The sequence below is a fragment of the Felis catus genome, chromosome E2 (assembly GCF_018350175.1).
Source record: "Felis catus isolate Fca126 chromosome E2, F.catus_Fca126_mat1.0, whole genome shotgun sequence".
NCBI lineage: Eukaryota > Metazoa > Chordata > Mammalia > Carnivora > Felidae > Felis > Felis catus.
Genome location: NC_058382.1, coordinates 32,850,842 through 32,978,273, shown reverse-complemented (window position 1 = coordinate 32,978,273; position 127,432 = coordinate 32,850,842). Strand labels below are relative to the sequence as shown.

Here is a 127,432-nt window from a genome sequence, read left to right as displayed (position 1 = left end):
GGAGAGAACGCTTCCTTGCCTTTTCCAGCTTCTGGAGTTTGAAGGCAGTCCCCGACATTCCTCGGCCTGGAGCTGCGTGGCTCCAATCTCTGCCACTGCCTTCATGTGGTGTCTTCTTTCTGTGGTTGTCTGCATCCCACTGTTTTCTTTTCTCCTAAGGACACCAGTCAGATCGGGTCAGAACCCATCCTCGTATTAACTAACTGCGTGTGTCAAGACCCTATTTCCAAATAAGGTGACATTCTGCGTACCTTCTGACATTCTGAGTTAAGGCTTCAGCATGTATTTTGGGGGGGGGGCACATTTCAATCCGTAACAGGTACCAGAATCTCCGTCACTCCTAGCCTTTGCCGTCTCCCAGCCGATGGCCGAAGGACGACCTCAGTGACGAAGTCAATCGAGGTATTGCCGCGAATGACCCAAGACTAACGGGGCTCCTCAGCCAACTCTGGTCCTCCCAGAGGTCCACGAAGGGGCAAACCTGGATGCTGTCTGGGTGTTTCCTCATTCCACAGAGGCTGTAAGCCACGGCTGTAGCCAGGATGTCTGAGCAAGCCTGGTGCTCGAAACCAGCTGATCTGGGCAGGACGTGGCTGCGTGCCAGCACTGAGGACCCTGAGAGCAGCCATTTACTTTTGGTTCCCTAAAGAAGAGTAAATGTTGTGAGTTGTTCCGGAAGTAGGCTGCAAGCTCTCTGGTGGCCTTTCCTGATCGAGCTCAGATTCAGAACCGCAGGTCTCCGGTGGTATCCTAACCGGGAGTATTATTTTTTCCTTGGCAAGACGTAACCTCAGCAATCTAGACTCCTTTAAAGTTGCCAGTAGGGCGTTGAGTACCCAGCACCTCGCATGTGGAATACACCCACCCCCCCCTCCACCACCCATTCAGTGGCACTGAGAGCCATCGCTTGACCAAATCAGGGCTCCGTCAAAGTGCCCCTTCATTCTGTTTCTCCTTGGCTGCCATCTGGAGGTGGTGAGAAGAACGAGCACCTGTCTCTCTAGGTCTCCTTGGTCTTACCTCTGCTTTTCTCGATACATCTGTAAAATGGGTGTCCCAGGGTATCAGAAGGATAGCCCTCGGTGTGAGCTCTGAGATCCTTGGGAGAAAAATATCAGATTATATCCACCTGAGTCTCCTGATTTTCCAAAGCTCAGACGGTAATGTCAGCTTTCAAGGTAATACTTTCCACCCGATGTTACACTTCGAAAGATTTTCTCTCTCATTCTCTCAGTCCCTGCCTCTGTCTCTTTCACATGTGTACACACACACACACACACACACACACGTTTGGTCTGAACTGACTCCCTAAAGCTCCGTGATGGTATGTAGATGAAGTAATATCCCCATTTTACAGAGGAGGAAACTGAGTCCTAGCAAGCTAAGGGATGTGACAGTAAGTCAGTGAATGAACACAGCAACTGGAACCTAAGTGCCCTGAGCCTGGCATTCTTTTCTCTGCACTACAGGCCCACCCAGAAAATGGTGAGCACAAGCAAACATGCATGGAGGGTGGGATGGGAAAGGCCCGAGCCCCCAGGTGCCTCCCGGATTCCCTCCCATGCCATCACCCTCTGCAGCCTCTCGTGGCAAGAGCAGGTCTCCCCTCCCTCAGACGCGCACGGAAGCCCTGGCCCCAGCCTGGCCATCAAGCTCTCTGGGAACAAACAAGGCCTTTCCTCCAACCCCAGAACACTCGATCTCTCCTCTTGTGCCGACCCCACCCTGGGGAGCCATGCGTCATTGCTGTCAACACACTGGGGCTGGGTGACCGCCACAGGAATTCATCCATAAACGCAGACAATGGCTGAGGAAGTGCGGGCCTTTCATGTGGCTTGAGGGCCACATGTGGGGGATCAGAGCCAAGGGGACCTCCATTCCAGGTCATATTACCACTTGTGCCCTTTATGTGTGGCCTCTCATGAGCCCTCTGGTCTCATTGGCTCTCTCCAAGGGTCCTATGCGGTAGATAAAGCCACAGTTATGATTTCCTCTTAGAGATGCAGAAACTGAGGTGCAGAGAGATTGCAGTGGCTTAGGGGTGCTGCATGAGACTCAGAGCTGACCGGGGGTTAGGGGACTAGGCCAGCTTTGCCCCCAGAGCACGACCTAGCAGTGACTTCACTTTCCAGGGTCTAGCTTCCTCCTTTGCAAAAAGGGGGCTATTGCTTCGTTTGAGATACTTCTTGGGTCCAAAGAGGTAGCTTCTTTTTGACAACACTTTGAGAATTATTATGTTTTCTTAAATCACACAGGGACGCCTGGGTGGCTCGGTTGGTTAAGGGTCCGACTCTTGATTTTGGCTCAGGCCGTGATCTCACAGTGCATGAGATTGAGCTCCACATCAGGCTCTGCATTGGCCTCTCTCCCTCTCTGCTCCTCCCCACCCACCCCCCAAAATAAATAATTAAGCTTAAAAAAATCATACAGGGGCACCCAAGTGGGTGGCTCAGTTGGTTAAGCTCAGGTCACGATCTCACGGTTCATGGGTTTGAGCCCCGCGTCGGGAACCGTGAGATCGTGACCTGAGCTGAAGTCAGACGCTTAACCAACTGAGCCACCCAGGCGCTCTGAAATAAGTATTTTTTAAAAACTAAAAAAAAAAATCATACATAACTTTCTGGCCCCATTATTCAAATGACCTACTGAATCAGTGAATGAAAGGAGGCAAAACTAAGGTTTATTTGTGGCTGTTCTGAGTGAATGAGCTCCAGCTAACAACAAAATCATTCTCCTAAAATATCCTCTGAGGATCAGAGAGCCATAGAACATTCCACAAGACCAATTATCTGGTTCCTTCTCTTGTGAACCATTTGTGGATTATATTTAAACGTTCCCACAACCCTTCTCCATTTGCCAAAGTTGTTAGTAATGTTCATGACGCAGGCCTTGCAGGGTGATGGTGGGGAAAGAGGCCGGCTGCTCAGGTTTCAAAGCAGGTTGGGTTCCTGTTTACTTACCATTTAAACTAAGAGCCAGGCCGTCGCTGGGGAAGGTGACAGCACTTCTCTCTTGGGATTTCTATGTTTTGGTTTTTCACTACGAAACTCTCGGGCTGAGAGTATTCGGTTACTAATTTGTATCTAATATCATGGCCGAATGGAGGAGGGAGCATTAGGCCTACGTGTGTGGTAATAGTTGGACGAAAAGAAAACGTGGCATGGCGAAACAAAGCCCAGACGGAAGGAGAGGGCTCAGGGTTTAGTGAACAAGGGCTGCATCCTGTTGCAGGTCGGCCCGATTTTCTGGGTTCAAATAAATTAGCTGTATCAGAAGGCCCTTTTGGCTTTCCAAGCTTTTCCCTGTCCGTTTTATTGGAGCTTCGACAAGTCACGTGTCAGCCTACCTGTCTGAAAGTAACCCTGAAAGGAGTGTAAAGGGACTTCGGCGGCCCCGTCAACGCCCGTCTTGGTCGGGCCTGTGTTTACCATTCAAAGGAAATGGCTTTTTCCTGACGACTGTGTGGAGTACAGAGATTTTGCTTCCATTATTTCAGTTTAATTTGGAGCTCCTTCTAACTTAAAACCCTGACAAGCAGAGGACTGAACCCAAGAAATCTGGGAAACTGTGCAAGTTTATATTGTGAATGTTTGTCACCGAAGAAAACTCTGTGTGTGTGTGTGTGTGTGTGTGTGTGTGTGCATGTGCGTGTGTGTGTGTGTGTGTGTGTAATAAATTTAGGGGAGGGGCTCCTGGCTGGCTCCGTGGGTGCAGTGTGTGACTCTTGATCTCCAGGTCATGAGTTCAAGCTCTACATAATCCATCATTAAAAAAGGAAATATTTAAGGGGCACCTATGTGGTTCGTTGGTTGAGCGTCCGACTCTTGATTGTGGCTCAGGTCATGATCCCGGGGTTGTGGGATCAAGCCTTTGCGTCGGGCTCCACGTTCAGCGTGGAGGTGGGTGTGGTGCCTACTTAAAAAAAATTAATAAAAATAAATAAAGAAAATAAATGTAGGGGAAACTTCAGGCCACTCAAGTGTCTGTCAGCAGAAGCATGGATAAGAAAATTGAGGCAAGCCTTACACTAGAACCCTACTGTGTAATAGTGTTCACCAATATAGATGAATCACAGTTACTATCTGCAAAAGAAATGGGACACCTGGAAGAGTACACGCTTCATGTACTTAAAGCATGTACCTTACAATTTCATTTATACGGATTTTTAGGACGGACAGGCTAATCTGTAGTGATAGAAATCAAACTAGTAGTCATCTCTGTGGTGATGGCGATTACTGAATGTCAAGAGATTCATAGGAATTTTTTGAGACAAGGGTATGGTTTATATGAGTGTATCCAGTTAATCTGTGCATTTCATCGTGTCTGTATTTTATTTAAAATAACTATAAAAATAATAATAAACTACATGAACAAGGTTCCTTAAAGATTCAGATATCATATAATATACTTTTTTCTCTTTGCATTTCTATGTTACGTGATAATGAATGCTCAAAAGCCTATTATTAATCATCTACCACAATTCTCTTAATCTTTATGTGTGTTTTAGATCTTCTACTTTGAATGTAGTGAATTGAATGTATTATAAATTCTTACTACTATCAAATACAAAGGAAATTAACATTGAGCTCATCGGAAATGCATGTTAATAAGATGGGTAGGTTTTCTCTCTACCTCATGGCTCCTCATCAGTATTATTCCCATTTTTATTTTTATGGATGTAAGCCCTGAAGAGTTTATTTACCTGTGTAAAAGGTAGTAATGGAAGAATTTGTTATAGAAAATTATTTAGGGGCGCCTTGGTGGCTCAGTCAGTTAAGTGTCCGACTTCGGCTCAGGTCATGATCTTGCCGTCTGTGCGTTCGAGCCCCACATCAGGCTCTGTGCTGACAGCTCGGAGCCTGGACCCTGCTTCTGATTCTGTGTCTCCTTCTCTCTCCGCCCCTCCCCCACTCATGTTCTGTCTCTCTCTGTCTCTCAGAAATGAATACATGTTAAAAAAACATTCTTTAAAGAAAATTATTTAGATTATTTTCAAGTCATTTGCCAAAAATCACATAGTATCTACTATTAAAGATTATTTGTAATGATCCACCAGCTAAGAAACCGGTTGGTCCTCCTTCAATTTTACTGCAAGCAATTAATTAAAACCATTACCATTAAATACATACGTAAATTAGTCAAATAACACGGTTAAGTCTTTCTTATCCAATTATCTCCCCACTCTCCTTCTTAATATTCTGTCAGTATTTGAAATCGTTCCTTTGTCCCATGCCCAGAGTATTCTTATACCCCCGGAGTAAGGTGTGATTTTAAGACTTAGAATAGGTGCAAGGCACACCTTTTTTTCCTGTAAAGTACAGGAAATGTAAATGTGGAAGACGGCTCTTTGAAAGACTTGCAATGAATTTTAAAGAGGCCAGTCACCCTGGTATCTTTCTACCGCAACCAGACTAGATTTCTGTTAATTCCATGAATAAGCCTTCCTTTCTCCTGCACGTTTTGTTGTTTCCGGAAGAAACACTCCCTCCTTCACTCTTTAGCTTCTAGTCATCTTTCCTGGCACGGAGGGCTTCCTCCATCAATGTTAGTTATCGCTGCCCTTTGTCACTTTCCCAAAGTACCTGTTGTCGCCTGTTTTGTAACTTCATCACCCGTAGCGTTTACGACCGTTTTAGTGATTTGTCTTCACAAGGCTCTGTATCCCATGAGGATGAGGACTGTTTGTTTTGTTCACCATTGTATCCTGGGATCTATACCAGGACCTGGCACGAGTTATGTGCTTAATACGTATTTATGAAATGAATCTAAATGAATGAAGAAGGTAAGAAAAGTAGGGTGGAGATCTTTCACCCGTGGTCGACCTTATACTCGCACAATCTCTCTTGGTATCACTACAGCTTTACAATACGGTTGTATAGCTGAGGTGGCAATTCTTCCATCTCAAACACATGCAATTTGGCGGTTTTTGTCTTCAGAACTTCTTGCTATGTGTAACTCTTTGTACTTCTAAATACATTTTACAGTAAGCTTTTTAGAATCAGCTTGTCTGGTATACACACACACACACCCCATGTCACGGAGGGATCTTGACTACAATTGCTCAAATTTATAGAACTATTGGTGGAAATTTTACATGTTTATCATATCAAGTCAGCCTAGAAATGTAATTATTCTTTCCACTTAGCCCTTATTTCACATAGTTTTAATCAAATTTTATAATTTTATCCAAGTTCTTGCAAATGTATTTTAGATTTGTTTTCAGATATCTATTATTTCCTTTTATTTTTAAATTTATATATATATATATATATATATATATATATACACATTTTTTTTGAGAGAGAAAAATACGATGTGAGAACAGCTCTGTCTTTGGTAGCTTTGAAGATGGAGATGGGCCACAAGCCAAAGAATGTCGGTGGCCTCAGATGGAAAAAAAAAAAATTCTCCCCTCATTTCTCCAGAAGGAAGGAATACAGCCTTACTGACACCTGGCTTTTAGCCCAATGAGACCCAGTGACCTCCAGAATAAGATAACAAATTTATATCATTTATGCCACTGAACTTGTGGTAATTTTATAGATGCAATAAGAAACTGATATAGTATGAATGTAATTTACTTAAAAATATTTTCTAATATTAAACCATCCTTGCATTCCTAGAATAAATCCAACTCGATCATGAATTATTTGATACATTGTTGGACTGGACTTAATAAGAGAATTTATATTCATACATAAAGCAGAAAAGGTACTGATCGTTCCCTTATTGCCCTCATATCAATGTTATTTTTCTCTGTTAAAGGATGTATAATATTGGGATTATCTGTTTCTTAAAGATTTAAAACTTGTCTGGAGCACCATCTAAGGGTTCCTTGGGTGGGGTTGATTTTAAGCTACTTATTAAATTTCTATAACGATTATAGAGCTAGTCAGGATTTCTCTTTAGTCAATGTCTTGATTTGGCTTTCATCTTTAATGGAATGAAATTTCGTAAAGCAAAGACTGATCAGCTGGATATGATCAAAGTCAAACTCTTTTCTCTGTGAAAGACCCTGGTAAGAAGATCAAAAGACAAGCTACACATTGGGGAAAAAATATTTGCATATCACATATCTAACAAAGAAGTATCTAGAATATATAAAGACCTCCCCAAATCCAAGAGTAAAAACAAAATAAAATAATCCAATTAAAATATGGGCACAAGGGGCACCTGGGTGGCTCAGTCGGTTAAGCGTCCGACTTCGGCTCAGGTCACGATCTCGCGGTCTGTGAGTTCGAGCCCCGCGGCAGGCTCTGTGCTGACAGCTCAGAGCCTGGAGCCTGTTTCAGATTCTGTGTCTCCCTCTCTCTCTGCCCCTCCCCTGTTCACGCTCTGTCTCTCTCTGTCTCAAAAATAAATAAACGTTAAAAAAAATAATAATAATAATTTAAAAAAATAAAATAAAATGTGGGCACAAGAGGGGCACCTGGGTGGCTCAGTCAGTTAAGCATCTAACTTCGACTCAGGTCATGATCTTGCAGTTCGTGGGTTCTAGTCCCTCTGGGCTGACGGCTCAGAGCCTGGGGCCTGCTTCAGATTCTGTGTCTCCCTCTCTCTCTGCCCCTCCCCCACTTGTGTTCTGTCTCTCGCTGTCTCTCAAAAATGAATAAATGTCAAAAAAAATTAAAAAAAAAAAAGAAAAAGAAGAGTGACCACACCAAATATTACAAGGATGTGGAGAAACTAGACCACTCATCGCTGGTGTGAAGGTAAAATGGTACAGCTATAATAGTTTGGCAGTTTCCAAAAACAAAAACAAAAACAAAAACAAAAACAAAACAACAAAAACAAAAACAAAACAACAAAAACCAACACTCTGTGCAACACTCTGTTCCTCAGCAATTGCACTTTCAGGCATTTATCCCAGAGAAACGAAAGCTTATGTTCACACAAAGCCTGCCCATAAAAGTTTATGGCCGTTTTACTCAGAAAATGATAATAAACAGGAAACAACCCAGATGTCCCCCAGTGGGTGAAAGGTGAAATAAGCTGTGGTACATCCATGTCACGGAATAGGAAGGAACACGTTCCTGATAGAATCAGCAGCCCAAAGTTACATACTGTGTGATTCCATTGATGTAACCTTCTTGAAACCACAAAGATACAGACATGGGGGAAATACGCGTGGTTGCCCGAGGCTAAGGGGAGATGGGAAGGGGGGGTGGGGGGAAAGGGCCAGGTGGCTGTAAAGAGCCAAATGAGGAATTCTTATAGTGGATGGAATATTGTGTCTTGACTGTATTAATGTCATTACCCTGGCTGTGATATTCTACAGTAGTTTTTCAAGATGTTACCGTTGAGGGAAATCATACTAAAGTTTCTCAACACTAGTAATAAAGAAAAAATGTAAAAAAAAGAAAAAAAGTAGCCCAGTGATAAAAATACATTATATACAAGAGAACCACGAAAAGAATTCCTTTTGACTTCTCATCAGACACAATGAAAGGAAGAGGTCAATGGAATCTTTACAGAACTGGAAGGGAAAAGGAAGTCAACACAGAATTCTGTATCTGGCAAAAATAAGTCTTTAATGAAGGCAAAATCAAGACATATTTAGACAAAAGAAAGCAGAGAGAATTTATTGTCAGGCATCTTGCCCTCTAAGAATTGCTCAAGGACATTCTTCAGGCTGGGGAAAAACGATGGAAAGGTAGAATCATACCAAGAAATTGAAATAGAGAGTGCCGGAAATAGTAAATATGTAGACAGACCTTTTTTTCCCTCAAGTTTTTACTTGACCGTTTTGAACAGAAATGATAAATGTGTCTTGCGGTGTTGAAAACACATAGAAGATACATGACAAGGGTCCAAACGGCAGGACAGAATGACATGAAAGCACCCCGAGCTTCCTACATGATAAGGGAATTAACGTACTTGTATTTGAAAGTAGACAATATTAAGCGAAAAGTATATATTATAAGCTCTGGAACAACCACTATTTACTTACTAAAAGTAAGTAAGTATAGCTAATGAGCCAAAAGAAAATATAAAATGACAAGATACTAAAATAAAAAAAAAAAAAAAAAAATTAGTCCAAAATAAGTCAGAAAGAAAAAGATCAAAGAAAAAATGGACTAGAAAACAAAAAGCAAGATGATACAGACTCAAATCCAATCACATCAATAATTCTATTAAACGGAAGGAGACTAAACGTTCCAATGAAAGGACAGAAATTGCCAGACAAGATAGATAAAAAGTAAGATCCAAATGGACCACAAAATACTCATTTTTTTAAAGCTTATTTAGTTTGAGAGAAAGAGAGTGAGCCAGTGGGGGAGGGGCAGAGAGCAAGGGAGAGAGAGCGACCTCAGCCTGCTCCTGACTGTTCAGTGCAGAGCCTGTAATGCGGGGCTCGAACTCACGAACCTTGAGATCATGACCTGAGCTGAAGTCGGACACTTAACTGACTGAGCCACCCAGGCACCTACACAAACTATTTATTTAAGAGATGCATATTCCGTATAAAGACACAGATGGGTTAAAAGGAAAAGGAAGGAAAAAGATAAACCAGGCAAACACTAGTCCTAAGAAAGCTAGCATGGTTAAGCAGTTACTTACTGACAGCATAAGTGGTATTATTGGAATTACAGAGAAATATTCATAACGGTAAAAGGGTCAGTTCATCAAGATGACATAACAATAAAAAATGGTCATGAACTTAATGGCAGAGCTTCAAACTGACAGTTGATAAAAGTCAGAGTTTTCAACATCCTTCTTTCAGTAACTGCTAGAATCGACAAACAATCAGCAAGGTGGAGAGGACATCTCGAGTTATCAAGTCACTGGACCTAACTTACATTTAGAGAACATTACCCCCAACACTTGTCGAATCCTCATTCTTTACAGGTACACATGGGACAGTCCCCAAGATGTACCGTAGGCTGAACCATAAAATGAGTCTTAAAACATTGAAAGGGACAGACATGAAAAAAATAAGAAGAAGAAAGACCGGAGGAAAGTTTTCACCCCTAGCCTAGAACCCAGGCCAAGACAGAAAAACTCCCTCATTAGTCTTCCTTTGCCAGAAGTTGCATTTTTCTGGTTTATTCTTCTCCTGAGAGTATAGCCCTTCAGGCATCTGTGTGTCTCCCCTGAGACCTTGGTCCCAGATCCTCACCTCATTTAAAAACCTTGTCTTTTAGGGGCACCTGGGTGGCGCAGTCGGCTAAGCGTCCGACTTCAGCCAGGTCACGATCTCGCGGTCCGTGAGTTCGAGCCCCGCGTCGGGCTCTGGGCTGATGGCTCAGAGCCTGGAGCCTGTTTCCGATTCTGTGTCTCCCTCTCTCTCTGCCCCTCCCCCGTTCATGCTCTGTCTCTCTCTGTCCCAAAAATAAACGTTGAAAAAAAAAATTTTTTTAAAAATTTAAAAAAACAAAAACAAAAACCTTGTCTTTTGCCTCGTAGGGCAGCAAAATACTAAGCCCCTTGTTACTGAGACTGACAAATGTCCGCCTGTGACCTGGAACTTTTATGCCTTCACATAGTTCTGGTTTCCAACTCTCTTTCCATTCTTGGCCGGCCAGGGTTTCCCTTCCTATTCTGCATGCTCAGCTAGCATTTTGAACATGTTTGTGACATTTTGCTCAGCATTCTATGGGTTTTGTGGCCAGAGGGTTCTCAGATTATCTAGTTTCCATGTTTCTGGAAACTGAAACCGGCCGCATAATTCTCTAGTTATTTTATGCACTCAAGTTACCTTGGCCCCATCAAAAGTCCCCTCTTTTAAAGCCAGACAGGCTTGGGTTTGAATTCCAGCCCGGGTACTCGCCGGTTATGTAACTCTTGACCAAGTGATGGAACCTCTCTGCATGAGTCTAGGGATCTCATAATGCCAGTTTTTCAGGTTTATTGTGAAGATGATCTCTGTTCTCATACAATGCGAGGCACATGAAATGAAACCTAATGTTATTGTTGTTCATTCACAAAATAGTGTTTGCTCTGTGTAAGGCACACCTGTTAAGTGGTAGGAATAAGAGACAGTAAATATGCAAACAAATAATGTCACAGAAGTTTAAATTCAAGGGCAGCAGGATTCAGAATGCCTGTAGAGGTGGAGTGGGCTTTTTTGATGGGCAGTGGGGGATTCCTATTTGATGACCTGATGTTCGATTTACAATCTAAATAAATTCAGGGTGCCTGGATGGCTCAGTCGGTTAAGCATCTGACTTTGGCTCAGGTCATGATCTCACTGTTCTTGAGTTTGAGCCCCGCGTCAGGCTCTGTGCAACAGCTCGGAGCCTGGAGCCTGCTTCCGATTCTGTGTCTCCCTCTCTCTCTGCCCCTCCCCCACTCATGCTCTGTCTCTCTTTCTCTCTCTCTCAAAGATAAACATTAAAAAAATAAATAAAATGTAAATAAACTCAAACATTCTAAAAATTAGATGTGATAGTTGCACAACTCTGAACATTCTAAAAAAAGCACTGAGTTGTACACTTTAAATGGGTAAATTGTATGATGTACGTAAATCATGATCTCAATGAAGCCTTTGTTTCTTTTTTAATCTGAATGAAGAAAAGCGAACCAGGTGAAGAGACAGAAGACGGTTAACGGTTGACGTCTACACCTCCAGGGGGGCCAGACCATGTGGGGCCTTGTGGGCCGTGTGGAATATTTGGGATTGTATCCAAACTGCAATGGGGAGCATTAGAAAGAATTTAACTGGAGAAGTGATAACTGGTTTGTGCTTTGTAACAGTCGCTGTTCTCTCTGCCCGGCAAGGGAATTTATAGGAGGCCGAAGGTGTAGGCGAGAACAGCAAAGGGGGTGCTCCACAACAGTGCGAATGAAGGTCCTAGATACTACAGTTGTGAGTTAGTGCTCAGTTCCCTACACTCGACCTTGATGATCATATGACATTATTCTGCGAGCAGAGATGTACTGTGTCCCACAGCAGGGGGACCCAGAAGAAGCAGGGGATTGATGCTCCTTCACTACCCACAAAGGAAAAAGATTACTGTAGCGTCCTGAAGTTGACCCTGCCATTGATTGACAGTCCCTTCGATTATTCACATGGGAAGGTTTCTGGATTTTCAGCCCGCCTATCCTGGGCCTCAGTTCACCCATCTATTCCCATCCCAACCACCTCTGTCTTTCTTCCATTTATGAACTCAGTCAAAATTTGGTATCTAGACCCCACATATGGCAGACATCACTCTATCAATTCTAGAAATCAGGCAACAGTGATGCTATATGTAAATAATTAAGAAGCCTGGCCTTTGGAGTCAGACAGAACCCAAAACGAAAACCCAACTCACATGTTCAGTATGGAAGAATGATCACACGTGTCATCTTAGTGCTATCTGAAGAAACATTAGGTACACCGAAAAATTCACATTCGCAGGAAAACCGAATGACCTTGGAAAATGTCATATTCCAAGTGAAACAGTAGAGTGTAGAATACCATGCACGCTCTTATCTTGAGAATGTAAGAATATTTGGGAAAAAAAAGTGAAATAAAACATGTCAAAACATTCGTAATTGCAGATTTGGGGTGGTGGAAGCAACCGTGATTTTTCTATTCATTCTCTTCTCTCTCTTTCTTTGTTTTTATTTTTTCTAATGTACAGAGACTCTTTCAGAGGAATGATAAGAAAACGATAAGGTCCACGTTAGAAAAACTAGCGAGCTGATATCCCAGTGTCGGGGAGACAGCTGGTTAGAGCCCCTTACACACACACCCGACAAGGTGACGGGTGACCTAGACACAAGTGCTACGTTGAAAGGGCTAAAAGGGACATGAGCTCTTCAGGCCACTACCCTGTTTACTCGGGTTTGTGACGTGTGTATTGGCAACATAGCAAGAACTTCGCGAGGGCCTTCACCTCTGTCAAACCACAAGCAGTGCTGATTTAATACTCTGGTATAACAACAACCGCAAAAATTGAAGTCTCTTCAGGAGAACAGGAAGAAGAGGGGAAAGATGGTGAGTAGGTCTGCTTCCCCGCGGAGTGGTTTCTCACTGGTGGCTTCTTATCCACTTTGGTGATTGGTATATACAAACAAACACACAAAGGGTTTTGGGGTAGGGAGCCCACCTGTCCACCTCGCCCGGTGGGCCGATTCCCCATCTTGCATTTGCGGTAGCGTGAAGGGGAGGGTCCCCGAGTCTGGGAATCAGATTTCTGTACTGTTTGTGCCTCACGCGGACCGCAGACCGTACGTCTTCTAAAAGGGAGGCGGTCTCTTTGAAATATCCGTGATGGGTACCACTACTAACAGGCACGGCCAGCCCTCCGAAACTCGAGAAGCAGCGGCAGAGGGGTATGAAATACGCATAATGCCAGCAATTTGGTCTACAAGCATTCAGCACATGATCGTTCTTCAACAGAACTGTTCTGATCCAAAGCTTTCGAGTTTTTTGGATTTTTAATTTTTTTTTTCAGTTGCATTTGTTTATTTATTTTTGGGAGAAGGAGAGAGAGAGTGAGCTGGAGGGCAGAGAGAAAAGGAGAGAGAGAGAGAGAGAGAGAGAGAGAGAGAGAGAGAGAATCCCAAGCAGGCTCCACACTGCCAGTGAGGAACCCAATGTGTGACTCAAACTCATGAAACCACGAGACCGTGACCTGAGCTGAAATCAAGAGTTGGATGCTTAACCAACCGACCGAGCCACCCAGGCGCCCCTGTAGTTTTTAGGTCTTAGGATCTAGTATTTCTCCTTTCAAAAAATAACTTTTTTTTTTCAAGCTATTATAGGAAACCACAGTGCATTTAACTGATTTAATGAAACTTAATTCCTTACTTCAAGTTCTAAGAGGAGAAAAGTCTCTTTGAAGGCAATCTTTGCTATGATGGCTTCCAGAAGAACCTAGACTGTAGGGATACTGATGATCGTGACTGTGGTTATACACACCCCACTGGCCAAAGTCAACTTCTTTAAGAATAGGAGCTATGGCACCTTTAGCTAAAATTTGAGTTTTTCATTAGAGTAAGATCATGCCTGACATTTCATAAAGCTTAAAGGCAAACAAGAATGATTAATCATGCTCATAAATATGCAAACGCATTCAAACCATGATATTAAAAAGGTGTATTACCTTTGAGACAAAATGGCAGAACCAGAACTTTTTAATTGCCAAGAATTTTACGTAGCAAGTTTATTTATTCAGTAACATAATAAAATAGGGATATTACATTGGCAGAAGTGGACTTAAGGAGCACAAAATATTAGCTTAAAGTGGGAAAACAGTGGGATCGTTTTCAGGAGGCTCATAGGAAACTTCCCATTTATAATGCTACTTTTTCGTAACTAATAGGAGTAATATGCAGCCTTTCTATGATAAACAGCGATCGTGGTACCTGAGTAGTACGTGCATTCTATCGCACACTCAGGCACTATTCGGGACAGATACTTTTCTAATTACTTAAGCAATGCTTTCCAGCTCATTCAATACTTTGTCTAAACAGCTTTAAGGCATATGAAAAAGCAAACGATCATACGTGCTTAAGTATAAAACATTTCGGGAAGCGATGCTCCGAATGTGCTCATTCACTTAGAGCACCAACTGCTTCATGTGTAAAACCGGCTTGAAATGATCACCCACCTCTTGCGAGGCTTTCCAACTTCAATAATGGCATTGAAAAATGAGTTCGGGGGTAAATCGCCAATATATTCGGAAACACAGCCCAAACAAAGAGACTGGATTCGAAGACAGAATTCAGAAGTGAGCCAACTATTTTTGTACATTGTAGCAACTGGGTCTTCGTTCAAAATTTCAAACACAGGTGATATCAACCATATGTACGATGCATGACATCCAATCAAAATGGCACTTGAAGGAACTTGCTGCCTAACCTAAAGGAAAGATGTCACGGCCAGATTCCCGCATGGGGGTTAAATTCTTTACACTAATAAAGTAGGTTTTCAGATTCCTTAACTTTCGATATTTTGGAACCCTTTGTGTTTTGCCTGTAGACATCTCAGACAAGCTGTAAAATTTGTGAGGACGCTTACCATCCCACTTGGATTGTAAAATATGTCAATTCTAATACTATATAAGGAAGGCAGATCTGACTCATTTAGTGGGCAAGCCCTACATTCTGAACTATGCAACTCAAACTAGACCCTGTGGCAAATGATTCATTTTCTCAGCAGGTAATTAAGGTTACTTGCAATAGGGCAATTCCCGCTTGGCCTTTGGCCGCAGCCTGGGTCTTTAAAACAAGGTTCTAAACTGTAGGTCATGCAAAATGGTATAATTTCCTTAGCAGGCGGTTAAGGAAATCTTCCATAAAGGTGCAAGAGAGAGAATATGAGTTTTAAGAAGGCTCACTGAATTAACGAAGCTCTCCCTCCCTTCCAATCCAGCAAATTCAGTGATCCAAGAAACTGAATTGGAAATAGAAATAATGCACCTGTGAAATTAACGGCATGAAATTCCACAATGTTCCTTAGACTTCTCACTCATTTCCAGAACGGGAAGGGATTCGAGATAACAATATTACTTCATTTCTTTAGAGGGAAGTAGGTTTAAAAAGTGTTTACCCTCTTTAAGACTTTTTACAGTGTTGATTAGCACTCATCAGTAAATAAGTGAGACCGTTGTGTTCATTTGCATATGCAAATTAAGCTGGGAAAGCCATAAAAACGTATTTATCACCAGTAAACCAACCAGCACAGCACAACATAAAAGAAAGGGAATAATACGTATTCCCTTCATACGTATATTACTTCATATACGTGTAAGAATAAAAGCCTTTTAATAAAAAAAATCTATCATTTTATTTCATCATTACTCAAAAGTCACACTGAAAATGCTATCAATAAATGCCTTTACAACTTCAAGTAAATGACTTTCCTTGTGAATATTTGCTTTTAATCATCCTTTTTGTCTGAGGTGCTCTCGTCGTGATTTTCGGGACTGACTTTATTGCTGGCGATCAAGGGAGCTGCCTGGGCTTCTTTTGGTAATGAAAACACATGGCACGTCTGGAGGTCTAAGTAGGTTGTAAATATCTTCGCATACTGTGGATGCTTTAGGGCAAAACTTTTAAATTCCTCTAGAAGAGAGAAAAAAAAAACCCCGTAAATAGAGACACATCTTCTTTTGGCACGATGCCGATTAATATAGGACCTTAACGATACGATCGTTGCAAACTCCCATTACTCGACTCTTAGGAATCATACAGCCGCTTTGGAAGACAGTTTTTCCTTCATTTAGTAGAGTCGAGGATGTACATACGCCGTGACCTGTCGATTCTCTTCCGAAGTCTATAACCTAGAGAAATTTGTGCATGGTGTGTTTGTTCTGGGAGACATGAATAAGACTGTTCACAGCGACCTTAGTTATGACGGGTGACAGTGCCAACGACCCGAGTCTGTCGGCAGCAGACATGGGGATGCGTAGCATTTTCATGGAACAGAGCAGCTCTACGGCCGAGAAGATGAACAAACAGCTGTGTTGTAGCCATGTGGTCGGATCTTAAAGCCGTAACGTTGAATGAAAACAGCCAGATACACAAGAATGCATATTCGTATGAGTCCGTTATATGAAGTTCAAAAACTCGGCCAAAGCTAACACATGATATTTAACGATGGTACTTTGTGGTGAGATGCTAACAAGTAAAGCGAGGTAGAGAGTCCTTTGAACGTCAGGTTAGCTAGGCACACGTGGGTGGCTCAGTCCGTCGAGCGTCTCACTCGTGATTTTGGCTCAGGTCATGATCTCATGGTTCGCGAGAACAAACCCCATGTTGGACTTTTAAAGTCAGGTCCGTCATGCCCGCTTTAGGAGAGAGAAGGGGGTTGTCCCTGGGAAGGGGTGCACAAGGGTTTCCTGAAAAGCTCTATTTCTTTTTTTTTTTAAGTTTATTTATTTATTTTGAGAGAGAGAGAGAGAAGGGAGGAGGGGCAGAGAGACAGGGAGAGAGAGAGATTCCCCAGCTGACAGCGCAGAGCCCCATGCGGTGCTTGAACACCTGAACCGTGTGAGATCGTCACCCGAGCCAAAAATAAGAGTCAGACTCTCAGCTGACTGAGTCACCCAGGCTCCCCGAAAAGCTCTATTTCTTGACCTGAACAGTGTTCACTTTACAAAAGCTTGTGATGCTCTATGTTTATGTTTCATTCACTTTTCTCTATTGCTGTTATTTTTTATAATAAAAAAATGCTTAAAAATGCTATTGCTCATGACTTTTTCTTACTGGCTTTTCAAACGATTTTAACCTTTAATTCTGGTATGCAAATTCACAGTCTTGAGAAGCTGAGCCCCTTCTGAGCCCCATTGACTTATGATCAATAAAGACAAGTAGAAGGTACAATATATAATCATCCTATCATGAGATCTCTGAGTCGTGGGCCTCTTTCTATCTTTGGGGTCTTGGATTTACGAACTGAGGTAGAGGTTTAGAAGGCTAACTAAGTTAACCATCAGAGTTTGCATGTCAAGCCTCCGATAACCTGATGTTTCTGAAGTATAATGCCACCCTCAATTCTGAAGCCCCTCTATCCTCTTCTGTTTGGATGGAGAGAACTTTATTGAGTTTATACAGCAAAAGGAGCCTAGACTTTGAATCAGCTAGCTATCAAAATAAAAGGATTTTTAACCCCATGTTCTAGTTCTATTTCTTTTTTAAAAATTAGGGGCGCCTGGGTGGCGCAGTCGGTTAAGCGTCCGACTTCAGCCAGGTCACGATCTCGCGGTCCGTGAGTTCGAGCCCCGCGTCAGGCTCTGGGCTGATGGCTCAGAGCCTGGAGCCTGTTTCCGATTCTGTGTCTCCCTCTCTCTCTGCCCCTCCCCCGTTCATGCTCTGTCTCTCTCTGTCCCAAAAATAAATAAACGTTGAAAAAAAAAATCCTCTGATAACCCTGAGTCTATTTCACAGCACGTTAGACTAACAAACAACTCCTGGAGAAAGAAATAGGTCTCAGTGATGAGAAAGCTACCAGACTGAGCCCAAATCATGCTTTGCAACAGCAACATTATTTTGCATTAATAGACCACTTTATGTTTCTGAATCAGGCAAGCTATTAACATGTTCTTTGAATGTTCTTTTTTAACATCCAAAATAGAGGTTCATCTGCAGGAGTCTGTCTCAGTGATGAAGGCACAGGGGACTTAAGTGACTTTTACGGAAAGTAAACAGGAGAGTTGATCTACTGAAACCAAGGTCTTTCAAGACTTGTGCTCTATTCAAAAAGTCAAGGTCTCTGCCCTCTTTGGGGATGTCAGTGGCATCAAAAAGCAACTCATTTCTAGAAGAAGTGCTGTGAACTGGCTAATCCGTGGAATTTGGGCATTAATTTGGCTAATGGAAAACCGAGAAGGAAAATAATTTAAATGGTCACATTCTGATACATTTCAATAGCTATTCTTTTATAAAATCATACTTAAATGCTTCCAAACATTTTTGCAAAAAAAAGGAAACAGGTATAATATCGGGGAAAGGGAGATACGGTGTGTATTCTAAAAAAGAAAAAGATTAAACACCAAAAGCAGATAACATCATTAAAATTGACAGGTAAAGTTATGACTACCTAACAAATCATTTTTGGTATAATTGCCACTGAAATAGTTACTCCAAATAGTTGTTCTGAGTTGTTCTGAACTCAGTAAGCAGTCTTACTTGTGAAAGGAAAATGGTCAGAGAATGAGTACCCAGGGGGTTTATGACTCATACATTTTATCTCAGAATGTACTTCCCATTTTTCCTCCTTCCCTCCTTCCCTCCCTCCCTCCCTTCCTTCCTTCTTTCCTTCCTTGCTTCCTTCCTTCCTTCCTTCCTTCCTTCCTTCCTTCCTTCAACTCAATAGAGTAAGTGCCCTAGGCATTTAATTACCTAACATATTATGAAGGGCAGGCAGAATGACAGTAATTAAAAACAGAGAGGAAAAGAAGTTTGCCATCTAATTCCCCCATCCCATGAAAGTTAACAAGCTGAAACTCTCTGCACCATAAGGAAAGAGGCCCTCAAGAGGAATCCCCCTGCAGCCTGCAGGAGAGGCTGGGGGAGGTACGCCAGCCTGATGTGAATGGCAAGCTGAGCCAAGCCAGGGAAGGGGTCACCTGGGCCTCTCCACTCAGCTGTTTCTCAACAACTGTACCGGGAAATAACGCGGAAACCGACGGACCATCCTTCAGCCCTAGGGGACTTGTTTTGATGTGTGGACTCAAGCCATCTGGAGAAAGCTTGGTCACTGATGGATGGACCTGCCGTGTGGCCACAGGGTCTTCTTCTGCCGTGAAAGTCCCAGCTTCACAGCGGTGCCATCAACATGACGCGTGAAAGCTTAGCTAAGCTGCTGACGGTGGACATCAATAGACGGTTTAGCTGCTATTATCCTTGTTGGCACCTCAGTCCCCACCGCTCTACTGTGGTTACACCCGCTTCAGTTGACTTGCTCAGTTTTGCTCAGCCACGGAGACGGTGGAAGGGAAAAGACCCTCCCGGGAGGGGCAGCGGATGACAGGTAAGGTGGGGAGGGCAGAGGGCAGGCTCTAAAACCAGACTGTCGTGGCTTTTGAATCCTGGCTCTGACATTCTCTAGCTGATGCCCTTAGGTAACTTAGTTAAATGTTATGCATCTCAATCAAATAATAATTAAGAGTACTGATTAGGGGTGCCTGGGTGGCTCAGTCGGTTGAACGTCTGACTTCGGCTTGGGTCATGATCTCGCGGTCTGTGAGTTCAAGCCCCGCATCGGGCTCTGTGCTGATGGCTCACAGCCTGGAGCCTGCTTCGGATTCTGTGTCTCCCTCTCTCTCTGCCCCTCCCCTGCTCATGCTCTGTCTCTCTCAATAATAAATAAACAGTAAAAAAATAAAAAAGTAAAAAATAAGAGTACTGACTAAATAGGCCTGCTAATAAATAAAGATTTATTAAAAAATGTTTGGGGCGCCTGGGTGGCGCAGTCAGTTAGGCGTCCGACTTCAGCCAGGTCACGATCTCGCGGTCCGTGAGTTCGAGCCCCGCGTCAGGCTCTGGGCTGATGGCTCAGAGCCTGGAGCCTGTTTCCGATTCTGTGTCTCCCTCTCTCTCTGCCCCTCCCCTGTTCATGCTCTGTCTCTCTCTGTCCCAAAAATAAATAAACGTTGAAAAAAAAAATTAAAAAAAAATTGTTTAGAAGAGTGCTTTAGCATCTAAGCCCTCAGTAATTAGCTACTCTTACACCACTACCCCTGTTATTATTACCGTCAACATCATTATCACTGTTATTTCTGTTAATAGAATTAGTGGAGGGACCTCCTGCCCGAGGGTCCATCTGTAGTCAGGGATGGCTCCTGGTAAACTAAAGCAGAAAGCAAGCTGCCCACTCACCATACGAAACAGAATCCCCCTGGGCTATTTCCTTGAAGAGACCGGAAACATCCAGGTCGGGCACCCCAAGGGAGGCCTGCAAAATGGTGGAAAACTCTTCCTCTGTGATGAAGCCGTCCTCATCAACATCAAAGAGCTGAAGGAAGAGGAAAATAAAACATAGGAATGAGTGCCGACAGAACAGAAATGGGATGGAGTAATCCCAGAAAATCTTTAATAATTCCAACCGTTTTTGTGCCGGGGGCAAGGGAGATGCACGTGAAGTTAGAATGGTCTCTGCTGCCCATGTAGCTTGGGCATGGAAAGAGACAGAACTAAAACAGGGGTGACAACGACAGTAAGTACAGAGGACGTGGGAGGCCTGTGGAGAACAAGATGAATCCTACGGGAGAGGTCGGGGGAAGCTTGACCCAGCTGACACGTGAGGTGGGTCTCAGAGCACAAAGGGACATTCCTGGAACATGCAAGGACTGGCAGGTGAGTGTCGGGGGCTGGAACCAGGAGACTGACGGACAAGCAGGTCTCACGCCATGATGGGTGTGTGACACCTCACCTAACCCTGTGGGATTATGACAGTGGGGGACGCGCTGTGATCATATGTGAATTCAGAGCAAGGAGGATGGATTGGGGTCAGAAGGTTGGAAAGACTAGAGGCGGGAGAGCCAATTAAGTGTGGCGTGGAGGGGGGCCTGGGCGGCTCGGTCGGTCAGTTAAGCCTCGGACCCTCGATTTCGGCTCAGGTCGTGATCTCCCGGTTCGTGAGATGGAGCCTTGCCTCAGGCTCTGCACGGACAGCACAGAGCCTGCTTGGGATTCTCTTTCTCTCCCTCTTTCTCTGCCCCTCCCCTACTTATGCTTGCATGCTCTCTCTCTCTCAAAATAAATAAATAAACTAAAAAAAAAAAAGAGTGTGAGGGGGAGGAGTGGGAAGGACAGGAAGGGGCAGGATTTATAAGAAAGCAGGGGCAGGACTGGCATGGCAATCGGGGCCCTCGGGGATGGACGGGAAGGAGTGTGAGTGGGCGGGGGTGTTCTGGCCTGGGCACCTGGGATGAAGTGGGTGCCCTACCAAGAACGGGAGAACAGGGGTCCCCCGAGACCTAGGAGCTGGACCTGGGGGCGTAAAACCCGAGTGGGAGGAGATGAAGCGCCTCAGCTCAGGACAGCGGCGAGGCCTGAGCCGGGGATTCAGCAAAGAGCTGAGACGAGGGGTGTGTCGGAGCTTATCTGCAGGGAACGCACACAATAAGGCCAAGCCCTGGGACAGCACCAGAGGAAGTACTTTGGAAGAAGCTGCCAGAGAGCTGGAGAACCGGAAATGAAGAGCATGCGACTCAGCCCCCATAGGAGGGAGAACAGCACCAAAGTGAAAAGCGAATGAGCATTTGTTTTTGCAAAGGGTGGCCCGGGGCTCAGCAGTAACTGCCAAGGATCTCGTCACACCCGGCTCCTCACAAGTGCGAGCGCAGCTTCCTTCCCGGGCCTTCCATCCCTAAACAATCCTCGGCCACTCATCTGTCACATTGGGTGCTTTGGTGGCTCTCACTTCTGTGGCAGTTCCCTTCACGTGTCCATACTGGGGGCCTTTACTTCTTCTCCATCTGGCCCCTGTCATCACTACTCCAGCTTGCGCCCCTCACGGAAATGTTCAATTTCCCTCAACTACTCATGGCTCCCAGTAGTCTCCCTGCTGCAGAGTAAATCCCACGCTCTGGACTCCAGTAGAGAGCTCAGCACCCCGATTTCCTCAGGGGGAGTGGAATCTCCCCACTGCATGGACTACGGTGGGACTCTGAGCCAAAACACCACGTCTTTCCAGCAAGCACACTCTCTTTACAGCAGGACCAGTTGGACCCTCCCTGGAATGCGACTGAGGACAGAGGACAGAATTGGAGGTGCTCATTCTAACTGGCCTCTGGGGTCGCTGCCTCTGAGTCCACCCTTGAGCCCCCTCCCCGGCCATATGGTGATTTTTGCAGCCACAGTCCACGCCTGTCTGCTCAGGGCTAGAGAACGCTAGCTAACACTCTACCCCTGAAGGTCACTGTGGTCATGGAATGGGATCAAGGACGGGGAGTTACCTGGGAAGTGCTTCCCAAGTAAAGGATTGGATCCCATACGTATAAACGGATACTACTAAATGAAACATAAAAGTGTGCCAAAATATTTCTTTAAACACCAAACACACCTGGAAAAGGAGGTTGAAAAATAACCACAGGAAAGCATGACCCTTGTCTTACTGGAAAAAGAGTTAATTATAGTTTCAGGTCCTCCTTGCCTGCCTCTGCACCAAACCGAGGTCTAGGCCAGAGAAAAATCTCACGGCGTCTTTAAAAACAATAATTACTGTGATTGAGGGCCAAATTTTCTACCGGGTCTTTCATCGGTGAACCAAAAGTGACCATTTACTCAGCTAAACTTACAATTATGTATGCAGTCCCAAAACAGAAACAGAAATATCTGAATTGGAACCAGTTAGCTATGTGTATAATTTTAGGTTTTATGATGAATACGTCTGTAAAAGCCAAACGTTTTAAACTTGGAAAAAGTTCTGGCCCTTGCCTTCTGACCATCTGCTAAGCATCAACCACTTGGGTTCTTTATAGGCCTCACAGTTAACTCCGTTTTAACCAATCTGAGATAAAAAGCCGGCTTGGGGACTTCGCCGTCGATGACAGAGCACGTGAACATTCCTGAGGCTTGCCCTGGTGGCCCCTAAAACGTGAGAAAGGACTCTCAGAGGAAGAGAGTCTTTTCTAGACAATAGAGGGGAAAGAAAACCTCGTGGGATGCTCTTCTCAGAAAATCCGGAAGACAGGGAAGTAGGAGCAGGAACAGGGAAGGTCCTCGGTGGTCATGGTGGGTGGAAACAGGGAGACCGCCACGCGGCTGAAGGATGAGTCAATACCCACAGCTAGGTACCAAGGCAAGCAGGGAGATCAAGTTTTTGTTTTACTTGAGAGCAGACGACACAGCCTTAGAACGGGAAGGGAACATCCTGCATAAATACGCAGTAGATGCAGCACCTTTTATCTCAGAAAAACGAAACACACTTTGGGAACGTATTCTTCCAGCTCCTCTTGGGGGCATGCAGGTGATACACGGGAGTCGGGGTCGTCACAGCTCAAACCTCCACCAGGTTCTGCTGAGCACGGGACCATGCGTGCTATTCCTCTGCCCCGCCCCCCTTCCCTGATATCGCTGTGAAAGCACACGTGATACCCCAGGAGAACACACAGGGTGGGAACTTGGGACATTTAGCATGACGCTCACCTGACATCCCACAATAAAATAAATTCCATCAGGAAAACAGCACTTAAAATAGCTCTGACACACAGAAGGAGAAAATGTGAGGACAGAGGAGAACTTTCCGGATGGTGAATTAGGATGACTAGTGGCAGGTGGTGTTTATTTATACACCGCACTTCGGGGCTCCAAAACGGACAGGCTGGAAAGAAAGAATTTTTAAAGCGAATTTGTTAAATTCACCGGCTCTTCAATTTTGATGCTATTAGTTAAGCTTCTCCCAAAGACTTCCTTTTTGCTTAACCGGATGCTTGCGGTTTCTTTAGTCTCAGTGGCAATTGTCTTAATCACATTACCCCTGTGCACACGTCCCAGCAGATCTATAAACTCAGGTAATGGATTCACTGGTTTTCACATAATGCACTTAGAGTCAACACTTGTTCACGAGGCAGACGAAGATGTTTTCAGCGGGGCTGACAGTACCTTAAATGCCATTTGGATGATGTCCTCCGTGTTGGCAGGGTTACACAGGACAGCCAGGCCAATCACATACTCTCGGAAGTCAATGCTGCCATCATGGTTCTGTGAAAGGAGGGGAGAAATCAATTAGGAGAGCCACCAGTTGAATTACCATTGATCACAGGGCAAAGGTGGACTCCAGGTATGTCACACAGCTTGGCATCATCACGTGCTGAGCTTACTTGGAAAAAAAGTTCCTACTGAGAGGGAACAGCAGGCCAGCGGCCTGCCCATTCCCAGTTCAGAAGGAAGGAAAATCTATTTCTGCTTAGTAAGAAATAGAAACATTTAATCACTGAGGCCATGTAGAGCGGCTCTGGGGCACCTGGCGTGGGTTCTTGAGCGAAGGCCTGATGGAAGCCCCTCTTCGAGGCAGGATCTAGAATCTTGGTGGTGGCCCTGCCATGATGACCAACACTGACAGGTCACTAGAGAGTGACCAAGGTCACTAAGCAACTCTCTGTAGACAATGGAAAGGAAAGGAAGGGAAAGGAAAGGAAAGGAAAGGAAAGGAAGGAAGGAAGGAAGGAAGGAAGAAAGAAAGAAAGAAAGGAAGGAAGGGAAAGGGAAGGGAAGGGAAGGGAAGGGAAGGGAAGGGAAGGGAAGGGAAGGGAAGGGAAAGGGAAGGGAAGGGAAGGGAAGGGAAGGGAAGGGAAGGGAAGGAAAGGAAAGGAAAGGAAAGGAAAGGAAAGGAAAGGAAAGGAAAGGAAAGGAAAGGGCAGACTCAGGCAACAATTGCAGACAGATTCTTTCTTCCTTGCAGGCTTTGTCTGCAATAAGCTAGAAGCTAGTGTGCAAATCTGAGCCACTTCAATGGCCCCATGATGATGTGAGGCCGCAGAAGATCCAGAACTCTGAAGCATCTAGCTACTATATTAGTATCTCTGTACCTCAGGAGGTGTGGCATGGCAATACAAAAGAAGGCATGGATAATTCTAAGCCAGGTGGACTGAGTGCGCTGTTTCTTACACAGGAACTACTCGTCTAGACAGGAACGCTGAGGCCGAAGTGGGGAGAAGGAGATTCCGAGAACTGCAAAGAGGCCCCTGCGATTATAACCCCAGGGTCTTAGAAGCACTTGGGCGGCACAAAGTCTTCAAGTGATGAATTCCCAGATAAAGTGTGAACCGGCAACAATAGAGCTAGCGTGGTACTTCGCACTTGAACAAACGGTGTTCGGCATCACCAAGAGCGTAAGCTTTACCCGTGGCCGAGTATCTACATTTCGACCATCAGGAACTCCTCTAGGGCAAGGATTGCTTTCTCTGTGCGGCACTGTATTTCCAGTGCTTAGCGCACATAGGGAGGCACTAAAAACAATACTGCTTTTTCTCCTTGACTCTTACCTACTTTGAGTTCACTTGAAAAACTAAAGCGCCTGGTGGCTCAGATGGCAAAGCGTCTGACTCTGGATTTCAGCTCAGGTCACGATCCCACGGTTCATGAGATCAAGCCCCACGTCGGGCTACGTGCCGACAGTGTGGAACCTGCTTGGGATTCTCTCTCTCCCTCTCCCCCTTGCACGCTCTCTCTCTCTCCCTAAGAAATAAATAAGTAAAAACTTTAAAAATAAATAAATAGAACTGAAGTAAGTGCTCTTCACTGGGGTTCCACGGATGAGCTTGGGGAAAGGGGAGGCCGTGAAGCCCCTGAGACGGTGTGCAGTTTGTGTGTGTGCATTTTTCTAGGAAAGAAAATTGCAGCTTTTGCCTGCTTCTGGAAGCAACCAGGACTCAAAGGATCAAGAGTCACTTTTTGCATGCTGCTTTATCTTACTGCAGGGTGGGAACTAAAAGGAGAAGCAATTTAACTTCCCTTTCCCATCAGAGAAAATAGAAACAAAGATATTTCAAGACTTCCCTTAAGTAACACGGTTTATTCCGGAGACAAAAACTCAGGTCCTCTGACTTCCATTTTTGTCTGGTTATCTACAAAGGCGATTTCTTCCTTTTCTTGAATCAGTTTGTTTGAAAAAAAGTTGACTTAAGAAAATGTATCATTTCCATTTGATGAAAAGCACCCACTTTATTTTTTTTTAATATGAAATTTATTGTCACATGGGTTTCCATACAACACCCAGTGCTCATCCCAACAGGTGCCTCTTCAATGCCCATCACCCACCCATCCCTCCCTCCCAACCCCCCCCCCCCATCAACCCTCAGTTTGTTCTCACTTTTTAAGAGTCTCTTATGGTTTGGCTCCCTCCCTCTCTAACCTTTTTTCTTTTTCTCCTTCCCCTCCCCATGGTCTTCTGTTAAGTTTCTCAGGGTCCACACATGAGTGAAAACATATGGTATCTGTCTTTCTCTGTCTGACTTATTTCACTTAGCATCACACTCTCCAGTTCCATCCACGTGGCTAAAAAGGCCAGATTTCATTCTTTCTCATTGCCACATAATATTCCATTGTGTATATAAACCACAATTGCTTTATCCATTCGTCAGTTGATGGACATTGAGGCTCTGTCTGTCATTTGGCTATCGTTGAAAGTGCTGAAAAGCACCCATTTTAAATGTGCAGTTAAGGTGTTTTGACAAATGCATACACCAGGGTAACCACCACTGCCACAATCAGTATCTATGACATTTTCATCACCCCAGAAATTTTAGAGACGGTAGAGTTTTAAGTGACATCATTTTCTTCTTGGGCCAGCACCAGTTTACTTCCTTATGCACCATGGAGAGCTGCTGTTCATCAGCCTTAGAGGCCGAGCAGGGCAGCTTTCCAAACCGTAGATGTATTATTCAATATAAGCACATTTGTTCCGCAAGTGGCTTTCTTGATGAAGCAACACAGGGCCTTGGATAGAAGTTTGGGAGAACGGACAGAAGAATGGTCTGTGGACACTGAAGACGTCATAGATTGTGTGCCTGGGCCTGTGCTTTTAAATTTATGTTGTCTCTCTACTGTGAGGCATCCAATTTTTATCTTTACCACCGAACCCTACGTAAAACACAGGTCAAGTATTAGAACTCATTTTTCGGAGGGACAGAGAGAAATATAAAGGACTCTTCACATTACCACTATTCACAAAACAAGGTAATGTTCTGGACCTCTTATCTAGGAGTGGTCTTGACTGACAAAAAGAAGCAGACCCTTGATAAAGGATGTTAAAGCAGACCTTGCTAATCAGACACATGAGAAATTATATGTTACATTTTCATCGTAGTAGTGTAAGGAGGGGAAAGCAGTGTGGAAATCATTCTTAGGTGTTTTATTATTGGATGAATAAAACGATACATTGTTAAGGTTCCAAATTAAAAATAATAAGACTTGGAACTGGAAGGAACCTTAGAAATCATCCATTTGACTAATTCAGTTTTACTAATAAAAAAACGAATTCATTTTTACTAATAAAAAAATGGGAGATTTTGACGTTTAAAAATGTAGATGGCATTTCACATGATTTTTTTTTTTAATTTTTTTTTTCAACGTTTATTTATTTTTGGGACAGAGAGAGACAGAGCATGAACGGGGGAGGGGCAGAGAGAGAGGGAGACACAGAATCGGAAACAGGCTCCAGGCTCCGAGCCATCAGCCCAGAGCCTGACGCGGGGCTCGAACTCCCGGACCGCGAGATCGTGACCTGGCTGAAGTCGGATGCTTAACCGACTGCGCCACCCAGGTGCCCCTCACATGATTTTTAAAAATCACTGAGTATTCTTTTCTCTTTTTAAAAAATATTTATTTATTTATTTATTTATTTATTTATTTATTTATTTTTTATTTTGAGAGAGAAAGAGAGAGAATGCGAGCAGGGGAGGGGCAGAGAGAGAATCCCAAGCAGGCTCTGCACCGACGTGGGGCTCTATCCCGCTTCACTCGACATCACACAACTTGCTATTATCATCAACTACAATTAAAATTTAGGTAACTGGATTCCGAATCTTTCAAATTAAAGCAAGTAGTTTAATAAAATAGATTCAAAAAACAAATAATAAAAAAGTATACGATGAGGGACACTCCTTTCATTTTTTAATTTCAAATCAGTTCCGGGATAAAGATTAACCCTCAGATCTGTGGGGTTAATTCTTTAAAAACCTATTGAACTTCTCTGGAAAAATTAGACACTTAAAAAAAAATCTAGGCTTGAGAATATTTCAGGGCCACATTTAGAAGGAGGAGACCAGCTTTCTGGAAGGAGACCCTAATCCCTCCGTAATCTGTCCTAATCTGGAGGCCAGGACAGCCCCGAGTAGGAACCACGGATTTGCGCTGGATCACTGCAAAAAGAAGGGGTGACCAAGCCTGGACGAAGCTCCGGACGGTGGGCCCCGTCCCTTCCCTGGTGGTCAGGAGGATCAGAAGGGCATGGAAGTGAGGGCTGACGGTCACCGTGACCTCACGGCACCCCAGCGCCCTGCCAGTCCCACCGTCACTCAACACTAGCTTCTAGGACCAGCGGGAAGTTCCAAACCACATGTTCAAACACGGCCCATTTAAAATTGCAGAAGGGACAAATGGTGATTTTCCTGCATCTGATTCTCAGGTATCCGTTCCCTAAAGCTTTTCATAGTTGGATTCGTTCAACATTTTTATTTCTACAGAAGCAGGTATGTTTAACAACATTTGAAGTCCAGCAACATTTAAGGATGTGGGTGTGAATACACTTTGAAATGGCAAACCCCCAAGGACAGGGCTATATTCTCTTTGGTATGTTATCATTGGTACCACCCCTGAAGGTGAGAGATCGTCAATACCATCAAAATAATTTAGAAATGCTTCCATAAAAACAGAACTTACTATGCAGCAGTCAACAGAAAAAGGCCTTGGGTCCTTGAAGATACTCTACAAATCCAAAGGAGTTCTATTATTAAAATACAGTAAATTCTCAGTTTCCCAGAGGATTCTGGGGAGAGGCATTCTGTTGGCTCAAATATTCTTATTAAGAGCGTATTTCTACCCACATATGTAATTGTATTACCAATTTTCCAGGAATTAAATTGCTTTAATCCACTTAGCATTAAACGCAGACACTTTTAAGAAGTGATTCTAAAAGCACCTCAAGATCAATAAACATGTTAAATATCAGGACCCTGCAGGTGCATCTGTGAATATTTTTTAAGGCCCCACCATGGGTTAGTTGCGCAATATTACTGATGGAATTTCTGAGTTAAAAAAACAGTTTTTAAAAACACAAGCACTACTACTCAAAAGATATTTTAAGTGACCTTTAAGATGATGTATACATTTTGAACATTCTCAGAGGTTTGCTTTCCTTAGGTACAGAGCGTGTAGTTCTTTTTCCTGCTGTTACAGGTTACAGAATCCAATGATTATATCAAGATAAAGATGTTTTTCAAAACCAAGTGGCAGATTTTGAAATTAAAAAGTGTAGATGGTACAATTTCACTTGCTTTTTTAAAATCGCCGAGTATTCATTTCTCTTTTTAAAAAACATTTATTGATTTATTTAGTTTGAGAGAGAGAGAGAGAGAGAGAGAGAGAGAGAGAGAGAGTGAGCAGGGGAGGGGCAGAAAGAGGGAGAGAGAATCCTAAGCAGGCTCTGCACTGTCAATGCAAAGCCTGACTCGGGGCTCTGTCCCACAAACCATGAGATCATGACCTGAGCTGGAATCAAGAATCAGATGCTTAGCCGAGCCACGCGGGCGCCCCACTGGGCATTATTTTCAACTTAAAACATCGATCGTATAGCTTAATGTTAGAAATTGAAAAATAATGGGATGAAATGATATGAATCAAAGACCTCTGTCTTAGGCTATAAGTAGTCTTCCATGTAGAAATGGTAAATTTAAAAAAGTGTATCACATAAATACTCCCTCTTACATTGAAAATGTGCCTTTAGGGGCTCCTGTGTGGCTCAGTAGGTTGAGCACCCGACCTCGGCTCAGGTCATGACCTCACAGTCTGTGTATTCAAGCCCTGTATCGGGCTCTGTGCTGATGGCTCAAAGCCTGGACCCTGCTTCGAAATCTGCGACTCCCTCTCTCTGCCCCTCCCCCCATTCATGCTCTCTCTCTCTCTCTCTCTCTCTCTAAAAATAAATAAACATTAAGAAAAAAGAACATTTGGGGCACCTGGGTGGCTCAGTCGGTTGAGCGTCCGACTTCAGCTCAGGTCATGATCTCACAGTTCACGAGTTCGAGCCCCGCATCAGGCTCTGTGCTGACAGCTCGGAGCCTGGAGCCTGTTTCAGATTCTGTGTCTCCCTCTCTCTCTGCCCCTTCCCTGCTCATGCTCTTTGTCTCTCTCTTTCTCAAAAATAAATAAACATAAAAAAATTAAAACATCAACTGTTGGATAAAAACTAAGAAATTCAATTACTTGTGGCTATTGCTTCTGCACAATGCCAAAGTTTGGGGTACTTAAAAAAAAATCCAGAGCTTGGATTGGATTTTCCAATGTCTACTCTAGTGACTGGGGTTGTCTGTACAAATGTTCTACAAGTTCAGAAGAGAAGAGAAGAGAAATGTAAGTAACTGTGGGATGTTCTGCCCTGTGCAGTCAGGAAGAGAATCGTAGGGGCAGATAATCCCTTGACCTGTGTGGAGCAAGAAAAATACTTAATACCGCCTCCCACTTGAGGTAACTGTCTTAACTTCCAAAAAATATTTAGAATTAAGTGAGGAAAAAAAAGTGCAGTGCAGTCATGCTGCCCTTTCTACAACCATCACGCAGAAAGGTTAAATAATAAGCTTAACATTCTGAGACCTTAAAAGGCATCTTGGCGGCTTTCCCCTTTCTTGGCTATATTCCTACGCTCATGCCTAACATCTGAATGGGCGGACTGTAAAATAGAGATCCTGACATTAACGTGTGGTTGCTGGCGGCAGCCTCATTCTGATATGACCATACCTGCTCTAAGCAGCACACCAGAGCAGGCTTAAGTTACAAAGCCCCTGGCGGAAGGTGGACGTGGCGGTCTCTGTGCTTGGTTCAGGGCAGGATTATACGCACGTGGTGGTGCATAAATATGATATGATGGTGATGATGGTGAGCAAAGAGGCCAAATGCCGACCTCTCCTGATTTCACTGGGGATTGCTCCCAGGCAGCCGCGGGCTGTTAAAAGGGGTGTTACGTCGGGTCTACACAGTTAAACTCTCCTCTAAATGAGTCAACAGAGGAAGGAAGAATTTATCTTCAACCTCAAGAGGACCCTCCAAGGTAGCCTTGGAGAGAGGGGGAACGCATGAAAAGCCAGAGAAGCAGGAGGGGTAGAAGCCAATTAAACAGCAGGCGAGGGGACTGGACGGTTGCCCATGCAGCCCCCGTAGCTGAGTCTACTGGATCCTGCCTGCCCCACCATAATCACCTGAATCAAAATGAAAGAGCCAAACCGAGGGCTACACGCAAGAAAGCACGACTGCCCTGCCTGGCAACCGTGGATGCTTGCTGGAATCATCTGGGGGAGCTTTAAAAGTACTCATCTCTCCAGGGCGCCTGGGTGGCTCAGTCGGTTAAGGGTCCGACTTTAGCTCGGGTCATGGTTCATGGGTCCGAGCCTTGCTGCGGGCTCTGTGCTGACAGCTCAGAGCCTGGAGCCTGCTTCGGATTCTGTCTCTCTCTCTCTCTTTCTCTGCCCCTTCCCCACTCGTGTTCTGTCTCTCTTTCTCCCTCAAAAATATATAAACATTTAAAAATAATAATGATAATAATAATAATAATAAACCTCATCTCTGGGCCCTACCTCTAGAGATAGATTTTTCTCTAACTCATTTGGAAAGGGAGTCAGATATCAGTATCCGTGAAGAGTTCTCTCTGATTCTGAATTGCAGTCAGGGCTGCGAACCACTATAATAATAATAGCCAACCATATTTGTAAATCTTTATGTATCTCTATATTGGTTCATATTCCAAATAACTGACGGCAATTTAGGTAAGCTCTACTTTTGTTTTGTTTTTCTTTGCTTACTTCTCTTCCATCTGCAGTTTTCTAAGAGGAGCAAAACAAATATTCCTAGCTCTGAGGCAGGGCAAGACATGACAAGAGCCAGCCAACATGAACTTGGCATGCCTGATTTTGTATACGTGCGTGTAAGAATGATTAAGAGTGACATTTCGGATTACAGGTCCGCCCTTCATTCTCCAATGCCCTGACCCTCTTTACAAATACATCAGAACGAGGTTGCCGCATGCTTATTTGACTAGAGAAACAGGAATAAAAGAATTCTGGAATGTTAGAGAGCTACATGTATCTACCCCCCTCCTGTGAAACTGTTTCTTTCCTCATTTCTGAACAGTGAAATAGGTTTCCAGGAACACATCTTTTTTTTTTTTCTTACATAATGTAAAGAGCAGATGTGAAATGAGAGGAAAACAGATTTTGAACTTCCCTCCTCCTCACCTTTTTAAAGGGAAGACAGATCTCTGGAGGGCTTTTTTTTTATTTATTCCAGGAGTTTTTCAAAATTTCACTCTCAATAACAACAAATTTCCTGCTCCTTGGAACTCACTCGCCAAATAAGCGACGGCCTGTTAAAATCTGCTCCGCTGGGGCTCTGCCCCGCCCCGCCCCACAGCACGCACGCATCTGTCCATATATGTCCGGTACCTCAAAAAGCTGACATACAAACCACTCAGAACATCCTTCATAAAAAAAAAAAAATCTGTTTTAATGAAGCTGTTTAAAGGGCCGCCCCAGTTCAGAAGCATTCAGGCCGGTGCAAGAGCTCGCAGGAAGTGACAGCTGTCGGGCAGGGCATCAGCCACCGTGCAGACGGCGCGGCTAGGCTCTTGGCGGTCCCGTCCTCCGGGAGGGCGCTGGCTTCTCGCTGCCCGCTTCAGAAATACATGGTCAGCTGCAGCCATTCTTGGATGGACACCTGAACCAGGCCGCCTGCATCTCTATCCAGAGACTTGAAGGCACGGAACATGGCATCCAGGCGGACCAGGCAGCTGATGAAATTGTTGAAATCCATGCTTCCATCCTCGTCGGCGTACCGGCGGATGATCATCTGGTAAAGTTGCTCGTTTAGCTGGAAACCTGCTGCCTGGAGAGCCCCTCGCAGCTGAGAACTTCCCAGAGACCCAGAATGGTCCCTGTCATACTGCTTATAAACGCACTGCCATTTCTTGATGTTGTTCCAGAGGTACTTAAATTCTTCGAAGCCCAGCTTGCCGGTCGTGTCACTGTCCATCACAGACACGATGCTCCGGCAGGTGTCAAGACTAAAGCCGTCGGTCTTCAGGTCCTTGTGCTTAGAAAGGACTTTGTTGAGAATATTCATTAGGTCGGTGGCACCCACCTCCATGTCCGGCCCAGCCAGCTGTGCAAACTGTTGCCGAAACCGACGAACTTCCTCACTTTCGTTGGCCTCCACGTTGGTGAAATGCTGCTGAGTGGGAGGGGGTTCTGGGGTGTACTGAGCTGCGGCAGCCTCGCTGATGAAATTCACAATTCCTCCAACTATGCCGCCAATATTTCTTCCTCCTCCACCTCCTCCTCCTCTTCGCTGACCGCCTCCTCCAAGAAGGCCTCCAAGAGCTTCCCCAAGACCCCGATCAGCCCCTTCCAATAAAGCCTTTGCCAGAAACATGCTTTTGGTTTACCAAGCAAGTGAAAAAGCTGCTGATACCTTGCAGATGGCGTGGAGAGAGCTGAAATGGAGTCTCATTAGCTTACAGGTGGAAGAACTGGCTTTTCTGTACCTGCTAACAGGGCACCACGCCCCGTGGTGCTACGACTCCCCTCCTACTGAATACTTGATTTCCATTAGGTCCTAGCACCTGCCAGTTTTTACAGCACCTCAGTAAAATATTCGTAAGCTATTGTGTGCATGGCGAATTACCAAAAATACTATTTTAAAATGTAATATATTAAAATACATGCTTCTATACATCATTGACTTCTCCACATCTGAAAGATGACAACGCATTTCCCCAACAGAAGCTAAGTGACTCAAAGATGTCAAGCATGTCTTTCCTAAGGAAGATTTGTTGTTAGAGCAGAACAGAATTCTTGATCATCGGGAGGATAGTTCCCTAATCCCTCTCCTTTAGCAAAGATTCCCCAAGTCCAGTGTTCTTAAGAAAAACTTGGAAGAGGGTAGGGGGATTAAGATGCAGGGTCCCTAGGTCCCATCCTCAGAGATTCTGATTCTGTAGCCTGCTGTCGGGCTCACGATGTACATTTTTGGAGTCTTTTCTGAAGTGTAACAGGCATATGTAGAGCTCAGAGAATTTCACACACTGTGCACGCCCATATCTTCACAGCCAGATCAAGAGATAGAATATTACCACCCCCAGAGCCTCGTTCCTCCCAAGGGTAACCACTATTCTGATGATGAACACCATCGGTCAATTGCTGTACCTTAAATATATGGAGTCAAACAGTGCACACCTCTTGGCGCCCTGTTTTTAAATTTCGAATTACATTTCTAAAAACTATGGTGGAATACATATAACATAGAATTCACCATCCTGTTTTTAGGAGCTCAGTTCCATGGCATGAGGAACCTTCATATTATCGTGCAACCATCACCACCATCCATCTCCAGAAAACTTTTCATCTTCCCAAACTGAAGTTCTGTCCCCATTAAACACTAACTTCCTGTTCCTACCTCCTGCCAGGCCCCGACAACCACTATTCTTACTTTTTGTCTCCATGAACTTGACTGTTCTAGGGTACCTCGTGTAAGAGGAATCACATAGGATTTGTCCCTTTGGGACTAGCTTATTTCACCCAGCATGATGTGTTCAAGGTCCATCCGTGTGGTAGCATGTGTCAGCATTTATTTCCTTGTCAAAGCTAAACAATATTCCACTGTACGTACGGAACACATTTTGTCTATCCACTCGTCTGTGGATAGCAACCCTTTTGGTTGCTTCCCCTTTTTGGCTTTTGTGAATAATGCTACGAATGTGGGTGGACACGTATTTCTTCAAGTTCCTGCCTTCAGTTCTTTTGGAATATATACCCAGAAGCAGAACTGTCGGGTCATATGGTAAGTCGGTGTCTAATTTTTTGAAGAACCTCCATACTGTTTTCCACAACACTCCTTCCTGCCCTCCCTTCCTTCCAGCCATCCTGACGGGCGGCAGTCGTAATGAGTACGAGGTGCTAACATCTCATTACGGTTTTGATGTGCGTTTCCCGAATGATAATAGACTGTCCTCTCATTTCTGATCTTGGGTCTGGCTTTTGTTGCATTTGGGAGATTTGGTTTGATTTTTTTCAGTAAGCATCCAAAGTCAGTCTATGACGAGGAGTCCCGCACAATACTTTGAGAGACCCTATCTTTGATGCTAGCTAGAGAGGGAGGGCACCAGCCCGTCAGAAGTCTCTGGAAGGTCTACCAGTGAACTCTAGGAAAGGTGGCCAGGACATAATAACTAAACCATCACATTGCTTAGCATTTTGGAAATCAATTTCAAATCTGCAAAATGATGGTTAATACCATCTCTCTGCCTATTTCCTAATGACTCAGGGTCGTTTGTTAGGTATCAGGACGTGGGCTCAGTGTTTAGGATCCAGAGGTGAATCCATCAGGACTGCCGTGCTCAAGGATCGAGGACGCCCCCCGAAAACTGGTTGTAATTATAACCTGACATCTATGTTCACATTTCTACTATTAATACTAAACTATTACATCTGCATATAGTATTCTTTGGTATTTAGGTATCACAGAATTCCTTTGAAAGACAAAATAGTCGCGATGAGTAAAGAAAAATTCAGGGAAGGTAGGCTACCGAGGAAAGGTATGGTGCTGTATTATCAAGCATGGTGGGTGCCCGAAAGGGGTGCGATGAATTCTGCCAAGGAGAGCATTTACCTACACACGAGGTAATGTGCAGGCCTGACTACAGGGCAAGCCAGAGTTCTTCAAACAGACGACGGATGTGAAGGGACAGCGTAGTAAAAATACAGAGGAGCTAACAGGATGCGTGGTCTTTAAGTGACAGACCGACGTGATGACAGTCCCTTGCCCGGCACGACAGGCCATAACGGCAGATCCGCAGAACAGACTCAGGCTGGAAAAGGCTTTGAACCGCCAGGTGACAGTCTACCTCTCAGCGGGAGCTGCCGAAGCTCGTGTATAAAGTCGAAAGGAGATGAGATGTGAAATTACTTTGTAAGTTGTGCAATTCTAGAATTGAATTATGATTGTTCTAGCCAGTGTCAGGGAGAGAACAGTAGCTGGGGGACACTGCTCTGTTCAGGACATGGGAGCGATGTCTCCTTCTGCCACACCCAGTGGTTTGTGTAGAACACTCCCAACGACGGGTTTTATGACACAGCGACTCCAATAACTGGTCTCGTGGGCACAATGAAGTGGCCTCTGCGAACACCAAAGGCCGAATGTCTTCCCTAACCACACAGAAGAAAGCACCACAAAAGGACCATCTTCCTTTTAGGGGATCACAGGGCCATCTGGCCTCGGACAGATTGGAATCCATTCACATGAGCTCCTCTCAGAGGAAATTACATGGGCTTTGTTTTTATAATATTGCAAATTAACCTGATAGCAGCCACCGCCACATAAAACACGCCTCCTCAGGCCCAGCTGAAGTGGCTTTCACTGAGGTTTAGATCCAATTCCCCTCCTTTACTTTCCATGAAGATGGAGGGCATTTGGCTACCAGTTTCTCATAAACCATCCTGGAATAAAACACTGCTATTAGATTAACAGGCCTTTTCTTCTCTGGACTATTTAACCCCCTGAGGCTATTTATTAGAACATTAATAGTAACTTTGGTTGCTGTCTGTGGGAACTCTACTGTCCATATCTGGAGGAAGAAAGAGTAAGGGAAGAAGACACATCTGCTGGAAAATTTAGCCTCCATTTGAGGGGGAAAAGCTACCGAACTTAAATCGTAAGCAGTAATACGTGAGCGCTATTAGCAACATTATTCGTAATGGCCCCAAAGTAGAAACAACCTGAACGTGTACCAACCATTGGTGAATAACCCAAACGCAGTATATCCATACACTGGAGGGCTGTTTGGCAACAAAAGAGGACAAACACTGATCCATGCCGTGGCAAGGACGAACTGCAAAAAACATTACGCTAAGTGACAGAAGCCAGACACGTGACACCATATACTGTATGATTCCAATATATGGAGACGTCCAGAAAGGGCAAATCTGTGGAGACAGAAAGTCTTTCTCCAAGACTAGGTCTAGAATCATACTTTAGGACTCACAACTCAGTAGTGGTTGCCTACGGCTGGGAGACAGCAGGTGACAGGAGCTAACACTTAATGCCACGAGGAGACACAGTGGAAATGTTTCCAAACCGATTTACGGTGATGGGTGCACAACTTGGCAAATTTACTCTAAAAATCACTGAATTGTAGGCTTGAAATGGGTGAATGGTATGATATGCAAAATAATGCCTCAAGAAAGTTATTTATACACACACACACACACACATATATATATATGTGTGTGTGTGTGTGTATGCATATATATATACACATATGTAAGGCCCAACTGTGTCTCAGTAAAACTAGCAAAACAGGCATCAGGCTAGATTTGGTCCATCAACTGTAGTCTGCTGACCACTGCTCTATTTCCTAAGCTAATGGAAACAAAGCATGTTGGTAAGGTTTAAGGACTGGTTGAGAGACTGTAGTCAGTGCTTAGAGTGCCTACTATTAATTTGTAGGATATCCCACATTTGACTTAAAATACACACACACACACACACACACACACACATATGACATACATAAAAAAGTCAACAGTGATTGTTTAAAGTAAAAAGAATACCGATGAGCAGTTCTAGTCTCAGTCCTGCAACTGACCAGCCCTGTAGCCCTGAGCACCATACTTCTTCTCTCTGGCTGTCGGCCTTCTGTGAAATGAGGAAGGTGGGCAGTTTGACAGGAAGGCCCTGCTAGCGCTAGAATGCTAAGAGTCTAGAGTTTCGTGTGTCCTGCAGTGGTGACGGTGGTGTCGTTTCTACCTTGCATTTCCTTTCCTTCTCTTGCCCAAGTGTTTTTATGCTACATGGTGACTTCATCTTCCTTTGTCTTGGGTCTGGCTGCACCACTTTTAAGGACATACTTACCCTCACCTCCACTTTGACACACTGCCTGCTTTTCAGAAGTATTCCTGGTGGTGACCCACCAAGCATGGCGCTCCTCCTCCAAAGAGAATGCCGAGATGGGGCTGCTGAACCCAGAAGGACATACAAGCTCCCACTGGCAGGGAAACCTTTCCATTGGAGGCGGGGCGGGGTGGGGGGTGCTTTCACCTAACTGCACCATGATCTGGACCAGACCTTCCTAATTTATTGATGAAGATGTCATGTTGGATGAAATCAAAAGCCTTTCTAGAGCCCATATAGATAATATCTATTCCTTCTTCTTTATCATCTTGGACCGTCACTCTGTCATAGGAGGAAATTAAATTGGTCGGACGCAATTTGCTCTTTACAAAGCTCTGTTCTTTACTTCCTGATGCTCACAGAGGAGGCCAGCAATTGCTCGCTTGTGCTAATAAAAAAAGTTAAGCTTTAACTCATGCAGCCTCCCTTCTGTTTCTTCTGAGCACCTCCTAGGTATACTTGCATTGAGGAGCCAAAAATAAAGTGTGTAATTCTCACGCTTAAGTGGATATTCCTAACGGGACAACACTCCGTGAGAGAAAATACTATAATGGATTGAATGGAGCAGCTCAGTCAACCTGAGACGTGAAAGAGGAAATGGTCAGACATACAGGACCACCAAACATTTAGGACGACTTGTATGACTGCACAGGAAGAAGGTTATGGCCTTTTTCTGTTAATTGTGTCATATACGCTATAGGTACATTTCGTATAACAAATCCTGATTAACTGAGATTTAGAATCAACAGGAGTTCTTTAGAATCAACAGGAACTCTGAGAAACTACATTACAAATCAAACCAGAACTGGAAATTTAAAGGACCACTGTAGAGAGAAAGCAGCCATAGGCAATCCATAGATGGATGGGCACGGCTGTGTCTCAATAAAACTTTATTAAACAAAACAGGCATCAGGCTGGATTTGGTCCATCGGCTGTAGTCTGCTGACTATTGCTCTATTTCCTAAGCTGATGAAAACAAAGCATGTTGGTAAGGTCTAAGGACTGATTGAGAGACTGGAGTCCGTCCTTAGAGTGCCCAATATTAATTTGTAGGATGCCCCACATTTGATTTAAAAGCGATCACTCTGAATCTTTATTCTCGTCTCCTCGGTCTGCCTCTTGCTGATACCCTCCCTTGGTGCTACTCGTGTTATTTGTCTTTATAGATGAGAGAGACTGATTTCGAATTCCTCAGCTATAGATAGTCCAACATGAGCTCGTTATCTGTTTTACCAACAACATCGCCTAACAGACCACCACCTGATAAAATTTAGGTAGGTGGCGATTCTTTCAATTCTGTAAAAAAGTTTTGAAAACTGTCGTGATTTTTCCCCTTTCTGTCCGGCCTTCTAACTGGTACTTAGTTCTTCTGGCATTCACTATGTCCTTTGTTGAAATATTAGACAGGAAAAGCGTGTGTGCACTTCAGCTCTTTGACACTCCGGCGTTTTTGGCTATTGTAAGCTTCTGTAGATCTTTTATTGCCGTTTCACATTATGTGGAATGAATGCGTTTCTTTATCCCGAGTTCTTTCCTGTCTGCCCGGTTCTCGGTATTAGTGCCAGCTTTAAATCACGAGTGCCAACAATAACAAGCATCTCGGCTTGCCCCTTCCTGTCCGACAAGGTGGGGTGCTGCAGCATGCGGGTTTTCTGCTCACGCTGAGAGTCAGGACCGGGCGCTTGCGCAGCTGACGTGACTGGCCGTAAATAGAGAAACCTTTCTGAGTAGGATGAGATGAACTTTTCTGTTCCGTTGTACAAGTTGCCCTGAAACTTTGGGGCCATATGCCCCGCAAAGCAAAAAGTATTTACCATCTGGCTCTTTACAGGAAAAGTCTGCTGACCCCTGACATACAGCTTCTGCCACCAGTGAGCTTGCATAGTATTGGAGTGATGGATGCCGACGACATACTAAGCTGAGCGTGTCACGAGATGCGGCGGGGAGACACCGGCCTTGCTACCAGTGAGAGGTAAAGGGCAGATGACATGGCACACTGTCAAGCTAGCAACGAAGATGAGCTGTGCTGTGGGGGACGTGAGGACTCCGTCTCACAGGTACATCAGAGACTGCTGGTGAGGCGGCGGCACACGGGTCTGCTGGGGACGCCACGCTGGAGGAGGACGAAATCGACAATTCCGAGACCCCTTTGTAACTGTAAACACGACGGCGTTCCAACGATTTCTGGTTGAGCCAGTGTGGTTTCCGAATCCCATTAAGTACCCTTCAATCCCTTCAAGAGTGCTGGCAAAAAAAAAACCCCTAGTATTGAAAACGGGATTGTGAATATAAAAAATGTCGAGACACCACCATCGTCTCAGCCTTCGACTCTGACTCATCTGGACACCCGGCTCATCAGAGGCAGACTTCAGTGTGCATTCATAAAAATAAAGAAGCAGGGGCGCCTGGGTGGCGCAGTCGGTTAAGCATCCAACTTCAGCGCAGGTCACGATCTCACGGTCCGTGGGTTCGAGCCCCGCGTCAGGCTCTGGGCTGATGGCTCGGAGCCTGGAGCCTGTTTCCGATTCTCTGTCTCCCTCTCTCTCTGCCCCTCCCCCGTTCATGCTCTGTCTCTCTCTGTCCCAAAAATAAATAAACGTTGAAAAAAAATAAAAAAATAAAGAAGCTAAATTCGACGCCAAGATGAAAAAGTTCTTTTCTATCTTTCAAAGAGATCAGACCTCTCCAAAGGAAATGACCCTAAACTAGGTAACTCTGGTGCGCTTTGGATCACGAATGCCATGCTTCTGTGGGACCTTACCTGCTGCCACATACATACCTGGGAGTCTGAAGGGACCTGTCAGAGTGTCAACAGGGGGCCGGACCAACAGTGTATTTTTTAGAGACGAAACGGAGACAAAACCATTATGTATATAGTAGCGTTACCAACGATAGCCAAAGTATAGAAAGAGCCCGAATGTCCATTGACTGACAAATGGATAAGGAAGATGTGGTGTATCTATGTGCAATGGAATACTACTTGGTGAAATCTTGCCATTGGCGACAACATGCATGGAACCAGAGTACATTATGCTAAGTGAAATAAGTCAGGCAGAGAAAGACAGATATCGCATGATTTCACTCACATGTGGAATTTAAGAAACACAACAGAATTTAAGAAACACGCAGTAGGGGAAGGGAAGGAAAAACAAAATAAGATCAAAGCAGAGAGGGAGGCACACCATAAGAGATTCTTAAATACAGAGAACAAACTGGGGGTTGCTGGAGGGGAGGCGGGTGGGGGGATGGGCTAAGTGGGTAACGGGCATTAAGGAGGACACTTGTTGGGATGACCACTGGGTATTGCGTGTAGGTGATGAATCACTGGGTTCTACTTCTGAAAGCAATACTACCCTGTATGGTAACGGACTTGAATTTCAATTAAAAAAAAAAATTACAAAGTTTTTGTAGACTAGCCAAGAATGCACATAGAAAGAGTAAGGGAATATGGGGAGATAGGTCTCTTCCCCGTCCCCCAAATACCAACACAACCACATTAGACTCTGGGAGAGACTGAGAGAGGCTTCGGGCAGCTGTCTGCACTGCAAACATTTCCAGCTGCTGGAAGAGCCACAGGAACACCCCGCCCTTTCTCATTCCCACCCTTCCTCCCCCTCCCCTCCTTCTCCCCCCCCCCCCGCCCCCCATGAAACATTGAGTTTAGCAAGATAAGCTACTCTGAGGGAAACAAACTATGGCGTTACTGAACTTCTTGTCTTTCCCCTGGAACATTCCCCAGCTAAATCACTTAGAGAGACTGAGAAAACAAGCCTAGGGTGGGAGTAGCTCACCCGCACAGGGCGTGGCAACAATTGCATAATTCGCCTTCTCTAAACAAAGCAAATCTTCACAGGCACAGACATGTGGATGTGTTAAAGACAAAAAAAAAAAAAAAAAAAAAAAAAAGGAAAGAAAGACAAAGAAAGGGGAGAAAAGAGGGAAAGAGGAAAGGAAGGTCACAGGCTCTAGTCACTAATTCCCCAGACTATTTTGTCTACCTTTGGAGATCAAAAGGAAAGTGCTGGAGAGACCATCTCACTGTCTGTAGCGAAAGCCAAATCACACTATACAAAGAAGCGACAAACCCAGTTGTAAGTGATGTGTGAACCTGTGGAAGCGGTCCACGCGGGAATGTGATTGCCCAAACTGGCTGCCAACACTCACCAGTCTAAGTGCCTGGAGCCCACTGTACCCTCTAGTTCAGAGGGAACCGGCTCACCGGGGGGTTATTGTGACCCTTGTGCTGCTCCCTTCCCCACTTCCAATCTGCCCATACTTAACACTGCCAGAGAAACCACGGGGCGGCCGGCAGGGACTGTCAGTGATCATCAGTGATCGACAGCCAGATCCTCATGATCTGTGGTCCTCACGACCCCGGAACTGCTGGCGGTGACAGTTTGACACCTGAAGGGAGGGCCACCTCGACAGACATTGTTTCTAATTTTGATCAAATATCCCGATGAGCACAAGGTCTAAGATGTGCTCGAAACTTCCTCCTTGGTTCCTGCTTCACGGCGCTTCCCATTTCCCCATCTCCTGTCCTCATTTGTCCATCCCTGCCATATTCTTTCCTGTCACCACGTTCATATTTATAGAAGCTTCATTTAAAATTACTTGCCTGGTATCTAGAGTCAAAGAGGAGGATGCGACACAAATCCCACAGAAAGACTTGTAACAGTCCAAGCGAGAAGTTCTTCTGTTTTCCCAACTTGCATGGGTGGAGCGGATGACTTACTTCTCCTTTCTCCTAAATCTTCATCATGCTTTCTAGTAGTGCCACTGCAGTGTCAGGGACAGGGAAAGATTACTTGTGTGCCGCAAGCAAGCCAAGGAAAGGGCACTGGGCACTACCCAGAGAAGGTGGCTGAAGTGAGTCACGTTAAAGAATGATGAGTCTTAGAGATCACAGACTAGCTCATTAGGAACGTGAGTGTGCCCTGGGTAAAGGGAAAAAGAAGCCGCGTCCTCGTTGCTGTCATCAGGCTGTCATTTCCTCGTGAAGTATCTTTTCCCAGCGGTCAATAGAGAACGGGGACTTCCGGTGCCAGCCAGGAGGGACTAAGTCCAGTTGGGCCTCCCTCTCCTTCCAATTATAATTAGAAACTCTCATCAAAACACAGAAAGCAACTACCTCTGGACCAGACACCACGGCAGGAGGGTTGGTGAGGAAAGCCACAGCGAAAGAACAAGGAGTGTAAGGCAGCAAAGTTGTGGGAGACCGAAGGCAGTATGACGTCATCGTTAAATTGTTGAAAGGGAAGAGCTAGCAACTCAGCTCTATTCACCACGCAAATAGCCTTCAGGAATCCGCGTAACATAAAGTCACTCTCAGATAAGGAATAACAAGACCGCAGTCCTAGGTATGTACCCAGGTGAAACGAAAGCCTACATTCACACAAAAACCTATACAGGAATATTCACAGTTTGTATTCTTAATGGCCCCAAATTGGAAACAAACCAAACTCTCCTCAGTTGGGGAACGGATACGCCAAGAATGTTGCGTCCATACAATGGAATACCACTCCGCAGGAAAGGGGAACAAATTACTGATACACACAACAGCACCGCTGAATTTCAGATGCATTATGCCAAAGAAGCCAGACTGAAAAGGATATATACCCTTCAATTCCATCTATATGGCGTCTAGAAAGGGCAAAGCTGTAGGGTTGGAGTGACTGTTGGGGGTTAAGGGTAGGGCAAGGATTTGACTATAAAAGAATAGCCCCAGGGGATACTTTTTTTGCACCTGTGATATATCTTGAATGGAGTGGTAGTTATATGCCTCGATGCATTTATGAACCCTCGTAAAACTGTAACCAAGACAGTAAACTTCACTGTCAATTTTATATGTTAAAAAACACATTAAAAATAGAGAACTTGAAACCTTGATACATTTTTCCTAAGGAGACTCCGTGACAATTCAGTTATCTAACTGCGTGTACTGACATATTCATAAGCAGAAAATTGTACCCCCAATACAATGGCTAACAGCCAAGCTTTAATTGAAGCCTTTGTCCTAAAATGTTATTTGAAAAGGAAATCTACTTGGTGGTCACACATTTTGGGGGCAGTCCAAAACCTTCAGAACAGAACAGTACCACCCCTGTCATCAATGTATGAATTTTGACATAAATATTTAAGTTCCTGCCAGTTAAAGAGGCCTTGGCAATTTCCGTATTACAAACACGGTTTGTATGGTCACAATCTTTACTTCTGACTTGGTGTTTAAAATAAATAGATACTATCATAACTGTTGCAACACACACGTGCACGCACACAAGCACATCATGACATTACTACTGCTCTCGTTTATTAAGGGGAACAAACAAAATCATGAAATTAAACCACACACTCGGCCTCGCTTCCTCTAACAGCGACCTGCCAAGTTCTTCTAATGCCGTACTGATTTATGCCCCGTGGAGACGGGCAGAGTATGAACGTTAGCAAGTTGAAGATCACGTTTTAACATACCCTGTCGAAGAGTGTGAAGAGTTGTCTCAAGACATCTGAAACAGGCAACTTTAAATACTCTGCAAATTCGTCAATTCCAATTCTTCCTCCTTTGGAACAACAGGCAATGGTTGCGTACTCGTCCAACTGCTTACGAATGCTATCCCAATCTAACCTAAGCAAACAATCAGAGATGCGTGTTGTCAGCCCCTTACAATCCACAAGGACATTTTACGAACATTCGTTTGTCTGAGGGAAAAAATATCGTACATCATTACATTTGAAAATGAAGATAAAATGGGTATTTTGGGATACCTATGGAACATGTATACAGGTTTCTGAGGGGTTTTTTTTCATGTTTATTTATTTTTGAGAGAGAAAACAAGAGGGGGAAGGGCAGAGAGAGAGAGGGAGACAGAGAATCTGAAGCAGGCTCCGGGCTCCAAGCTGTCAGCACAGAGCCTGACACGGGGCTCGAGCCCACAAACCATGGGATCATGATCTGAGCCAAAGTCGGATGCTTAACCGACTAAGCCACCCAGGTGCCCCCCAGGCTTCTGAGTCTTTTAAAGGATATCGGTAAGACTAATTTCCCGCAAATATCTGTGCAAAAGAAAAGTAACTGAGAAGAGCAATGTGACAGAACAAGAAATGACTCATGAAAAGAAAATAAGAAATCATATTGTAATCCAAATATTACTAATTAGGTCAAAAGTACTTATTGAGTTGTTAAAAAAAAAAAATACCACTCTTAATTTCTAAGGAGCTTCCAGGCTGATAATGAACGCACATTTCACAAAATGTTGTGTCGGAGATTCATTAGATAGGACACACTTCCTCTGATGTTAGTTATAAAAACACTAAAACATCAGAAAACATACCGTAGCTTACAGCACATCTGCCTTTGTCTTGTACTACTAAACAGTTGACTTAACACATAACTGCTTTCTTCTGTATCCAATTTCAGTATCTAAACTTTTCAAATTTATACGAATTTTGTAAATATAACATCAAAACATGTTTGCTATCTGGAAGATATAAATAATACTTGCTCTATTATCTTTAAATATTGACCTCTGGGGTGTCTGGGTGGCTCAGTCGGTTAAGTACCCGACTTTGGCTCAGGTCACGATCTTGTGGCTTGTGGGTTTCTGTGCTCAGAAGCCTCAGAAGCTCAGAGCCTGGAGCCTGCTTCAGATTCTGGGTCTCCCTCACTGTCTCTTACACTCTATCCCTCTCTCTCAAAAATAAATAAGTATCAAAAAAATATTTAAAAAAATAAGTAAATATTGACCTTTAACACAATAACTGCTTCTGCAGCTCCCTCCTAAGGAGGATGCCAAGGCCAAGGGAATCAATACATTCTGCAAATCCCTAATAAGGCTGAAAACAGAGTGAATGGTAGTAAGTGGGAAACCAGGGGTGACACCTTTCATAGCAGATGGTTCAAATGGGTTGTTCATAAAAGCACAAAGGGGTGTTTTGGCCTTAAAAAAAAAAAAGTATGTACCCAGAAGAAAAAGGAGATTGAGGGTAAGTACTTAAAATTCAGTGATGGTCAGAATTGCTTCTCTACAAGTCAATTCATTTTTCACACGAGAAGTTCTGACCACCGCATGCCAGTCCCATCTAATTACGCCATCCTTGCAAAGGGCAGCGGGGTAGGCTGACTGCTCTGAGACCCTTCTGGGCAGAGGCAGATCTGTGCTGGTCCATATCCACTCTCTCTCAGTCTCCTCCTGTGACCAACACATATGTCTCTGAGTTAACTGTCCTTGAAAAAACACAACCGGATGAACTAAGTAGGAGATAAATTCACAACTCTGCCTTCCTTAATAAACACCATGGAGGTTCGAGAGCCGAGCATTAATGAAACCAGGGAAAAGAAGCGTAGAGGAGTTCAGATCTCTTTGGGACACCTTTACAAAACTGTAGCAATTTAAAGGTATACTTACTTTAATTTCCGGCTAATTTTGGTAAATTCCACCAGCCCAGCTTCCATGGGCAACGTTAGCTGTCCTGCTGAGATCATTAATCTGCAGTCTTCATAGGTGTGGTCTGTTACTGGAATTCCCAAAGCTCTAAACGGCATTTCAAAGCAAACAAATTCAATTTTTTTTTTTTTTTAAGAAAGGTAATGATTTTTTCATTAGGCCTGAGCTGGTGAACGAACAACAGTAAACAGGAAAGTATTTACTACTTTTTAAACCAGTAGCTTTGGCTTATTATTGCAAAAGAGACGTATTTCTCTCCTTCTGCACAGACTTCCTGGTTGTTTTGTGTTTTAACTGTGACAATAGCTGACTTCAGTCTCAGGGAAAGGAATAAGGCTTATGTTCCAGTCCGGTGGAGTCTTTCACCAGCTGTGGACCTTTTGGCTCTTAACCTAAGCCTCGCTCTTGTCATCTGTATATAGGAATAATTACCCTACTTACTCTACAGGGTTATCTATTGTAAAGATGGGCCGAAAATGCCTGTGGGAGTACCATTTGAACAGCTACGTTTGTCTGTACACAGTGTAAGTGAGTAATCTACCCGAATCGCTAGCCATCTGCGTTTTTCCATCTCTCGAAACTGGAGATGACTTCTTGCTACATAATCTTCTGAAAATACTAAAGAGAACTGATAATAAGCTCAAGATTTCTTCCAAACCTAAACATCCTCCACCCTCGAAGGAGCACATAACCCCTACTAGCTCCCTCCTGCTCAGAGATCTGATAATGAATTAGATTGGAAATATATATATATATATATACATACATATATATATATATATATATATATATATATATATATATATAAAATGACTTGAAAAAAACTGAGTACTGAGAAGAAAGCCTGGCCAGAACATGAAATAATTTCCTGAAGATTCCTCTTCACAAAACTTTCATTCACAAATATTCAGTGAGACTCATGAAGTTAGATCTTCAACGGTATTTGGTTTTGTTGAATCACCGTGAAGAACGTGACATTTTCAATAAATGGGATACGAATAAAGTATTTTTTTCTATCTACAACTAGGCTATTTTTGATGAGTAAACATTCTGGTATAAGAATACGTAAGTGGGAAAATAAACATTTTAACTATTTCAGGAATGTATAATTTATCATGCTCCATGGGTACAGCGTGCTCGTTAAGAGCTTTTGGGTTTGGGTAGCAAGTGGGGATGTGAGTCCCAGCCCAGACCCTCACTGTCTGCTATGATCTTGGGCAAACGACTTCCCGCTCTGAATCTCAGGTCCCTCGCTTGCCTCCTAGAAGTGCTGTGAGGGTCACGTTAGCTACCCAGAGTAACAGCCTGGCACAGTACTCGGTAAGTATTTATCAAGAGTAGTAGCACCACCACTTTACCACTTTCAAATGCTTCTGTCACACACTCTCCTAGGTGACTCTCAGGATAACCAGAACCATCAGAGAGGAGAGACGAGTATTCTAACTCCAACTTTACACTGGAGGAAAAGGACCCCTCGAGGGACTTGTCTGTCCATGGTTGTGCAGCTAATGGAGGTCTTTCCTACTCTTTATCCAAGACCCTTAAATCTCCACGGCTCCGAATTCAGAAAAAAACCAAAACGGCTGCCTAATCAAATCCCTGCTCTGTTTTTAGGCAAATTATTGGGAGGTCAAGATACCTGGTATAAATTCCCTCCATTCCCCAAATGTATCTTAGTTCCTAACTTTTGGACATGAGCTCCTATGAAAACATAAGAAGAAAGGGAAGAAAACAATATAAAAGCAAATTTTGTAGCTAATCTAGAAACTGGGAAAATCAAGTACCTATAGGTACACCTAGTAAAATTTTTTTGAACGTTTGAAAATTTATTGTTTTGAAAATAAAGTTCTTCTCCTGTGAAATATTAATATATATATATAATATAGACGTAATAAAAAATATAATCTTGCTTATAATACCAAATTCAGTCATGAAGCTAAATTCAGAGTTCTCATTTGAATGTTTACTGGGGATAAATATCGCCGGCCTATGAGTGTCAACCCTCCTACTGGAATGGCGGAAAGAGGTGGCACCTGGCATGAGAGTGAGCACCCCGGAGGGCTGCCTGGGAGGTCGGACAGTACGACATGCATGCTTTCATTACAGGACGGGAGGAGATTGATCTAATCAGAGTGATGGGCAGTTACAACTCCCTTAAGCGCAGGACAATACTTGCCTCCCGTTCTGCGATTTACAAATCCTAAACTTATAGCCATTCCGAATGGGGGTGACTCCCCCCCGTTTCTGTGCCTCCATCACGTTCCCTTGCAAACTTCCTCCTTTTTGTTGCTGTATTCATTAATGCCTTTGAAACACCCAGCGTTGGCAGCTCTGTGGAGGCTGGGCCATAGGAAGCGGACCATGAAGGGCTCAGACCGTCACAAGGCTTTGTCAGACAGCCACAGGCCAGCTTAGGAGAATCCACCCCGTGGAAGTCACTGGCTGGTCTCTTCTGGTTATTGAATCCTCCCTGCTCCCTTTCTGGCAAAGACACATACCCATTAGTTTGGGGTTGCATCTGGGGAAAATATTCGTAGATTGTTTTACCGCATTCCTGGGCACATTTAGAATTTCTAACCAGAATGACTTAAGAAATGAGACCCTCGGAATTAAAAAAAACAAAAAACAAACAAACAAAAACAAATCCTAAAACTATATAAAAACTATATATTTACCAATCATTTAAAAACTATTTATTGATTATGATGAGCTATAGAAACTTACTCTGCCATTAGACTCCGGACTCTACAGGCAAAAAGGATGGGATCGCTTTTTTCTTCATCATTTGGTACTTGAACAGGCATAAACTGAAAGACAAACACACCTTTCCATTACAACTGTTAGGCCTAAGCATTAAATGCCACATACATTAATTTATAAGCTGTCTGTCATTATATTAGACCCCCCACCTTCCTGGTGCATAGGTTACATGCTAGACGGGGAACAACACTGTGTGCGGACTCAGCGGATCCGTAGCCCAGCCCTGCGTCTTTCTGTGTGTTAACTGGTAGGTCTCTGGAGTTTTCTTCACTGCTGCCTGGACCCTAACAAGAGGGCTTGTGATCGCCCACCCACTTCAGCGCGATGAGGATGAAAGAAGCCAGTGCCTGGAATATTCTGGAAGTTGTAAAGCTGTAGGTTCTGAGATCTTATTCTCCAAGCTGTACCTCCTACCACTTCCAGCCCTTTGTGTGAAAATGTTAGTACCAGAAGTAACCTGTTTCTTATGATTTATCTTCTCTACCCACGCCTGTGTCGGCCATATTTTTATCATTTGTTCAAATGTCACGCTTTGCATTTCTTCTGCTCTCTTTTAACCCTTAGCATGGGCTTTCTAGCTTTTGCAGAGTATCATGTGTTATCATTTTAAATTTTACTTTTTTTTCTCTACTTGATATTCTGTAATGTCTCATTTGTACTGGTCCTGTTTTATTTACAGTTTTCTAACATTTAACAAGATTTTGGTGCTATATTGAACTCATTGCATATTTTTTGAGCACCTACTATATACCAGGCAAGATTAACAGGACTCTATCCCTGCTCCAAAAAAGATCTGTATTTTACTAGGGTAGACCAACTAACTTAGGTTCAAGTTATAAAGGTCACATGACCAGGACTCAGCCCAAGTCCTATCAGATTCTAAAACCCTTGTTTTCCCCACTCAACCATCCTTCCTGGAGTATGAGAGCAAGGGATAGGAAATGATTAATTTGGCAGGGGGCAGGGAAAGGCAGCCAAAGAAGCTTTACAGAGGAGCTAATACTTGATCTTGGCTTTTTAAGGATAAACATGATCTCGCCAATAGCTACTGTTCATTGAATTATAACTATGGACCAGGCACCGTGCTAGGGGTTTTATACGCATTATTTTCATTCCACCAGTCCTCTTGATTTTAGTCACAGGATTGGGACTCACATTAAAAGACTTGCTTAAGGGGCGCCTGGGTGGCGCAGTCGGTTAAGCATCCGACTTCAGCCAGGTCACGATCTCGCGGTCCGTGAGTTCGAGCCCCACGTCGGGCTCTGGGCTGATGGCTCAGAGCCTGGAGCCTGTTTCCAATTCTGTGTCTCCCTCTCTCTCTGCCCCTCCCCCATTCATGCTCTGTCTCTCTCTGTCCCAAAAATAAATAAACGTTGGAAAAAAAAATTAAAAAAATAAAAAAATAAAAAAATAAAAGACTTGCTTAAGACTTCATGGCCCATTTTCATTCAATAAATATTGCTGAGGCACCTCCTGTATGCCAGGCATTGCACTAAACCCAGAAGACAGGACAGCAAAGCCCCTGCCCTCAAGGAGCTCTCCATGCGGTGGGGTAAAAGTTACGACAGATGAGTGCAGTCTACCAACGAGAGCTACCATCCACTAAGCACGTACCATAGGCTGGGTACGTGCCGGGTACTGTATATTAGGGGCTTTACAAGATCAACTCTCCACAATTCCTTGAGGTCAGTTCTACCACTTGCACTTGACGGGCGAAGAAAGTAGCTTGAAGAGGTTAAGACCACACACCAGTGGCAGGATCACGATTTGAAAGAGAAAGGAGACTGTATAAAGAACACCACTTTTGGACTCGTGTCGACCTGTTTTCAAATCCTGTTAATCACGTCAAGAAGCCTTTGGGCAAGGGTGATTCAGAGATGAAGTGTGAGCCAGGGGCTGTGGTGACCCGGTCCAAGCTTTTGAGCGGAAACATCGGTTGGTAGGAGTGGACAAACCAAAGAGGAAAAGGCTAAGAGCAGGGAGAAGCCCTGGAGGGTCTGGAATCGCCCCGTGAGAGAAGGAAAGACCACGAACAGAGGGAGTGAGGGTGCAGAGGCAAGCATGGATGCAAGTGGTACGGGAGGAGAAACTGGACAGGAATCGTAGGACTGTGCGCTAGGTGACATTGACTGCCATTGACCGCCATTGACCGCTTTGTGACACAGCCTCTCCCAGGGGACGGTGGCATGCTGTGCAAAGAAAACTGTTTCAGCCGCTTGCTGTCTTGTGTCTGCCGTGAGGTCCCGGGAAAGTCATTCAGCCCTGATGAGACTCAGCTCGCCCTCTTGTCAAGCGAGGAAGTTCGACTCGATGTTCTCGAAAGCCCTCTCCAACTGGAATTCGACGGCTAGCTTTCCACTTAGGATCGCTATTCTTTAAGATGGAAAAACACGCTAAGCCACCAGAGGTCCCCACATCACTTATGTATCCAGAGCAACATCCGATCTTTGCAGATAAATCTTTCTCAAGTGTCCCTCCATCCTGTTCTAGATGTGAATTTCTTATGCGTGCTTAGTAGGAAATCCAAGGAAGAAAACGGGACGTTAAAAATCAATGTTCATAAAACCTCTAACAAAAGAATACAAAAATGTTTTAAATTGCCATATAATTCTTCACTTTTAAAAAAAAAAAAAGGCCACACGATCATTTGACACACGCTTAATCTGTAGGTCATAAAAGCACATCCTTGAAAACCCTGAAAAATAAATTACGGCTACACCGTTAACCAAACATAATACGACGAACTGTGAGTTTAATTCCTTTTACTGCAGGTAATATTTTCCGTGAAAGAATTTTTAATAACTCTCATATTGGCATGGCATTTTATTCTCAATGAAGAAAATCCCACTGAGAGTACAAAATAATTAAAAGCCTGTATTTGACCCACACGGGCCTTGGAGGCCTCCCATGCCTCCTGAGAAGCAATTCAATGGAAATTCTCGTAAGAAGTCACTTCTCCTTGGAGCGGACCTAGCCCTCTTTAGCACACTTCCATTTCGCATGTAGACATTCAAGGCTCACAGCATATACGTGTCCTCTATGCGGGTAGGGAGACTGGCTGAAGACAGAAAAACGTGATTGTTGTCGTCTGCTACTGTCCCCTAATACACAGCTCAATACCGCAGGGTCTTCAGGACCCCAAATTTTCTTTTCTACCTTCACCTTCTCTCACCATCCCGAGTATCCACATGGACGGTTCATCAGACATGTTGATCTCACGGCTCTCCACCTGGCCACAGGTGTTCTCAGCTGTGCCTCAGCCAGGGCGACAAACATAGGACGCTAACCTTCTCTGGCAAGTTCTCCCATGAGAATTTCCCTTCGTCGCCTATTAGCTTTTACTTCTCTAACCTGGTCCGGCACAGACTGTAAGAACATGCTGGTGACCCTCAGGACACGCTCGTCCCTCCCTTCCTGGAAACAGCTGCCTGCCTGTCCCCACTGCCCTTCAGGAGTCAGACACCTCCATGTGGACTTTCTGTCATCCAGAATCTCCCCTTTCTGCCACACCCATGGCGCCAACCACATACGCATGATGATCTCTCCTGCTCCTGCCTTCCCATCCCTGCTAGAGACCGCTGCGGGATGCTAAAGAAAGGTGCACAATCTTACGGGCTGAGGCTCCTCCGATCCATGGGAAGCTCCATGGGGTCCTTACAGCTGCTTGAAAATTATGTGATTTTCCCCAGGTGACCATACCGCCTCCAGACTCAGAAACAGTTTTGTTTTGCTGAAGGTCTTCCCTTTTCCTTTTAATCATGCAAGTGTGCCCCCAAATGTGATCTCAATACTGAGTCTGTTTCCTTAGCGTCTGTGTGACAGGTGGGGATCAAGTTACTTAACATGAACCTCACTGCAGCTTGGATATCTGTGCCGCACCTGCTGCCGTCATATCTAAATGTTTCAAACACGGTCTGTGCTTCTCAGGTTGCGGTCCTGCTTTTCATCCCAATGGTACTTCACGCTCAACTTTAGAAGGAAGACAGTGAAAGAGTTAAGGACATGCGACCCCAAAACATACCGCTTTGGTATACTGATTATTTTGAGCTGAAGGCACTTGGGAAATAGCCAATGTGGGGAGACGTTTTCTCTGAACTTCCCTTACCTCCCTAAAGTCAGCTACTCCGAAAGGAACTCAGTTGTCCCTCATCTGTCCTCAAGTCCCTCCTGGGGAGTTTCACCCAACAGGGAAGATGGACTCTTACCGCCGGTGACACGACTGGAATTCGACATCACACACAGACAAACGTGATCACACGCTATCATAGCTCCCGGTCTATTCTTCCTAGGGCTCACCAGTCTTTCCTAAAAACCACTGACTCTCCCCTGCATGGCCTACCCCCTCCCTCCCCTTCCTCACTACTTTTTGTGGTATCCACTTTTTATTCCCCATGATGCCTTGCACACATATTAAAAATGAAGAGATGTGTGTATCCTTTCCCCTATTAATCTGCCCGCCATGAGATTATCTCACGGATCCAGCTATGGAACCTCGGTGGGGAGACGGCAGGCACTGCCTCCCCACAACAGCCCAAGTGAGCTTCCCCAGTTTTTTCCCATTGCTCCCGAGACTGGCTCCGGGCCTCGCTTCAATGTGCTCTGTTCCTCCCCCTGCAGGCTCGGCACCACCCTGCCCCATCTAAGGGGAGGCTAACCGACATATTTCCCATGCTAACACCTCATTTGTCCTGCTGGTCTGGGAGTGCCCTACCTCCTCCGGGGCCTTAGGCCGCACGCAAGATAAAGTCAGAATTCTTCAGCCCATTTTAAAGGCGATCCGATATCCAGAGCCAACCCTTTACATGGCTACTCAGGCCCAGCAGAACTGCCTTATTCATTGTTTCCTGACCACGCGGGGCACATTCCTTTCTACTAAATGGACCATCGTGAAAAAGAGAAAGACTGATGAGTGACGATACTACAATCAGTCTTTTCTTCTTCCAAGTAACAGGAAAGGACTTTAACGAATCACTCTCAACAAACGTGGAGTTCTGGCTCTTCTCGTGATTCTTCTGTTCAGTCTTCAAGAAAGAGCAAATGCGAATCAAGGAAGGCATTTACGAACTAACATTCGCTGCTTTCTTCCCTGAAGAACAGAGACATTTAGAGGATAAGGGAAATACAAGTGAATGCTTATTGAACACCTACCACGTGCTAGTGCGTAAGTAACCTTACTAAATGCTAACCCCCCTTAAAAGAGGTGCCATTATCCCCATTTTCCCACTGAGAACACAGGCCAGGAGAGGCTTAAGTCATTCCCTCGAGCACATACAGGTTGGTAGCAGCAGAATTGGAAGAAAACCCCAGCTAATATTCTTTATATTAACATTCTATTTCTTTTTTTAAAAAATAATGTTTATTTATTTTTGAGAGAGAGGCAGTGTGTGAGCAGGGGAGGGGCAAAGAGAGAGGGAGACACAGAATCCGAAGCAGGCTCCAGGCTCTGAGCTGTCAGCACAGAGCCCGACGCGGGGCTCGAACTCACGAACCGTGAGATCATGATCTGAGCCAAAGTCGGACGCTTAACTGACTGAGCCACCTAGGCACCACATACAACATTCTACTTCTCTGCTACTACTTAGAAATTTCAGAATTCTACCGAATTCCAGAAGAAATTAGCTTTGTTAAAACAAGCACATATATAGGTTTTATGTATGTGTGTGTATTTGCGTGATAGAGGTTTTCTAAAAGGCTTGTTTGTTTTAGATTCAAAACTACAAGTCATATGAGTGTGTTTGGATAATTAAATAAACTACATAAACATATCTGAACCTTCCCTAAGTAATAAACTCTTTGGAGATTTGAAAAGTTGTATTGGGGCGCCTGGGTGGTTCAGTTGGTTAAGCGTCTGACTTTGGCTCAGGTCATGATCTCTCAGTTCGTGGCTTCGAGCCCCAGGTCGGGCTCTGTGCTGACAGCTCGGAGCCTGGAGCCTGCTACGGATTCTGTGTCTCCTTCTCTCTCTGTTCCTCCCCTGCTCACGCTCTGTCTCTCTCTCTCAAAAATAAATAAAAATTAAAAAAAAATTTTTTTTAAATAAATAAAAAGTTGTATCTATCTACAGGGGTTGGTCATAACACTCACTATTACAATCCTTTCCAAAATCAGAATTTTTTTTTTAATAAAAAAACAATGACCTTCTCTTACTTGTGACAATGGACTGCCCACCATAAAGTACTGTAAGTCCAATTTTAGCCGCTAGAAGCTTGCTTTAAGCTTGCAAAAGAATTTACTAAAACAAAATGTTTCTGTCTGCCTACAAATCATTTTTCTGTACCTGTATTATAATGGACAGCTCTGAATAAAAATAGAGATGTAACCTACGAAGGAGGAAACAGACTGATGGTCACTGTGAATGCCCTGTTTCCATTCATAAAACAGCTGCTGTCCACATAGTGCCCTATAATCTGGCTTTGCATGGATTCTCTTTCATGAGATTCACTAGCAGGCTGTTGATTTATGTCACATTTGGGGATGTTTCCTACTAGCTATCTTCTTCCCTATGCCCCTAAGCCAGATGCTTATAAAGACATACGTGTGAGGTAGCTGGCCAATAAAAGTAACCACTCAAAGACAGTTTAAACACATCCGCTATGCCACTATGATCCAGAGAATAACTTTCAGGAGAACCTTCTGAGGACACACATGGCATCATTGTTCAAGGATGCCGGAAGACCAGTTATACAGGGTGTGAGGTTTGGACCTGATTGTGTTTTTAAGACTCAAGAGTCAAGGAAATAATGGCCTCTTCAAAAGCAAGTCTCTGTTGAGAAAGCAGAGAGGGAGTGAGGGGAGGAGACATTACACTCCCTAAGTGTCAGCTATCCAATGGTTTCGGTAACTACAGAGTTGGAAAATCATCATCAGTGAGGAGTGAGTTGTAAAAGGAAAGAATACAGCCTTCAGCATCCAGAGATGTCCCATGACTCACCAGCGCAGTGTCTAGAAGGATACCAAATGATCCACTCAAGTTCATTTTAAAAACTGCAAAACTTGGGGTGCCTGGTGGCTCAGTCGGTTAAGCTTCTGACTTCAGGTCAGGTCATGATCTCACGGTTCACGAGTTCGAGCCCCACATCGAGCTTGCTGCTATCACTGTAGAGCCCGCTTTGGATCTTCTGTCCCCTCCTCTCTCTGCCCTTCCCCTGCTTGTTCTCTCTCTCTCTCTCTCTCTCTCTCTCTCTCTCAAAAATAAATAAACATTAAAAAAATAAAAAATAAATAGAAATAAAAACCGCAAAACTTAAGACCACATTCTTGAACAGTACATCTTAATTAAGCTTAACTGGTTACTAGAAGTTCTAAAGTTCTAAAAACATATGTAAAAAATAATAACTAGGATTTCCATCAGTTGTAATGAACATGGACGCTGGGAGGGGGTGCTTCTGAACAACCAACATGACTGTAGTTGGCACAATTAAACACGCCGAGCCTTCTAACTAAGCTACATGTGTGGCAGCTCAAGTCGGGCATCCCCAGATGTGGTGCAGAAGCTGGAGTCTTGACACAGCGCCCAACTCTCCAGGGCCCTGAGCCAGGGTGTGGACACAGAAAGCACCAGACGGGCTGTGGGATACATTTTTCAATTGTGCCCAACCGGGGGGAATTAAAATATTCAAAAGTCATAAAGTGGTGAGAAGTCCCCAAGGTGAAAGGTAGCATCATGAATCTAAAATAAATATAATTAGGGGCGCCTGGGTGGCGCAGTCGGTTAAGCGTCCGACTTCAGCCAGGTCACGATCTCGCCGTCCGTGAGTTCGAGCCCCGCGTCGGGCTCTGGGCTGATGGCTCAGAGCCTGGAGCCTGTTTCCGATTCTGTGTCTCCCTCTCTCTCTGCCCCTCCCCCGTTCATGCTCTGTCTCTCTCTGTCCCAAAAATAAATAAATAAACATTGAAAAAAAATTAAAAAAAAATAAAATAAATATAATTAAAATAAGAAGACTACATGCGAAGGCCACAGAGTCCCATCCTCTTGCCCTGCACCACAATTCAAACACATTGAATCTTACCAGTTCAGCTATTCTAAACCAGGTGCTAGCCATTTTGTTTGTGAAGTTATCAAAGGATATATTCTTTCTTTGCCAGCAAATATTATTCAAACAGGTCTAAGAACTGGCTGGAGAATGCAAACACTGTAATGGAAAAGAAGGAAGGAGGGAATAAAGGGGGAAGGGAGGGAGGGAAGGAGGGAGAAAGAGAGAAAGAGAGAAGAAAGAAAGAAAGAAAGAAAGAAAGAAAGAAAAGGAAGGAAGGGAAGGGAGGGAGAGTGGAAGGGAGGGAGAGAGAAAGAAAGAAAAAGAAAGAAAGAAAGAAAGAAAGAAAGAAAGAAAGAAAGAAAGAAAGAAAAAGGAAGGAGGGAAGGGAAGGGAAGGAAGGGAGACTGGAAGGGAGGGAGAGCAGAAGGGAGAGAGAAAGAAAGAAAGGAAGAAAGAAAGAAAGGAAGAAAGAAAGATAGAAAAGGAAAAAGGCCATGACACAGAAAGGAAATGTGGTAATAATGGTCAGGACAAAAAAATGAGGCCTTTGCATACCTCTGTTGTAATAGTTTGACCACTGAGACATGTGCTAGACAGTTCTAGGTGCATTTCCACATCTGTTGCTAGATCTTGTTTTAGCTGGGGAAGGGTAAATTTAGAGGAAGGGGCAGCATATATATTATATAAACAATATCTTCCCATTTTGCAGAGAAGACAGGGTGGGTGTTTTAAGTATAAGTTTTCCTTCCTCCCTCCCTCCCTCCCTCCCTCCCTCCTTTCCTTCCTTCCTTCCTTCCTTCCTTCCTTCCTTCCTTCCTCCCTTCCTTTTTTTAGAGAAAGCAAACAGAGCTAGTCTATCTGCACAGCTATGAAAGATGGAAGAGCACGCTTGGAGTACTTAGAAACAATATAATATTTCTTCCTGACAGGGCTTCCCAAAATATATCCTATGGAACACCGCTTCCAGGAGGTATCCAGAGAAAAAGGGATATGGTGCTCACACCATCTCAAAGGCACTGACAGGTCTTGAGAAAAAGAAATCTGATTGATTTTATTTACACTGGTATTTCTCAAACTTATTAGAGTACAGATTACTGGTTCTCTCTAGAAACACCTAAGTATATTCTAAGTAGTGGTTTTTTGATCACATTGAGAGAGACTGAACTGGTTTTAAAGGGGGGGAAGTGTGGCATACAATTAATAAATAGATCGTTTCCTGGCAAGCAGACAACCTGTAAGTCTCCAGAAAAATTTCCCCAAAGTGAAACTCATTTCGAAATGCAATTTGCCCCCTACATCATTTGGTATTTCTGACCTCTGTGTGGCTAAATGACTAAGCTATACAACAACAAAAAACCAGTATTCTTGTGACTTAAATTCCATGTCCTGTCACTGGGAGCATGGGCCCCCACTCAGGACTCCGAATCAACATATGCAAACTTAGAGTTCTCATTGCACAATCTACGGATGCAACTGGAAAATGCAACTGACTCGCTCTTGGGACCCTTCTCTCTTCAGAGGCTCCCTGAGAGTATCACTAGAGCCAACTCTACTGACTCTGCATTTATGAGTCCATTCCTCATCATTGCTAGCATCTAAGAACGGTTCTGGAACCTTCGTTCAGAGTCTTAAAAATCTGGCCAGGATTTTCAGAACCATCGAATCGCTCCCGCACTCCCTGCCTGTCTCTGCAACTCAAACCCAAAGACGGCCAAACCAGACCAAAAGAATGTTGACATGAGCTGCCTCCCAGAGAGGATTTCCTCAGGCTTTCCAGGTGCAGAGTGAGTCCAAAGTGAGGGCTTCTGACGTCTGTGCCTCTCCCCAGAGTCCAAGTAGCACCTCTCCGCTCTGACAGAACGTACTCTTCCAGGAGCTGTGGGGCTCCGTCGGCTACTGTATGTAGCTCCTTTTGTCAAGGTGTGAAGCACACCATACCGTTCAACCGGGCAGAGGTCAGCATTGAAAGGAGGATGATAGAAACCAGTTATGCAAATCTGGTCAGCCAGGGTGGTCGCCTATGAAAGTTCCCAGAAGCCAGAGGTTTTTCCTGATAGGATTCCAAGGGCTGGATCTGACAGCCAGGTGGACAGTTTGTAAAAGACCGGCGCCTGTTTTAAAGATGGCGGATTTGGGGCGCCTGGGTGGCGCCGTCGGTTAAGCGTCCGCCTTCAGCCAGGTCACGATCTCGCGGTCCGTGAGTTCGAGCCCCGCGTCGGGCTCTGGGCTGATGGCCCAGAGCCTGGAGCCTGTTTCCGATTCTGTGTCTCCCTCTCTCTCTGCCCCTCCCCCGTTCGTGCTCTGTCTCTCTCTGTCCCAAAAATTAAAAAAATAAATAAATAAATAAATAAATAAATAAAAAAGATGGCGGATTTAACTGCCAACCTTTGTACGGTGGGGCTCTCGAGACTAGAAGTGCAAAAGAAAAGGAAAGGCCAAATCTCCAGTTCCAAGACTGTTTTTCAATGACTTACCTCAACTTCCACCTTTGTGAAGAGCTGGCAGAAAGTGAGCATACAGAGCTGAATGCTGAGGAGAAAAAAGAACAGGCCATCTTTATATGGTAATACAAGTATCATCTATATCACCCGACGATCCTTTCTTTATAGGCAAACACTGCCACGTCATACTTCATGTATATATTTTGTGCTTATGAATGCCACACGGCAGCTGTAACACTCCTTGGGCTTAAGCAAGTATTCTTGACATTCCAAAGTTAAATCACCAAGTACAACACCAAATATGTACTTGTGAGTCAGAGCTGCAGCTCGGCAGACTAAACCCCAAATGTGAAGTCTCCTTGACAACTCAGGTTTGTAGGCCTAAGAGCCTAGAGAAACTACCAAGGCCACATTTTTTTTTAAAATTTTTTTTCAACGTTTTTTATTTATTTTTGGGACAGAGAGAGACAGAGCATGAACGGGGGAGGGGCAGAGAGAGAGGGAGACACAGAATCGGAAACAGGCTCCAGGCTCTGAGCCATCAGCCCAGAGCCTGACGCGGGGCTTGAACCCACGGACCGCGAGATCATGACCTGGCTGAAGTCGGACGCTTAACCGACTGCGCCACCCAGGCGCCCCCCCAAGGCCACATTTTAAGGTACATAAATGTGCTTATAGGAAAACTCCTGAAGTAAACATTACATTTCGAAACTCTTCTCTGATATTAAAAAAAAACAACAAACAACAACAACAACAAAAAAAACAGTGGGCCTTTCCCTAAAAGCAGAAACTTTATCATAATTGTCCCAATTAATAATCAATATTTTATTTAAGGAGAAATTTTCTGAAATGTTTCAAATTTCATTGTAAAACCAGATAAAGGCTTTCTTTAAAGTGGTTAAAGCCAACCCTCTCAAAGATAATTTCTGAAATAGTTGTTTCTATGTACCTTTCTAATATATATTTAGATTCTCCGGATAGGATTTCTATGGGATTTTTATGTCACCTCATTTAGACAGATGACCCAAAAATCTGGCAGAGTGGATTATACTACATGAAAGAAATCAACCAACCTTTTTTTTGTGTTTAAGAAACTAAAATATGATTTAGCTATAAAAGTTATTTAAAGGGGCTTACTTAAGAAATTTAGAAATTTAAACAAGGAACTTAGTTAAAAGAAGGAATTTAAGAAATAGATGTACCAATTCCATATATAATTATAAGTTGTTAAGTATTGGCTGTCAAACTTCGCATCTGAGAGGAAAAAAAAAACTTTTACTATTAACCCCAAGCAAATAAAATCAATCCACATTGTCTACTATAAAGTAAATTGTCCCTGAGTTATTTAAATTGAACTTTTGAATTTGGTGATTCACACAGACAAATCTGTTCTGAAAATTCTGAATGCTGGAAGGAAGGAAGGAAGGAAGGAAGGAAGGAAGGAAGGAAGAAGGAAAACGAAACAAACCAGGCATAAGATCTCATTGAACCTGTGCTGTCCAAACAACACTTCTCAGACCCACACAAAATGGCTTTTCCATAGCTGCCCTTTCTCTGAGTGTATTCCCCAAGTTTATTAACTCTCTCCCTTAGGCTGTCTGTCTTGGTATAGAATCTCTTCCTTAGAATCTGAGTCTAGACTAGCCCTTGGAGCAGGAGCAACTGAGAAAACTGACTTAAGAGTAACAGATTCAGTGCGAAATATGGTATGATGCCCACTGGAAGATTCGGGCAGAAATGAGAGTTACCACAGGCCAAGCACAATGTGGCATTTGGACAAAACAAAGCTGTGCCTTTTAAAGATTTTGTGTTTATCACTCCTAAGAAATCTTTAACTCCTCAAAAAGTGTTTTCCTCTCTTTTCTGAATTCTCTCTCCTATTTTCTTCTTCCCTTTGTCACACTTGTTAGAAGGCTGGTTTAACCAGAACACTCCATTTTCCATCCTGATCCCCCTTCCAAGAAGGCGTTCTCCTACTTGACCTTCACGCCTACCTGGACTGCTGAAAAAGTTTGAAAAAGCCATACTGCGCGCACTGTGAATCTGAAGTCACTATCTCTGCAAGGCACTTAAATCGTCAGGGCCCTAAGGATGACACAACTCAGGAACTATAAAGACACACTATTTCCAGTTTGTAGGCACTCCTTTTTCTAAAATACTCTCACACTATTTGTCTCTTCTCACTTGCTCTCGTATAAAAAGCTGAAAACCAGGAACCCAAGATCAACAGTGGCACAAAACACGTATTCTAGCCAAATAAATAAACTGATTTCCTGAAGAGTTAAAGACCACATAATGCCTAGATATTCTTTACAATTTGTGGTCTTTATTTTGAGTGTCGTTTACTTAACTTCAACTATGAAGGACTGAAGCGTAATAGGAACATACATGTTTCACATGTTAATAAACACTAACACATGTGAATGGCCCATCAGTTACCTATTCTGATTTAAATTTATTATTTTGATGCAATTCACACATACAAAATGGAGAAGATTGGCATGCACCATAAAAAAATCTGACTTTCATACATTGTTTGGATTATCTAAGAGGTATGCAAGGAAGTCACAAGATACTTGAAGGCGAATGAAGATTCCCTTTTAAATAGGTCCAAGTGGTTGTCTATGCATCGATGACGTTATGTAAACTCTCTATGTTATAGTATCAAAAGGCATTGCTGGGTAAGCCCCAGGCAAAGTCCTCACATCCAGGCATTTTACATGGCTCTCACCAAATATAAACCAGCTCAGACTTATCCAGGGGGATCTCGACAAAAACGTCTTGAGAGAAAGTACGATTGTACACGCTCTGTTCTTTTTAAAGGCCTGTTTCAATGCAGCTTGCTTAATGGCGAGCTGTATTCCTCTCCTGTCTTAAATGTTTATAGAAACTGCTGATCCCTCTGCTTTTAAAATCCAAGAACGGAACTGAGAGCTTAGCTATTTTCTCAGCTCAGATCAGACACATCCCAGCTATTTTAGGCCATATGACGCGATGACTCCGGACTGCTTAAACCGATGTAGTGAAACAACAATGGAGACACCAGATAACATGCTAAATCTGCAGTGGGAATAAAACTACAAGATTAAAGCTAAGCAGGGTACAAACTGGGTCACTGGACTGTTTCTTAAGGATCGGTAGCTACACACGTGAGACCCGCAAGAACACGGCAGACAGCCAGAATTCTGCACGTGGCCGGCGCTGGGGGCTAACAGGAAAGATAGTGATGCTCTCTACAGACTTTCTCCTTTACAAGATTCTAGGATCTGATTAGAAATCTTTACTTTTACAAAAACAAGGCTTTTTTTTTCAAAAAAAAGGAATAAATAATTTTTCTTTTTCTTCCCTGAACAAAATTTATATAAACCAATAATAGAAGCAACTTACAATGTATATCCCTGCCATGTCCACGTCACGGTATCCTACAATAACAAAGATGTTTAGACTTTTAGTTCAGAGAAAAAATAAAAGCTAAATAAAATCAAAATCTTATTTTCATATTGGTACTCATATATGTCCCTGCTGAATTAAAAGCAGTATGTTGAAAAGTAAAACAAGCCTATTAAACGACAGCAAATTGCTCTATGAATTCTTGGATTATATCTCTACATGGCAAAAATCTCTTTTCTATACGTAGCCACCTATCTTTTCATGAAATCGAGTTGCTTTTAGTTCTTAATAGAATTCTGAGCACGCTTAGCTATTTTTTCTCCTAATGTGAACACATCTGGATAATTAATTTGCTTATAAAGCCCAGAATATATCAGTTCCCAAAAAAGAGGGAGGGGTACATGCTTGGGAGAAAAGATTAGAGTAGTACATAGTGAAAGGATTTACATAAATGCCAAATAGGCAGAAGTACAATTAGGTAAATCTTGATAGATATTAATTTTTTAACTAGGGGATGTCCAAAGGTGAGAGGACAGCCACTGAAAGGAAGTTGAATTGATCGAGAACTCTTGATCTTAAGTGACATAGATAATGAATCACTACATTCTGCTTGTTCATGGAAAGTCTCTAGTAGAGAAAGTTCCTCTGAAGACAAAACAGATTCCAAAAATTCTTTCTTTAGGAAAACGGTGGCACAATAATATCCAGAAGACAGCGGTGTGCCCAGCTGGAGTGGAAGTCCCTGTTTCCTGAGCCAACCGTGCACCTTCTATAAGATGACAGCTTCTTTTCATGTATCTTCTTATTCACGTTACTTGCCAGGAGTCCCACAGCTAGGAAGTACTGAGCCAGTAATGAAACCCCAAGCCAGTCCCAGATTTATCCTGCGACACCAGCTATCCCTCCAGTAATGACCGCTGAATCAGGAAAAGTCTCTTTGTAGGCTCAGTGCAAATCACAAATCTATGCACGTTTCCTGCTACCCAGGCCAATAAGAGCCTGAATCTGAGATTTCATTGGACCATCACAGTAACAACAGAGGAGAAACTGGGGAAATGCCTTCCTGGAGCTTAGGAATACCAGAGACATCGTGTAATATTGGTATCCACAAACACGTGCCTCTCTTGGCAAACTTCTAGAAATGAAATGTGGCACGGGGAATGGGGTCTACCCATGTGCTTCCAGCCTCTGTCTATTCAGAGCTTTCTTCAAATTCTAAAAGGGGTCCCGGAGGATTTGTGCTGTTCGGAATGTCTGAGATGTTTTCCCACGGCCAAACACTATGCTTACCAGCTTGTTCGGGTACCTAAGGAGGATCGGCTGCACGGGAACCCCTGGAATGAAGGCCCCTAAAACCACAGTGAGACATTACATCTTCATATATGACATGAGGATTACCATAAAGAGAATTAATAATAAACGGTACACATATACTTTACTGCTTTAAGAATACACACAAACTGTGAAATGTTGGTAGAATCCCTAGTGCTTTACCAAAATGAGAGAGTTCTAAAATTCAGAATTAGGAAACCAAGACATTAAATGTTATGCCCAAGTCACTGAAAAGATTTATTTACATCCCCACGTGTTTTCATTTTCTAAATACTTATTATACAACAGGATTAAAAAAGTAAAAATAACGGCAAAGTCAAGACAAAGAGAAAATGGGGAGAAGAAAATCTAAATCAAAGCAAATACTTGTAGCAAGAACGAGCCCCACTTGCTAGAAGTGAGTTCTAACTTGGGCTCTGAGCATTCCAGCAGCCAATACAAACACATGTTAAAGTATTATCAGTTACTATGAAATTACGTATGAAATTATACATCGCTATGAAATTTATGACTTTATAATATTAAAAAAAAAGGGCGAAGTGTAGAAGGCATCTGAAGGCATTACAATGATCACTTGTTTTCTATTAGAAAACACAGGACCTGGGGTGTCTGTGAGGGTAGCCTTGAAGGAAAAGAAAAATCTGCCAGTGGTTTCTGCGTGTGCATGGATATGTGTGTGCATGTGTGTGCGTGTGCGTGCACACACACACGCGCGTGCACACACACACACACACACACACACACAACTATCCAAGGAAGGAGGGGTTGTGATACCAAAAGAGAAAGTAAAGGAGTTCTGCCGATTCACTGTGTTAAAAACTTTTTATCGGAAAAGAAACGCCCAGAACAAACTAACAGATTGTTTTGTGTATTAGTATCAAATCATTTGAGAAATCTTCCATAGTTTGTTATAGTACATAATTTAATTGATCTCACCTGGTTTAAAAGTAATCAAACAGGAACGATTAGTACAAGTACCTTCTGGGAAAACTAGTATCTTGGGAGAAAAGGAATACGTAGATTTAATATTTCAGTCTAATGAATCGGTTACCTCTTTACTCAGTTTCTTACGACTTCGCAAATAGCTGCCAATTCTTAGAAGACGAAAATGAAATAAAAGGCTAACACTTGATGCTACAGAAAACTAGAATCAGATTACTCGGTTTTCCTCTAAAAGAACTGTCGTCTGACCATTAAGGTAATTAGAATAGAAAATACACTTAGCAAATGTTTCTTAATGATGATGCTAATGATCTGAAATAAACTTAAAAGAAGATATAGACCCTGAGACCTGGTCAAAGAGCACATTAGATTCTTTCCTCTACTGCTATACATCCTTAACCAAATCGTGCCTACTTCCTTGTTTCTGTTTTCCCTGTTAAATGATATTCACTCCTACAACACATAGTTTAGGGATATACGGAGGAAGCAAAAAGGAGGAAATACTTGCAGTATGCTTTATGCTCCCTTGAATTAGTAGACATATGGAATACAGTTTAGTATCTTGTTTGAGAAAGTGTTTTTAGCATTTGACATAGGCCTTTGTGTTCTTCAAGTGAAAGACACGGAGCACAGTTAGTTTCCCCATTAACGGGACAGGCTGGATTTGCTAAGGATTTCAGGATTTGGCAACGAGTAAATTGCCAAGTACATAAAATAACAAAAAAGAAAAATCCTGCACCCACAGCAGTTAGTATGTGTACTTAGTTAGTGTTTGTATCGTTTAATAATTAGAAAGGGAAAACTTAATCAGCCTAATGTGCCACAATGACAGGCTGTTGATAAAGTAAAGGTTGTAAGTGTGTGCGATTTCATCCCCCAATTTGAAAACAAAACAAAACAAAAAACAAAACAGGTTTCCTGTTACAACAAGGTACACTATCAAACATGGCTCATTCAACGGAAGTTCTACAGCTACTCCATTAACAATGAACGGATATGGAGTAAATCATAAAATCTCAGATCTGGAAGGGGCATTAAAAGCCATACAGCCTTTCCAGTGCTTGAATTCTTCCTACAACACTCCCCTCCCCCCGCCCAAGTTGTTGCTTAGCCAGTGCCTGAAAATTCTAGAAAAGGATTTCAGATCAGATCATTCTGTCTCTGGACAGAAAGTTCCTTGAGGTGGGTGAAATGAGCTGAAATCTTACCTATTTGTTAACTTTTGCCCACAATCCGAGATACAGTCGTTGGATCCAAAGAGAAAAGTCAAACCCTTATTCCAAGTGTCACTTCTTCCTGGTCACTTTTTAAATCATTCCTCACATCCCTGGGTTTCTGAAACCTCCTGCTGGGTGATACTCCTCTTGGTATTATAACATCTACGCATCATCATGGGTGGCCAGATCACAGGGCCAAGGTAGAGCGATACTTATCAGAATTATCTAGTAACTGCTGCCCCTCCCCTTACCTTCCAAAGGCATTCCAGGGGTTGGAGGTAGTGAGATGCGAGAGTCTGGAAAAGTTCTATAGGTGATTCCTTATATACCCCTTGATCTGAAAAGCTCTAAATATACTTTGGATAAGACCAAGATCATAATCCCTTTTTCCCCCCCCAATAAACATACCATACTGTTGACTATAATTGAGCTTTGATAGGCTGTCTTTAAGATTATAAATAAATTCAGAGAATGTATTTTTTTATGACACAAAGTAAAAATTGGTTCAAAGAGTCCGGAGAATAAGAAAGAATGATACATTTAATCCCACAGGATATCTCCTGGGGAAGAGGACTTCTGAATACTCACTCATTTATTCTGCTTCTATTATGCTGAAGACACCTAGCATAGGTGTCCCCAGATACTGCCATCTGTGGAGCCAAACGATTTCCAAGTACACAAACAAGAAACAAACTCACAGTATTCTAAATGAACGTCCCCTGTGTTTTACCTGCGGCCACTGTCCTCCTGATGTTGCTCGCCTTATTATTTCATTTATTGTGTTTTTTCGAGAATCCGGATCTACACGGGACACCAGCACTGGCTGCACAGCTCGTAAAAGTCCTTGAAAACAAACAAAAGGTCACAACTGAGTCTTTTTTTTGTGTGTGGCTAAAGCTATCACAGCAATGATACTGTATGAATCATAAAACAAGTGTTATGTAAAATTAAAATACAGCAAATCAAAGAGAACTTTTAAAAAAAAACCCTCCAATTTAAAGTTTATAAGAATTTAGCTTCCAGAGGCGCCTGGGTGGCTCAGTCAGTTGAGCGCCAGACTTTGGCTCAGGTCATGATCTCACAGCTTGTGGGTTTGAGCCCTGCATCAGGCTCTGTGCTGACAGCTCGGAGCCTGGAGCCTGCTTCGGATTATGTGTCTCCCTCTCTCTCTGCTCCTACCCACTCACGCTCTGTCTCTCTGTCTCTCTCTCAAAAATAAATAAACACTAAACAAATTTTGAAAAAAAAAAGAAAACTGATTATGTGAATTCACAGTACATACGAATAAGGGGCAATTATTAATTTTACTAAAATTTTCAGCACGACAGTCTTCTGAGTAGGTAGCTTCCTCCGGCATGCAAAATAAACCTCAATTTGCCAAAATTCCATTGCTAAACAGCTTTCCAGGAAAATGCCATATGATACAAAGCACTGCGGCTACACTGAGGAAAAAAAAAAGAATGAGCGAAAGAAAGAGAGACAGAGAGAATTTTTCTGAGCTGAATGACAAAGCTGAGGACACGACTGTTTCTCCAAAGCGCCAAGGCAACCTCAGGCAACCTCCACACCCACTCTGTCACCACTTGCGGCTTGCAATAACCTTGGGGCAACCGGGGACCAGTCACTTAGAGACTCACACCCTAGGGAGAGACCATAGCACCTGGTGGGATAAGCATTTCATTTGCTTCATTATTTTATACGGCAGGAAGTACTTATTGTTCTACGTCATAATTTTCAAAGAGTTTCAGGTCCCTCATGGAGGTTCTGGGGCAATAATAAGAAAACAGAGTTAAGAGGAAAGACTCCGTGTGAGGGTGAGCTTAATACTCTCAAGAGAAATTCGTGAAATAGCACGTAACACAGTGTTTTCACCAGTTCTTTGGTTCAATTCTCCCTCCAGAAAATCAAGCATGTTTGGTACTTGAAACTCGGTCTTTCTAGCTATATAAGAACAAAAGGAAGTCACTGGACCCTGATAAAGATATGAATTTATTAAGAATTATAAGGGTACAGGTAGGGGAGTCTCTAAACTTTATCACAAACTCATTCTGAAAATATAGTTCCTCATTAAAAGTAAGAAAATAGGGGCACCTGGGTGGCTCAGTCGGTTAAGCATCTGGCTTCAGGTCACCATCTCGACATTCGTGAGTTCGAGCCCCGCATTGGGCTCTCCGCTCTCAGTACAGACCCCACTTCGGATCCTCTGTTGCCCTCTCTCTGTCCCTCCCCTGCTCTATGTCTCTCTCTCTCTCTCTCTCTCTCTCTCAAAAATAAATAAACATTTTTTAAAAGGTGAAAAAATCGCTTTGAAGTGTTTCATTATTTTAAAGTTTTTAAAAAGCCTACCGATAAACTATATATGATTTTTTACAAATTTGAACCCCAAGCATGAAAATATCTATATTGTCTTACAAGTACTTACTGCCAATCAGAGGGACCTGTGCGTTCTCGTTCCGAGACACCATGGAAGGTAACCCAGCTACGACACAGGCAATTCCATCAAAGAATGTTGAATGAGGGGCAGCGACAAAAATTGGTGCCTCGGCAGGACTTGCCACCTTTCCTTTCACGGTAACCATGAATCCCATGGATAAGAACATGGCATGACCCAGAAACTTCAAAACTGGTTGAGTAATTTTCCTTTGGAAATAAATATTAAAAAAAAAAAAAAAAAGACACAATTAGCTTTGTTAATCTCAACTAACAGCAGGGCTTTACTCTAAAACACAATACAAAAACCCAAACATGTCGGAACACTTCATTTTAAAATATGAGCTAAGGGGCGCCTGGGTGGCTCAGTCGGTTAAGCGTCCGACTTCAGCCAGGTCATGATCTCGGGGTCCGTGAGTTCAAGCCCCACGTCGGGCTCTGTGCTGACTGCTCAGAACCTGGAGCCTGTTTCAGATTCTGTGTCTCTCTCTCTCGCTGCCCCTCCCCCGTTCATGCTCTGTCTCTCTCTGTCTCAAAAATAAATAAAACGTTAAAAAAAATTTTTTTAAATATGAGCTAAGAAGAATATAGCTAACAGTTACAAGGGGTTCTTTTTGCCACGTACTATTCTAAATACTTTACATTTATTAATTTATTTAACCTTCAGCCCAATTGTATGAAATGGATTTTATTTTTTAGCATCCTCATTTTGCAGATCAGAAAACTGAGGCACAGAGAAGTACAATTTCCCAAGGACATATGGCTACTAGGTGGCTCCATGATTCTATGACTACAGAGGGATAAAAATGAATCTTCAACACATGTCCCCCACTGAGAAATCCAAATCAGTATTGTTCTTCACAGGAGTGACCTTGAGAATGTACATTTGTGTAACAATGATGCTATCTCCCCAGACGCTTTTAGAACTCTCATGCTGCATCAGTCCTCAGTTATTTTAGGAATAATTTTTAAAGCCTTATTATTTATGTCATTATAGCTCTTAGACATCATCAAAAATCTTAAAAGCTAAAGTCACCATCTCGCTTTCCTGGAACGTAGATGCACTTACACAATTTCAGAAATCGAACTGCTTACTTTTTTAAAAAGAATTTATGTCAGGGGCGCCTGGGTGGCTCAGTCGGATGAGCGTCCGACTTCGGCTCAGGTCATGATCTCACGGTTCGTGGGTTCCAGCCCCGCGTCGGGCTCTGTGCTGACAGCTCAGAGCCTGGAGCCTGCTTCTGCTTCTGTGTCTCCCTCTCTCTCTTCCCCTAACCCACTCGCATTCTGTCTCTGTCTCTCTCAAAAATAAACAAACATTTAAAAAAATTTTAAAAGAATTTATGCCATTAAAGACTAATTAATTCATCAAACTGTGCCAGGACCTCTGCTGGACACAGAAGACTAAGACTATCCAGTCCCTGACCTTGATAAGCTCAGATGAGTTGGGAAACAGAAACACATTCCAAGAAATGCAAACACAGGATGGATATCTGAGTACGTGAAGAGGCATGCAGTTTTCATGAAAAACAAAACCTGTGTCTTTCCCATAACACATCCAAGGAGAGCTTTAAAAAGTAGACTTCCTGTCTAATTCTCTCAGTAGTCTTGTAGCAATACAGCGAGGGGCTATTAAGCAACTAGTCGTTGAGGAAGTTTCTCTGACTTTTACTCCACAGTAAGGAGAAGTGAGACACAGAAAGCCAACGTACTTTTCCAGAGGGCACAGGGAAATGACTGTCTCTCTCCTTCTTGCTGTTTAGAGTGCAGTCTATTTTACATAAGGATAAAAAGCTCACCCCTTTACCGATTTCCACCCTTATTTTTGATTTAAAGTGGTGTAGGTTTTGACAACCGCATTCTAAAATATCCCATATTCAGAGCTGTTAAACACTTTTTTAAAGGATTTTAAAGGGGCTAAAAGTTTGGGGCTGCATAATTAATTTCAATGTTACCTGTTTGAGAGGAAGTAGAAATACTTAATTGGAAAAAATGGAACTTTCTTTTTTTTTTAATATTTATTTTATTTTTGAGAGAGAAAGAGACAGAGAGACAGCATGAGCGGGGGAGGGACAGAGAGAGAGAGAGAGAGAGGATTTGAAGCAGGCTCCAGGCTGAGCTGTCAGCACAGAGCCCGACATAGGGCTTGAACTCACAAACCGAGACCATAACTGAATCGAAGTTGGTACTCAACAGACCGAGCCACCCAGGCCCGCAGAACGTTCTTTTCTAACACTTATTTAATCTGTTTTCTGGATTCTTAGACTACTCCTTCCATCATGATAGGGCTTCATAAGCTGTTAACAACAGAAAGCAAAGAGATAATTGAAAGGAATTGGCCAGTCATGAAAAAAATCTCTCTTAAAGTATTTTTTAGGGACACACGGCCTTGAATCATAAAGCAAAGGATCATGATTTGCAAGGATTGAGGCGGTATTATTCTCTGGGGACACTGCCAGCCTTGTATTCACTTCCACTGGAAACCAGTCTTGTGCTGAATGTTGACATTATTCACTAGAACATGAACTGAAGAGTAAATTGCATATTTCTTTAAAAGTTTCTAGAACAGTGATTTTCAAAATTTTTGGAGGACATTCTCATTGGAGATTTGGAAGAAAGGAATAGACCCTATGTAGCATACAAATTTTAAACAAAGTGGACAATTTTAGAGAGTTCAGTGGTGCCCTGCACCTCACCTACAGCTTTCTATTCCAAGGAGTCCACCTTACAAGCCTTCACTCTCAGGACATACTTAGGGCAACAAGTTGGCTCTGTCCAATGGGAATGAACTTTTACCAGTAACTATTAATTGGTGATGAGTTTATTCTCAACTACCCTGCTGATTAGATTAATATTCAAAAATACACTATAGCTGATCCACTTACTTGCACCACGGCAGAAAGTATGTAGTTACTACAGAGGGACAAAAGTAAATGTCATGACTGAGGGACAGCAGAGGAAAGACCAATAGTTTTCAGCTGTAAAGGTTTCAAGTATACTAGTTGGGTTTCCCAGAATCAGGGACCTCTCACTTTTTGGCAATGACTCGGAAAACAATATTTTAATATTGGGAAATTACAACTTCAACAGAAAATTATCATAAGGCGCTTGGGCAAAAGTTTCTATATGTGATGAATTTAAGAACCGTTTCGTCTGAGAAAAAGAAAATAAATGGTTAATAGGGAGTAGGCAACATTAGATAAAACTACTGATTGATGACTAAACCACAGTAATTGCTTCTTTAATCTTGATTTAGCTAACATTTAGACATTATTATTTCTTACCTCCTCCAACCAGTTATTGGATGGGTCAGCTTTTCAGGACAGCATGCTGTTGAAATTGCAGCAAATGGCCATGCCAGTAATATAATTAATGCAACCAGTAAGACACGGATTGGAAGCAGGATAATTCCAAGAAAGAAAATCTGCAAGTGAAAATTGATTAAAAAAAAAAAAGATGAGTGGACAATATTGGAATGTTCTGGCTATCAGACTGAAACACGTAAGAGGAAAGTTTTGTGTTATTCACCTGTTCACTGAAGGATAAACTGAACATTAACATGCACCAGACATGAAAATCTAAGCACAAGGGAAAAGAAACTACATCTGGCAAAAGCAACAGTGAATAAAGCCAGGTACTATAATGACAACTTGATCTATTTATCAAGGAAGGTGATAGAAACAAAGTATCTGACTTAGCAGTCAGGGAAAGCTTCCTGGAGGAGTTGAAGGCTGAATGGTCTCGAAAGACAAGCACAGGGGAGCCCGGGTGGCTCAGTCAGTTAAGCATCCGGGTCTTGACTTCGTTTGGCTCAGGCCATGATCTCACGGTTCATGGGTTTGAGTCCCGCATCGGGCTCGGTGCTGGCAGTGCAAGAGCCTGCTTGGATTCTCCCTCTCTCTCTCTTCCTCTTTCTCTGCCTTTCCCAGCTCATGGACTCTCTCTCTGTCTCTCTCTCTCTCTCTCTCTCTCTCTCTCTCACTCTCAAAATAATAAACTTTAAAAAAAGAAAGAAAGACAAGCAGAAGCTAGCAAGGTGAGAGGGGAAATCGCTTTTTGAGAGCTGAGTGGAAGGAAGAGTGTTAATGAAGGTGTTAGAGTGTAAAGGAGTAAATGCATGATTTTTATACCTGCCAGCCCTTTATAATTAATAACAATAAGGAGATGGAGAAGGGAAAAGTACAAATAGCAATAAAAAAATAAGGAAGAAGAATGAAAACTAAAAATAACCAACAACACATGAGGGCTTACTAGGAAGCAGGCACTCTAAGCACTTGGCAGGTGGTGACCTATTTGATTCCCATGACCTTAGGTTGTTTTACCTCCAGGAAGGGATGGCAAAGAGGAAGCTAAGGGAAGCTACTTTAAGATCACAGTTACCAAGTAGCAGCACCAGGGTTTGAACCCGGCGTGGTTACAAAGCCCTTGCTCTTCATCCTATACCATCTTGACTTTTAAATACACGGCCCTCATGCATCCCAGATTACCTTTCTTCTATCAGCCAATTACACTAGTCACACCGTGCGGTCCTTCTGCCTCTATTGCCCCTTGATGGAAATCTGAGCCTCATCAAACAATTTATGAGAGACACCAAAATTGTTCCACTTTTCTATCAAATGATTTAACATACAATTCAATCTCTATCAACTTATCCGTGTGCCTGTGCGCATGTTTGAAGTCAAAATTACATATGAGGAAAATGCACGGATCTTAAGCACATAATTCAGTGAAGTTTGATAAATATGTACCCTTGCAACACCAATCAAGACACAGAACATGTCTACCATCCGGAGAGTCATCTTGGGCCTCTTCCAGCGAATCCCTACCCTTTTAGGCAACCAATTCTGGATTTCCATCACCATGGATTAGTTTTGTCTGTTCTTGAACGTCATATAAATGAATCATACCTCATGCATTCTTATGCGTCGACCCTCTCCCAGTTAACATAATGGGTTTTGGAATTCAACTATGTGATTTTGCAAATCAGTAATTCATTTTTTTTTATTGCAGAATATAGTTCCAGTGTATTGCCTGCATGACAATCTGTTTATCTATTATTATGTTGATGAATCTTTCGGTCGTTTCCAGTTGTGGGCTCTTATGACTAAAGCCACTATGAACATTCTTCTAGGAGACTTTTTGTGGATGTGGGTTTTCATTTCTCTTAAGTAACTACCTAGGAGTGGAACTGCTGGGTCATAGATAGTTTAACTTTATCAGAAATTGCCAAACCACTCTCCACAGTGGTTGTATCATTTTCAAGTATTACTGGCAATGTATGGGAATTTCAGTCATTTGTACATCCTTACCAACATTTGGTCTTAGTATTCTTTTTAATTTTTTTTAAATGTTTATTTATTTTTGAGACAGAGAGAGACAGAGCATGAACGGGGGACAGTCAGAGAGAGAGGGAGACACAGAATCTGAAACAGGCTCCAGGCTCTGAGCGGTCAGTACAGAGCCCGACACGGGGCTCGAACTCACGGACCGTGAGATCATGACCTAAGATGAAGTTGGACGCTTAACCGACTGAGCCACCCGGGTGCCCCAGTGGTATTCTTTTTTAAAAAAAAATCAGGGTTCCTGGGTGGCTCAGTTGATTGAGCACCCGACTTTGTTCGGCTCAGGTAATGATCTCACAGTTTGTGAGTTTGAGCCCCACATCAGGTTCACAGCTGTCAGAGCCTGCTTCGGATCCTCTGACCCCCTCTCTGCCCCTCATGATCTCTCTCTCTCTCAAAAACGAATGAACATTAAAAATAAAAAAACTTCTGGGGTGCCTGGTGGCTCAGTCAGTTAAGCGTCTAACTCTTGATTTTGGCTCAAGTCATGATCGCATGGTTCATGAGATCGAGTACCACATGGGGCTCTGTGCTGACAGCACAGAGCCTGCTTGGGATTTTCTCTCTCCCTCACTCTTTCTCGAAACTAAGATAAATATTAAAAAATCAACTTTATTAAGGCATAATTTACATAAAATAAAATGCACCTATTTTAAGTGTAGAGAGCATGAGTTTTTCAAATATATCCTTATGCAAACACCACCACAACCGGGATATAAAACAGTCCAATCACCCAAAAAAGTTCCTTTGTGCCACTCAGCAGTTAGTATACCCTCCCTGGCCCTCGGTAACCACTGACAGGCTCTTTTTCACCCTAGTCTTGCCTGTCCTAGATTGTCACATAGAGATCACACAGTATGCATTCTTTTCTGTCTGGCTTCTTTTCCCTTCATATTTTTGAGATTCTACCTGTTGTCATTATGTACCAAAAAGACATAACATCAATACATAACATGGTAAAGTCTTTTAAATTGCAGAGTATTATTCCACTGAATGAATATATCATGATTCATTTACCCATTCATTTGCTCATGGACATTTGGCCTATTACAAGATTTTAGCTATTATGAATATAGCTCCCATGGACATTAAAGCTCAAATCTCTGGTGCTCATACATTTTCACTTCACCAGGAGTGAAGACATTGGGTCAGAATGGATAAATTTATAAGACACTGCCAAACAGTTTCCCAAACGGGTTGTATGATTTTATGTCTCCACTGACAAAACATGGAAGTTTCTGTTGCTTCATATCCTCACCAATATTCGGTGCTGTCAGTCTTTGTAGGCATTCAAGGGGGCGTAAAATAATATCTCAATGTGGTTTTAATTCACATTTCCTTGATGAACCGTGATGTTGAGCACATTCTTCATGTGCTTACTGGTCATTCCTCTAACTTTTTAATGTTAAGTGTCTGTTCAAATCTTTGGCCTATGTTTATTGGGTTGTTAGTCATTCTCTTATCAATTTGTAGGAGTTCTTTATATGTTCCACATACAAGACCTTTGTCATTATATGTATTAAAATATTGAAATATTTTCTTCCATTCCATGGCTTGCTTTTTCATTTTCTTAATGATTATCTTCTGATGAGAAGAATTTTAATTCTGACACAGACTAATTTATCAAGTTTTAGTTTTAGTTTTCTGTGTCCTTTCTAAGAAATCTTTACTTACCTCAAGGTCATGATGATATTTTACATTCTTTTCTACAAGCTGTATGGTTTTGGTCTATGACCCATCTTAAATTACTTTCTGTGTGTGGTGTGAGGTAGGGATCATGGTTTGTTTTTGTCCACAGCTTTATCTAGCTGTTCCAACACTATTTGTTGAAAAGACCTGATACTCCATAATGACTTTCTTGGCAACTCTGTTAAAAATCAGTTGAACACATATGTGTGGGCTCTCTATTATGGTTCATTTATTGGTTGATATGATTGATTCATCTATTCTGTCAATACCTCATCCTCTCCACTTCTGTCACTCTTTTTAGTAAGTCTTGAAATCAGGTAGTATATGTTCTGCAGGTTTTTCTTCAAACTTTTTTTGGGTTAATCTAGAGCCTTTGCATTTCATCCATACATACATTTCAGAATTAATTTTTCAGTTTCCACACAAACAAAAAAGTCTCTTGAGATTTCAATGAATCTATAGGGTTTATTGAATCTATAGATTGATCTGGAAGGAATTATCACCATAATAATATTGATTCTTCCAATTTATAAACATGATATATCTCTCTCCACTTATGTTAAGTTTCATTAATTTCTCACAATGGTGTTTTGTTGTTTTCAGTGTACTGGTTTTACATTTTTTTGGTTAAATACATTCTTAATTATTTAATGTTATTTTATTGCTATTATAAATAAGATCGTTTAATTTTATTTGGCAATCGCTTGCTACTAGTATATAGACCTATAACTGATTTTAAGTTTTACACTTATACCCTACAACCTAGTTAACTTCACATATTAATTCTGGTTGCTAGTCATTTTGCAGATTCTTTAGGATATTCTACATACACAAACATGACATCTGTGAATAAATACAGTTATACCTTTTCTGCTTTTTTTATTTTTAATTTTTAAAACTTTAAAATTCCAATATAATGAACATACAGTGTTACATTAGTTTCAGGTGTGCAATATAGTGATTGAACAATTCCATACATCACCTGATGCTCATCAAGACAGGTGCCTTAATCCCCATCACCTATCTTATCCACCCTCCCCACTCACTTCCCCTCTGGTAACCATCAGTTTGTTCTCTATGGTTATGAGTCTGTTTCTTGGTTTGTCTCTTTTTCCCCTTTGCTCTTTTTGTTTGTTTGTTTCTTAGATTCCACATATAAGTGAAATCATATGGTATTTGCCTTTCTCTGACTGGCTTATTTCTCTTTCCTTTTTAATCTGTATGTCTTTTGTTTCTTTCTCCTCCTATTTTATTGCACTGACTAGGACCCCCACTTCAACGTTGAACAGAAGTGTTGAACAAGATATTTGTCTTGCTCCCAAACTTTGGGGGAACAGGTTCACTATTTCACCATTATGATGCTAGCTAAAGGTGTTTCATAGATACCTATTATTACATTGAGAGAGTTCCCTCTTATTTCTATTTTTCTGAAAATTTATTTAAACATCAGTGGATATTGAATTTTGTCAAATGAGTTACCAAAATTTCTGCATCCATTGAAATGATCATATACTTCTTATCATATGTTTGGCTAATATGATAAATTACATTGAAATATAAATTTTTGTAGGTTAAACCAACCTTGTATTCCTGGGATAAACCAAACATGGACAGGATATATTATCCTTTCCACACATTGCTATATTTGACCTGCTAATAGTTTAAGAGTTCTTGTATCAGGATCATGAGGGAAATTGGTGTGTAACTTCCTTTCCTTATAACATTTTTTTTTCCAGATTTTGGTATTAAGATGATGCTAACCACATATGTTTTTGTATAGTGTCTTCATTTTCATTCATCTCAAAGTATTTACTAATTTTTATGATTTCGTCTCTGAATCATTGATTTTTTAGGGGTAATTTAACTTCCACATATTTGTGAATTTCCCAGTATTTTTTCTGTTATTTTTTTCTTTTTTTAAAATTTTTTTTAATGTTTATTTATTTGTGAGAGAGAAAGACACAGACAGAGAGAGTGTGAGTGGGGGAGGGGCAGAGAGAGAGAGGGAGACACAGAATCTGAAGCAGGCTCCAGGCTCTGAGCTGACAGCACAGAGTCCGATATGGGGCTCAAACCCATGAACCGTGAGATCATGACCTGAGCTGAAGTCGGACACTTAACTGACTGAGCCACCCAGGTGCCTTCCGTTATTTTTTTCTAATTTAGATACATTGTGGTTGAAGAACATACATTATATTCTTGTAATTCTTTGACACTTACTGAAACATGTTTTATGGCCTACTATAATTCTCTATCCTAGAGAATGTTCCATGGGCACTTGAGAAAAATGCATTTTCTGCTGCTGCTGGATGGAGTGTCTATATATATACATATATATATATATATATGTATATATATAGACATGTATATATACATATATATATATATGTATATATATAGACATGTATATATACATATATATATCTTAGGGCTAGCTAATGTGTTGTTCAAGTTTTTTCCTTGTTTATACTCTGTTTCACTGTTCTACTATTGAAAGTAGGGACTTGAAGTCTATAACTACTATTGTTGAATTGTCTATTTCTCCCTTCAATCTGTTTTGCTTTGTGTATTTGGGGCTCTGTTGTTAGGTGCGTATATGGCTCTAATTGTTATATTTTCTAGATGAATCAGCCTTCTTATTATAAAGTGTCCTCCTTTATCTCTAGTAACAATTTCTGTCTTAAAGTCTATTTTATTTAATATTAATATAGCCCCTCCAATTGTCTCTTGGCTACTGTTTGCATGGTATATCTTTCTCTGTCCTTTTATTTTCAGTCTATTTGGGTCTTTGAATCTGAAGTGTGTCTTTTTAGATAGCATAGAGTTGGATTATATATTTTTAATCCATTCTTCCAATCTCTGCCTTTTAATTAGTGTGTTTAATCCATTTATACTTGATGTAATTACTGATAAGACTTAATCTGCTCTTTTACTATTTGCTTTCTACATATCTTATGTATTTTATTTCTATATTTCTCCATAAAGTTCTTTTATGTTAAACAGATATTTTTATAGTGTACCATTTTAATTCCCTTGTCACTTCATTTAAAATTATTTTCTTAGTGGTTGCTGTAAGTGTTCCCATCTTCACTAACCTAGTTTGGATTAATACTAACTTAATTGTAATAGTATACAAAAATTGTGCTTCTATATCTCTGTCTCCTCCTTCCTCCTGTTTGCTTATATTGTCATACAAATTACATCTTTATACACTATATGTTTATCAACACATATTTCTAATTGCTTTATGTAGTTGTCTTTTAAATCACATAGAAGACAAAAGGATTTACAAGTAAAAATTTTTATATTGTCTTGTATATTTATACATGTAGTTATCTTTACCAGTATTTTTTTATTTCTTCATTTGGATTGGAGTTGCTCTCTAGTATTATTTCAACCAAAGTTCTCCCTGTAGTATCTCTTTCGGGGAATGTGTGCTCGGGACAAATTCTCTCAGTTTTTGTTTAATTTCCCTTTTACTTTTGAAGGAGAGTTTTTCTGACTCTATAATTCTTGGTTGACAACCTTCTACTTTCAGCACTTTGAGTATATCATCCTAGTGCCTTCTGGCCTCCATGGTTCCTGATGAACAATCAGACATTAATCTTATTCAAGATCTCTTTGTACATGATGAGTCTGCTTTCAAGATTCTCTCTTCTTCTTTGGCTTTTAACAGTTTGATTATGATGTGTCTGGGTATAGTTTATCTTTGAGTTTATTATGCTTGGAAGTCATTAAGCTTCTTGGATGTGTAAATTAATATTTTTTTTCACTGAATCTGGAAAATTTTCAGCCAGTTTTTCTTCAATTATTCTTTGCCTCCTTCTGTGGCTCCCATTGTGCTTATGTTGATACACGTGATAGTGTTCTATGGGTCTCTTTTCTGTATCTTTTTTCTGCTCACTTTTCTGTATCCTTTTTTCTTTATATTCCTCATACTAGTTAATCTCAATTGCTCTATCTTTAAATTTGCTGATTCTTCTGTTTGTTCAAGTCTGCTGTTGAGTCCCTCTAGTGAATTTTTCATGTCACCTATTGTACTTTTTAATTCCACAATTTCTATTTGGTTCTTTAAAAAAATTTTTTTTAATGTTTATTTCTTTTTGAGAGAGAGAGAGCTAGTGGGGGAGGTGCAGAGAGAGAAGGAGACACAGAATCCGAAGCATGCTCCAGGTTCTGAGCTGTCAGCACAGAGCCCAATGTGGGGCTCGACTCATAGATTGCGAGATCATGACCTGAGCCGAAGTTGGATGGTTAACTAACTGAGTCACCCAGGTGTCCCTTGGTTCTTTTTTATAATTTCTATCTCTATCTCTATTTGGTGATACATTGTCTCATATTTTCCTTTAGTTCTTTAGACATGGTTTCCTTTACTTATCTGAACATATTTAAAGTATCTAATTTAAAGTTCTTGGATAGTAGTAGGTCCAATATCTGGGCTTCCTCAAGGATAGTTTGTATTGACTGCTATTTTTCCTATTTATGGGACATACTTTATTGTTCTTTGCATATCTTGCAATTGTTTTTGTTAAAAACCATTTTAAGTAATACGACAACTCTGAAAATCATATTCTCTTCCATCACCAGGGTTATTGTTGTTGCTGTTTGTTGTTGTTATTTGTTTGTTCAGTGACTTTTATGAACTAATTCTATAAAGCCTGTATTTTTTGTCATGTGTCATGTGTGGCTACTGAAGTCTCTGACCAATTAGCTTAGTAGTCAGCTAATGATTAAATAAGATTTCCTTACATGCCTAGAACCAATAAGTTTCCCAGTGTTTGCAAAGAATCTCTTGTGTGTGTGTTGGAGCATATCTTCAACACACAGCCAAGAAGAAGTTCACAGCTCTGCCTTAGCTTTTACTTCCTGTTTGTACACCTTAGCTTTTACTTCCTGTTTGTACAAAGCCTAAAGATTAGCTAGAGGTGAGAGCTTAGGGTATTCTGTTGTTTTGTTTTGTTTTGTTTTCAGGTCACATGTATAGCCATGGGTATACACACAGACCGATATAAGTGGATGCCCTTCTAGATTCCTATGAATATGTCAAATCTTTTTAAAGTCCCCTAAGGACATCTCATTCCCTAGCTTTTTCTTGTAAGGTTTTTGGTTAAGCCTATTGTTTGTTCCAATCTTTATTCACTGCCTCAGGCAGCTGTCATGTTAAGCAACTGCCTCTGATTGTTTTTGACAAACACCAGTGGAGAAAAGACTGTTTGCACTGGGTGACCTCCAAGGCAGGTCAAATAAGCCTTGCAAACAGTCTTGCAAATGACCTAGAAATAACCTTTACTGCAAGAAAGTACCATAGCATAGACCCTGAACAGACAGTTGGAATGAAGTTATAGTATATTCATACAATTTACATTCACAATTAGTAGCTAATACAAAATTTAATTAAGTTGTCAAACATTGGGCAACTTTTTTATGTGCCATTTCCAGGTTTGCAACAAATAATGGTATTTAACAGTAAATAAACCATTTTTGAGGAACCTTTTTGACAAATTAAAAGGATTCTCCACCATATTTCCATTTGGCACATCATCTCTGGAGGGAGGCCTTCTTTCAACACTCTCAGGGTTATCTCCTCTGGATTTTCTTCATAGGACTACTAAAACATGGAATTTCATATTTTTTGTATTTGTTTAACTTTTTCAGTGAAACATAAGCTTTAGATAGGCAGGGTCCTTATTTGTCTTGTTGTATCTCCAGAAATTACAGTTGTGCCTGGTACATAATAGACATCCAGAAAATATTGTTGGTGTGGTAAGTGCCCCACAGTTACTACCAAACACTCATTTCAATTCCATATTCTGTTGAGGAAATGAAAGCCAGGCAACTTATTTCCATGCCTAAGCGGCAGACCCTTAAATTGTCAGAAAGAGAAGAGGAAGGGCAAAGCTAAGTCTTACAGGGAGATACACAAGTGACAACAGTCCTTAAGCGAGATATTGATCATTATTCAAGGTTAAGTTGAGTCCGAATTGATCATAGTAAGTCATACTTAAATGAAAGTATATCCACCTTTTAAACTTGGTAATATAGATAACATTGTTTTTCAACCAAGTCTAGTTAAATCTTCCCTTTGCCCAGACTGTTCAAGACATTGAAACCTCTCTGGTATCTCTGGTCTATATTTTTAATTTAAAAAACAAAAGCAATGGGGCGCCTGGGTGGCGCAGTCGGTTAAGCGTCCGACTTCAGCCAGGTCACGATCTCGCGGTCCATGGGTTCGAGCCCCGCGTCGGGCTCTGGGCTGATGGCTCAGAGCCTGGAGCCTGTTTCCGATTCTGTGTCTCCCTCTCTCTCTGCCCCTCCCCCGTTCATGCTCTGTCTCTCTCTGTCCCAAAAATAAATAAAAAATGTTGAAAAAAAAATTAAAAATAAATAAATAAAAAAAAATAAAAAACAAAAGCAAAACAAAACAAAAAACCTAGACTATATTCAACTCCGTTCAATACAAGTAGTAAATTTTAAGTAGAGTATAAAATTTGTAGACAACAAATAGCATAGCTATCAATATTAAGATCAGCAAGCCGTCCAGATTCTTTCACACATTATCCCACTTAATTTTAACCCTCCTTTGATGTAAGACTATCCCAATTTAATCAACGAGGAAAGTGAAGTTCAGAGAGGTTAAGTAACTTGGCCAAAGTCATACAACTAATAAATGGTGGGGCCTGAGCAGGTTTTCTGACTAAGACTAGTGATCTTTCCATTATACTACAGCCCTTGTAGAGTTATTTGAAAGTGCTCTGCAAACAATAACAGGTCATGTATAAAAAGATAAACAAACAAAACAATTTACTCTCGATGTAATATAAATATAAATAAATATAAATATACCACTTTGACCCTCTCTCCAAAATACAAAGCCAAATAGACACACTTTCATTGAAGAATGACTGATTTGACCAAATCAGACTAAAATTAATCCTGTAGGATAGTCAATGTATTTAGAAGTGTTTCAGAAATTTTAAGATACAAAGGGAATATCTGTCCATTTAAAGACACTAGGGTCAAATTTTTAAACATTTAGCTTCTTTACAAGGAGGTATTACTACATTATCTTCCTCTTCCTCTCTCACACCCTTCTTCAACAGATGCCCATTACTCTAACCTGCCTCCACTGTGGAGGACAATGGTCTCAGCACATATAAGTGGGCTATGCAAATATTGCACTATTTCAGATTTTAAGTCAAGAAACGTGTGAGATGGACAGGAAAACATGAAGCCCCTCCCCCCCTTTTTTTTCATGCGGAACACACAGGACAAATGTAGCTTGCACATTCTATCTTGTTCTTTGATCGCTAACTTTACCAAAGAGGAAGTCCAAAGAGGGAGTTGTAACTGCTAATGGTAAAAGCAGTGCTTTACAAGAAAAAGGAAAGAAAAGGAAACTTCCTTTTTGTATTCAGCAATTTTTAACAGTGGAAAAAAGTTTGAAGAAGTGTTGACTCTAGAAGTGTTTGAGTGAAGAATGATCCAGGGTGATGACTTTTGAAACACGTTAAGCTGACCCACGTTATCCCTTTCCCTAGATTCGGATTTCCTCCCCTTGATGCCCCTGTTCAGCTCGATCATCCCAGCCTTACTTCTTTCCTTGTTCTAATTCCAGACCCGGGTTCTCTGCGTTCTCCCTCACTCTTCACATCCCAGACTGCCTCCTCTCCTTCCCTAAGGCAAAAAAAAAAAAAAAAAAGAAAGAAAGAAAAAGACTTCCCCAAGCCCAGTCTCCTATAGATTGCCCACCGCCCCCCCCCCCTCCACTCCACACTAACAAACTCGAGTTGAAGTTCTTGTCACAGATTCATCTCCCTTCTCAGCACGGAATGTTTCCTGTGCCACTGGCCTGCTCAGTCTTCTCTTGTTTAGGACTCACCTCTCAGACCCACATGTTCTTTGCATTTTCTCTTCTCACACACCTTCAGACCATCCTCCACTTGTCCTCAATTCTCACACCTACACCTCCGCCCCTTCCAGACTCGTGGTCCCTTCAAAAGCCCTCACTTCCTAGATTCCACATCTCCTTCTTCCTCAGAGCCTTTGCTTCTCAGACTCACAACCGCCCCCCCCCCCCCGGCACACCCACACTCCCCTCCGACAGCTGCCCCTGTCATATCAAAGGCCCTCCCCTGGATCTGCCTCCCCTCTCAGACCCACATCCCTTTCCTAGACCTCTCACACCCACATCCCTCCCCTGGATCTGCCTCCTCTCTCAGACCCACATCCCTTTCCTAGACCTGCCTCCTCTCTCAGACCCACATCCTTCCCCTAGACTTGCTTCCTCTCTCAGACCCACATCCTTCTCCTAGACCTGCCTCCTCTCTCTGACCCACATCCTTCCCCTGGATCTGCCTCCTCTCTCAGACCCACATTCTTCTCCTAGACCTGCCTCCCCTCTCACACCCACATCCTTGCCCTGGACGTGCCTCCTCTCTCACACCCACATCCCTCCCCCGGATCTGCCTCCTCTCTCACACCCACATCCCTCCCCTGGATCTGCCTCCTCTCTCAGACCCACATCCCTCCCCTGGATCTGCCTCCCCTCTCACACCCACATTCTTCTCCTAGACCTGCCTCCTCTCTCTGACCCACATCCTTCCCCTGGATCTGCCTCCTCTCTCAGACCCACATTCTTCTCCTAGACCTGCCTCCCCTCTCACACCCACATCCTTGCCCTGGACGTGCCTCCTCTCTCACACCCACATCCCTCCCCTGGATCTGCCTCCTCTCTCAGACCCACATCCCTCCCCTGGATCTGCCTCCCCTCTCACACCCACATCCCTCCCCTGGATCTGCCTCCTCTCTCAGACCCACATCCCTCCCCTGGATCTGCCTCCTCTCTCAGACCCACATTCTTCCACTGGATCTGCCTCCCCTCTCACACCCACATCCCTCCCCTGGATCTGCCTACTCTCTCAGACCCACATCCCTTTCCTAGACCTGCCTCCTCTCTCAGACCCACATCCTTCCCCTAGACTTGCTTCCTCTCTCAGACCCACATCCTTCTCCTAGACCTGCCTCCTCTCTCTGACCCACATCCTTCCCCTGGATCTGCCTCCTCTCTCAGACCCACATTCTTCCACTGGATCTGCCTCCCCTCTCACACCCACATCCCTCCCCTGGATCTGCCTCCCCTCTCACACCCACATCCTTGCCCTGGACGTGCCTCCTCTCTCACACCCACATCCCTCCCCCGGATCTGCCTCCTCTCTCAGACCCACATCCCTCCCCTGGATCTGCCTCCTCTCTCAGACCCACCTCCCTCCCCTAGACCTGCCTCCCCTCTCACACCCACATCCTTGCCCTGGACCTGCCTCCTCTCTCAGACCCACATCCCTCCCCTGGATCTGCCTCCTCTCTCAGACCCACATCTTTCTGCTGGATCTGCCTCTCCTCTCAGACCCACATCCCTCCCCTGGATCTGCCTCCTCTCTCAGACCCACATCCCTCCCCTAGACCTGCCTCCCCTCTCACACCCACATCCTTCCCCTGGATCTGCCTCCTCTCTCACACCCACATCCCTCCCCTGGATCTGCCTCCTCTCTCACACCCACATCCCTCCCCTAGACCTGCCTCCCCTCTCACACCCACATCCTTGCCCTGGACCTGCCTCCTCTCTCAGACCCACATCCCTCCCCTGGATTTGCCTCCTCTCTCAGACCCACATCTTTCTGCTGGATCTGCCTCCCCTCTCAGACCCACATCCCTCCCCTAGACCTGCCTCCCCTCTCAGACCCACACCCCTCCCCTGGATCTGCCTCCTCTCTCAGACCCACATCCCTCACCTCTCTCACCTGGCTCCGCCTCCCCTCTCAGACCCACACCCCTCCCCTGGATCTGCCTCCTCTCTCAGACCCACATCCCTCACCTCTCTCTCCTGGCTCCGCCTCCCCGGTCAGATCCACGCCCCTCCCCCCCCCCCCCCCCCGATCTGCTTCCTCTGGGCTTCAAGCCCCTCACCTACCTCTGCCTTCACCTTCAGACCCACGCCTCTCCCCTTGTTCCTCCTCCTCGCCCCTTGTTCCGCCGGCTCCCTCACCTGGAGGCGACTCGCCGCGCCCATCCGTGTCTGCTGCACGAACGGGTTGGGCACCGGCGGCGGGAAGAAGGACGCCTGGCGGGGCACCATGGACGGCCGCAGCCCGGCTTGCCCCATGCCCGCGCCCGGCACCGTGGCCGCCACCGCCGCCGCCTCCGCGCACTTGCTCATGGCTCAGCAGGGCGTCGGACCGGACCCAGCGACCGTCGCGAAACGCCGGAGCGAGCACCCGTCGAGACCTCCTAGGGGGAGCTTCACCGGAGTCCCAGGCCGCGGCGCTGTTGCGGGGCCACCGCGCAGGCGCGAGTCACCTAGAGGCCGTCCGGCCTCGCCTCTGGCTCTGAACGCCCCAGCTCTGGCTCCGCCCCCTGAGCGCTGGCCCCACCCCTTTAGGTATCTGGCTCTTCCTCTTTGGTCATATAACTCCGCCCCCCCCCCCCCCCCCCGCCCCGAAAGTTTCTCCTTCAGAGCAGGGCACCCCAATGAGAGACAGTTTAGGCAGGGTTCTCTGCTTGAGGGTCACGCCCACCTGGAGTACCAATCTCTTTTATGGGGCCTGTTGGCCAAGTCGCTGGCTCCAGGAGCCTCAGTTGGCCCCTTCTGTAAAATGGGGTAAATAGAACTCAGATAAACAGAACCCAAATCCAGCCATCCCTAGGATGTACCATTTAGGTGAGTTAGTATATCCAGGGTGGGTTTTGTTTTATGTGTTTAATTTCTGGCATATGTTTCGGTTTTGCTTAAACCAGTTTGAGGTGGATGTTTGCCAGTTACAGCTGAAAGAGTCATGACAACAGAGATATTGGTACCTGGAGTGGAATCTTCCCCTCAAAACATGGGCCAACATGGAAGATGGTTCTCCAAAAGAAAATCGAGCTTTCCCAATGCTGTTAATACAAAAAGACAATGATTGCCAACTATTGCCTTCCACGCTTGATGAGGAACCTGGCCCCCAAAAGGGAAATAACTTGGGTCATGGCTCTATTTTACCCTGAGGAAGTTCAAGGGCCTCTCTGGAACTATATGAGTAGTGATGGGGCTGGGGAAGATGGACAGTTTCCCAGGACCTGAGGCCAGGTGGTCAAGCCTTGGGTGCAGACAAGCAAATACTGGAGATGGCAACTTATAATTACTGGTCAACGACTCACACCAGCCTGGAGGGCCTGGTGAGAATCCGAATCAGGACCCTGGGACAGCTGGTGCTTCACACTTAGCTACTGCGTAATCTCAGAATCTTCCAACCCTACCGGATAGATGTGTGGCCTTCAGCTCCTCACTTAACCTCTGAGCTTGTACCCTCATCTAAGAATGGGAAAAAATTAATTTCTACTCCATAAAGTTGTAGTAACAATGAAAACAAAATGAAACATGTAGCGTTCATAGGAAAGCAGTCAAGAAATGGCCCCTTTTAGGTATTACATTGTGGAGCCGCGGAATGTTCTCAGTGTAACAGAGCATGTTAATAATAGTGTATTATAGTCATGATGTAAGCTTCCTTAGCCTCGGGGGTCTTCAAGTAGGGGCTGGCAGTCCCTTGTGTCTCTTTAGCCAGGAACTTGCACAAAAGGCTATCTCTTCAGGACCCTCAAGGACCTGAGCCATTGGGCAGGCCATAGGAGAAAAGATGACTCCCAGGCCACAAAGGTCACCTCTAGAGAGTCCTGTCCAATCACCAGCCTCACCATGAGAGGCCTGAAGCAACCAGTCTGTCAGAGCCAGAAAGGGCCTCCAAAATAATCCCAGGCTTGCAATTCGTTTCCCAGCAACTCCAAGCTTCCTATATAGAAGGGGATTAGGGGTGGGCAACTTGGTGGGAAGGAGAGATAAAGAGCTTAAACATTAATAGAAGCTGTGTTTTGAAGGCCCACTTTATTTCTCCCTTAGTTATGTTTACTTAGGGTGGCTTTGGGGGCAGTAGAGGGTAATGCTGCTGATGGAGATTCTGGGCTGGGGCTAGAGCTCTTTCTCTAGGTCATCTTTGGCCTTGACTTGGGTTGTTACCTGATAGCTATGGTACCCTGGGCAAGTTGCTTTTCTCTGGGCCTGTTTCCTCATCAGTAAAAATTGAGCTAATCATTAGCCTCCCCCTCTGTACGCTGTTGTAAAGGTTAAATGAAACGCTGCATGTCAAGTGCCCGGCACATAGTAAGCACTCCATTAATGGAGGGGTGTTTTTGTGGTTCAGTAGCAGTAAACTGAGCCTCAGAAAGGAAGGGGACCTTGAATGAGACCCTGCCAGCACAGTGACAGAACCAGTGCTATTTCAAAGGCTCTTCCTTCAGGACAGAGGGACTCCAGCTCACCCACTTGGAGGGTCTCCTGCTCTTTATTTTAGCAGCTCTGACCTTTGCCGCAAATGTCACCCGGGCCCTGTAGGGAGCAGAGATTTATAGACTTTTTAAGTTTCTTCTTCTGCCGGGGGCTGTAGCCCCTCTCTAGGCTCTGCAGATTAAACAAAAAACAAACAAAAAAAAAACCCTGCAAACACTGCCACTCCATTGGTGTCTTTATTCATACTTGTTGACATTTCCCATGGGGAACTGTTGAAGGAAGGTGGGGGAGGGCTGAGCGGGAGCCATGGCTTGGTTTTCCTCCAGCCAGTGGAGGAAGTGATGGGGGTCAGGGACGTACTAAACAGAGTGAACAAGAGAACCATCACTATGTGGGCTGAGATGCATCATGGAGTGACTTCAGACAGCCTGAAGTCCTTCGGTCAAGAAATTCAAAGTGGAACAATCAAGTCGATCGAGAGAAAAGAACAAAGTGCATACAAAGCAAACTGCTAACGTAGAAGAGGTCCTAAGGCGTCCGGCAGTGAGAAGCCAGGTGTGCAGGGTGGCCACGTGACCATGCCCCTGTCCCACTGCCCCGTGCCAGGCTGGGCTGTCGGGCCACCAGTGCCCTCTTGAGACAGTCTCTCTCTGTTGGCTCCGAGGGAGCTGTAAGCCACAGAAAGTTGTGGAGGGAGAAAGAGCCCGAAGCGTGGCAGCACCAGGGCAGCCCAAGGCAGGGCTGCATTGAGAATATCAAAGCATCTCTTTGGGGGTGGCTCTGGAGGGCTGGTGGGGTATGGAAGGGGGATGAGGGCACCTGGCAGGGGTACAAGCAGCACCGTTCCTGGGGCACAGGGCAGAGCCACCCTTCAGAATCTTAAATTACCAGGTAGGGGTGAGAACGCTGATTAACTACAGAGCTGAAGGCTGCCAGGCCCTTCCGGGTCCTTCCCTGGCGCTCAGGGCCTGGTTTTGCAGAAGACATGGACGCGCGGGGCCTGGAGGAGCCAGAGGCGGCTCAGCAGCCCAGCCAGTCGGATTTGATGCTTCCAAATTTCACGCTCTTCAGACTCTGGTTCTCCAACTTCAGGTAATACGCGCCCTTGAAGAAGTAGCTGTGACCTGGGACGAGACAAAGGGAGGTGGTGACCACCCCATCCTTGGGCATCATAGCACAGGGAAGGGTCCTGGGAGCCTCCCGTAGGGAAGAAGCCTTTAAACCAGAGAAGACCCCCCCCACCCCACCCCGCCCCAACCTCTGAGGCCGGAGGAAGGGGAATGGCGGGGGAACTAAGCTCTCTTGAGTCCCTGTTTCTTCATCTGTAAAATGGGGGTGAAGATACGGACCTCTTAGACCTTTGGGCGAGGATTAAATCGGCTAATACATGCTATTATTAATGTAAATAACCGCGCTCCCCTGAGCACAGGCACAAACTAAGCACTTCCCAGAGGGGGCAAATGAGGAGGCTCCCAGGCCTTTCAGGCCGACAGCTGGCTATTTGGCTTACACAGATTCTGTGTTTTGTTTTGTTCTGAATGAGTTGCCAGCGTACAAACATCTGGAAATTTCACATGAAAATACACATTTCTTGCTCCCTTTTTTTTTTTTAATTTTTTTTTTTTTAACGTTTATTTATTTTTGAGACAGAGAGAGACAGAGCATGAGCAGGGGAGGGTCAGAGAGAGAGGGAGACACAGAATCTGAAACGGGCTCCAGGCTTTGAGCTGTCAGCACAGAGCCCGACGCGGGGCTCGAACTCACGGACCGTGAGATCGTGACCCGGGCTGAAGTCGGCCGCTTAACCGACTGAGCCACCCAGGCGCCCCTCTTGCTCCCTTTTAAAACAGCTAGACTATCTGAACGATACTGGGCCCCCATTCTTGCAGCAGCCATCAGAAGAAGGTGGTTGTAAATCAGCCCAGTGCCTTCTGGTTCACCTCAGACCTCACCCTTCCCCACTGTATGCCTTGCCTGCTTCATTCATTCGTGCTATTGGCCTGGCCCCTACCGGCTTTAAAATGTGCGATTCCTGGGGCGCCTGGGTGGCTCAGTCGGTTAAGCGTCCGACTTCAGCCAGGTCACGATCTCGCGGTCCATGAGTTCAAGCCCCGCGTCGGGCTCTGGGCTGATGGCTCAGAGCCTGGAGCCTGCTTCTGATTCTGTGTCTCCCTCTCTCTCTGCCCCTCCCCCGTTCATGCTCTGTCTCTCTCTGTCTCAAAAATAAATAAACGTTAAAAAAAAAAAATTTGAAAAAAAAAGAAAAAAAAAACGTGTGATTCCTGACGTACGTGATCTCATTTCTTTCAAAAGGCCGGCACACAGTAGGTGTTCAATAGATGTTTACTCTCGAAGACAATCCTTAACCTAATCCCTAGATTATGTGCTGCTCTTTCTTGGACATGTGAGATCTTTCACCACCGGAGCTTAGGGCCATGTGCTTAGCATATGATAGGGGCTCCAAAGAAATCTTTGTGGAGTTTAATTGAAACCTCCTGTAAAAAGCCAACTGAACTCATTTCCAGGACCCTGCAGACCTCACAGAAGCCTCCTCAGAATATGGTTTTCAAACTCCAAATTCTATCCCTTGCTGATACGGGGTTGTATTTTATTCAGCAAGGGACCGGGGGCAGATTGAGTTGAGTGGGAGAACTTTGCCACATCAGCAAGAGGGCAGGACAAAAGTCTGTCCTGTCTCCAATGGAGCCATCCTTCTGCTAATGGGAGGCAGTCACAAGGCCTCCTGTGGAACCTGAAAGGGCCTGGACCAAACCCCGGAATGAATCCAGGGCACAGAGCCCATGTTTCTTGTTCCAGCAGGCCTCCTGCCCTCCCCTTCCCTGGCTCCAGGCCCTGCAGCTGTGAGGGGCCTTTCTGGGTCTTACTGCCTGGAGCCAGCTGAGTGAGCAGAGGTCAGGGGTCTGGATGCCTTCCCAGCCCTGGGCTGAAGGGGCTGGTTTGTTTTCCCCGGGCTCCGCTGGCTGCTCTGCACAATGAGGGAGTGTGTGCTTGTGAGGAGCTGGGCCCCGGGGCTGGGGGCGGGGAGGCAGGTCCTAGAAAGCGGACAGGGGGCTGGGCCACTCACCACCGCCCTGCAGGTCGACCACGGCGTCCAGGTTATCGGGGATGGCGTTCCAGGCATCCGCGATGAGCTTGGGGAAGCCAGGGTCCATCTTTTTCTTTACTTCATTGTACCTGCAAGCAAACAGCAGATGAGGAAGGGGGGGGGGGGTCCCTTAAGGCCAGCCCTCCCCCAACCTGGATGGGAGGGCCCAGCGGCTGGCTCCTGGCTGAGCCTGGAAAACCAGACCGAGCCCTGCAGGGAGGCGGCCCGCTGGAGTCAAAGGCCAGGGAGCCAGACTGGGTCTGGATCCCAACCCCACTACTCATTAGTTATGTGACCTTTAAAAGTCCCATAAAAGCAATCTTGTGATTACTGCTAATGTGTAAGCAGTGCCTTAACCACTTTCCATATATTTCCTGTCAATCTTTGTGAGAATCCCAGGACACGGTTATTACCGGAATACTCATTCTACAGACCAGAGGCTTAGAAAGTGCACCCAGCTCCCAAGTGGTAATCCAACCCAGGCCTGCCTGGCCCCCCAGCTGCAAGGTGCTCTCTGAACCTCCGCTTTACCAACTATAAAATGGGGTTGTATTGAGCATCTTAATTAACGTATGTAGGAAATGAAATAACATATGCAAAATGCCTATCTCCCTGTCTGCTGTTTAGTATTTGGGAAATGTTAGTTCCTTTACGCACTCTGATCCCTGCTGCAGTGTGGGGAGCACTGGACTAAGAGTCCAGGGATGGGGTCCCGCCTCCACATTCTTTCACTGAGAGGCTTTGACAAACCACTGCTGCTCCATCCAGGTGGAGGTGACCGTCCGCATCCTGGGAGATGATCTCCCAGGTCTCCCAGGTCTCCGCATCCTGGGAGATGATCTCATCTGGGACAGCCAGGTTCCGTGAGTGGTACGCGAATCCAAGCCCTGTTAGTCACAGGGCGGGCCTCCCGCCCCCTCCGTCCCTGATGCAGCTTACAGGGCACATAGCTATCCTGGGCCGTGCCTTTTATCCAGATAAATACTTTGAGAATTAGTTGGCATAGTCTTCTTCCTGGCTAGCGATACCTCCATCGTTTTCCTTTTTTGGAGATTTTTTTTCAAATGCCGGGGCCACTTTGACTCCTTTTCTACTTACACTCAACCTACTCATTATTCTCTGAATATTTAATGACCTCCTACTCTGCCTGCCTGTGGACACGGCAGCAATCAAGATAAAAGTTTTGCCTCGTGGAGCTGATTGTCTAGACAGATCTGTGCTCAAATGCCATTTTGGGGACAGCCGAGCTTTCCTCTGTGGGGCCTCAGAGCGGACCCTCTTCCCCGAGGCCAGCCCGACCAGCCGATCCTAGACACCAACAATAGCTTTCCCTGTGGGTTTCCCTTTCCATCCCTCACACCAACCACCATTCCCACTTCCCCCTCTGCCCACCACCCTGGGAACCGTGGGGAAAGCCCCTCTTAACCCCAGTTGCATCATAAGACTTCTTGCAAAACCTAATATGCTTCCTCGTGACCTGGTCTACCAAAACCAAGTCTTCAGCCCAAAGTCCCAGCACCTCATCCACACCACCCCCTCTGACGCCCCCAGCACTACATTCTCCCAGAGTGGTAACGGCTCCGACTCTGTGTCCTATGCTTGAACTCGCCCTCATTTCTCTCTCAGTCTACCCACAGAGGGTAGGCAGGGCAGGAAGCAAGCCCATTTTCCAGATGTGGAAACCGAGGCTCGGAGAAGTGAACCAATTTGCTTCCAAGTTCTTTTCGGCCAGGAAGAACAAGGCATCAGGGCATCAGAAGGTGCTGGTTCTGAAGGGGCCCGAAGCTCTTCGTCTTCCTCTCTGTCTGCAGGTGCCTACACTGCCTGAAAAGGTTTCTTTCTCTGTGACACTCCATGCCTCCCCACCGCTGTGGAAACTGGCAGTGCAGAGCAGGTGTTAAGAACACAGACATTTCTGTCCCAGCTCTTCCACAGGGGTACCCTTGAGGTACTTCGGCCTCAGTTTCCACACCTGGAAAACGGGGCTAAAATAAGATCTACCTTTAAAAAGAAATAAAGGTGGGGTGCCTGGGTGGCGCAGTCGGTTAAGCGTCCGACTTCAGCCAGGTCACGATCTCGCGGTCCGTGAGTTCGAGCCCCGCGTCGGGCTCTGGGCTGATGGCTCAGAGCCTGGAGCCTGCTTCCGATTCTGTGTCTCCCTCTCTCTCTGCCCCTCCCCCGTTCATGCTCTGTCTCTCTCTGTCCCAAAAATAAATAAACGTTGAAAAAAAAAATTTTTTTTAAAAAAAAAAATAAAAAGAAATAAAGGTGAGGGGCACCGGGTGGCTCAGTTAGTTAAGTGTCCGACTACGGCTCAGGTCAGGATCTCATGGTTTGTGAGTTCGAGCCCCGCATCGGGCTCTCTGCTGTCAACGGAGAGCCCACTTTGGATCCTCTGTCTCTCCCCTGGTCTCTCCCTCTCTTTCTCCCAAAAATAAGTGAGCATTTAAAAAGATAAATAAAGGTGAAATGCACAGCCTCAGGCCTGGGATAAGCCTGTCACGGAAGCCATCGTTGTTCTTTTCAAACATGTTTATATCTAGTTCCCTCATTCGACCGTAAACTCCACAAGGAAAAGCGTGACTATTTCTTGACCACTGTCTTCCAGCACCCAGCTAAGTGCCTGGCACATAGGAGATACTGAGTATACATTTGTGCACTTGGTGGAAGCTTCCAGAAGCAGGGGCTGAGAATGCCCTGGCACAGACGAGGGCATGCCAGGCTGGAAGCAGATGCCTGTCCTCTGTCCTCTGGGGCTCTCCTTCCTTCTCCAGCAGGGAGGTCCCTGAGGCCTCTGAAGCCTCGGCTCCAGAAACAACGTCTTAAGCTCATTGACTACGTCTTCCGGAAACCCAGTCCAGAGCTTCCAGAAAGGCCTTTAGCTCTGCTGCTTTTAAGTCAGTTTCACTGACCTTCCAGAGCAGCCTGTGCATTCTGGACCCCAGCTTCGGAAGGTGGGCTCTTTGCAGAGAGGGACTGGGAAGCAGATAACTCTGCCCGAATCCCAGCCAGGTGCCGCCACAGCCCGCGTGTCCGTGTGTGTGCGTACGCATGCGTGCTTGGGCACACTCGCGTTCACACGTGGCTACATCTGTCCTATATGTTCGCATACACAGGGGGCCCTGGAGGGGGAGCACAAAAGTCCTTCCAACACCATGGTTTGTAGACACAAGTGCTGCTTTATGGTTCGAAGATTCACGTTTCTGCCTGTCTGTGCTGCTCACTGTCCGCATTCTAAGATTTAGAGATTCAGGGCGCCTACCGCGCTGAGATGCTATTTGTAGTACGTGCTTGTGCAGAGGAGTGTTTGGGAGCCTACGGGCGGAAAGCCCGCTCCGAGGTTTCCTGGCTGACTGTTCTTTCTTGAGGCTTGAGATATCCATCAGCTTAAGTTGCTAAGTATCTTAGCAATATGTCTGGACTTCCTCCCTGACACGGGCAAACAGCTTCTGAATGCAGGGCAGCTGGGGGCAGGGCGGGTGGGAAGGGCAGGGAAGGGGGAGAAGAGGGAGGCCTGGGAGGGAAGCAGGACTGTTTCAGGGATGGCCGGCAAAGGGCCCGGATGCGGGAGCAGCCACAGGAGGAAGGTGCCGACCACCCCTCGCCCCAACCACCCCTTCCACTGACTGAATGACGCGGAGGGTAGAGTGGGAGGGGCTTGGGGTTTGGGGCCAGGAGAGGCAGTTACAATCCTGGTTCTGTGGCCAACACACTTACATTTAACTAATGTAGACAAGGTATTTAATTTCTTCGGACCACAGCTTCCCTGTCTGGGAAATGTGAAGCTTTCTCATCAAATTCCGGAAGTCCGGGTGGCCTTTCACTGACCATTCACGGATACTGGGCTCCCTGACCCATGGCCCTGACCATGGCCTCTTGGAATTGAACCCTTTCCTTTTGATGACCTAGAGCGGTGAGTAACCTCCTTCTGAACAGGCCCACTGCCAGCCTGCACCCACAGACACTGGCCCCGTGGCAGACATTTCACAGGGTGCCTGCTGCTTCCCGTGGGGCCTGATCCGGATGCTTCTGCGGGCAACTGGTGGACCTATCTCTGTCTTCATCGTATTTTGCCCTCTGCCTCCCCCGCCTTCACCGCCCCCATTTCTGAGGACCCCACTCTCCCAGGTACTATAGAGAATGGGGAAGAATAAATAGCATGGTCTCTAGGAGCCAGAATTCTCAGGTTCGAATCCCAACCTGCCACGACATGGCTGTGTGACTTTAAACCAGATACTTAACCTCTCCGGACCCCCCGGTTCCTCATCTGTAAAATGGGAATAATAACAATACTTAGCTCATAAAGCCCCTTGGAATAATGTCTGGCATCCAGTGTCGTTAGTAGCAGCTGCTACCTTTATTTTTATTACCCTCGTCTTCAGTGAGTCACTCCCAAATCGGAGGCCCCACACCAGACAGACATGGGCCCAATCGAAAGACTTCTGAGGAGGGAAGGAGGTTCTGACCAGACCCCTAGCAGCAATGTGCACAAGGATGCTTCATCCTTCAGGGACTTCTCACAGGGCCTGCAGCTCTGGGAGAGGAGAGGCGAGGGAGGGGGCACCCGTGGCCCCACACCTCCGACTCTGACCCAGGAAACAGGAAACCACACAGCGTCTTCTCTTCGTCCACACAGACGGCTGTGCTGTTCTCCTTTCTACTCTGCCCCACCCCCTTACCTCCAGAACTTGTCTCCAGCAAAGATGTAGGTCTTCCTGTTCTTGCTCCAGTTAAACGCAGCATCTACCCGCTGGACGTCAGGGGGCAGCCCCAGGCTGGTCAGCGGCTTGGGGTACCCTCGCTCCAGGGTGCTGGCTGAGTAGACCCAGTATTCATTCCCTGCGGCGGAAGCAAAGCGTGCGTTGGTGACCGGTGCTGAAATCCCTCAGGCGGGCCTGTCCCTCCCGTCCTCTGTCTGCCGGGGACCCCACCGTGCCCATTCTCATCAGGGACACAAGGTCCTGCTCACTTCGGGCTCAGGGCCCAGAATCAAGACTCACATATACGGTTTCACAAATTGCTTATAGAAGTTGCCTGGCCGAGGAGGTGAGTGGAAGAGGTTGGGGGTGGGGGGTGCGTGCCTTGCTCCCTCACCAGGCCACGCACGCTAAGTGCCACACTTACCATGAAGACCTTTTCCTAATATTGCATCACAGCCCACGAGCACTCTGGGACGGAGGAGGCGGGGAGCTGGCTGGCGGAATCTGTACCTTTGTGCTGCTAAGACTTCAGCTCCTCCAGGAGGCAGTCCCTGTGCCCACCCCTCGGACCAGGGCAGTTTCCTATCAGTCCTCCCTCCCCTATGATCATAGCCTTACCGCATTTCCTCCTGACAGCCCGCTTTTCTCTCCCTGCACCCCCCGCCACCCCGCTAGCTTGTGAGCTCCGTGAGGGCCGGGCTGGATCCCTGGCACGCTGTAGGTTCAAATGAATGTCGAAGGAGCAGGGTTTCCCCAATGTCAGCCGTGTGATGCTACCTTGATGATTCTTAACCACTTACAGAGACTTTTTCTACTATTGTTTGCTTACTATTTGGCTTTCAGGGAATTCATCCTGAAATCCGTAGAAAATACATTTATTTTCTTGAACTAAGTTTTGAATGGTAAAAATGAAATCACCTTTTAAAAAATTCTAACTCAAAACAGTCAAAGGCTCTAGCTTCAGGAAAGCGTTGGAGGCACCAGCACCGAACTGTAATTTTCCTTCTAGAAAACGGATCAGAAGGATTGAAAATTACAAGGTAATGAAATGTTCACACGTGGGCTAATGCTATTTGATGCTGGGTGTCCGAGCCAATCTCCCAGATGAATCCCATGCTTTTGGAAGTCATGGTTGAGAGAACGGATCCATTAAAGAGAGGGAGCACCCACAGGTGCACAGGAACCACGGTGCAGACCCCCGTGGAGCCGGGGGCGAGGCAGGCCCCTTCCCACACACCTGCAAAGAACACAGCCTTCTCCTCCTGTGGGGCCTCGTATACAGCATCAATCTTTTCCGGGAGCTCAGGCCAGAATGTGGCCACCAGCAGGGGCCCCATGGGCTTGCTACGTGGTGTCACTGTTCGCCAAATGAACCTGGAATTGGGGCAGGGAACACAGAAAACCACACCTTGGGTCACTCTGCAGCTATTACCACATGTAATATTAGCTCCCCAAGCCCACTCAAAAACTTCCCAGCGATGACGCCCTTGGAGAAGGAGCCAAGAGCAAAAGGAAGGTTGGAAAGACTGGAGAATGGGCAGAGCCCCCTCTGCAAGATGCCAGGGCAGAGAAGCCACTTTTTTGCTCCCTGTCTTGCCTGCTCCTCCAGGAAGCCCTCCCTAACTACCTCTGTCCATACCATATTCTTGTCCCTCTGAGTCTCTCAAAATCATCAACACTGGGTGCCTGGAATAGTAGTTTGATTGTTGTTGTTGTCGTTTTTAAATATCTTTTATTTAAAAACGTCTTCAAATATCTTTTATTAGATCAGAAGCCAATTGAGGCAGGGGCTTATGGTATTCACAGAATGTCTTGAATTGAAAGGCAATGGACTCGTGCACCTTGGCAAGAGTGAGAACTATTACTTCTGGAGGACCTACTAAGTGCCAAGCACGTCGTGTGCCTTATAAAACGAAATCTTCATAATGTCACAAGATTGCAGGCACTCTTGGTGGTGTACCAACCCATTACCCACTTCTTCCCCTTCCATCCTTCCTCACACAACTCCGGTATTCATGATCCAAGTTTGCCCACCGGTGGACCCAAACTCCATTCCGATTAGCTTAAGCCAAGGTCTCAAAGTGTGCTCCCCAGACCAACAGTATGAGCATCATCTGGAGACTGGGAAACAAATTATTGGGTCCCACTCGAGACCTGTGGGCCAGATTCCCTGGGCTTGGGGCCCGGCAATCTGTTCTAACAAGCCTTCCAGATGATCCTGATATGTGCCAACCTTTGAGAACCACTGGTCTAAGCTTATCAGAGCTTAGCATTTCCTGGCAATTATTATTGGTTCAGTAGTTGCTATATGATTCATGTGAGCCTAACAAGGTTGGATAGACTTGTATTTCCTATCTGGGGACTTCTCTCTCTCTCTCTCTCTCCTGCCGGATGTGGGCAAGGAAGCCTGCTGCCACTGGTAGCCATTGTGTGACCATGAGGGACCCAGCCTTGAGATGAAATCAACGCGGAGGATGGCTGTGGACAAAGATATCATTGAGTCCTGCCCCTGGAGGCAGCCCTACCTCTGGACTTCATACCACATATACATAATTAAATTGCCTATAATCATGCAACCGTTAGGAGCAGGTCCAAGATTCCAACCCAGGGAATCTGGCTCCAAAGCTCATTCTGTCACCTACCACACTCTATGGATGGATGGATGCATGGATGGGTCGACAGACTGATGAATGGATGGATGGATGCATGGATGGGTCGACAGACTGATGAATGGATGGACGATGGATGGATGATGACTGGTAATAGATAAAGGATGATGGATGGATAGATGATGGACAGATAGATGAATGATGGATGGGTGTATGAATATGTGTATGTACAGATGGACGATGCAAATATCTTTTAATGCAGTCCTAGATACTGTCTGCCATTCTCCAGGAGGGCTAGGGCAGCTGGGTGAATCTCAGCTCTTGATCGATTGAGTGGAGGCCTTTATCTACAGCATAAAGGATACCACCTCTCCCCTGCGGTTACTTGATCCCCATAGAAAGAATGATTTGGCTATTTGAGGTCAAGGCCATTCCAGGAGAAAGCCTGTGGGAGCCTGGATTACTGTTTCCAATTCTTCCCTCCACCTCTATTTCAGAATTACACATCCATGTGCATTTGCCATGTGACCTCTCAGTACCACCGTCTATAGTGGGTGTTGGGCCTGGCCATGTGATTTGCTTCAGTCAATGGAACATTCTCAGACATGATGTGAGTGGAGGCTTTAAATACGTTTGTGTGGTTTGATTTGGCCTCTTGTGTTTGTCATCTGCCACGAGCAGCTGCTAATCCCAGGAGAGTGAGTGATACGCAGAAGATACCCGAACCCAAACCGCAGCCCAAAGCCAAGACACCTGGCAGACCCATAGACTAGGGAAAGAGTAATAGAAATGCCCATTGCGGTAAGCCACTGACATCTGGAGGCTGTCCAATACATAGGACAAGCCGTCTGTACGGGCCATTCTGTGAAGCAAAGGTTGGGGGCACCGGGGTAACGGGACATGGGCAGAGGGCAAGGATGAGAAGCAAGCTCCTGTACTCACCTGTCCTTGAAGAAGAAGATCTCCCCCCGGATCTGAGAGATGCCATCAAAAACAATGTCCTGTTTGCAGATCTCAGGAGTGACGGGGCCGAGAGTTGGGGTGGGGCCGGTGCCAGTGTCAATGTCAGGGGAGGCCCCTGGAGGAGGACGTGACCTCAGACTCTCGCCAGCTCCAGGGGCTCTCCCCACCAGGCTGAGCCCCCAAGGCTGCCCACCCAACCTGCTAAGGGTCAGAAGAAATAGTATTCTGGCCTTGGAGTGAGGCCGGGCAAGACACAGAGATGATGTTGGACGTGGCAGATCAGTGAAGAGAGACCAGGGTCCCAACCAGCTGGTTGGTACTTAACAAATGCTATTCACTGACATCGCCCGAACCAGTCCTCACCATGGCCCTGGCAAGGAGGCACCGTTATTACTGCCATTTTACAGATGGGGAAACTGAGGCCCAGAAAGGTGGAGCGACCTTCCCAAGGATTCAAACCCAGAGCTCGGGTTCTTAAGCCCAAAAGAGAGTCAAGGCCAACAGCGGCCACCAGTGCGTCCAGCATCGGGGGTGTGGAACCTTCTCAAGCATTCATCCCTTTGTTCCTCGTGGCAACCCGTCACAGTTTAGAGAAGACAAAAGTGAGTCCAAGGAGGTAAAGACCTGCTCCATCTCTTGCTGTGGGTGAGGGGCAGATGCACTTGAACTTGGCATCTCTCCCTTTGACTTGGTCTGGGCACCGGAACCATTTGATACCTTTTTTTTTTTTTTTTTTCTTACTGGACCTACTCTAGCCTCATCGTAAGCATTAATAAATAAATCACTGTTTTCAAGCTCTGGTTGAATTACGCCTATTACACATCAAGATAAAAGAATCGGGTATGAAAACCAAACACCTTGGGTCCCCTCCCGGTCTCATCAGGATCTTCCATACGCTGGGACATTCGGCTCTGTATTTAGCTCCCTCTCCTGGATTCTAAACCTAACTTGGTTGCTTTCCTGGTGACCCTGGGCCAAAAGGGTTACCTTCCTCAGGCCTCAGTTTACTCACCTAGAAAATGGAGAGCCAGTGTCTCCCCTGCCGACCTCACAGAGTGGCTCTGGGGAGCCAAGAGGGGCATGAATACTGGTGCTATTTGGAAAGGAAAGGAACTATCCAGGGGTCCCCTTGGAGGGCTGCTCTGATACCCCCAGAACAGATCAGCGCTCCTGTCTCCTGCCTTTGGTCTCCTGCGGTCCTGGAGAGACGGGACCTTGCTGGTCCCCAAGCCCTGGCCTCCATCCTGGGCTGCGTGACCTCCCCAGACCCCCATCCCGAAGCCCCACACGGAGGGTTACCGTAGAGCTCTTGAATGCCCTTGATGTCGTCGTGGGACAGGCGGAAGTTCTTGGTGTAGGTATAAATGGGTGCCATCAGGGCCCCAGGGTCCTGAGAGTGCTCCAGCCCCATTGCATGGCCAAACTCATGGGCTGCAACCAGGAACAAGCTGTACCCTAAGGGCCGCAGGAGGGGAGGGGGGCAGAGAGACAAGGGGAGAGAGACAAGGGAGGATGAGGGTTCTGAGGACATCCCCATGGTAGGGCCAAGAGCCTTGCAAATGGCACATATTGATTTTTCCTTCTCCCGAATACTCTGGGACTGAGAAACTATGCCCATTGCTTCCAAGTCGGGTCAGCCAAAGTCCCTTTGTCCCTTCCCATGGGGGGGCGGCTGCTGTGTGCTATAAAGAACAAATAGCAGCTGCAAATCCTCTACTTGGGGTCCCATTTGATAAAAAAAAAAAAAAAAAACTTGCACTATAGGGTCTCCGAAGAGGAAAGAGACTGGGCTCACCCTTCCTGCCCCAGGGGAAGTAATGGCAACCATGCCCACTTGGAGTGATTGCCCAGGCTAAGCCACAGACAGAGGGCAGGCTGTAGGATGAGGGGGGGTCCCCCCAAAGGATAGGTTCAGTTCCTAAGACGGAGCTCCCGTGACTGTGACCTTATATGGAAATAGCATCTTTGCAGATAAATTAAGATGTAAGTTAAAAGGAGGTCACACTGGAGCAGGGTGGGCCCTTAATCCAGTGTGACCCGTGTCCTTATAAGAGGAGAAGATACATAGAAGGCCACGTAAAAACGGAGGCAGAGACTGGGGCCATGCAGCCTTCAGAGGGAAAGTGGCCGTACCAATGCCTTGATTTTAGACTTGTAGAGAATACATTTCTGTTGCTTTAGGACTCCCAGTTTGTGGCACTTTGTTATGACCGTCCTAGGGAACGCAAGTGTGCCACAACAGCTCTGGGGTCTTAAGCCATTCCAGCAGATGGAGAATCCCACCTTTATGTAGAAGCTGGAGCAGGGCAGGTAGTATCAGGATACGTCCTAGAGTGGCATTGGCAGGGGTTAAGAAAACGTCTTTCGGCCAGTCTCTGTCGGTTAGCCGTTACCCAAATACCACCCCATTGTGAGTAAAAAGGAAGAAAAGTAACATAAAAAGAGGCTGATCTAATTCTGGCCAGCCCCGGACCAGACCTCTCACCGGCCATCTGGTGCCATCAGGGAGCTTTAAGCCCAATCCACTGGGCCCTGCAGACTAGAGTGGGCATAGTGCCCCCAAACACCTTGCTCACTGCACTGACCACATAGTAAGGTCATGGCCTATCTCCTGGTCATGCTCTTGCCCCAGCCTGTGAGCCCTGGGGGGCAGCACTGTCAAGGTCCCCCCGCCCATTCACAACTTGGCAAAAGAGGGTGCCAATGGGACACGGAGGGCTCTGGGGACTCTCTTGTGCTACCTAGAGGGTGGTGTTGGAGAACAGATGACGCTCCTCCTGTTTTTCCTCTCTTTTCCTGCCCACCCAGCTCCTTGCGGTCAGCTCCTCACTGGAGGGGAATGCCTTGCAGGGGAATCATTCTCTGGAACAGGGTTACCCTGCGCTCGGCACTGGGATGTTTTGCAGAGCCACAGCCCCGCCTGGTGGGGCGGTCAAGGCGGAGGAGAAGAGCGCCATCTCCACGGATGGGCGGGGCCTCAGCCAAAGCAGTGTGTCTGCCAGCACAGGTGGGTGTCTGGGGGTGATGTCTATGCCAGAGGTGGGTGGGGGCCCAGGAAGGTTTCCAGCGCAGGGGCGGGGCAGCATCTGGTGTTTCTGCCCAACGGGCGGAGCGCCGTACCTTGGTCGGGGCAGAAGCCCCACTTGCGGTCATCGTCATAGTTGGCTGTGGTCGCACACCACATCTTGCCATCGCTGCGGCCCGCGCTGGTACAGCTCTCATGCTTGCTGCCCAAGAAGGTGAAGGGGAAGACACAGGGGGCACCTTCTGAGTTCCCGCCAACAGTGGACATGGCTGTGGGGCGAGGGACATGGGTCAGGGGGCAGCAAGGCATCTGAGGCCACCACCAGGGAACCACACGATGTGGACATTAACAAATCACGCTTATGGAGCACCCGCTTCAGCCCTGGGCACTGGAGCAAGCACATCTCTATAACCCTGTGCAGGAGGGACTGTAAGTCACCCCCATTTCGTGGATGGGAAACTGGAGCTCGGAGAAATTAAGAAACTTGCCTGAGCAGATACTGCTGGAAGCGTCAAACCCACGCAGCCAGATTCCAGAGCTTTATTAGCCTCCCGTGGATGGGGCTGGAGGGGACCAGAGGCAAAGGGTGCTGGGCACAGCCAACGGGGCCAGCATACTTAGACAGTGAGCTCCATCACGCGGGCTCCTGTGGAAGACCTACCTGTGTCTCCTGCAGAAGGCAGGTGCTCAGTGAAAATCAGGAAGGAAGGGAGGGAGGAAGAGAGGGAGGGAGGGAGGGAGGGAGTCCTTACTGAAAAACAGAAGCCAAAAGACAGAGACACAAACTAGAGCAAAGAAAGGCAGGGAAGACATACTTCAAGATGAGAGAGAGAGAGAGAGAGAGAGAAACGATTACAAGGAAGCTGAGAGTGGGTGCGCCATTCACAGAGGGTCCTGAGCTGGCCTGACATTAGGGATCACCATTTCGGCTGAACTGGCTATTGTTCTGATCAGCATCTGTCCGGATTTTGGTGCTCACGCTGTACCAGCTGCTAAGGACTCTGATGAGTTGTCCCGGACAGGGGGAGGGGGCTCTGGTAGCTTTTCTACCAGAGGACAGACTTTTCCATCAGAGGTGGAGACACCCACCGGTCTCGGGGCAGAAGCCATACTTCTTGTCTCGGTCGTAGTCTTCCGTGGTCCCGCACCAGCGGTAGCCGTCGGTGCGGCCCTCGGTGGTGCAGCTGTCGTAGGATGTTCCCTGGAAGCGGAATGGGAACTTGCAGGGCTGTCCGTCAGCATTGCCACCCATGGTGAACAGGGCTGGGGGTGAGGGAGAGACGGAGAGAGTGTGAATGTGAGAGGCCACCCACCGCCCAACCGGGAATGAGCTCAGCACCTGCGTGGGCGCAGGGCTGGCTGGGGGCCAACCTGCCAATTCACACCAGCGAAGATACAGCATTGTTAAGATGTTAAAACCCGTCTATGCTGGTAGCTGAGCTGCTGCTCCTCTGGTCCCCTGGAGGGTACTCCTGCCTCCCCAGCCACCTCGATCCCTCCCCTGGGACCTTATGGGCCACCCCTCCTCCCACCAATGAAATGGTTAAAACCTGGCACACAGCATGGGGCCTCCAGAGCCCTGCCCCTGACCCAACCCCAAGGTGACTGTCCACTCTGCCTGGTCTGTGCCCAAGCCATGCAGATTGCTAAAAATATCATCCATGGTGGTCGGCAGGACCACAAATCTTTGCATTCGAGAGAAAGGAAAACTGAGGTTCTGAGAAGGCTGGTTCTGGAACTGCTCATGGTCATCTCTCTCTTGCTCACACCCTTTGCCACACACACACACACACACACACACACACACACACACACACAGAGAAAGCTTCACCTCCCTTTCAACCCCAGGCACTTTCCTGGACGGCCCTCCTGTGGTCTCTGTAGGAGAGAGAGGAGGACAGGAGGGGGAGAATGGAAGAGAGGTGGCGTCTCCAGACACCTTCTAATATGCACTCCAAGCTCCCACTCTGACCTCCCCAAGACAGAGGTTATGCCTGGAGAATTTGGGGAGAGTGGGAGTCAGAGTCCGGGCTTGTCTGTCTTGGGTTTTCCCCCTGCTCCCCCATGCCTTCATCCACCCCCAAAGCTACAAAATGGTGTATCTCTGAAATTGCCAACTAGCAAAACCACAAGTGCGTAACAAGGACCATCTGTGCACAACGGCGCCAGAGGTGACCTCATCAGCCCTCGTTAACTCCACCATGGCCAAAATGGGGGCCAGGGACCACAGGATCAGGGTCCCATATCCTCACTACTCCCCTCTCCCCAACCAAGAGACCTTCTCCCCGCAATGAAACAAGGAGACCAAGGGAAGAGCCAAAACTGAAGCCAGATGCCTCGGTGGCCTCAGGGAGGGAAAGGCAACGTGTTAACCTTGAGGGAGGCCAGCCTCTGTCTCTGGTCTCCCAACAGCTGCATTTCTACCACCCAGGAAGCCCCCATCCCCTTTCAGATCCTGCCCCCAACAAGGATGAAGAAAAGCAATCATTGACTCAGCAGTCAGGAGGGTCTGAGTAACCAGAACCTCTATCCCAAGACCGAACACGTGCATGTTGTATGTACTTGAATCTGGCTAAACACCAAGTAAATGGCTAATGTCCGATGCAGGGAGAAACCAAACTTATGAATTACAGCTGTTTCCACTTCCATGATCAAGGCATTCTCTTCTAATCACAGGGACTGACACATGGCAAGGTTATCTCTGCTCGAATCCCTACTGGGAAATGCCAGAGACATAAAATATCTTTGTTTAAAAATTTGACTTATTAATGGTCAATGACTCGAACTCTTACTTAATACAAACTATCACGTGAGCTTTGAGATGTATACGCACTGTTTTTGTGATTTCTGGTTATGAAGTGTGTGTCATCGTGAAGGATCTATTAAAAAAGGATTGGGTGTGTTATGTCAATACCCTTACCCCTTAAGGAAACTCCTTGCTCTATATGGCTTCAAAATATCTAAACGTTTTGTCACAAGCATCAGCAAAAACACAAAGATACTGAGTCAAGCCTAATGCCTTTGCCGAGACACAGAGATGCAGACACAAGAAAGGGGAGACAGAGACCCCGAGAGGCACATGGAACAGTCCCACACCCAGACGTGTGCACGCAGGTGTGCACACGCACGCGCGCGCGCGCACACACACACACACACTGGAAGAGTCAGCATCAGAACCGGAAACGATGGCTGAAATTCCCAGGGCTGGTGTCCCCAAGCCAGACTGGGTACCGGCCTCGGTGTCTGAGTCTCGCCTCTGAATCCCACTGCTAGGCTTCCGATCCACCCCACCCCCCCCCAGCCTCTCCTCGTGTCCCTGAATCCCCAGTTCTGGCCAGAGGACCACTGGGCATCTTAGTAATTCTAAATTCATTCTCATGCACATTAGAAAAAAAAAAAAATAACCAGCACGTCAAACCTGTGATTTCGCAAGTATTTCTGCTAAGGGCAAAACAAAACAACTGATTTCCTGCAAGTATTACGTAGGTAAATGTGCCGATGAGAAGGACACAGCAGTGGCTCAGATGAGGCTGGTAGGGCCTGAATGAACGAATGAAGTGGGGCACACTGGCCGCGTCCGGCCTGGGGGGTGGGGAGCGCAGGGGGTAGTGGGGAGCCTGGGAAGGTGGAGGCTGAGGTGGAAACCCCGGGGCCAGGTGGACGCTCACCTTCGTGGGGGCAGAAGCCATATTTGCCATCCTTTTCAAAGTTGTAGGTGGTGGAGCACCAGAGGAAGCCGTCGCTGCGGCCCGTGTCCGTGCAGCTGGTGTATTCCTTGCCGTTGAACAGGAAGGGGAACTTGCAGTACTCCCCGTCGGCGTTCCCGTACTTCACGCGGACCACTGAGGGCAGCAGGGGGTGGATGGAGTGTGAGCCTCTCCGGGCCCTTCTTTGGAGACCGGGACTCTGACTCACCGGGCTACGTGACCTCCCTCCCCCTGCCGTCTCTCCGGTCCCATCGGAGCAGATGGAGGTGCGCACGGCGGCCAAGGAAGCCACGGTCCTGGTTGCTAGGGACGGCGAGGCTCGCGGAGGACTGGGGAGGAGACCCGGGCGTGCGGATGTTCACTTTCTCACCTTGCCCTTCTCCCAGGGTCCACAGCTCATCGTCGTCAAAGTGGGAGTCTCCCCCGACGCCAGGGCCCGGGGCAAAGGCGTGAGCCAGGAGCCCGTCCTTGCCATCAAAGGGGTATCCATCTCCATGCTCTGCAACACAGTGGGTCTCAGCTTCTAGCTGCCCCGGCCACACCCAGCCACGCCCAGCCCACGGTCCTACAGCGGCCCTCACGTCTGTCCCCTTCCCTGTCCCGGTACGGTTATCCGGCACCGGGAACACGGCATCTCCGCAGAGGGCTCCTAACTTGATCGTCACCATCCCACGGTCTTCGGTACCCCTCAAGTCCATATGGCCCCCAGTATCTCTACCACCGACCTTCACTAACGACGTTACACCTACACACAGACTAACATGCCACACCGGCGTCCTCACCGCTCACTCACTGTCCCCACCTCTACACCATTGTCTACATCACCTACCCCACGTTCCCTGCCATTTTGGCCCTAGCGCTTACCCTCAGGTCACACCATCACCAAGATCCACAACATTAGCCCTCATGCCTACTTTGCCCCCCAGGTCCGCACCATCCACCCACACGTCAACACTGCTGCCTGCACCGGTGCCTTCACCCACGTCACAACGCCGCTCACAATGTCCACGCTCCCTCCCTGCACGTCTCCACTACCGCCAGTGTTCACAAGGCCAACCCACACGGTGTCCTTGATCCCAGGTTCTATCCCGCTTACTCTGGCGTCTACACTGCTCCGTTGTTTCTGAGCCACCCTCACATCTGGAGTTGCTCAGTGTCCCCCCAGCATTAGCCAGTAGAACTTTCTGTGATGATGGGGATATTCTTTGTGCTGTTCAGTTCAGTAGCCACTAGTGTCCCGTGGCCACTAAGCACCTGAAATGTTGCCAGTGTGGCAGAGAAACTGAATTTTAGGTTTTATTTAAATTTAAACGGCCCTATGTACCCAGTGGCCACCATGTTGGGCAGTGCAGGTAGACCACTTGCTTTCAGGGCACACCCCCCTGTCATGTCACCTGCCCCCACATCAGCGTGGCTCTCCAGTGTCTACATCTTCTACTCTCCTGTCTAACCTATGCTCAGGACTCCGGTGCCCCTCTAATGGCCAGACTGCCCCCCTGGTCTCCACCCTGGCCCCCTGCTGACCCCTCTTCTGCCTACCCCAGCGGCCAAAGTTGATCATGATGTCCGCCTCTCCATCATGGATACGAGAAAACCTTAGCGGGGTTACATCACTCCAGACTTGGAAGGCACGAGCAAAGGCATCATCCACTGTCTCAGGGTCCAGATCAGGCGTGTAGCCAATGATCCTGGAGGAGATAGAAACACGTGTGAGTGTGCCTGTGTGTACCAAGGAATGTGAGTGTGCATATGCACACGAGCAGGGACATATAGGTGCAAGTGTGTATATGCAATTGTGTGTGTGACCACGCCTGAACGTGTGTGGATGTGCACGCATGAGTACAGGTGTGCGAGTGTGTGCTTAAGCAGGTGAGGGGTGCATAGACTTCTGCACGCACATACGAGCGTGTATGAGCCTGGATGCACGGGCAGGTATATGTGTGTGCGTGTTGAGCAGAGCCTGCTGGGAGAACAGCCCACCCAGAATGCCTTGGGGTTCTGTGGAGCCCTAGCCCAGCCCATGCCTCCATGCCCTGGCTCAGAAGCCTCATTCCTCACCTCTGGCTGGCGGGCGAGGAGGCATGAATAACGCGTTAAGGGGCACAAGGCAGAGATCTCCCCCTTGGAATCCAGCATGAGCCAGACAGAGCAGCGCTCGCAGCCCAGTTCACAATCAGTTATAACAACTCTTTAATATCATATAAAACTCAATTAGCAACCAATCATCAAATTCCCTCTACCTGCTCCAGCCACCCCACTTAATAATAATAGCGTATTATCGTAATAACAGTGCATATAATGTGACGAACGACTAGCATTCACTACGCTCTTACCGTAGGCTGGACGTTGTGAAATCCCCTTTATTTATGACCAAGCTTAGTTCCCAACAACCTACTAGGAAGGTTGTGTTTTAGCCCCATTTTGTAGACTGGAAAGCCAAGGCTCAGAGCACTAGAAACTAAGTTGGCTGATGCCCCAAGGCTATTAGTAAGTGTGGGATTCAAGCTGTGGTCCATCCGACTCTATTTCCTAAGAATTCCAGGCCCCTCGCTGGATACCCCCTGGGTCCCCAAGAAGGGAGAAGCAAGGCCCGGAGACCCACTGTCCCCACGGCCCAGGGGCCCTGCCTTGGCACCTGTATGTGATCTGGTTCTTGTCCCACTTGGGCTTGCGGGGGAAGAAGTTGTAGTTGGCCACATCAGGGTTGCCACAGCGAGGCTTCCGCATGGTCTCAATCGTGCTCTGGTCAAGGTCACCCGTCTGGGGCAGCCCAAAGAACTTCTGCATCTTCTTTAGCGTGTCCTTGAGCACGAACAGGTTACAGCTCTCCTTGGGGCAGCCGTAGAAGGTGTTCAGATATTGCTGGAAGACAGGAACACCCGGAGGCAAGCAGCCACGTCAGGATGGCACAATACTGACCAAAGTAGTCAGGGAATCCAACAGCACTGGGTAGAATCCCGGGTTCCCCAATCAGCTCTGTGACCCACTGGTTGAGTCACATCAAAGCTGTAAAGCATGGCTTGCAACACGTGTTGAGTGCTTACCATATGCCCTATATGGTTATTGTTACCATCCCCATCATCCAGATGAAGAAACTAAAGCTCAGAGAGGTTAAGAAACTTGCCTAAGATCCCACAGCTCATGAACAGAGGAGCTAGATTCGGATCCAAGCAATCCGGCTCCTGGGTCCACACTCGGAACTCTAACTCTCTGCCCCTCTTCTTCTCCTCTGTCATCTCTTTTAATTCACCTAACGGCTGATGACATAGAAATTGTTTTTCTCGCTTTTCTTATAAGGAGTTTCATGGCTTATGTGCACGGATTCCAGTCGCAGACAGACCTGGGTACAAATCCTAGATCTGTCATTTCCAAAAAAGAAAATCATCTTGTCTTTCCAGATCTGAGCAGCCAGCTCTGCCCTAACCGAGGCCTAAACCAAACAGACCCCTGGGGAGTCGCAGGGACCGACCAGCTCATTTGTCTCCTCACCAAATGTTTTTTTGACGGCTGCCATGTGCCCAGCCCTGTGCCAGTATTATTGGGGATAAACTGGTGAACACGACGGATGTTTCTAGTCTCCAGGGTTCAGATCCCAGTGTGGGGAGGCTGATAGACCATAGTGGGTGCAATATTAAATATGTGATCTGTGTTATAAAGACAGCCGGGAGACCTTATTACGGGGGCCCTAACCTTGTTTGGGGAGCAGTTAGGAACGGGAAATAGAGGGTATAATAATAGTGATAATGAGAATGATAACAAAGGTTATCCCTTATTGAATGTTTACCGTGTGCCAGGAACCCTTCAAGGTGTCTAGGATTACTTCCCCCTTAGCCCTGAGACAAGCATCACTATTATTTTGTCTGCGGAAGCAGGTGAGATTGAGAACTTAAGTCACTTGCCTAAGCAGGTCAGTTGTTAGAGTCTCTCTGATGTGAACCCAACCGGTCTAAGTCTAGAGGAGGCTTCTCAGGCCTCCTACTGCATTGCCTCTGGGCAACACGGACTTCCAGGTGCTGTAGGAGGTGTGGGGACCCAGGTAGCTTTGTCAGTGCTACAAAGCTCACCTTCACCCCCAACCAATAGCCACGTCAACATGCTGGCCAGCTCCAGACCCTTGTAAAAAAAGTAGCCCCCTAAAAATATAAGGTCTCCCAACCCACACTTACCCAGCTGGGACAGAGGCCTATATGTAGGAAAAGGGAGTGGTGTTATCACATCCTGAGAAGGGGCACCTAGGGTGACCAGAGGGGACCAAAGTCCTGTCCTGGGCAGGATGGGGACCAGGATGAAGGAGAATGAGATTTCTGGGGTAGGTGAAGCAATAAAGGAGCAGATGTCTGGATGGCGGGAAGGAACATCCGGAGGGGTCCTCAGCCCCAGGGGCTCTCCCCTCGGGTGCCCCCAGGCCCCTTGTGTAACGTGTAACGCTGCCGCGGTCGGTCAGGGAGCCCTTCCAGCCAGGCAAGCGAGTGAGTGAGCGCGCTGGCAAAACAACGTCTGAGCCACAGCTCGGAGCCCCGCCAGGAGGGAGGGCTGCCTGGCGGTTCTCCGGGCCGGGGCTCCTGGCGCTCAAGGCTCAGTCCGCCCCCGCCCCACGCGCCCGGGCCCTCCCGCGCCGCCCCTCCCTGCGCCCGGGCGGCCAGATCTCTCCTCGGGTCCTCAGCCCTCTCTGGAGAAGTTCGAGGAAACTTTCCGAGGTGCAACCCTTGACCTTCCTGACCAACTTGTCCATTGCGCCAGGTGAAAACGATGCGCTCTCTGCTTCCCTCCTGCCCCAAATATCTGCCAAAAGGTCCCCTCCAAGGCCTCGCTCCAGATGTATGCCAAAGGTTCCTCGACGTTGGCCAAGCTCTGCTTTACCCTGAATTCCTCTCCACATGTGTGCAAAAGTTAACCCAAATTGTGTGCCAATGGACCCTCTTCCCGAAGTCCTACAGAGGTTTCGAAAGATCCTCCATTTTCAGAAGAGACCCCTTTTAGGCCCTTGGCCAAAGGTCTCCGACTCTCGCCAGGGGCCTGTTAGCCAGCCCCCCAGATGTGTCCAAAAGTTGTTTACAAAGCTGCCCCCTTGCCAAATCCCCCAGATACTACACAATGCCCCTGCTATTTACAAAAGGGGTCCCTTCCAGCTGTTTGCCAGAGCATTCCCTGCCCTACCCCCGCTGGTTTCTCGCCCCCCCCCCCACCGCTGCTGTGTCCTAAAAGTTGCCAAGTTGTTTATCAAAGGCCTTCTCCAATTACCGAGGATTCCCCACGGTTTGCAAAAGAGATTCCCTCCTTCAGCTAGCCAAAGACCCCCCAAGTTGTTTCCTGAAGCTCCTCCCCAAGCCGTGTGCCCACCGCGGGGGTGGCTTTTCCGGAGACCCGGAGAACCCCCCCCCGCCCCCCCAATCCTCGGCCTCCGAAGTTTCTCTGAACTTGACTCCTGGAGGCCAGCGCAGCGACTCACCACGGCCAGCTCTTTGTCCGTTTTGGGGGCCACATCTCCAGGGAACTTGATGATGGGCGACGGCGCGGCGGCGGCGCGGCCCAACAGGCAGCCCAGGACGCAGAGCGCCCGCAGCGGGCCGGCGAGTGCGCCCCGGGCCCCTCGCGCCTCGGTCATCGCGCTCCCGGGCCCCGCGCGTCGCCCGGGGGTCGCTGGCTCGGTGCGGGTGGCCGCGTCGCCGCCTGGCTGGCGCCTGCTCCGCCGCGCGGCGCTGCGCTCCGAGGGGCCGCTCGACTCGGTGGCCTGGGCTTCGCCCGGCTCAGCGGCGCATGGTCCGGCCCCCGCGCCCCAGCCCCGCGCCGCCGCCCGTTCCCGCCGGCCCCGGCAGTCCCTTTGTATGTTTAAAGCCCCAGATGCGCAGCCTCCAGCCACCGCCGGAGGAAGTCTGGATGCAGCGGAAACAAGGGAGGGGGCAGCCGCCAGATGTGGCCTGCTGGGCTGGGAGGGCGCTGGCTGTGCTGGGAGGGGGGCGCGCTCAGGCCCGGCCCTCTCCGCCCCACCGCACCCCACCCCCCGCTCGCCCTCCTCCTCTTTTCTCCTCTCTCCGCCTCCTCGCCCCGCCGCCAGCCGCTCCCGGGCCTTGGCGGGCACCGGCAGCGCGCGACCTCTCCACCCCTACCCCCATCCGGGCGCCAAGACTAAGGACCCCCTGCGGGGGGACATCTGGCGCGACCACTCTAGACTCGTGACGTCCAGAGGTTGGAGAGCAGCGGTTCTTGGAGGGACGCCCGGGGTGGGGGCGAGGGCAAGGCTGCCTTCGGTCCGAGATGGGGAGGAAAACCCCGAAACATCTTCAGATTGCGAGATTGTCAGAGGAAGAGATTTTAGAACTTTAGAGGTGAGGACAGAGAGCAGTGAGAGAGCCGGACAGAAAAGAGACGAGACAGAGGGATGGAAACAGAAGTGGAGGGTCCCTCCTCTCCTTCCTTCCTTCCTCCCTCCCTCCCTTTCCTTCCTTTCTTTCTGTGGCAAATATTTAAGCATTTGCCTGGCCTCAGGCATGATGCTGGGTGCTAGAGGTGTATACACTTGGAAACACAGCAGTTGTGGTCCCTGTCCCCGAGGAACGTCACCTCCCTGTCTCAGGAAAGAGAATTGGGTGCGAAGGAGAACTCCAGCAGACTGTGGGAACACCTGCCCTCAGCCCCTAAACTAGGGGAGGTGGTCAGGGAGGGCTTCCTGGGTGAAGGGGCTTCTGAGCTGAGACCTGAAGAGCTACCTACGGAGACACAGGAGTGTTAGGTGGGGGGGCTGGAGTGGGAGGGCTGGTTCAGGCACAGTCTAGGGAATGACACACGCAAAGGTCCAGAGATGGAAGAGGGCAAGGCGTCCATGGAGAAGAAAGCCGGCGCTGTCTAAAAAAAGGTGGGGGGCAGGGTGAAGAGATGGGACTAGGGGTCAGTAGGGACCAACGTAAAGAACAAAGTCACGGGCTGAGAGGGCCAGGAACAGTCTGCCAGTGAGGGCCTTCGGAGGCCACGGTGATAAGTCTGGACTTTCTCTTGAGAACCGGAAAAGCCCCCGCAGCTTGGGTCTCAGTGGGCTCCCGGCATGTTCAGGCTTGCCTGGCAGGCCTGTGCTGCTGGTCTGCCAGCCCTCGGTCTGAAGGGGGTCCCTTGAGAGGGGCTTTGTCCCGCAGGAGGGAGCCGGACCCAGGGAGAGGCCCTGGCTATTTGGGGGAGGGTGAATCCCAGGGCGGTGGGGGAGGGGGATTGTTCCTGGCTCTGCCCCATTTGACACACGTCCATGTCCCGCGGACGGCCAGGGAGTTAAGCGGAGAGCTGGCAAGACGGAAAAGTTGTCTCACTAAAGCAGGGCTTGCAAACCCGTGGCCTGTGGGCTGAATCCAGCCTCAGCAGCATTTTGAAACGGGGGAAACTTCACGTAAAAAAAAAAAAAAAATGTGACTTTCTGGTGTTTCTTTTAAAAATTCCCGAAGATCTGGCAACCCTGGGTGCCAATTTTCACATGGCGCTAAATAGCAGCCGCCCGGTTGAGATGAGGCACGCGCCTCGGTTTGCCACAGTCCCCGCCGTTCTCTGCTGCCTCGCACACGTGACTCGGCTCAGTTCAGCTCATTTACGTCGCTCGCCCCATTCGAGGTTTAACCTTTTCCCGCAAGGCTCTGGGAGACACTGGGGCCTAAACAGCAGAGCTTTGGGGCTCCTCCGGCGGAGGGAAGCTTTCGCGGTGCCTCTTCGTGAACTGTGTGGCTCTGGCATTCCCAAGGGCGCTGGGGTCCAGCCTAGGTGCTCGATGTTTCTGCTGCTTGGCAGAAGCCGCTGCCCGTGAGAGACAAGTGGCAGTGCCCTGCAGAGACGGGAGCCCAGGGAGCCAGGAGAGCGCAGGTCACCTCTAGCGGTAATGGACTTGTGGGTGAACACATGAAGTCCCTGTGTACCCCTTTCACTCTCTCCCGCAACAACCTGTTGTGGTTATCCTGGTAGCCCCAGGCTGGTGTGGTAGAACCACGAAATGAAAGCCGCCAGACCTACCTTTGCGTGACATCCTCCAAGAGTTGGAGCTATGTCACCGCGGCGTCTTCTAGCCAACCCTAATGCAGGTGGGTGTAGAGGGGCTGTGTCGTGGGTAGGACGGTGTCCCCCCAAAAGGGTATGTTCCAATCGTAACCTCCAGTGCCTCTACACGTGTCCTCCTTTGGAAGTACGGTGGACCCTTGAACAGCATGGGTTTGAACCCATGTGGGTCCACGTCTAGGCAGATACAGGACCGTACTGTAAATGTATTTTCTCTTCTCTGCAATTCTCTTCACAACATTTTCTTTTCTCTAGCTTCCCTTATGTAAGAACATAGTGTGTAATACATATAACACCAACACGGTGTTTATCTGTTTATCTGGTTGGTAAACTTTCGGGTCAACGATGGGTTATTAGTAGCTGAGTTTATTGTGGGGGGGGGGTGGTGGTGGTTAAAAGTTACACTGATGTTTTTTCAACCGCACGGCGGGGGGGTGGGGTGACCCTGGCTGCCCCCTGAGCTGTTCAAGGGTCAACGGTAGTCTTTGGGGATATAATCAAGGTAAGAGGTCAGAATCATGCGGTTGCATGCCAAGGATTGTCTGGAGCCACCAGACCCTGGACGAGGCGAGGAAGGATCCTTCCTAGAGCCTTCCGAGGGAGCCCGGCCCTTGCCAACACTTTGATTTTCAACCTCTGAGCCTCCAGAACTGCGAGAGATTAAATTTTGGAGGTTTTAAGCCGCCCAGTGTGTGCTACTTTGTTACGGCAGCCCTAGAAAATCGATCCGGGCTGCAGTTAGGAGACACCCGGAGAGGGCATCAATCTCTGTCATTCATTCAACCATCTGGGAAAACTTTAATGAGCTCGGTTGCAGGTGCTGGGGCATGATGGCGTCAAGAGAAAGGTTGCGTTGATGAAGATCAAAAACAACAGTGTGAAATCCGAAGCATTAGGTGATACCGGGGGAGGTGGTGGCCCTCTGTGGTTTATACCTTCCAAATGCCCTGTCCTCTCTTATTTTTGGAAGCTGCCCCTTCATTTTCCTTTGGGGAGCCTCTTCTCCCCAGCTCTTGGTCTACGAGGTCCAAGGGACGTGACCTACCTTCTGGTCCCCGGGTCCTCGTGATCCAGGCCCGGCTAAAAAGCGGATCCAATACCACTGGCCGGGTGGTGGTTCAGCGATGGGCTCGTGAGTCCACTAGAGCCGATGAAAATGGATTCTGGAACCTTTGCTGGAGATATTTGAGATGCGGCCTACACTTTAAGCTGTAAATGAAGTTGGTGTCATTCAGAGGGGGAGGTGTCCTTAAGGACAGAGGCTTTTTAAATTTTTTTTTTTTAAAGTTTATTTATTTTGAGAGAGGGAAAGAGAGAGAGAGAGAGCAGGGAGGGGCAGAGAGAGAGGGAGAGAGAGAATCCCCCAAGCAAGCTCCACACTGCCAGCGTGGAGCCCGATGTGGGCTCGAACCCATGAACCGTGAGATCACCGACTGAGCCGGCCAGGCGCCCCAACCCCGAGCTATTGCTGTCAGCTCCTGGATCCAGCCTTGCCTGCAGCCAGGGCGTCCTTAGCTTTTTTGTGAGAGCCAATACATCCTCTCTTCCTAACTTTGTGTTTTGTTGTGTTTTTCTTCGGCTGTTTGCCTTGAGTTTCTGTCGCTTGCCACCCGAGAGTCCTGACTTGACATGGGGAAGACTTAGCTGAGAATCCAGGCAGGACTCATCAAACCCTCTGCCTGAGATCATGGGCTGCCCTCATTTTGTACAGACTCCTGGTCCCAGGAACATCTGAGAAGCACCCTTGGGGGCCCACGGGGGCTGCCAGCACATACAGCCCTGGAGGAGCAGAGGCAGGGACTTTCTGGGGCCAGGAAATCCCGGTCCCTTTGGGTTTCCTGCTGGGACCCCAACCCCAGACCCAGGCCTATGCATTCCAGGCTCAGAAGCTCAGAAGGTTTGGCTACTCTCTGCTTCAAATCCTTTAATGACTTCCACACACTCCTGGGAAAAACCCCGCTTCCTCACTGCAGCCTGTGGAACCCTACATGACCTGCCGTGGCCTCTCCACGGCAGTCAGGGACCCAGGAGGGAGCAGATGGCACCCCTGGACCAGGATAATTCGAAGAAAGCTTAACGACAAAAGGGATTAAATCCAAAACATGTGGGCGGAGCGCTGGGCGAGCCAGCCAGCCTGTGGTGCAGTAACCTGGGCCAGAAGTTCTGGGACTGTGACTTGCAGGCCCAGAGGGTTGACAGGAGAGGGGTTATAGGAACCAGAAAGTAGAAAGAATTGCACAGAGCAGGGGCCTTGAACAAAGCAGACAGTCCAAAAGACCCTCTGGTGGTGGGGGAGGGGGTGGGGGGGTGGAAGGGGGGGAGGGAGTGGGGGGTCCAGCAATGAATTCCCCGATCTCTTCCTTCCAATCCTTTTCTGGGCTCCCCCGGCCCAAAGCCAGGGGCGCAGAGCTGGGCCATGCATTCTGGAGGGGGCGGAGTGGGAGGTGGGGGCACTGTCTGCAGGAGCACACAGAACTCCCAACTCCATCCTAGAAGTACTTCCCGGAAGGCCCAACTGACACCCTGTCCACCCCCCGGGCCTGCAAGCTTCTTTTCTGTTAGGTCTCAGCTGAAATACAGCCTCCTCTGTGAAGCCCTCCTTGATTGACCATCTCTCACCGGGATACCTCCCTCCTCCACCCCGCGTGATTTTTTTTCCTGTCAGCTACAATTGTCTTGGAACAATGTTGTTACTTTAATTTCTTATTTGTTCCTTGCCCCCTGCACTAGAATGTCAGCTGTAGTCCCAGTACCTGGAATAGGGCTTTTCACCAAACAGGTACTCAGTGAAGATTTGTCAAATAGATGGTTGAATTAATTAATGCTTCTTCCCTAGATGTGGGGAGATGGAAGGGCTCAGTAATCAGGGGAGGGAAGGGTGGGGTGGTCCCCAGAGAAAAAGGGAAGACCAGAATGAGCACCTGGGGGCCCTGACTTGGGCTATGGAGAAGTCATGTTGGATGACCCAAAAACTCTGGGGCTTCTCTTGTCTTATAAAGGCCAGGATTCCGTCCTAGGTTTCCCCGTCCTGCCATGTGGATGGAGTCAGATGAGGGCAGACCGCTTTAGACTTTGGGGAGTCTGAGGGCAGAACTGTTCATTTGTGACCAACAGCAGGAGAAACTTAGGGTAGACTTCAGGCAGGACTTCCCAACCGTGGAAAAATGGAATGAGGCCTTAAATCGTCCATGAGGTAGGCTGAAACGATTGCTTCCCTAAGAGGCAGACACAAAGGGCCAGCCAAACCACGTTTGACCTTTCTTGAACTAGATGGACGGACACAAAAACCTTCAGACAGCTTAAAGATCCGTCTGGGCTGGGAAAGACAAGTGGGCCGTTGGCTTCCTTTCTTGCCGCCCCCACCTTGCCCGTTGGCCCTTCATTCTCCCCCCCGCCCCCCACCACGCCAACATGAGTTCTCTGAGTCCTGAATCACTGCCTCCCCCAGGGCGCTGCCCCTGCCCAGTTCCCCTGTGTCTCCGCCTGAGCGTGTAGCCACAGCCTCTGCCTTTGTTTTTGTCCAGATGTGTGGTCTCTGGCTGGGATGGTCGGGACAGAACTTGGCGCTCTTTGGGGCTGCTCAGCCCATTCTCTCTTGTGTTCACAGCTCACCTCCTTCCGTGGGGCCCAGGCCGGGCTGGCGGGAGCACCGAGCCCCTGGGAGCACAGACGCCACTTGGCAGTTTCTATCTGAGGGGACAATGCCGGCCTCGGGCCTCAGGGCGGAGCCGGGAAACAGAAGACACAGACTTGGGGACCCTTTCTGAGACCCCAGATCTAGCCTCACTAGGAACCAATCTCGTCTTGGATTTTTCCATTTGATGAGTCCTTTTAGACTTAATGCAATTTGAGTCGCCTTTCTGTTGTTTGTACCTAAAAGCGCCCGGAGGAATGGATGTGATATCTGGGAATGGTCCGCCCCTGAGCTGCTTCTGCGGGCGGGGTGCAGCTGGAGGGGTGCGGTCCTCCGTGGGTCCCAGGACATCAGCGAGGAAGGGACCACATTCCCGCCGCTGCTTGAGCAGGTGAGGAGAGGCACACGTTACCAGAGGTAGTGAGCTCCCCGTACTTGGATGTGTTCGAGGAGGCTGGGGCTCCCTGCAGAGAGGACTCCTGAAAACTGTCCTCAGCAGTGGGAGTGCGGATGTACCACTGGGCTCGCATCCACCTTGGCCCAGAGGACCCGTTCCCCCAGCTGCAGGCCAGCGGTTAACCCTTTGGGAGCTGTCTTGGCAGAAGTGCACGGACCCCCTCCCCACCCCCGCCCCCCAAGGCCACGCCCTCTTCCTGGAGCAGCATTTACCGTTGGCTGGTGCAGGGATATACAGCCTCCATCCCTGTGCCCCATTGGATGGCTCCTAAGGCGTCCTAGTCTCTGGGACCATGAGGCATGGGTTCCTTTGGGTCAAGGCACTGTCCCCTGGGTGGGATGGGGCTGGGGACGATGTTCTTCCAGAGGAAAGGAGTGTTTGGGGAGCCCATGTATCTGTTGCATTGTATATGCTGTATGGCCGGCTGGCCTTCCTGGAGCAGGGAAGGCCGCATGTGGTCTGGGGAGGGGGACGCCCAGATGAGGGGCATAGCCAGAAGTTCTGGAACTTGCTCACGTACTTGGGGCACTGATCGTGAATACCTGTGACAGGCGGGTATAGGGAAGGAGAGAAAAAGAACTTGCTAAGTAAAAACTAACTAGCGTGTCAGATCTGGACGGATCCTAGAGACGGTCTGATGATGCCTCTCTGTTTATTGGGAGGTCACCGCTGGAGAACAGTCTGTGCACGGATAGCATGCCAGGCGCCGCGCTGGGTGTCTTAGAGATGTGGAATTTCTGGAGACTCCTTTGAAGCAGGTGGTGTGGTTAGCGCCCCCATTTTATAGTGGAGAAAACTGAGGTGCAGAGAGGATACCTGCTCAGGGCCACACGCCCAGCATCAGCACCCCCTGGGGCTCGCTGACGCCAGAAGCCTTGCACCCAACCACGACACTACACGGCGGCCCTGGAGAGATGGGGAAACTGAGGCATAGAGAAGGATTTTCCCAGGCCACATTACAAGGGAAAGAAAACCAGTAACTGGAAACTGTGGCAGGCACCTTCGCCCAGGTCGCTGTACTCAGTCCTCCCAGGGAACCTGTGACCAGGCTATTAATATGGAGATAAGGTGAGCCCAGAGAAGTTAAGAAAGTTGACCAAGGACACACAGCATGTAAATGTAGCGCTGGAACGTGAGTCTGTTGACTCCCTGGCAGCAGCTGCTGGGTCCTCTGTCAGCCGGCTCCCCGACCTACGTCTTCCACCCGCTTCTAGCACCCCTGCAGCCAAACACCTCCGGCCCCTTCACCACCCTCAGCCCACTGGTTTCTCCGTCGCTCAGGGGCGTTCTTCCAACAGCCTCGCTTTGCCGGTCCGTGGCTCTCCCCTACTTTAGAGCCTGCTCAGGACTCACCCCCAGGAAGCCCTCCTTGGTTCAGAGCCCTTGCTCTGCAACCACACTCCTGTGCTGCCTCTGGCTTCCTGACCATGACCATGACCATGTGATTAACTGCAGGAAGCCTCACTCCCCTTATCTGTCCAACACTCCTAATAACTATCTCTCAGGGCTGTGGGAAGGATCTGTGAGTGTAGATTGAATACTTAACACAGTGCCCGGCATGCATGCAGTAGGCACTTAATAATTAAACGATCACTATCTTTATGATAATTGTTTTCCACAGGACTCACCAAGTCGGCTTGTATGGATGCGTGTGTATCTGTTCAAGTGAGCAAAAGTCTTTGTTGAGCACCTACTGAGGCCAGAGCCTTTACACTAGGCGGATGGGGTTCTGACTGGGACAGGGGGTTGAAATAGAACCCTGAAATAGAACCGGGCCTCCCCTGGCCTCAAGGCTCCTTCTTGCGGCTCCCTTAGCAGGGAAGGATGTGTGTGCAGCCCTCAGACCACCTATTCCCTAAGGCGGGGCGGTCCCCTTCCCTGCCCCGGCGGAGGTGTGGCTCCTTCTGAAGACAGACTACGCCATCTGGTGGCCGCTCCTGGCGAAGCGGCCTCAGGGCTCCGAGCGGCCGGGGTCAGACCCTTTCTCTGGGCTCATGGCTCCATCTAGTGGCGTTAAAGCGCAATCACAGTGTGAACCTCAAAAGGAGGGGAAGCTGCTCTTTGAACATTCCAGATTCCACTTCAGAGCTATTGAATCAGAATTTGGGTGGAGGGGGGATGCTTTCTTAGAGCCTCCATTTTAGACAGCATTCGCAGGTTATTAAGCTCTGGGAAAGGTTAAGTTTGAGAAGCGTGACTTTAAAGGGACTTCTGCAGGTGTGTTTGTAGCCGCTCCCCACCTGTTCAGTAATGAAATAGCCGTCCGCTTCACACCTGGGATTCTCACCTCCAGGAGGAGGAAACTGAGGCACAGTTAGTGGGCGCTGACCCAGGCAATCTGCTCTGGAGCCCACGCTCCTAGTCAGCTAACTTCCAGTGCCCCAGGGCAGGCGAGGCTTGGCTTCTGACCCTGAATGCCATCATGGTCTCCTCTCTGGGCGCCCTTGGCCAGGCCGCCCACTCCCCCTGTCCGGGTCTTTTTGTGCCTAGTTGCTTATTTACCTAGTAAATGCGTATTAAGCCCTGTGCCGGGACTGGATCTACAGCTAGTTTTCATGGTGCTTACATTCCAGTGGAAGGAGACAGGCCACAAAAGCAGACACATTAATAGACGAGGTAATTTTGGATGGTTGGAAGGCCTGTGAAGGATGGCGTCGAGATGATCTGATGCGGAAAACTTGGGAATGAGTGGTGACGGTGGGGGGCGGGGCTTTGAGGGGGATTCATTATAGATCTGATGAGTCCTGATAAAGGAAAGGAAAGGAAAGGAAAGGAAAGTCCTGATGAAAGGAAAGGAACCAGACACGTGCAGAACCAGGGGAAGAGTGTTCTAGGTAGAGAGAATGGCATATGCAAAGGCCCTGTGGTGAGAGCAAGCTTATCATATTGGAGGAACAAAAGAAGGGCAAATGAGTGAAGGGCACAATGGACATTTGTGGGTTTGGCCGCCAAACATCTTTCCCCTCTTCCTTTGGGGAGTCCCGTCCCTTCCCACTGAGGACAGTGTTGCTGGGAAGGTAGAATGGGGCACTTGCCTTCCCTCTTCAGAGGCCAAGTGAGTCTTTGAAGCCTTCTTGGCCAGGCCTTTCCTCTCGCTACCCTACCGGTGGGCTTGCGACCTAGGCTCAGCCAAGGGGATGCCCAGGAAACCTTGAGTAACACAAACATAAATGGCGCTGCCGGCCGTGGGGCCCCACGGACCAGCGTTTCTATCTTGGCATCCGCCCCAGTTGGGAGGTTCTTGCCCCCGCCTCTGTGATCACCCCAAGGACCCCCATTGCCCTTAAGTTAGAGTGTCTTTCTATTGCTTGCACCCAAACAACCCTAGGGGTTCAGGGTGGCGATAAAGGAAGATGAATCTGGGGTGTCAGTGGGGCCAGATCATGCTGTTTGGCTGAGCTAAGGAGTCGGATTGTGTTCCGAGGGCAACGGGAAGCCGCGGGTGCCTCTGACACTGCCCTTCTGCGGTCCCACGGCGGCGTGTCGGTGGCTTCGTCCTTGCAGGGGTGCCCTCATTCCACCAGCCCCCGTCCAGAATGCCCCCCTTCCCCACGGAAGCCCAGGCCCGTGCCCATTCTACAACTAACAAGCACCTGCCTTCAGCAAGCGCCCAGCCAAAGGACAAGGAATGGCTTTGAGATGGTTTGTCCGTTTCCCGTGCGCTGCCTGTGGTCTCTCACGGCTCAGGTAAATGCCTCTGAGACTTCATCCCCACCACACACCCCAGCAAATGAAGAGCGAAGTGAGAAGGAAGGAAAAGGGACGATCAGAACGTCCTGCATGTTGTGGGTCCCAGGTGGGGGCTGGGGAGAGGGCTAGGGAGCCCGAGGTTGACCCAGGGTCCCGAAGTGCCTCCTGCCCTTGAATTCCAAAGCATCAGGAACCAGTCATCGTATCAAACAGACAGCTGGTGACCCCAATCCTTCTGCCCCAGCTACAAGCCCTGCCTATTGTTTTTCTAAGAATCCAGAAAATCCCTTTCCTGTAAGTACCGCCCGCCCTCCCCCAGTCGGCCACAGATGCCGCTTGCCTCCCCTCTGCCGCCCAAGGCTTCAGCTCCCTCCTTCCCTGTAGCTCAGCTTCAGTCCACTGTCTTCCCCGCCGCAGCCCAGAGACCCCCAGAGCCCGCCCGGGTTCCTGGAGCCCCGACTCTGATGCCCAAGTTAGTCTCCACATCTGGAACTTTCTCTGTGTCCTGTTCCCACTCATCAAACTCGCCTAGTCCTTGCTTCCCCCCTAGGTGACCAGCTCTAACGGGTTGACACCTCCCCTTCTTTACCTGATGGAGGCTCATTGAATAAATGCCTCTGTGCAGAATACAGGAGGGGTTTGCAGTGGGATTGCAGATGGGCAGCTAGAAGGGGGGCCTGGGATCGGGGTGGGGGTCCACAGTGCACCTTGTGGGCGATGCCCTGTCTTCCTAGGGAAGAATCACCAAGCATGTCCCCCCAAAGGGGCAAAGCAGAGTGAGGGAACCCAGCCTCCTGCAAGGTCTTTAGGCTCCCCTTAATTCAGATTCCCAGGGGACTCCCTCCCCACCTCGCTGACAGGGACTGTCATGGGCCCCTGTGTGGGGGGCAATAAGTGTGATGAGAAAGGGGAGGGACAGTTTCAACATCTTCCTTCACAAGTACCACCTTTCCCTCTTAGCTCCTGCCACACAGCCCCTGGGCACTCACAGGGCTGACAGGTGAAGACCCTTCCTTGCTCACGTGGTGGGGAGGGGGTGGTGACCAACAGGTGCCAAGGGACCCCCAGGTCAAAGCAGAGGCTGAAGAAGGGGGGATCCCAAGGGCTTCAAGAGTTGCAGAAAGAACAATCTCAGTCAAGGGAGGGGATCAGGGAGGACTTCCCGGAGGAGGCATCACTGGAGTGGAGCCTTGAAGGCTGACGAGGGGGAAGAACTTTCCAAACTGGGGGACAGGGGTCGAGAAAGCCTGGGCTGATTCAAGTTCTGATGTAGGTCACGTTTAGCCTTGAGCCAAGGGCCCTGGTTGGGGTGTCGAGTGAGGTTTAATGTCCGGCTAAGACAAGACCTGACATGCGTGTCTGCCCGTGGCTGCTGGAGGGGCGTCTGCCTGGAGGGGGCTGTTTCTAATTCACACAACAGCAAGGCCTAGGTGACAGAGAAAGATCTAGCTGTAGGATCTAGCTCGAGAGGATCCCGCCTCGACCTCTGGGCATCTCTGCCCTCTGAGCCAGGGAAGCAGGCTCTGGAGTAAGAGCTTTGTAGACGCGAGGGGGTGGGGGTGGCTGGAGGACCAGACGCAGCCTGTCCAAGTGTTCCGTCCGGTCCACAGAGTGTTCAGACCATGTTGTATCCGAGGAGGGAGAGATTTCAGTTTAAGATCTTGGGGCTCAGAGCTCTTGGGTGTCACGGCCCCAGGTATATGGAGCCCGGGGTCGGGGCTGAGGGAGAGATGGCTGGATGGGGCCTGCTGAGTGCACAGGTGGTCCCGGTGGCTGTGCATGAGTGGGGGTCACTGAGGCCACCGTGGCCCCTGCAGTCAGCATCACCTCCCGCGGGAAGGACAGAGCAGGTGGCAGGGTATAAAACGTTCAGAGGCTTCCTCTCCTCTCCCCGACCCCAGCAACTTTGAACTGATGATGCTTGATGCTTTGTTGAGCCAGAAATGTTTCCTGAGTCTCTGGTCCCTTTATCTTTTGCGCGGGGGGGGGGGGGGGGGGAGGAGAAGGATGTCAGCATAGAGTTGTTGTTTAAACATGAATTAATTATTGTATCAGTCAGCTATCACCACGTAACAAATGACTCCAAAACTCAGGGGTGTGAAACAACAATTTATTTATCTTTTTTTAAATTTAGTTATTTACCTTGAAAGAGAGCCAGGGGAGGGGGGGTGGGGGCCGTGAGATCATGACCTGAGCCGAAGTCAGGAGTCGGACACTTAACTCACTGAGTCACCCAGTCGTCCGTAACAAACATTTATTATTTGTCATTAGTCTATAGGCTGGCTGGCTGAGTCGTGGCTCTTTCCTGTTGGAGTGGGCTGGTCTAGGTGGGCCAGGCTGGGATGGCCACATGGTCCGTTCCGCGTGGTCTCCGACCTTCCAGCAGGCAGGCCTGGGCCTGTCCTCACAGTGGAGACAGACTCCCACAAGGGAGACGGGTTCAGGCAAGGCCGCCTGAAGCCAAGGCTCTGAACAGATGTCCTTTCATTTCATACAGTCAAGGAGATGTCGATGAGCAGACTCAGTGGTGGGAAAGTGGACCCCGGCACATGATGGGAGGAGCTATGAAGTCGCATGCAAAGGGCCTGGATCCAGAGAGACGTGGGGCTATTTCCACAATCGATCTACCAAGATTCTAGCGTCTCGTATCCAGCTGGGAGATCTGGATTCTCCGTGCACAGTGGACTGGAGCCACGTAGTGGCATCTCTTTCGATAGGGGGCGCTTTCTCTGGCTTCTCTCTGGGCCTGAGTTACCCAAGTGTCGGCAAAAGAATTGCCTACCTCTGTCCCCAGTGCCACCAACTCATGGTCATGGACCGTCTCTGGTTCCCTCTTATCAACAGGGGAAGGTCTAAGTGCCTTAGCTTGGCATTGAAGGCTCTGCATCGTGACTAGGCCGGGCTTACCTCTTGCCTCTGCCCCAGAGCCTCACCTCCCCCCTCCCCTGCTTCCCTTTACACCATAAGCCCTCGTCACCCATCTGCAAACACAAGACACTTTCTTCGCACACTTTGGGATTTGTCTACTTCACAGGCTGTTCCTTCCGCCGGAAATGTTCTTCCTCCGCCTGGAGAAACCTACTCATCCTGCAGGGCTGGGCTCAGTGTCATGTCTACAGAGTCTTGCGTGATCCTTTTGGGCCCCCCTGGATGTCACCCTCCCCATCCTGACCTAGCACAATGAATGAATCCCTCCTTCCCTCCCCCCCCCACCCCGTCTCCAAGAGTGCTGTAAACACAGCCCTCTCGCCTCACTTCCTGCCACTGCCCGCCACTCTCTTCCCCTGCAGTGAGCCTGTGAGCCCCACACGGGCCAGGAATGAGGAGTTATGGTGACAACATAGCCAGTGCTGGCTGCACTACTCACGAACCCAGTTACCTTGGGCAAGTTGTTTGATGATCTCTCGGAACCTCAGTTTTTCCCTGTCTGTAAAATAAATTCACAATATATCCACCTCGAGGGGCTGTTCTGGGAGGCCTCATTGCGGCAACACCCAGAATATACTCAGTACGATGCCTGGAACGTAGTAGATGCTCAGTAAATATTTGTTGTGTGGACAACCTGTGGTTCCGTCCCAGGTGCCTGGAAGCCCCTGCCGCCCCCACGCCCTTCCCACCAACACCCACGAAACCCTCCTCGTTTCCTCGGTGACAACAGCATTTCTGTTCTCTGATCCACGCCAACTTCTTAATCACTTTGCGAGGATGGAGTGAGGGACGCAAAACATGCCCACAAAGTACTTGAAATCATTGCCAGGCAGGGATCAGAAGACAAAGGTTACTTGCCTGTTTCTGTCTCACGAACAAATTAACGGAGTGGCAGCTTTTGGCGCAAAATACGATTCTTGTCGAAAGGATTAGACACACTAAGTCCAACTAGAATATGCCGTGATCTTGTGTATGTATTTTTTTTTTTAAGCAAAGCTGCAATAATCGTAAATTTACGACTAATAAATTGGGTCCTGTAATTCCTCGGCAATAAGCCTTTGAAATATAATCTGTCATTTCAGACTTACAGAACATGACTTTTCATAATTATAATTCTCCAGCACACATTACTACTTATAATTAAATTCACTTTTAAGAAATCCAAAACGTTTTTTTTTTTTTTTTTGGTAGATTATCTGTTCGTACGATGTCATGATGATAAAATTAATGTGTAATCTGTTGAATAAATTTGGTTAGTTCTTATAGAAGAAACACACACTCTGCTACCGATCGAAAGCTGGAAAGGCAGATAAGGTGAACAGAATACGCACTATTTCTTAGCAGCAGGCTCATACAGAGGCAGGGCAAACCCAAGCCTCTCTCCCCATCCCTGCCTCTCAAAATGGGCAGCGAGCCCCATGAAAGGAGTGTTTGAAATAGTTGAAAGAAGGCAAATGTTAAATCATGGCCAAATTATCTGTTGAGCGTGCAGACCCACATGTTTGGAAAAACAGTTGAGGGGCGCCTGGGTGGCTCAGTCGGTTAAGCGTCCGACTTCAGCCCGGGTCACGATCTCGCGGTCCGTGAGTTCGAGCCCCGCGTCGGCGTGAGTTAGAGCCCCGCGTCGGGCTCTGGGCTGATGGCTCAGAGCCTGGAGCCTGCTTCCAATTCTGTGTCTCCCTCTCTCTCTGCCCCTCCCCGATTCAAGCTCTGTCTCTGTCTCAAAAATAAATAAACGTTAAAAAAAAAAAAAAAAACTTAAAGGGAAAAACAGTTGAATAAAGACCCCAGCCTGGATGACCAGAAAACAGACCCTCGGAGGTCCCAAACCAGTGCAAGAGAGAATGTAGACCCACCACCTATGACACAAAAGAAAAGACAAGCAGATAAAGCAAATAGGAATCTCGAACTCAGAGCAACAAACACAGAGAAAGCAGGCGTGCGTGTGCATCCTGAGTTCTCGATACCCTAGAAGCCGTGTTGCATTTTTGCAACCCCGGGCATATTTGAGCCAACGCTTTACTAGTCAGCCTGAGGTCAAGGCCGTGTTCACCCACGACTGGGTGTGCGTGCTCCCTCCTTGTGCCTCGAGAGAAGTAAATGTCTTTCCAGGTTTATTCCTTGCTCAACATGTGACAGTTTTTCCCGAGGGGCGGCTTGAATGACAGTCAAGCGCGTAGCACCAACTGGGTTCCTTGGAGAGGGGTGTGAGGGAAACGGCTTCTCCTGCCACCTGGGACCGTGAGCTTGCGTTGCCGCAAGAGTGGCCTCTGGGAGC

General features: G+C 46.6%; 3 protein-coding genes across 4 annotated transcripts; all 3 read right to left on the bottom strand.

The window, feature by feature from the left end:
* Window positions 1-14,081: 14,081 nt before the first annotated feature.
* Window positions 14,082-86,372, bottom strand: LPCAT2 (lysophosphatidylcholine acyltransferase 2). 2 transcript variants are annotated; one of them, XM_023244935.2, is made up of 14 exons: window positions 86,040-86,372; window positions 72,251-72,390; window positions 68,959-69,176; window positions 67,267-67,379; window positions 65,314-65,374; window positions 64,336-64,394; window positions 63,043-63,077; window positions 59,689-59,743; window positions 49,203-49,285; window positions 46,440-46,565; window positions 44,506-44,659; window positions 23,986-24,084; window positions 20,257-20,392; window positions 14,082-15,999 (listed from the first exon to the last, which is right to left on the bottom strand). In XM_023244935.2, the coding sequence occupies exons 1-14, from the start codon at window positions 86,208-86,210 to the stop codon at window positions 15,815-15,817; spliced, it is 1,635 nt and encodes a 544-aa protein (XP_023100703.1). In that variant the 5' UTR covers window positions 86,211-86,372; the 3' UTR covers window positions 14,082-15,814. The 2 variants fall into 2 exon arrangements, with proteins under 2 accessions (XP_023100703.1, XP_023100704.1); XM_023244936.2 differs by lacking the exons at window positions 64,336-64,394; window positions 65,314-65,374.
* Window positions 32,350-40,504, bottom strand: CAPNS2 (calpain small subunit 2). Its single transcript, XM_019819760.2, has one exon. It carries the CDS (start codon window positions 33,517-33,519, stop codon window positions 32,764-32,766), a length of 756 nt encoding a protein of 251 aa, XP_019675319.2. The 5' UTR covers window positions 33,520-40,504; the 3' UTR covers window positions 32,350-32,763.
* A 2,155-nt stretch (window positions 86,373-88,527) lies between the features above and the next one.
* MMP2 (matrix metallopeptidase 2) lies at window positions 88,528-112,355 on the bottom strand. Its single transcript, XM_003998042.4, has 13 exons — window positions 111,870-112,355; window positions 109,056-109,282; window positions 107,960-108,108; window positions 106,791-106,919; window positions 106,382-106,555; window positions 103,803-103,976; window positions 102,809-102,982; window positions 100,988-101,143; window positions 99,668-99,803; window positions 97,354-97,490; window positions 96,096-96,255; window positions 91,396-91,505; window positions 88,528-89,434 (listed from the first exon to the last, which is right to left on the bottom strand). Exons 1-13 carry the CDS (start codon window positions 112,023-112,025, stop codon window positions 89,331-89,333), a joined length of 1,986 nt encoding a protein of 661 aa, XP_003998091.2. The 5' UTR covers window positions 112,026-112,355; the 3' UTR covers window positions 88,528-89,330.
* Window positions 112,356-127,432: the final 15,077 nt, after the last annotated feature.

Excerpts from the sequence above, each read along its gene's own strand:
- LPCAT2 (XM_023244935.2), bottom strand. The coding sequence starts at position 86,210 with ATGAGCAAGTGCGCGGAGGCGGCGGCGGTGGCGGCCACGGTGCCGGGC. Across the intron at positions 44,660-46,439 it reads AAAATTAGCCGGAAATTAAA|GTTAGATTGGGATAGCATTC; the intron begins GTAAGTATACCT and ends TTGTTTGCTTAG. Across the intron at positions 24,085-44,505 it reads TCTTCACACTCTTCGACAGG|AACCATGATGGCAGCATTGA; the intron begins GTATGTTAAAAC and ends CTCCTTTCACAG.
- MMP2 (XM_003998042.4), bottom strand. The coding sequence starts at position 112,025 with ATGACCGAGGCGCGAGGGGCCCGGGGCGCACTCGCCGGCCCGCTGCGG. Across the intron at positions 108,109-109,055 it reads AAGAACCAGATCACATACAG|GATCATTGGCTACACGCCTG; the intron begins GTGCCAAGGCAG and ends TATCTCCTCCAG. Across the intron at positions 106,920-107,959 it reads GATCAACTTTGGCCGCTGGG|AGCATGGAGATGGATACCCC; the intron begins GTAGGCAGAAGA and ends ACTGTGTTGCAG.
- CAPNS2 (XM_019819760.2), bottom strand. The coding sequence starts at position 33,519 with ATGTTTCTGGCAAAGGCTTTATTGGAAGGGGCTGATCGGGGTCTTGGG.